Source organism: Corylus avellana, chromosome 3, assembly GCF_965113065.1.
Source record: "Corylus avellana chromosome 3, dhCorAvel1.hap1.2, whole genome shotgun sequence".
In the NCBI taxonomy this organism is placed as follows: Eukaryota; Viridiplantae; Streptophyta; class Magnoliopsida; order Fagales; family Betulaceae; genus Corylus; species Corylus avellana.
Genome location: NC_142492.1, coordinates 28,915,356 through 29,054,006, shown reverse-complemented (window position 1 = coordinate 29,054,006; position 138,651 = coordinate 28,915,356). Strand labels below are relative to the sequence as shown.

At 34.5% G+C, this 138,651-nt stretch overlaps 9 protein-coding genes, 3 non-coding genes and 1 pseudogene across 13 annotated transcripts; 6 read left to right on the top strand and 7 right to left on the bottom strand.

Annotated features, from left to right (window-relative positions):
• Positions 1–28,612: 28,612 nt before the first annotated feature.
• LOC148587066 (pEARLI1-like lipid transfer protein 1) lies at positions 28,613–29,389 on the top strand. The gene has a single exon (XM_088514218.1). It carries the CDS (start codon positions 28,699–28,701, stop codon positions 29,143–29,145), a length of 447 nt encoding a protein of 148 aa, XP_088370344.1. The 5' UTR covers positions 28,613–28,698; the 3' UTR covers positions 29,146–29,389.
• Positions 29,390–35,521: 6,132 nt separating this feature from the next.
• LOC132175595 (Bifunctional inhibitor/lipid-transfer protein/seed storage 2S albumin superfamily protein) lies at positions 35,522–36,699 on the bottom strand. Its single transcript, XM_059587576.2, has one exon. It carries the CDS (start codon positions 36,510–36,512, stop codon positions 35,922–35,924), a length of 591 nt encoding a protein of 196 aa, XP_059443559.2. The 5' UTR covers positions 36,513–36,699; the 3' UTR covers positions 35,522–35,921.
• A 5,194-nt stretch (positions 36,700–41,893) lies between these two features.
• Positions 41,894–42,611, bottom strand: LOC132175807 (14 kDa proline-rich protein DC2.15 pseudogene; annotated as a pseudogene).
• A 7,345-nt stretch (positions 42,612–49,956) lies between these two features.
• Positions 49,957–52,248, bottom strand: LOC132175812 (NADH dehydrogenase ubiquinone 1 beta subcomplex subunit). Its single transcript, XM_059587869.2, has 4 exons — positions 52,018–52,248; positions 51,832–51,918; positions 51,656–51,751; positions 49,957–50,227 (listed from the first exon to the last, which is right to left on the bottom strand). Exons 1-4 carry the CDS (start codon positions 52,153–52,155, stop codon positions 50,171–50,173), a joined length of 378 nt encoding a protein of 125 aa, XP_059443852.1. The 5' UTR covers positions 52,156–52,248; the 3' UTR covers positions 49,957–50,170.
• Positions 52,249–56,028: 3,780 nt separating this feature from the next.
• LOC132175274 (L-lactate dehydrogenase A) lies at positions 56,029–58,096 on the bottom strand. Its single transcript, XM_059587159.2, has 2 exons — positions 57,412–58,096; positions 56,029–56,664 (listed from the first exon to the last, which is right to left on the bottom strand). Exons 1-2 carry the CDS (start codon positions 58,018–58,020, stop codon positions 56,221–56,223), a joined length of 1,053 nt encoding a protein of 350 aa, XP_059443142.1. The 5' UTR covers positions 58,021–58,096; the 3' UTR covers positions 56,029–56,220.
• A 5,165-nt stretch (positions 58,097–63,261) lies between these two features.
• LOC132174035 (L-lactate dehydrogenase A-like) lies at positions 63,262–65,042 on the bottom strand. The gene is made up of 2 exons (XM_088514872.1): positions 64,370–65,042; positions 63,262–63,847 (listed from the first exon to the last, which is right to left on the bottom strand). Exons 1-2 carry the CDS (start codon positions 64,976–64,978, stop codon positions 63,404–63,406), a joined length of 1,053 nt encoding a protein of 350 aa, XP_088370998.1. The 5' UTR covers positions 64,979–65,042; the 3' UTR covers positions 63,262–63,403.
• Positions 65,043–77,656: 12,614 nt separating this feature from the next.
• Positions 77,657–80,144, top strand: LOC132175534 (large ribosomal subunit protein eL32z). The gene is made up of 4 exons (XM_088514587.1): positions 77,657–77,766; positions 77,872–77,961; positions 79,501–79,682; positions 79,781–80,144. The coding sequence occupies exons 2-4, from the start codon at positions 77,872–77,874 to the stop codon at positions 79,908–79,910; spliced, it is 402 nt and encodes a 133-aa protein (XP_088370713.1). The 5' UTR covers positions 77,657–77,766; the 3' UTR covers positions 79,911–80,144.
• Positions 78,563–78,642, top strand: LOC132176809 (small nucleolar RNA U31b). Its single transcript, XR_009439669.1, has one exon. It is a non-coding gene; the product is annotated as a small nucleolar RNA U31b (small nucleolar RNA).
• Positions 78,894–78,969, top strand: LOC148587065 (small nucleolar RNA Z195/SNORD33/SNORD32 family). Its single transcript, XR_015911814.1, has one exon. It is a non-coding gene; the product is annotated as a small nucleolar RNA Z195/SNORD33/SNORD32 family (small nucleolar RNA).
• LOC148587064 (small nucleolar RNA Z196/R39/R59 family) lies at positions 79,084–79,169 on the top strand. Its single transcript, XR_015911815.1, has one exon. It is a non-coding gene; the product is annotated as a small nucleolar RNA Z196/R39/R59 family (small nucleolar RNA).
• A 17,402-nt stretch (positions 80,145–97,546) lies between the features above and the next one.
• On the top strand, positions 97,547–109,080 carry LOC132175697 (YbaK/aminoacyl-tRNA synthetase-associated domain-containing protein). The gene is made up of 5 exons (XM_059587719.2): positions 97,547–97,896; positions 101,306–101,383; positions 101,479–101,563; positions 107,774–107,862; positions 108,903–109,080. Exons 1-5 carry the CDS (start codon positions 97,609–97,611, stop codon positions 109,044–109,046), a joined length of 684 nt encoding a protein of 227 aa, XP_059443702.1. The 5' UTR covers positions 97,547–97,608; the 3' UTR covers positions 109,047–109,080.
• Positions 109,081–113,220: 4,140 nt separating this feature from the next.
• RGF6 (root meristem growth factor) lies at positions 113,221–115,904 on the bottom strand. Its single transcript, XM_088514475.1, has 4 exons — positions 115,773–115,904; positions 114,898–115,108; positions 114,618–114,676; positions 113,221–113,370 (listed from the first exon to the last, which is right to left on the bottom strand). The coding sequence occupies exons 1-4, from the start codon at positions 115,902–115,904 to the stop codon at positions 113,221–113,223; spliced, it is 552 nt and encodes a 183-aa protein (XP_088370601.1).
• A 10,106-nt stretch (positions 115,905–126,010) lies between these two features.
• LOC132174739 (autophagy-related protein 8f) lies at positions 126,011–129,723 on the bottom strand. 2 transcript variants are annotated; one of them, XM_059586395.2, is made up of 6 exons: positions 129,639–129,723; positions 128,803–128,850; positions 128,668–128,723; positions 127,654–127,706; positions 126,418–126,536; positions 126,011–126,327 (listed from the first exon to the last, which is right to left on the bottom strand). In XM_059586395.2, exons 2-6 carry the CDS (start codon positions 128,837–128,839, stop codon positions 126,224–126,226), a joined length of 369 nt encoding a protein of 122 aa, XP_059442378.1. In that variant the 5' UTR covers positions 128,840–128,850; positions 129,639–129,723; the 3' UTR covers positions 126,011–126,223. The 2 variants fall into 2 exon arrangements, with proteins under 2 accessions (XP_059442378.1, XP_088370812.1); XM_088514686.1 differs by having other exon boundaries at positions 128,803–128,847; positions 129,638–129,714.
• Positions 129,724–138,651: the final 8,928 nt, after the last annotated feature.

Sequence of the window (138,651 nt, the reverse complement as noted above, 5' to 3'; positions counted from 1 at the left end):
AAACACTTTTTAATTTAAAAACTATATTTTTCAAATGAAATAATCCCAAGCAAGCTCTAAAACTGTACGTTTCCAACCATGACCATTCGTTATTTCTCTCATAAAACATTTCATTTTCTAGACATAATTACTACTATTAATTGCATTTAGTTGGCTAAGAATGCACCACGGGGGCAAGACATTCATTTTATAGTTAGGCTTTAAAGTTTGTGTATTTATAGCCCCACATGAATTAAGATATTCTCTAGGACAATATGCATATTTGAAGGGAATTTTTGTTATTTCACTTTTTAATGTTAATGGTTACACTTTAAAGGCGTATTAATATCGACATCATGTACACGATTAGAGACATGTCAAAAAAAAAAAATACACTAACTTTGAATTCCGATTACCAAATTATTTATCAGCGGAGCTAGCTGCTATACGCCAGAGGAAACAATTTAAGATTCTATGCGAACCTCATGCTTAATTAAAGGGTAGTTGGGTACGTAAGAATTAATGTAGCCGGGGGTCGGTCGGTATTCATGTGTGGGCATAGGAAACTCTCTAAGGTTTCATGCAAACCACATGCTTAAAGGGTGTTGATGGAATGTCCTATTCTGACGTCTGTCGGCCACAGAAATATGAATACCCCAGGATGCTGTCGTTGTGGTCACTAACGTACCACAATAAGCATGGATACTTGTCTCTTTTAAAGCTGTGTCAAGGGAAAACATATTATTTATATATATATATAACATACTCGAGGGAAAGGCCCTTTTCTTTTTGGCTGGTTCCTGGGTGAGGAGGGCTTCGAACCCTTTGGCACCGTCACCGTGCATGGTTCGTAGCCATGTGTTCTGTTAATGTTAGAGAGTTACCAACTGATAACTCTCTCCATGTTATCAAGAATTCAAACAATCATTCAAGTAAAGATAAGGATAGAATTAGTTGAGATAAACCATTTGTAATTTGAATTTGTATTTGTAATCTCTATGTTATCTTTTGTAATAGTTCTATTTATATATACAAAGCCTTAACTACAATTAATGGTAAGGTAGTACAACCCAAACACTAGAGTTACCAAATTATCACATGGTATCAGAGCTTTCCTAGACTAACGTCGTTTTTAAGTTTTTTTTTTTTTTTTTTTTTTTTCTGTTTCTATGGCTGCCTCATCCTCTTCCGCAAATCCCATCACCTACACAGTTCCCTCTTCTTTTCCTCACAAACTCATTGATACCAACTATCTAGTCTGGAAACTTGCAATCTTGCCCATCATCAAAAGCCAAGATCTTCAAGGCCATATTGATGGTTCCATTAAAAGTCCTCCTCCAACCCTCAAGTCCAAAACAGATGACGTTGACATTGTGTCCACAAATCCAGATTGGCTTAAATGGCACATGCGTGATCAGTTGGTGCTTAGCATTTTGATCTCATCTCTCACCGTCGACGTTGTAGTTCATGTCGTTAAATGTGTCACTGCACGGGACTTATGGCTTACGTTGGAAACTATGTTTGTTTCCAAAGCCCGTGCTCGCTCAATGCAACTTGGCCTTCAACTTACCACTCTCAAGAAGGGAAGCATGTCAATTTCGGAATATTTTCATAAATTCACCAAGTTGGTTGATACCTTGGCTGCCATTGATAAGCCATTGGATAAAGATGATATTCAGTCCTTTCTCCTTGGAGGACTCAACAGTGAATATGACTCATTTGTCACCTCAGTTACAACCCGAGTGGATCCAATCTCCATTGATGACCTTTATAGTCATCTCCTTGCTCATGAAGCTCGTCTTGAGCATAATCATGCCTCTAATGATCTCTCTGTTTCAGGTGTTCACTTTGCATCTAGAGGCTCTTCTATCCGTGGGGGACGTGGTGGACGTCACTCCTACTCTAGCCGTGGTTCTTACTCCACCGGCAATGGCAACCAGATCACCAACAATGGTGGCTCTTTCTCGCACAGCCCCAACTATCGTGGTCGTGGACGTGGCCGTGGCGCCTCTTCTTTCAATCGAGCCCCTCGCCCAATCTGTCAGATTTGCAACCGTATTGGGCACCTTGCAACCACCTGTTATCAACTTTTTGAGCACTCTCGCCCACAAGAGTCTTCCCCTACGATGCAAGCCTATCATGCGGCTTCTCAGACTCAATCTGATTCCACTTGGTATCCGGATTCTGGAGCCACACATCACCTAACGTCTGAGCTTGCCAATCTCAACGTCCATGCCAACAACTACACAGGCACAGATGAAATTAAAATTGGTAATGGGTCTGGGCTTTCCGTTAAGCACATTGGCACCTCACAACTTCATACTCCTTCCCTTGCCTTTAAATTGTTTAATGTCCTTCATGTGCCTAATATATGCAAAAATCTGATTTCTGTTCAGAAATTTACACAAGACACTAACACATTTTTTGAATTCCATCCCTCTTACTTTCTTTTGAAGGACCGTGCTACGGGGAAGCTTCTACATCGAGGCCCAAGTAATCATGGTTTATATTCTTTTTTTTCTGCTTCCAATAATTCTCCCGCTCCCTCTGCACTTATGGGTGAACGTGCGTCCGTGTCTGCATGGCATTCTCGGCTTGGTCATCCTGCCTTGAAGGTCGTTTGTCAAGTCCTTAGTTCATTTCAGCTCCCTATCACCACAAATAAAAGTTATTCTCCATGCTCAGCGTGCTTAGGATCCACGAGTACCCAATTGCCTTTTACAACTTCTACAACACATGTAACAGCTCCTCTTCATTTGATATTTTCTGATGTTTGGGGACCTGCTCCGGTGTATTCTAGAAATGGTTTTAGGTATTATGTATCTTTTCTTGATGCCTTTAGTCGCTATACATGGGTTTATCCCATCTCTTGTAAAAGTGATGTATTTCCAATTTTTAAAAAATTTCAGATCTACGTTGAGCGTTATTTTGAGTCCAAAATTAAAATTGTGCAATCTGATTGGGGTGGGGAGTATCGCTTTCTAAATAAATATTTAACTGAACAAGGCATCAATCACCGTCTTTCATGCCCCCATACTCATCAACAAAACGGTGCTATTGAACGTAAGCATCGCCATATTGTCGAAACAGGACTTGCACTTCTTTCTCATGCTCATCTTCCCAATTTATTTTGGGATGATGCTTTTATCACTGCTGTTTATTTAATCAATCGCTTGCCTACAAAAGTACTTAAAAGCAAAACTTCATTTGAAGTCCTTTTTCAGTCTCTCCCTGACTATTCCTCTTTACGTGTATTTGGGTGTGCTTGTTGACCAAATCTTCGTCCATACAATTCAAATAAACTCATGCCACGTTCTAAGGAATGTATATTTCTTGGTTATAGTCCTTCTCATAAAGGATACAAATGCCTTCATGTCTCTTCCTCTCGCATATATATTTCAAGAGACGTTATTTTTAATGAACGTCACTTTCCTTATGCTGTAGTGTCTCAGTCTTCCTCTCACCGTACACATCCTACATTTGATACAATCACGTGTCCTCCTGTAATGATTGCCAAGTCTCTTTCTGAAGCTTCAACGTTAGCACCATCCACATCACAAGTAAGTACTCCTTTATCTTCTACTACTTTATCTTCTCCTACTTTATCTTCAACTACTTTGACTTTTCCTACTTGGCCTAACCCAACCCTCTCTCCTACTTTATCTCCAACACCCACACCTAATCCCACCTTTTCTCCTACTTTATCTCAAATACCTACAAACCATACATCTGCCAACCTAGAAGCCCCATCCTCTTTTGAATCCGTAGAAGACCAAGAAACCCAACCTGCAGCAACCCATGTGGACCCCCCAGTAACATCTCATCACCCCATGATAACTAGATCCAAAAATAATATATCCACCCCCAAAATTTCAAATGATGGTACAGTCAAATACCCAATATCCCACGCCCTTCTTGCCACTGTGCTTCCGGAAATTTCAGAACCCACATGCTACACCATGGCTGTCAAGGATGAAAACTGGAGAAAAGCTATGAATCTTGAGTTTGATGCTTTGCTCAAAAACCAGACATGGCGTTTGGTACCTTCTACTTCAGCTCAGAATGTTATAGGTTGTAAATGGGTCTTTCGATTAAAAAGGAAAGCAGATGGTTCTATTGAAAGATACAAAGCTCGGTTAGTTGCAAAGGGGTTTCACCAACAGCCCGGCATTGATTTTGGAGAGACTTATAGCCCGGTTATCAAGCCTACTACGGTACGCTTAGTTCTATCTATTGCTATATCTGCTAATTGGCCTGTACATCAGATTGATATCCATAATGCATTCCTCCATGGCCACTTATCTGAGGAGGTTTTCATGTCACAACCTCCTGGTTTTGCACATCCTCAACATCCAAATCATGTCTGCAAGCTCCAAAAGGCCTTATATGGATTAAAACAAGCCCCAAGAGCTTGGTTTTCAAGGCTAAGCACGAAACTTATCACTCTTGGTTTTCATGGCTCCTTATCAGATACGTCATTATTTATTCTCAAAACTGCTGCATTTACTATGTATATTTTGATATATGTTGATGACATTCTCATAACATGTTCAAGACCATCAGAGATACCCAAATTGATTAATGAGTTAAATGCCGAGTTTGCTGTGAAAGATCTCGGCCCTCTTAATTTTTTTCTCGGGATTCAAGTACTAAAATGCTCCACAGGTGTGTTTCTCTCTCAGCAACGTTACATGATTGATATTCTTAAACGTGCTAATATGCTTGATGCCAAGCCAGTAGGCACTCCTATGGCCTCCTCAACTCAGTTATCAGCATATGAGGGTGAATTATTTTCAGATCCAACATTATTTCGTAGCACTTTGGGTGCCTTGCAGTATTTATGTATTACAAGACCTGATATCTCATTCTCAGTAAATAAGTTATCTCAATTTATGCATCAGCCACGTCTCTCACATTGGCAGGGAGTCAAACGCTTAATTTGGTATCTCAAACAGACACTTCACTATGGGTTACATATTCATAAATCTTCAAACCTTCATCTTCAAGCATTTTCTGATGCTAACTGGGCAGGTGACAGGGATGATCGTCGCTCCACTAGTGGTTATTGTATTTTTTTGGGTAATAATTTAATTTCTTGGAGTTGTCGCAAACAACCTACTGTAGCTCGTTCTAGTACAGAAGCCGAATACAAAGCACTTGCAAATGCAGCAGCTGAAATTATCTGGATTAAATCAGTGCTCACTGAACTTGGATTGCAACCCTCCAAACCTCCCATTCTTTGGTGTGACAACATTGGGGCCACTTATTTGTCTTCTAATCCTGTTTATCATGCTAGGACAAAACACGTTGAAATTGATTTCTATTTTGTTCGTGACATGGTACGCCACAAGACACTTGACATTCGCTTTATTTCAAGTAAAGATCAAGTTGCAGATATATTCACCAAACCCCTCTCATCTTCACGGTTTGCCTTTCTACGTGACAAGCTCACCATCGATCCTCTACCGTTGAGCTTGCGGGGGCGTGTTAGAGAGTTATCAACTGATAACTCTCTCCATGTTATCAAGAATTCAAACAATCATTCAAGTGAAGATAATGATAGAATTAGTTGAGATAAACCATTTGTAATTTGAATTTGTATTTGTAATCTCTATGTTATCTTTTGTAACAGTTCTATTTATATATACAAAGCCTTAACCACAATTAATGGTAAGGCAGTACAACCCAAACACTAGAGTTACCAAATTATCACATGTTCTAATGCTCTGAACTTCACGAAACACTCGGACTTCACTAGATTTGTTCACGGGAGAATCCTAAAAGAAGAACCTTAATTCCCTCTCCCATGTTTTTTCTGGATAAATGATCAGTACTATAATATTGACTCAAACTCAATAGAATTGGCGGATCAAATCCATTTTCTTTTGTTAAGGTGGAGAATTGAACTAAAAATTCTCATTCTATATTATCAATTGAATCACTATTTCCGACCCATGAATTCTATTTTATCACCCATCTACATGCTTAAACTATATGTTTCGTTGTTTTTCTCCCCTTTTGCAACTCACATTAGAAGTTCGACGGGTAAAATTGAAAGCTTCTAAATTTTTGCGAAGTTTCTCGAAACCAATAGCGCGTGAAAGCTCAGGAAGCTTTGTGAAGCTTATATAATATATATCGTTTTTCCTAACTTCTAGGGGTAAAAGTTGTAGGTTTCATCTGTTATATAAGATGAAGATTTATTGATTCAGTTATTATTCTATGATCAGAGGAAAAAAACCAAAAAAACACAAATAAAGCAAATAAATATACCTACCATCTTTTTATTTATTTATTTATTTTTTTTTGTTTTAAAGTTTTTAACTTAATATTTGAGAAATGATTTGTGTCAATAATTTATCAATTTTTTTTTTTTTTTTTAACAAATTCAATAAATCAACCGTTAGATTTGTGGAGTCTACGATTAACTTATGTAGAATTCATATAAATTCACAAATCTAATGATTGAGTACCACAATAAAAATATTTACGCTTTTGGTAAAGCGCTACAGTAGAAATATCATCACTTAAATTTGATTAAGAAATTTAAAAAAATTCAGAAAAAAAAGAAGCTCTTAAAAACGATCTCTAAAAGTTGGACGGATAATTGATAAGACAATCGGAATTTTTGTTAACTTTAAAAGGATATTCTTGATGTTCTTTTTGGTGACTTTTAGATTTGGATAGTAATATTTTATACTTAATTGATAATTTGTCTTAAATTGTCCCTCCTATTAGTGGGAAAATATGAGACTCTCATATTGTTAATCCTAGCCTGCCAATCTTATCCCACGACCTACAATAATCCACGTGTCCCACTAAAATTTAAATAATAAAATATTATTTAACTTTTAAAAAGAAAATAAAAAATAATAGTAAAAAACTAAAATAAAATCATAAAAAAGCTGGGGGTGGCTGGCCACCCCTACCCCAGTTGAGCCTAGGGGTGGCCGGTGGCTTTGGCCACCCCAAGGGCCAAATTTTTTATTTTTTATTTTGATTTGGATTCAGGGGGTGGCCGAACCACCCCCAACAGCCATGACCCTTGCTCTTTATTTTAGTTTTTTATTATTTCTATTTTTTTTTAAGTTAAATTGTATTTTATTATTTAAATTTTAGTGGGACACGTGGCTTGTTGTATGCAGTTGGATGAGATTGGACAGTCAGGATTATCAATATGAGAGTCTCATATTTTACCATAATCGGAGGGGATCCAAATCCTAAATTTAGACACTTGATGTTATGTTATCATATCTTTATCTCTAGCTAATGGCTCGTTATCATTTATTCATTGTTGTAGAATTGGCTATCTTATTATGTAAGTAATCACGATCTTCCTGATCTCAGTGTCACTTGAGACATATTTACTTGGTAATATGTCTTGGGAGATACATCGATAGTTAATTACCGATTAATTAAGTTCCCAAATGTTACACTCTCTCCTTTGCATGAGTCCCACAAGGTGTCCCATAAGTTTTGAGCAGTGCTTTGACTAGGCGTGATATTTAGTTACTAACATTGTTGAATCATATCTTAAGTCATGTCTTGCCTTCGGGCGCAATATGGTTCCTGCAAACTAATGGTATTGAATTAAATGCTACCAACTACTTGTTTCTTCTGTTTTTATTTGGGTATTGGCCAAGTATATATTTAAGTTAGAAATTATAACATTTTTTCGAAAGACATGGAAAATTGTAGAGCAGAAAAATATGGTTAATATTATAAATAGTTTAACACTATCCGAAAAAGAAAAAGAAAATACTAATAACATTTTTTTGTTCCTCATTCTTGTATTTTTTTTATTTTTTTATTTTATTTTTTTAATTTCGTACGTCTTTCTCAAGAACTTTGGTTGATTACGCAACGCATTCATACTCATTTTATTAACAATGAATTCTTTCTTCCCAAAGAACGATCGAGTAATGGCATATCGATTATGAGTGGATGGCATCAAATAGGATCTCAAAAATTGAAATTTAAAAAAAAAAAAAAAAAAAAAAAAAATTGTAGGTAAAACTTTGAATTCAAAGTTATTATTCAACATTAACCAATCAACCAGACAATGAATAACAAGTGGCCGAATTATAGCTGTATTAAGAAGCTAGATAGACTGATTAATTAACACATTTATATATCTGCTTACAAAGGCCATGCGGACCAATGGACCATGTCAATTTATGCATAATAGAAGAGAGATGACTTACCATAAGAGTGGAAAAATTGTGGAATAAGAGAGATAGAAGACTTAGCCATGTGTAGGAGTGGTTGTTTTATAAGTTTTGATAGCTTATTTTCTTGACGTCATGGGATATCTCCACTGTATGAGCCTTGTTAGATGTTTTCTTATTATTGGGTACTATTCTAATTAGGTATAGTGTTTGGTTACTAATGTTGACAAATTAAATCTCATGCCATGTCTCGCCTTCTGGCACAATACCGTTCTAACAAAGTAATGATGTCGAATTAAATGTCAATTCCTATTGTTGTAGAGAGATAAAATAATATGAGTGTACCAAAGTATTAAGTAAAGCGTTGTTTGATATTCTTGTGAGAATATAGAAAGTGAATGTAGCGACACAACATGGCAAGATGATGCTCATTCTCAAAATCATTGCGTATGTCATTGAGCTCTCTGGAGTCCAATTGAACCTGGCGTGCTTCTAGTGTTATTTGTAAGATGGAAATTATTAAGTCTATCTTAGGCCTAAACACCAATAAAGCTTGGGCGGCATAAACTAACAAAGAAAAAAAGCAAATCGTTATAATATTGAAAGAAGCGAAAATCGTTTAGAATTTCTGAATTTGGAAATTTGAGAGGGAAGACAGATCATGCTCTTCCAACGAAAGAGTGATACTTTTGATTTGGAACTTTCATAGATTAATTATGTGGGAACTAATTTCGACCACATCATACAGAAAAAAAAAAAAAAAAAAAAAAAAAAGGTTAGTCATATTTGTACTATCACTTTAAAGAGACTAATCAATTCAAAGCTCTTCTTTAAAATCCCTCATAATGCTCCGTTTTACACATAATAACTAAGCAATATAAAACTTAACATTTTATGACTATTTTTATAAATTATTTATTCTATGTAGACTACTCTTTATCCTCCTAACGTGGAATCGGAGTATTACGAAAACATTGGTCGACTACACGACACATTCTATGTACACATTTTAAAAACAATATATGATTCTTCAAAGAACAAGTATATATGGATTATGAGGGGAGGGGAACAGATAGGATCTCAAAACTTCAAAGTTGATATTCATGAGCTTCAAGAGCCAATCAACCAGACAAGGAATAACACGCTGCCGAATTATTGCTGTATTAAGAAGATAATAAATAAATACACTTATTGCGACATTTATCTGCTCACAAAGTGATCGGACATATGTCAATTTATACATAATAGAAGAGAGAGAACTTCTCTTCGAAAAATAAGAGAGAGAACTTACCATAAGAGAGTGGACTAAGAGAGGCGACACGACTAATTAGCCACGTACGTGTAAGATAACGATGATTTAGTATACCAAATTATTTCAAAAATAAATTAAGGTTGTTTTATTATTATTATTTTTCTCCAGAGAGACAAACTAAGGTACTTAATTTCAGTTTGGCATGATTAATTCGTAGATTCATATGGGTTGAATGGGGCTTGCATGGTCGGCACTCAGATTGACATAATCATATATTTAATGACATATATATAAAGACTATTCAAAGTACGTATATAGATACAGGATTTTTCTAGTCTTTTTCTGTTTTTAATGACAATAATTTGAGTCCAAGCCTGGAGCCAAAAGAACATATTGGACCTACAAATTGTCATTTGTGATGTGGCAATTCGACCAAGTTTCTAATCAGTTTTAATTTGGGTTCTATGTTAAAATGAAGGAAAGAAAATCAAGATTTGGGTTTTGTTCATTGATGCTACGTTAACGTACGTACATATTAGCTCATCAAGATGGTTGGGTCTACACATGGTTTACATTTCATTTCCATGAGATATTGTTCTTTTTCTGTTGAGGCTAACAAGCATGGATATATCTCAATAAATAAATACGTGGTCAAGCAAAACTAGGTGGGCATTTAATCGGTCTTTGACTATTTCAAGTCTACCTTGCCATTTGAACGGGGGTTACTGTTGAGGCCGAACTTCCCTCATAAATTTTCAGCATTTTCAAGGGGTCCATTGTTCCATGAAATAATTTTGAAAATTATTATCTTAAAATTAATGCTTGAGTGTATGCACTTTTATGTATAGTAACTATTATTCTAACACTACTAATAAAATCTGAGGGTGTTCGAGTTTAGTTTCATTTGTGTAAAACATAACTAAACTACAAAAGTTTTTTGGAAAATGACATTATAACTTACCTTACGAGCAATTTCGATTTTCTGTTTCTATTATTTTTCTAACATGTTCCACATCAACGAAGCAAAATAATGATGGGCATTCAATATATGCCTCATATAGAGATGTGATTGACATCAATCTATTAATCTGGTCTTGTTAGAAATACTAATGTTTCAGATATTATAAGAGATAATGATTCGAACTACTATAGATTAATTAAGCTACTGGTTTACTTATTTTATCACTAGGAAACTTTATATGGTTTTACTTATTGCTCTGGATGTCTTTATTTATTTATTTATTTGGATGAAAAAAAAAATCAAATTTTCAATTAGATGTCTTTATAATTGTTGCCAAAACACAGACTAGAGATCACTTGTATTTTGATTGCTGCTTCTCTAAGCAGCTTCAAATAAATATTTTGAAACCTTGTTGATAACCACAGTGGTGGATGTGCATCCTTGTACTCAATGTTGCTTTTGGTTACAAAAAAAATCATCATATCCAAAAATCTATCTTTTGTGTTGTCCTTCCCCTCCCAAAAAAAAAAAAAAAAAAAAGATAATAATAATAATAATAGAATGATCCGGTGGACGGACGGATGTTTATAGTTAAGCATCAATTTTTTTTATGTTGGTCACTTGGTCGTATTTTCTTATTTTAAATAAGAATTTATTGAAGAAGCAAGAAGCATAACAAGAACAAAAAAGGATTTATAGGCAACCTTAAAAAACAAGATGGCCTGAAAATCAGAAAAAGGCCTACACAAACAAGCGTCTTTAGAAAACAAAAAACTAAACAAATTACCGATAATAGTCGTGTGGACAATCGACATGAGACTTCTTGTGTGATTTGGTCTAAGTTGACTTTTTTTTTTTTTTTAATCGTTTTCATGACATCTTGAACCAAAAAAATTTCCACATGATACCTTTCTGTGGTCCAGCCCATAGCAAACCGAGGTCCATTTCTTTTCATATCCACAGTCTGAAGGCCCAGTCTGAAGCCCCAATGAAAATGAGTTTGTTCTTTGAGTAAACAGTTGGGTTTTGATCATATGACAAGCATTATTAAGTATAACTAATAGTTGTTTTGAACAAAAGAATTTATTTATTGTGTCTAAAAGAACGGTGTAAAAGCAAAAAAAAAAAAAAAATTCTAAAAGGACTATTATATGTAATCTAATAGTGCGTATACTACAAAAAAGTTGCTCTTTAGCAACGACTTTATTAGCGTTGACCCAAAAGTTGACGCTAATATATGTTTATTAGCGTCCACTTTGGAGTTAACGCTACTATGTCAACACTACCGCACGCAAGTTGAGGTGGGAAAACAGTTAGCATCGACAAACATCGACGCTACTAATAATGAATCTTTTTAACTGCAACATCAGAGTCGACACTGTAAGTGGACGCTATTAACCTATTATCAGCTCAACTAGTATTAGCCGACGTTGATAATAGGTATCAGTGTCAACTTACGATCGACACTATTGACCCTACAATAGAAAATTAAAAAATTAAAAAATAAAAAAATTGAAAAGTATCAGCATCGACCAAAAGTCGACATTGATGACCTATTATGAATTTATGAGCATTGACACCATAAGTGGACGCTAATAGAATGTCATTAACGTCCACTTTTAGTCGACGCTATTGACTATACAGTAGAAAAATTAAAATAAAAAAATTGAAAATTGAAAACTACTAGTGTCCACCAAAAAGTCGACGATTGACCCTGTATAACCAAATATATATATGTGGTTATATATATATATATATATATATATATATAAAAGCTTATTAATTGAATAATTGAAAAAAAAAATAAATAAAGTTTTATATTATTAGGGAAGTTTTTTTTTTTAATTTGGTTAAATGTCATTTCAGCCCCTGAGTTTTAACGACTTCATATTTTTTTATCTAGGTTTTATTTTATATGATAAATAGTACATCGCTTTTGGATAAATACAAAGATATATGATATCTTCATATGATAAATACAAAACCTATCAAGTTGTCATATATCTCATAAAAAAAATAAGAAAAATAAAAAATATTTTTCTTCATTATTTCTAGAATTACCAAAAGTAATAAGCTTGACTAAAGAGTAAAGAGTCATAAAATTTAACAATCTCCTAGGAATGTGAGATTGAGATCCAGACCACCAAAAGCATATGAATTGATAAACATGAATAAAAAAGCACAACTTTGACTTATCTAACATGTTGGAAAGAGGCAAAACTCGATTTGGTGTTTATGAATACTGATAAACACTGAATGTTGTATATTTAAGTTCTTTAACTTACATATGTTAATTCTTTAGCATTGTTATTTATTTGATTTTGTGTTGTTTTAATGTTTTTAGGTGTTTAATAAAGATACAAGAAATATCATTGATTTTGGATTTAAAATGCACCTTGAGAAGACCTAAAAATTGTGGTTAAGCTTAATCAATCATATTAGAGGACCTATATAATGTAGTTAAGTTTAATCAAATCAAGAAAATGATTAAATCAAAATTTTTCTAATTGGAGTTAAAATTAGATTGAATCCAAATTTGGATTCTGCATATGTCTCAATATGCAGACTATAACTTTCCGCTCAAGTATCGGATTGCGATAAAACTAGCAGCATTGGAAAGCTAACTCAAAATACTATAAATCATTGTGAAATAGGATTTTTTTCCTAATTCGAATGGCTACTACCAAAATCATCCCTCAATAAAAGAACGTAAATATGGACGAATCCTATTCCGATTTGTACTATGATTACTTCCTAATTTGACTAGGAGATTGAAGTACGATTTTTCGGGGATTCCTAACGTTTCTAGGATTTTTTTTACACCCTATAAGCATCTAAGCCTTGAAGAGAGGTGTGCTTGGTTTTAGAAAAATAATTCACAAAAAATATCTTTTTGAAGGCTTGAAGAGTTGAAGAGAAGATGACCCTGGCAGGAGGCCATTCTAGCACCACCATGAGCGGCTAAATTCTTAATAAGGTATTGATGTAGCCCGTTCTAAGTAATAATGGTTTAATTGTATTTTAACTTGGAATTTTCTATATGCACGATGGTTGTATAACTGTGAGAAGTGATTTTAATGCTTATATTCAATCATTATAAAATTCTTCTCTTGTTTTAGAAAGCTTTTTATATTGATTGAACTCAATCCTTCCTATTTTTTGTGATTAAATGAATGATTGTTATACAAAGGTTTTAATTAACATTTGATCAATAGGATTTGATAGGCTATGCCTAGGGAATGCAAATTTGTTTACACCTTAGTTTAGTGTAATTTAGGTAGGCAATTCAAATTTAACCTAAAATGAGTTATGCTTATCCATTGATTGTGTGGAACTTATTAAAATATTTGATAGTCCATATGTAACACTCTGGTTCCATATTGGGAATATGAGAAGAAGCCCACATAGAGTGGGTGGTTTATAAAGATAGTTATAAGTGTTAAGTCTTACATTGCCTAGTTATTAGGTGAAACTGGGCTTTTAATGAATTATAGGAAAGCTCCAAATTGACTAGTCATTTTTGGGTAATAGTGCAGATGTGACTAACATTTTTTCCTGGGTCGTTACATATGATATCACAGCCATAGCCCAACCTGAGATGGGGGGAGAGTGCACAATCCAATGAGGGTCGCCAACGAGGACGTTGGGTCTTAAGAGGGGGTGATTGTGACTAGGGCTAGCAATTTTGACATGACCCGACAACCCGACACGAACACGACACGAAATTAGCGGGTTTGGGTTTACATTAAACGGGTTTGGGTCATAAACGGGTCGACCCGTTTATGACCCGTTTATGAGTGCTTAACGGGTCGTGTCGCGGGTCGACCCGCGGGTGACCCGCCAGACCCGTTTGTCTTTTTTTTTTTTTTTTTCACTTAAAAGAATTAAAGAAAAAATGAAAAAGTAAAAACAGCACAGAGAGGCTAAGAGCCATAGATTAGATCGTGAAGCCTCCAGTCCAGATCTAGAATTATAAACAAAAACTCATTCGGCCATTCCTCAATTTCCTCCCTCTCGGCCTCACCGGACCTCACGCCACCGCCCACGCCACCGCCCACGCCACTTAACTTCTAACTATTAAGTGATTTGGTATGGCTAGCCTGCTAGGAGTTTAATTTTAAGAGATAATTGCTAAAAATATTATTATTTTATTTAAAAAAAAAAAAAAAAATCATTTTTAAGTTAAACGGGTAAACGGGTCGTGTCAGGTCGTGTCGACCCGGAACGACCCGTTATTTTAAACGGGTCTCACGGGTCGTGTCGTGCGACCCGTGAAAAACCCGGGTTCGAGTCGTGTCGGGGGGTCCGACCCGTTTAATAAACGGGTCGTGTCTGGGTCTTGGTTAAACGGGTCGCGAGTCCCCGCGGGTCGTAAACGGGTCGACCCGCGGACCCGTTTTGACAGCCTTAATTGTGACGCCCCACATGGCCTGGGTATGGAAAAAATGATGTGTTTATATGGAATATACTCTCTCTAAATGGTATGAGGCCTTTTAGGGGTAAACCCAATAATAAAACCGTGCGGGCTTGGCCCAAAGCGGACAATATCATACCTTTTGGAGCAATGGGTGTTACACCATACCTAGGAAAGATGGACCGTACCGCATATAGAGGTTAGGCATACGGTTCTTACCAATTGAAGATGGATTATACTTATTTCTTAATGATGGTATTTTCTTGATTACTCGATGGAAACGAGCTATATATCATGCATAATATGAATTGCCCTTATTAATTTATGATTGACCATTGTTATGCGGTTAATGGTGAAATCAACCCCATATTCTCTCTCTCTCATCACAATCCACTATTATCTTTCTTTTATGCATTTACTTTTACAAAACAAAAACAATCAAACAATCTCCTTTCAGTTGAGTTAATTTTGATCTTGACATGCTTGATAATGACACATGTGCAGTCCTTGAGGTTCGACACCTTCAATATAACCCTATTCTACAAGGATTTGTCTTATTGCAAGTGGTATATTATTATTGATATATTTTTGCTTAAAAAAAGACCACATCAAATACGTATCTCTGACAATTGAATTCATGTTTGTTGAGCATGGGTGTAGATCTGTGATGTATAACGTAGATGCACGCATAATCACTACCACCGCGGATTTTGATTTATATATGGAGAACAAATATTGTTCTCACAGATGACGCCAAACTATTAGAACAATTTTCTGTCTAATAGTTTCCGGTATGGTGTGAATTGCGTGTTCTTCAGGGCGTCCTACATCTACAATACGCCTTTGCTTATCCAAGATCTATGCCAGGGAAACTCCAATGTCTAAGTCAGTTTCTGGATAAAAAATTATGCTTCAATGCACAATAATTCAATCTACTCAATGTGGACTAATTGAGCTGTATTTCGTATTCTCTAGCATGATAAGCAGAGAGTCTGAGAGTATATTTTTGTACCGTGTGTAGGGGTCTATTTATAGGCTGAAGAGCTGAGGTAGACTTGGAATAGCTCTTCTTATTTGAGTTGAATTGGGAGTTCTGAGAGCTAGAATTGGACATGGTCTCTTACTTTAATTTAGGAGGTTTGATACAGACACAACACAGACCCAACTCATGGCCAACTTCTCTCCTACGTGTAAAAAAAATTTGAATTTTAAACCAAACAAATTGTTTTTTTTTTTTTTTTTCTAAATTTTCAGAATCCTAAAATCCTCTCTATCAATTTTTTTGTTTTTAAATGACACGTAGAAATGAAGTTGGCCATAAGTTGAATTTATGTTGTGACCTTAACATTTTCCTTAATTTAGACCTTGAATAGGATTTCTTTACCCAGATTCTCTCAATAGAACCCCACTTGGATTATATCTCCTACTATTTAATTAATAGCTTTGTATGCTTATCATTGGCCCTGAGGCCCAAAATCTGATGGGCTTACAATGCAAAATTATTCCCAACAATACTAATTATGTTAAAATGTCACAAACTAGGTAGTCCCAGTGGGTTGTACTTTGGTGTTAATTAGAGTAATATTTGCGATAGTTGGGAATTGGCAAAATTTAAAATTAAAAAAAAACGGAAATTTTTATTTAAAAAAATTATAAAACAAATTTTTTTTTTTTTAAAAAAAAGATAATTATCAATTTTCATAAAAAAAAAAATAGAATTTTTAATTAAAAATGATTTTTTTTAAAAAAATTTAAATTTGGCCACTGATAAGCGCTGAATGTTGTACATTCAAGCCCCTTAACTTGGATATGTTAATTCCTTAGCATTGTTATTTGTTTGATTTTGTGTTGCTATTTTCTAGAAGTTTTAATATATTTTTTATTTTTATTTTAGTAAGAGTGGTTTGGTCATTAGGAGAAATATTGACAATGTTTTAGTAGTTTTGAAGGACATTGTTAATTGAGCAGTAATTTAAGGAGTACATGAACTTTCCCTAAAAAAAAAAATTGTATCACAGTATGAAAGATGGACCCAGGAGTGGAACTGCCTTAGGCCTTGGGGGGCTTGGCCCCCTAGGCATAAGGTGGTCCCAAAATATATATATATATATATATATATATATATATATATATATATATATAATTTGATTTTTGCCCCAAATATATATATATTTTTAAAAATTTTGTCCCCCAAATTAAAAGTTGTAGTTCCGCCTTGAAGATGGCTAAAGCTTTAGGAAAACCATAGAATTGTCAGATTGTTTTCTCTCCGTGAACCTTCCCATGTGCATATATAGGTATCAGATACTCCGTACCTGTAAATCCAAATCTTGATTCTAAGTGGTCTGAAAATCCAAATCCCATTTGGATGTGAAAAATTTAATCCTTTTCCCGACCGTCACACTACTGTTGATTCACATGCATATATGTTCAATAAAACATAAATGGTCGTTAGTCTCTCTCTCTCTCTACCCGATTTTCAACATGAACTCGTGAGTAAGACCACATTAGCTTTTGATTCAGTTACTTATAATTAAAGTAATGCTTATTCATGCCGGAAAGTTTTGTCGGCTTCATTGTGTGTTTTCCTGTAACCTAATTATGTCATGAGCTGCAACATGTAAAAAAATCTTTATTGGTTTGGAAGAATCTTTTCATGAATCAAAATCGAAGCAGTTGCTAATGATACTTCAATGGAAATCAAAAAAAAAAAAACATTATCTGCATGCATGTAATTAATTGGTTAGCAATGGCAGTAGCCTGCAAGCATATGCAATGGCTATAATTAACTAGGACCCAAGTTAATGGATGCATGGTATAAGAAAAATTCCTAACATTTTATATCTAATTACTTTCTAAATTAATTGTTCTATGAAATTCATTTTAAGATTGAGTTTTGTTAAAATCAAAGAGTTTGACTCCAATTTCCTTTTGTTATTTTATTATTATAGATATTTTTCATATTTGACCAACTAACTCAAATGATCGCAATTATAGATTTTACTATATTTGCTTGGTTGTCATTAATCTTAGCATGTTTTAAGCTGGAGAATACTAGGTATTCTACTACTATTCTCCTAGTCCTAGTGTTCCCTTTTCACTTATTAAGTCTTGTACATAAACAAAAATTAGCACAATATTGAATTTTTTTTTCATTATCTAATAGCATAGTAGTGAATTTCTTCCACTTATGGCCAATTCTATTTCATTTTAATAAATAATGTTGCTAACAATTTATTAATAAATCTATTTTTATAATTTACATTTATGGGAATTGTGAGTATTAATATATTTTATTTTATTTGTCTTTAATCTTAATTAAATTTTTTATTTTTTTTATATTATTAAATTACCACTTATCCCAAAAGCCTAAATCAATAGAAAATAAAAGTTTAAGTTGATACGAAAAAGTGAATTTAATAATTTATTTAATATTCTATCATTTATTTTCAATAAAACTTTTAGAGTTAAATTGTAGAAATAGAATTCGATCTCAAGACGAATTTTTTTCATTACGTTAAATTATCTTCTTAAAATTAATGAGTTATTTTCATTGATCACAACAAAGAAAACAAACCACCCTTCTAGCAATACAGCAAGAACAGCAATAGAAACAATAGAAAATTAATCCCCACAATTACAAAGCCATCAACCTAATTAACAACCCCCCATTTAATTGCAGCACTCAAGCATATATAATTTGCACAAACTCGCCATCAAATCGTATTCTATATTTGACCATTCGACACTAAAACCACAACCAAAGAACATGTACACAACATGCATTCTCAATACAGCCACGACATAAAGCACAAGACACATCCCCACCATAACGTACCCCAGCTCAGCAATTTCTATCCTATAGAGAGGCAAGAGCCAAAGAATAAACCTAGCTAACCAATCTCCACCACTCAACCTTGGGTTTTTGCCTCTCATAACTAAGAGAATTTGGTTTCAACCCCATCATTTTACAGCCTCTCTAACTTTCACCTTGATACAAATATATTTTTAACATTTTGTATTTTAGACCTTTTTATATTTTCGCAGTTTTCCGTTTTCGTCCTTTGTCTCAAACCTTCATCTAGGATGGGTGTGGGCTGCTAGGGGTGTAAATGAGCTGAGCCTGGGCGAGTTTTCCTTGTTCGGGCTCAGCTCATTTAAGTTTCACTCGAACCCAAGGACGAGCCAAAAAATCGAGTTAGAGCTCGAGCTCATAATAAGTCGAACCGAGCCGAGAACTGACTCTTATATTTAATTTTTTTTTAATTATATAAATTTAAACTTCAAGTATTCTTAAAAGGCTTAAGAAGCCAGCTTAAAATCCATTAATACTTCAATTGTAGTTAACACATTATTGAATCCAATGTAATTACTTAATTTGGTATTATATAATCATTTGATCTCATTAAATTATATCATATGATATAGTGATTAATGATTATATCAAATATTTATTACTATTTACTATATATGTTTTATATTTCTTATATGTGTTTATAATATATATATATACACATACACGTACACAAATGACACATATAAATAACAAAATAAAAATAAGTTATATAGTATATTAGTATATTTGTTATTATTGAGTAATATTGACTATATATTGTTATTTGTTACTTAATAAAAAATATACGAGTCTAGCCTAATAAGCGAATCGAGCCTTATATGAGCTTGCTCATAAGTTCGCTCGCAAGCCTAACCGAGCCGAGCCGAACTTGCTTCGTTTAATATTCGAGCCAAGATTTGTGTCCATGAAGCGCCTCATTTAATAATCTAGTCGAGCACGAGCAGTTTATACGAGTCTATCCCGAGCTCACTCATGAACAGCTTCTCTCGTGAACACCCGTAGGTGTGGCACAACCCTTTAGAATCCAATTTGTTTGTTACTGCACGTATATATACAAGTACTGAAATTACACGGAGAATGCGCAACTTGCAATATATTGCTCTAACTATTCCTTGCAAACCCCCATCCACGTGGACATCAGGGTAGAACTTCCCATGCCTCTTAAAATTGCTAGCTTCTTGTTAAGAATATATATTAGATATTATTCTAGAATTATTTTCTTTGTTATGTATTCTAGGTTTTGCTAGACTAACATTTTCTTAGTCTATTAAGTTTACTTGCCTATTACCTATAGCCTCTCTATAAATAGAGGTCTCAGTAATACTTCATATAAATACAATGTAGTCGATCCATTATATGTTTCCGTTTTTTCTCTCCTCTCTTCTCCAATATATCTCCAATATATTTAACATAAAACAATTTGGCTGGATAACATGCTCCTTTTCAATTGGAGTAAAAAAAAAAAAAAAAACCATTATCATGCAATTTCCTGACGTCTCTCTCTCTGGATAAAGGCTTTTGCTATCACCTCGTTTCAATGTCATTATGGCTACATATTAATATAAGAAAATATTAGGTTTACTAACAAATTTTACAAAAAAAAAAAAAAAAAAAATTACAAACTGATATGCTACAATATGATTGGATTTCTCAAAATTTGAAATTATTTCGTTTCTAATCATGTTATGTAACATTAGTTTATAAAAGATTTTTTGTAAAATTTGTTTGTAAACCTAGCATTCTTCATTAATATATGCAGATTAGTCCAGTGGCACATGAGCACGGAGGATATATAGTTATATATGTATTAGAAATAATTATTCGTGGGGAAATATTATCTTCCTTTCTTTTATACCTTTCTAATTTGGCTTAATAGGACCAGCCTTAACCATTTCCGAAAAGTAGAAATCACATATATAATTGCAAGTTTGCAACCACAGAATAAAATTCAGACCAAGACCACTATTACAATCAGAGTTGTAATCTTAAGGTCAGTCTTTAGCTTATTAAACACTTGCTAGAAAACGATTTACAAAAACTAAAACGAAAAAAATAAAAAAATAAAAAATAAATCCCAGCACTTTTGTTGCAACACATATATATCTTTTGAAGAGGCGCCTAGCTAGCAAGCTAGGCACACAGCAAGTATTGATGTTAAGGTTGATGCCAAGAATGTTGCTTTAATGGCAGTGCAAAGACACACAGCAGCTTCGACAAGCCCTTGGAGCAGTGAGCAGCATGGGCATCTCTGGAGGGGTCCCTACGACTGTGCCAACCGCTCCATTTAGCAACTTCGCACAAACCCCCAGCTTTAAGGCATCTCTCTGGCAACTCTGCTTGGCAGGAATTGGAATCAGCTTGGGCTTGGGACAAGTGCAGAACCACTTAAAGCATCTCTAGCAGCTTAGCTAAAAGACTAATATTAGTTATATTTAGTTATTATTATTTTTTTTTTAGCTCCAACAGAGTAGCTTGCCATTAACTAGAATAGCTACATTGCTACCGTGAATAGCAATTTAGAGCTATTCACTATAGCACATTAGATGAATAAAATATTGTTTATTTTTCTTTTGTTTATTGTTTCTTTATTTCACTCTTTTCACCCAACATCTTTTATTTCTTCTGAGCACCTCTTCACATCTACTACGTCTCTCTCAAACACAAAATTTCTTCACACAAAATTTATCTCTATCGCTCACAAAATTTATTCACACAGTTGGGTGAAAAAATTGAATGCAGAAAAAAATTATTTCATGGAAACACAGATGGAAACAAATCAATTGTAGTTGGATGAAAAAATTTAATGCAAAATAAATTTATTGCATGGAAAAACACGAATAAAAACAAATCAATTGCAGTTGGATGAAAAGAATTATTTATATTATTAATTTTAAGAATTAGTACCTGTATGTGAGATGAATGTTCCCCATATGTGTTTATTTTTGTTTTTATGAATGATTTCTATATATGTGTTTGTTTCACCCTTTAATTAAGTGTTGGGAATAATATAATAAAAAAATAATGAGAAATAAAATTTTTAAAGTAAATAATTATACTTTTTCACTAGGTAAAATACCTAATACTGCTGAAGATGCTCAAAAGAGGGAAAATAAGAGAAGGTTGATTGCTATGAATAGAGAAGCTGACTATAAGTGCTAATAATGGTGCAGAGAATAGCATGCAGCTTGGTATTTATAGAGAGTGTAATATAGAAGGTCTGGTTTTGCATGAGATGGTTTAGCCATAGGGGTGTCAACTCGGTCCGGTTTTTCGGTTTTTGGCAAAAACCGGAAACCGGAACCGGAACCGGGACCCCAGTTCCCGGTTCTCGATTTTGAGAAACCGGAACCGGAACCGGGACCCCGGTTAACCGGGGTCCCGGATACTGGCCGATTCCGGTTTTACCAGGTCCAATAACCGATTTTTTAAAAAAATTGGTTTTTGGGCTTATTTTAGGTATTGAGCCTAAAATAAACCCCTTTTTTTCATTTTTTTTTTTTCATAAGTTAGCCCATTTTTTAAAAAATCTATTAATCTCTTTGTCTAAATTAAAAGGGCTTGTTGTGATTGTTCCAAATAATTAAAAAATAAACCTAAAAAAGTCTAAAAATCCTAAAAAAAAATCAATTTTTTTGCCTATTTGAGCCTTAGAAATAAAAATGTAATTTTTTAAAATACCCTAAACCTAAACCTAAGTGTAAAAATATATATATATATATATATATATATATATATATATATATATATATATATAATGAAAACTCGGTTCCGGTATTCCCGGTAAAAATCGGGTACCAAAAACCGGTACTGGAACCAGAATACCCGGTTTTTGGATTTTTCAAACCGGAACCCCGGTTTTCGGTTCCGGTTCTCGTTTCTCGGTAATTTTTGACACCCCTATTTAGCCAGCTAATTAAGTCTAGAGAAAAGATAGAGAGTTGGCATGTGAAGCAACGTTGGCCTAGAATTTAGCTGGCAAAAGCAAGAGATTCTACGACACAATAGGATGTTATATTTTATATATTTGAATTCGGTACTTTTGATTCTTTAGGTCACCAAATTGACTAATTGTTAGGCACCCCGTGAACATCATCCATCTTGCATAATGATATGTGATTCCATTTCTTAAGGAAAGAGAAATAATGATTAGAATCGGCCTCGGGAGTTGTTTGGTCATCCAATGGTGGAGCTAGGGATTTGAGAGCATCACCAATGAGCTCTCTATTATGTGTTTTTGGCCAAAATTTAGAGAAGACTCTAAAAAGCTCTCATTTATCAAGCTCTCCATTCTTTCTCCAATTTAGTTTTTGTTAGAATCTCTCTCTATATTTGATGCTATTTTTTCTTTAGTCATTCATTATTTTATTCCTTTTATTGTTTTCTCTCTCCATATGTGAACTTGGAAGTCATTTTTTTTTTCTCTTTAGTGGTTAGTTTCAACCAAGGGAAAATTACAGTTTATCCCCCCAAAGTTGACAGCATTTGTAGTGAAAAGAAAAAAAAAAAAAAAAAAAAAGAAGTGACCCATGAGCACCACATGGACTTCAAAGAGCATTTGTAGTTTTATTTATTTATTCTTGTTAATTGGGTTTCATTTAGATTAGTTTAGAATTTTTCCTTGAGGACAAGGAAATTGTTAGGGGAAGGAAATGATATGATCATAACTATTTGATATTGTTTGGTGTTGTGTTAGAGTCCAATAAGGAGCATATCTACGTAGGTTTTATAGTCCAATAAATAGTTAGATTCCTTCCTTATTAGAGACGTCGAATTAGGCCTATTATGTAATCAATAGTATATTGTTTCTCTATTTAAAGGGGAATTATCAATAATAAAGTATGAGTTGATATTGTTTTGAAATACAGTTTACTGTGTTTTTGAGGTCAAGGCTCCCTCGAAATAGTCATTGGAGATCACAGCTCTCTTGAAGTAACCGATTTATCATTTCTTATGTTTTCTTATTAGTTGGTTCGCACCATTAAATTTTGTTTTTGGATCTAAATCAATTTTTCATCATGGTCTTCCAAGAAGCAATCTCTGAAGTTGAGTATCATGCCTTAGCTTCTCTTGGGGCTGGAGTTCTATGGCTACTCCACATTCTACATAACCTCCCTTACTTGTGTGTTACAACACATATATGGCAACTAATCCTGTCTTCTACAGCCACACCAAATATATAGATTGCTAAACTACCACTTGTCCTAAAAGCTTAAGCGGATAAGAAGAAGTAAATTTAATCACTTAATCATTAATTTAACACTTCCTCTCACGTGTGGACTCAAACTCCTTTTTAATAGATGAGGCCCAACACGTATAATATTTAATTTAAGGGTTAAATACTAAATATCCCCTGAGTTTCGTTTCTTTATTTTTTTTTCCCCCCTAGGGTTTGATTTTTATCACAGGAGGTTCATGTGGTTTTGATAATAGACCATATTAGTCCTTCTGTCAATTGACCGTTAGTTGACTTAATGGAAGTTCACGTAGACCAATCAAATATTGACACGTGATACCTACTTAATTTTTTTTAAAATTAAAAAAAAAAAAAAATAAAAGAGGAAAAAAAATAGGGGGTGGCTTTGGGGGTGGCCGAAACCACCCCCAGTACTGGCCAAAACCACCCCCAATGGTGCCGAAACCACCCCCAACCACCATTGGGGGTGGTTTTGGCCAACCCCTAAGCTCCATGGGGGTGGCCGAGCCACCCCCAGTACCCACTGGGGGTGGCTTGACCACCCCCATTCGGCTAGATGGCGGTGGCCCCCAATTTTTTTTCCTTTTTTTTTTTTTAAATAAAAAATTTTAATTAGGTGTCATGTGTCAACATTTAATTGGTCCACATGAACTCCCGTTAAGTCAACTAACGGTCAACTAACGAAATGACTAATATGGTCTATTATCAAAACCACAGAGACCTTCTTTGATAAAAATCAAACCCTAGAGAAAAAATAAAAATAAAGAAACGAAATTATAGGGAGGTATTTTGTATTTAACCCTAGCCTTAATTTAGATGAGGGCGAATTGACGGAGTCAAGTTCAATCTCAGGACTTCTGACTCTGATACCATGTTAAATTACCACTTATTCCAAAAGTTTAAGCTTTTAAAATAATTGGTGATTTAACATAGATATCACTATTCATTTCATAAGTGAGAAGATTGCCTCCAAGCGATGCTCAGTTGGGTAATTGTCGCACCAAGACCCTTTTCCACCCTCAATTATTGTCAAGCTGTGTGTGGAACCAACATGTACGTGCTTCCTTCTCCGTATCAAATTCTATTGAAATTCTACGGAATGGTTCACCCTATCGATCCAGCCAATTTCCTTCTCTGTAGTAAACTTCCATAAAAGATTAATTCCTTCACGCCAGGAAACCTCCCATAAATAGTGGATAATAATTTCCACAACAAATTGATTGCTTTGATTGTTATCAACATGTTCGCAGCACTGATGCTTAATTGGCTGATTGTTAGACCAAGAACCTTTCCAACCCATGATTCTTGTCTTCACATATCAATCTGTGTGAAACCAACCTCCACTTTGGGCTTGTAGGGATGTGTTAGACGAAAATGAAGATGACCCCACCAAATTCAAAATCTATGGAATATTGGTTCACCTCATCCAACCAGTTTCATTCTCTGAATCTCTGCAACAAACTTCCCAAAATTGTTCATCATACTTTCCACAACGGATTGATTGCTTCCATAATAAGTTGATTGTTATCCCTTTATTGTTAAGGCAAGCCATTAATTCTTAAATGTTGTAGCTCATAAATGACTTGAATTCTGTAAATGGTTTTTGGATTAAATATATTTAATCCTTCTAAATTATCAACCATTTTCAAAAAAGCCTCACAAACTGAAAGGTATGACATTTAGATACATCGACTACCATTTTGTTGCAATTAAGCCACTTTTTTGTCATTCTTCTAAAAATACCCATATTTTCTTTAAGAAAAGTAAATGAATTTATAAATAAATAAATACTAAAATACATAGGGTAAGGTTCAATTAGCATTGAAAGAATTTGCATGAAATTTTGATTTTTTATTTTAGTTTTTTTTTTTTAATTAAAATTTTATTCTTATTATTATCATTATTGGAAGAAAATAGGAGTATTTTTGAAAGAATAATAGAAAAGTGACTTAGAGCATGGTTGGAATTGCATTTTATAAATATAGCTTTTAAGTCAAAAAGTGTTTTTTTTTTTGACAAAAGCTTCATTTTTAAGTTTTTGCCAAAAATGCGTTTTGACAATTTTTTAAAGTAGAAAGGTCAAAGAAGTACTAATTGAATTTTTGACCAAATATGACAGCTTTTGTTTGACACAACTTATAAGGTATTAAAAATACTTTTAAAGCTCTTTAACACAATCTCAAACAGGTTCTTAATTATAACAAAATGGTAATTAAATGTATCCAAGTATCACACATGTTAGTTCGTAAAACTACTTTGAAAATGACTAATAATTCACGTGACTTTTAAGTATATTTAACTGATAATATTTGTACCTTATATAATACACATGCATCATACTCCCACCAAAGGTAGGGAGAATAATACAAAGCTCACAATTTTTAAATTGAAAAATAAAAAATAGTACAAAGTATAATATTAAACTAAAATTAAAACATTTTTCATTTTTCCTCTTACCTCAACATATAAAATTGTACAAGTTTTTGAACATGCCTTTGAACAACAGCGGGCTACGCGCGTTTTCCAAGGCACAGAAAGTTGAAACCGAGGGTCCCTAGATTTACAAAAACCATGGAGGGGAGGCAACCCAACCTTCCAACCGGCCCACAGATTGATACAATGATGTCTACAACTTCTCGATCGTGAAGAGACGTACAAATTTATCATCAATCAACTTTAGGGTTCTTACTGCAATTTTCCCGGGAACCTGCAACATTGTATTATATTCTTGGCCGTAGAGGCGTAGAGCAGAATTAAAAAGGGCTCCACTACATGGTGTGAACAGAAGAAAAAAATAACTTAGATAATCCAGACATGGTTTGACAGGGATTTTCGGACAGATGCAGAAGTTCATGTAAAGCTCCAGTGGAGCCCATCACTGTTGTAGGCTGCCCGTGATACTTCCTTTCTGCAGCAAATTTGCGCCTGAAACTGACAAGATTAGACTATTAGAAACAGCAGCTAGCTATAAGAAGAAACTTTACTTTAATTTGTTAATTATTTGATACTTAACAACAAAGAAATGACTATCATCTTTGTAATTGTAGTGTGAAATCAAGTAAATATATCTCCCACTCCTACACTCTTAAATTTATATTTCTTGAAACTAAATCTTAAACCCTAGAACTAATAGTAATTTTCAGTGTCACGTAAAAGAGTGTACAACACTTGAGAGTATAAAAATTGGAGTATGTGTATCATTTTTCATATATACGTGTTCAACCAATTATCTTTTTTTCTTAAAAAAAGAAAAAGAAAACATCATTAATCGAGTGTACGTCTTTCACCATAGTATATCGTTTGGTCTTCGCTCAGGATTTCTCATGTTAGAATATTTCACTCGAGGTGGTTACATATACTGGGCTAAAGATCGAACCTGAAGTGGCGGAAATCGAAGGGATGACAATATTAGGTTGATATCGAAACATTATTTGTTTGATTGGTTAATTCTTATCGTACTTATATTTACTCACTACCCTATAAATAAGAATATTTATATTGTAAACAATCAAATTAATAAGAACACAATATATAGTAGCTCTAAGGGTCGTTCAAAATGATAGACGTAAGTGTTTAATACCGAATCACCCTTAAATTTCTTACGTTCTTTTCTTTTTCTTGCTTCCATTATAATTCTCATATTTTATATCCTTACAAACTTCAGCATCTCAATTATAGTCCCAATTAGGAACTGAGCTTTTGTATGGGATATGATGGTATAATAAATTTTCTCGAGCCTTAACTAAATTTATTGGGCTAAAATTTATATATATATATTAAAAAAAAAAATTCTTTTCAAACAGGTAAAGGTAAAAAAAGAAGAAAAAGAATACAAAGGTGGGTCCTTCCCACCTATAGTTATTCGTTATATACAGTAAAGATTGACAACTAAATTGAAATAGAAAAGAAGAGAGAGAGATCTTTTAAAAAGTCTGTGAAGTGACATCCATGAAGAAATGGACACTGATTTACCCCAATCCGTGGCAGATGGTAAGATTTAGCCTGATTTGAAAGGAACCGTTGGAAGAAAATGGCTTTCTCCCCCCAAGGGAGTGAAAAATTATCTAGCGTCTCTTGTGACTAATACCATAAGTTTTTTTTTTTTTTAATTATTATTATTATTATAATCATGAATCCTTCATCAAGCTGATATGCAAATATGATGATGGCTCATGTGGACAAATTTTACAAGTTACCAAAACATGTGATTACATTGGACTCACCTTAATTTCTCTTGTATGATCTAATGGAGTTGGTCAGGTTATGGCTCAATTAGTCTCGATTGAAAAACTACAGTTGTTGCCGTCTATATATGCTCTTCATGAGCAATTTTCAGCTAACAGGTACTACTATTGTCACGCTCAGATAGAGCAATTATAGTTGGTCATTTATTCCTATCCCTTTTAATTAAAACAAAAAATAAAAACAAAAAAACAAAACAAAACAAAACAAAACAAATTTCTTTTGCCTAAGTAGTTCAAATTTAGTTATCATGATTATGTGGATGAACTAAATGATCAGACGGATCAAACAAGTTCAAACTTGGTAAACTTGGTAGATAGATCCATAGGTATTGATGCTAGGGCAAGGCTGCAGGAACATGTCAACTTGTTAATTAAGCCCCACCTCACAAGCATCCAAATGTTTGCCAAAATTTGATTGCTTTGCCAGCTAAAATACCAAGACGACACATGGGAGTGTGGGTTTATTTTTTGATATTCTAATTATTTCTGATCACACCAAACTAAAGACCTCACCCTCCTTGAACCCTATAAAAACCCCCTTCACTCAAATCCTCTATATATCCTTACAAATACTTCATTAAGTTTCTATTGTTCTCAAAACTATAGTACTAGTTTACTAGGGTTTGGGAGATGGCTTCCAAAAGTTCTGCCTCACTTGCTCTCTTCTTCTCTCTCAATCTTCTCTTCTTTTCACTTGTCACTGCATGCGGCAATCGCAGATGCCCAAATCCAAATCCAAATCCAAATCCCAACCCGAACCCAAATCCCAACCCGAACCCGAACAACCCGAACCCAAACAACCCGAGCCCCTCGGGAGGGAGATGCCCTAGGGATGCCCTCAAACTAGGTGTATGTGCGAATGTACTCAGCGGTTTGCTCAACCTTACCGTTGGAACCCCTCCGGTGACTCCTTGCTGCAGCCTCCTCCAAGGGCTTGTGGACCTCGAGGCTGCTGTCTGCCTTTGCACTGTCATCAGAGCTAATATTTTGGGCATCAACCTTAACATCCCTCTTTCCCTCAGCTTGCTTCTCAATGTTTGTTCAAGGAACGTGCCATCTGGGTTCCAGTGTCCTTAATTTGAAGTACAAAGTTGGTTTACTTTCCTACCATATATATATATAATATATATGGCTTTCGATCGATTGCTTGTTTCGCAATTTTAATTTACTATTGTAAGTGTGTGGTGTAAGTGGGAATTGCTCCTTTCCCTTGTTATAGTGATTTTCAGATTTGAAGGATGATTTAAAAATAAGTTTCCTTATCAGGTTCGATTATATATGTACTTTTTATTGGAAATGGAAAATCAATTTCTTTTTCTTTCGTCTTTTTTTTTTTGTTCTTTTTAATTGAAATATATTTTCATTCCTCATCCTTTGAAGTTAAACCTTGTTAAGAAATGTTACGGCTGAAAATAATCAAAGAAATTCCAATCTCCTCTCCTTACCAAGAAAAACCATGTCTCTAAGCCAAAAGCATAAAGAGAAATGTTTGGTTTACATATTTTGCTAATTTCTTGACCATCTCTGTATAAGAGATGAACAAATTCATCATTGAATATGTGAGATTCAATGTGGATCCTATCGATTCAACAGTGAATTTACAAAAAAGATGAACAAGAAAATGATGTGGTCTCCAAGATAATCAATTTAATTCATTTCCTTTTGTAATCAATATTCTGAATTGTGTGTATGTATGTGTGTCATATCTTTCATACGTTGAATAGCATGGTATTTTCCAACATATAATACCATTTTGTTCTATCAAACCGTGAGAGTAATACATGCACTGATATTGATTGCCAGCTTATTCTTTGTTGAGAAATACAATGGGTACCGAACTGATGTGGAGGTCATTTATTAGTACTCATAACATTTTTCTTAATTAATTGTTTTGATCATTTCTAATGAATGATGTTTAGATCAGTTTGATACCCATTTAGCTCGTGGTAAAAAATTTGCATGGTACGCATAGCATTTCTCTTCTCATTTCTATGATTTTGTAGAGAATTCCCGAATGCTCATTATTGCATTTTAACTAGGGCATGCAGGACAGCAAAATAAGTTAACTTAAATAGATTAACAACACATTCATAACATAATCAAGCCTATCAACAATCTAATTCATGATCTAATTATCACATTTGATTTTGATGTAGATCGTTACATGACCTTGTATGAGTTACATGCATGATGTGGAAATTAATACTATAGATGCACTCCAGATCTTTATTTTCTTTTAAGCTTTTTGGATGAATCAATCCAGATCATTCTAATGGATGACACTAATCCATGAGCATATGGCCCAGAAAGTGGATGGTAGGATCATCAAAACACGCCAAAGGTTGTTCTAAGATGTCGTTTATTTTTTGGAGTACTATAGAATTAAAGAGATACATGGTCCACCATGTATTGGTCATGATGAAACTTTAATAAAGTTTATGGCAATTGGCAACCACCGGAACTGTTCTCCCCGTGACTCAAAATTTGGTGAGGAAAATGCAACCCTTTCACATTAAAAATAAAAAAATAAAAAATAAAAAGGAGAGAAAAAAATATATATATATATATTTCATTTCACTTCACGTACGTGTGGCAAAGAAGGATTCCATGCCCCATTATTTTATCTTTGACAAACACAATATTCTCAAATACAAAGTCTTGCATGTGATTTGGAGGAAAGCAATGACACATATCTGAAAGGCTGGTGTGTGGGGAAGCCACCAAGAGAGATGTTGGCAATGCTGGCTCACCAATTTGTGTAGGATCTTAATTAGCACCACGTTTAACATCAAAGGTCTTCCAATCCTCAAAATTATCAGAGTAGAAATGGGTGCAAAAGAAAATTTACTATGTCATGCATTGATCAGCTTGATTGATTCACCATGATTTATGATATTCTTTTTGGGCAAGTGAGTAATTATATTTTAGAAAATTTGATTGCTTGCATATATAGGAGCATTCCTCCAACAATATACAAAGCACAAATAAAAAAACTATTAAGATGGCAGAGAGATTAGAAGAACCTTTAAGCTAACCTGGAAACAAAAACCTAAGGGATCGAGACTGCTCTGACTCAATGACACCATCTGATCTTAGGACTTCTAGCATCTCTAACTGCAGATGCTACAAAACCTTCATATTAGCTAAATTTAGCTAATATGATGTGTTTTTCATCTCCAATAGATAAAACATTTTTTGTTATAATGATTCTCAACCTGTAGAGAATTACTTGTTAAAGTAATGATTAAGTAATTAAATTTACTTCTTCCTATAAGCTTAAGCTTTTTGGATAACTAGTAATTAATTTAACATTACTATAGCAAAATGTTTCAACTTTTTAGTCTTTTCTCCTTTGCTCATCTTTTTCTATCTTTGTTTTCTCAATCAAACTTGGAAAACACCTCTCAGTCACATTATTCATTTGCTGTCATCAACAACCGCAAGGTCATCACCTAGTTGGGTAATTCACTGTTGGCTCCAATTTCTCTCCTCCCTCACCTCCTCCGCTAGATTCTCAACCGTATCAACAGCGTCGCTTTTTCCTCTCTCTCTCTCACCTTTTCTCTTAATGTTTTAACATTTAGTAAGTATATCACCTCCACTGCTAGATTCTCAACTGAGTCTTCGTTCGTTTTTTCTTGCAAAAATGGTGTGTGTTAGAGCATTCTTACCAACTTCACCAAATTTTACTCACCAAAAGTACAATTTTCTCTATTTTAACCACCCACTTTTTAAAAGCATCCTCAACAACGTCAATATTTTAACTATCAATTTTCACTATTCCATTTAAATATTCTTTTTCATATACTTCTTTATTTGTTTTTTAACTTTTTCAATGAATAGGGAATGAAAGAGAAAATTTATATTATTTCTTATTCATTTTGTGAGTTAATAGTATTCACTATCTTTAGTGAGTATTATTCACTCACCATTTATTTTGGATTAAAATTGTGAGACTGAAAATTGAGGACTTTACCCACTTTCACCAAACTGTCTCACCAAAATAACCAAAAAATAGTTTTAGTAAGGCTGCGAAGAATGCTCTTATAGATCTTGTTGATTTAAGGTGTTGTTTCTTATTGAAATAGTTTGTAACCGTGTTTGAGCAATGGTGGTCGAACAGTGGTTCTCTTAGAATTTGCATTGAAAAAGTTGTAGGTAAAATAGAAAATGATGCTTTTAGAAGCCTTTGTATATATATATATGTACTATTTATTTTCTTCTTTTTTAATTGAACGTATCATATACAGATCACAATTCACAACCCCTTGGATGTGGCAAAAGTCAGGATCTACAAATTAACCTCCGTTTCTAATTTCAGATTTCTAGTTTCCGCAAATATTATTGATTTCTAGATGAGTTAGATGGTCCCCAACAACTTAGCTAGCTACCCCTACTTTGCCCTCCCGTGAACCCCCACCTTTGTCAACAAGCTCATATTATGAAAAATACAACATGATACATAAATATCACGACTTTTTAAGGCACTATGCATGCCAGCAACATTAAGTCGGTAATCATAATCCAGGGAATAATGACAACTTCACAAGCTACTCATGTTTTCTCATAAACAGCATATATATATATGAATTTATGAGATTGATGATGTTTGATCTTTCCTTGACTCTTCATGTGATCATGTGGGATAATCCCATATTTGATGTATATGTTAGGAAACAATATAGACTTGATTAGTTTGAAAGAAGATCGAGACGAGGCAAATCATCTTCTTAGCAGAAAGTGAAGTGAAGTCTTCTATTGTTCTTTTTTTGAGGGAGTAAAAATGAATAAATAAGAGTAGTTATAATGTGAAACAGTGAAAGTTACATTCTTCTACAAATGAGCCGATAGTTCAGTCAATGAGGTGTACCTATTTATATTCCCTTAGACCCATGGACCTATTTTCTGGCCCGGCCAAACCCACGATAGATCCAAGGTCCAAGTCCACAGCAGGTTAAATAACTCTTTCCAAAACCAAAAACAAATTAATCAAAGATTTGAAGAAAAAAAAAAAAAGAAAAGAGATTTAAAATCACTCATAGAGTGTTTCTTATTAAAAACTAATGAAAATTAAAGGAAAATGGCTAGCTAAGCAGTATCTAATGAGTTTAAATAGAAAAAGAAGTCCAAATTAACCTCGTGCAATTGTTTTTGAAGACAAAACAATTGTTAACTATGTAGATTAAAAACTATGTCAATCTACGTATAATTCTGATCCGAATATTGCCACATACCAATAGAAGTGATGCACCATAAGAGAATTGGCAATTGTAAGTTGTTGCAGTACTGGTGTACGTGGGGTGACTTCATTGAAAACAATGGAAGCAAGCCAACAATGTTGTAGGTGCATTACAATTAATGAGGGTTTGGGTGACAATGGCTACATACGCAATTTTGGTAGTCGTGATCGATTGTAAAGAGGCATTTAATTTGAATATCCCATGGAGTGGAGGCCCAACCAACAGCCATCCACCAAGGCAAGTAAAACCATAGAGTGAAGCACAAGCAAAAACTGTAAAAGGTCACTCAAGCTTATCCCGTCTATCCAGGGAAGTAATCACAATATACAACCTTGATATAGGAAGGAGCCTCAATCGTGAGAAGAAACCTCGAAAGGAAAGAACCCATCTAAGGCAGGAAGTGCCGGGAAAATCTTCCCACCAATCGTGGCAAAAGACCAGGCCCGCAATTATCACCCATGAAACCCTATATGAAGAGGAGGACAACAATAAAAATCGGGCACCAAGCACAGCTTGAGGTAACTAATCTTTATCTCACTTTCTCTATTGTCTACCTTACCTTTCTCACTTATCATTCTAAGCGAGGAGGTGGAGTCGCCGTTATCTTCCCTCTCGTGGGGTGCCCCACCGCTGATCACTTGCTTGTTTTGTAGAGCTCTAGGTTGCGAGCCGCCATGCTGACAACTACATTAACATCCCACGTTCTATTTCCAACATATTCTTTATGTTATTTCTAATTTAACTAGGCTATAACAAAGAAAACAACATCTTTTTGAGGTTATACTCGAGGTATTAATGCACTTGTTAAATTTGGTTCCTTTCTAATTTTTGTTCCAAAGACACCTATAACCTATTGAATTGTGGTTGGAGCGAAAGCCGAGTATGAGATACCTCCACATTTGGGTGTTCCAGCACATGTGCTAAAGGGAAGTCTAATAAGTTGGAACCAAAGATATAAGTATATTTATTTCTTGGATATTCGAAGAGAACTAGGGATAGATTATTCTAAAGTCCTGAGAACAAGAAAATGATTGTTAGCACAAACACTAAGTTCTTAAAGGATATATAAATTATACGAACAATTTCGAGTCAAAGAATAAGGTGGTTCTTGAATAAATGTCAAATAGTAAAATGGGAAAATTTTTAGAGATGTCTAGAGATGAAGGGGTTATATCATATACTCCAAATGTTACTATTGATGGGATACATAGTATGATATCATATACACCAATTGTTACTATTGATGGGATACTAGTATCATCATACCGTGTTGTAATGGGAGGATTATCAGGGCACCTTAAAGATTCATGTTCTTGACAGAAGCTTGTGAAGCTATCCCAAAAGAACTTGAATTGGATCGATCCCATGACTTACAAGGAAGCGATTAATGATGTGGATGCAGACCGCTAGGTGAAAGTTATGAAACCATAGTTAAAATCGATGTATTTGAACAATTTCTGGGAAATTGGAGAGGTGTCTAACGTACGGTATTAAATCCATGCATAGAGTACAAATAGGTCTACATGAGAAAGAGAGGAGTAGACGAGAAAATTCAAAGACTTTAAGGTAAGGCTGATTGCAAAAGGTTTTACTTGAATAATATTTCAATCCAAATTAAACCGACTTATAGTAAATTATAAACTTCCTGCCTAGCACTAAATTAATTCAGATATAGCTAACATTCTTTTTCTCACAATAATGAGGTGTAAGGTGAGGGATTTTAGATTAACTTATAAAGAAAGCTTAGAACACATCCATTTAATCATTTTTGTAGTCATATAATCTTTGTATAAACAAACTATGATGAAAGTGGGATAGAGTAAACGGTCTTGAAAGTTAATTAGTAACAAAAAATGAACTTATTGTTATAGCATATGATATGAATAGAAATTATTACCATAAATAAGGATTAGATTACCCTAAATTTAATGATTTAGTGACGATGATGAGATTGAATTACCTTAAATGAAGAAATTTGATTAGAATTAGATTGGATTTGAATAAAATCAAATTACTAGTAAGCTTTATAAGTAGAACCTCTTTACACAATCATATTAAGCATACCCTAATAGTAAATGTAGGTATCTAACACCAAACCACTAGCAAAATTTATGTCTCTAATTTCTCTTTATTCCATTTTACATTTAATTTTCAATTGCACTATGATTTCCTCCACTTATACATATATCCCCTCAATGCATGCCACCAGCTCGAATTTAAACTCTTTTTAAGAATAAGATTTTATTAAAATCGAAATGGGGCCAAAAACACATGCATAAAGTACACAAAGAAGCTACGCCCAAAACAAAAAATAACATAGTGAGAATGGAGACTGATAATCCAGATTGACCATTTTTGAGACTTGGAATGCACTGCAGTAACATTAGACGCAACAGGATCATCTTCTTCCAAGCAGCACCATCTATACCTTTACTTTCTACCTCACCTCAAAACCATAATACTTCAATTATTGAATGAGACATTCAAAACCGGACACACAAAAGTGCCAAGCTCTAAATCAAGGCACATTCTACTCAGAAACATTCTTAGAAAACAAACAACATTAGTTATCCTCATTTTACAGCACCAATTTGAAACTGAAATATGCTAAAATTAGAGAGAAGGACACACGAAACCAGGAGGAGGAGTAATCCCACAAGTTATTAGCACTTGAAGAGCCAGAGGAATGAAGATGTTGAGGTTGAGAAGCTTAAGCCTTATAGTAGTGCAAAGGCAAACAGCCGCCTCAAGCTCTAGCAGACCTTTAAGAACCGGACAGCAAACATTCTCAACCGGGTTGCCTAATCCAACATGCACCAAACCTCCAAGCACATCTACACAAAGCCCTAGCTTAAGTGCATTGATGGGACAAGTTGGTTCGGTGGAAGGGGGAGGATTGAGACCAGGAACAGTACCACCTCCACCTCCACCTCCACCTCCACCGCCACCGCCACCGCCACCTCCACCGCCGCCTCCACCACCACCACCTCCACCGCCGCCGCCGCCATAAGGCGGTGGATTTGTCACCGGAGGGGGGGTAACTTTTGGGGGTCCTCCTCCATAATGGGGTGGGTGTTTAGGATGGCTTGGACGGTGGGAAGGTGGGTGTGGCTGTGTGCATGAACCACAAGCATGTATTGGGGGCAACACGTTCAACATGAAAACCATGAAGATGAACAACATGGCTGCAACCTTTGGATCCATGGCTTTGAGAAAATAGTCACGGGTTTCACTTTAACCACCCCCATCACAAAACTTACCAGGATTATATAGCTGAATTATATGAGCAACCCGTGACTATTTTCTCTGACAAGGAAGTAAAAATGAGGTGAATATTCCAAAAGTCCAATCAGTGAACTTAAATTGGAAATTTTGGAACTTTGTTTGGGTGGTTTGCGAAATTCAATGCCAAATCCGTGAATGTGTTCGATTTCGGTGCCGATTCAGATTCACAGATTTCCATGGCTCCCATGCCACTGTATGTTTTCCACGGTAATGAGGTGTCCTTGAGAATGAGTTTTGCATGGATGGTAGTGAGGTTACAGCAAGGCATGAGGTAAGTATGTCAGTTGGCGTGGCAGAGAAAAGTTGAAGTCTATCTGAAGCTAAGCAAGCAGATAAAGCATGTATTGGGTTTGTGGTACAGACGTGCATTATTTTTGACAGCGTACGTGAGCACGTGAACTTCCTGTCTTCTTTTTGTTCCTCATTTCTTCTTTTCTTTTCTTTTTTATTTAAATAATTAGACGTCTAGAATTAGGATGATTTATTTCCAAAGGTTAAGTTAATAGTAAATAATATATTTAATTATTTAATTAAGAATTTAACCATTTTTATGTGCAAACTCAAATTCACATGTAATAAGTGAGGCACATTGAAATATTTGACTGAAAATGAGCGTAATTTGTCGGATTAGATATTGAACTCATAAGATTTGCTCCAATATTATTGCCACATTAAAAGCTTAAACTCATAAGAAAAAAAGTAAATTTAATCATTTAATTTTTTTTTTGGCGTAGACTTAAATTTCTATTCAACAAGTGAAGCCCATCACAATATTATATATTTTATTAAAAATTGTTGGTAAATTGTGCCGTCCAGATTTTGAAATGACTAGTGATTTAATAAGTGTTGTTATTAGGCTCTGTTTATTTCGACGTAAAATGGTTTCCAAAAAATGATTTTCGCATTTTACGATTTTTACTTCGACGTAAAATAGTGGTCAACGAAAATATTTTTCTTTTGACCAAAAATTCTTCTTTAATTTTTGGAAAATGGTTTACGGTTTTGAAAACCGTAAACCATTTTCCGACTGTGAGCATCTCATTCTTAAATTGATAGACCTTGCCAAGACCCGCCCAGAATCTCACCGGAACTTGCCTGGGACTTGACCGGGACTCGCCCAAGACCCGCTCAGGACCGCGCCAAGACCTATCCGAGACCTGACCGAACTTGAACCGGACCCACCCGGACTTGCCCAAGACCCGATCGGGACCTACCCGGGACTTGACCGGGACCTGTCCAGGACTTGACTAGGACTTGACAGAGACTTGACCGGGACCCGCTCGGGACTTGACCGACACCTGCCCGAGATCTGCCTAAGACCCGCCCGAGACTTGCTCAGGACCCAGCCGGGACTTGCCCGGGACTTCACCAGGACCCGCCCGGAACATGCCTGAGACCTGCCCAGGATCTGACTAGGACTTAACCGGGACCCACCTAGGACTTGCCCAGGACTTGACTGCACCTGCCCAGGGCCCACAAGGGACTTGACCGAGACCCGCCTGGGACTTGCCCGGGACCCTGCCATGACCCGCCTAAGACTTGACCGAGACATGCTCGGGACCCGCCTAGGACCTACTCGGGTAGGTCCCGGCGGGGTCTCAGGCAAGTCTCAGGCGAGTCCTGGCGGCGTTCCGGGCAAGTCCTGAGCGGGTTTGGGTGAGGTTCCGGTCAAGTCCTAGGCGAGTCCCGGTCAAGTCCTAGGCAAGGTCCCGGGTAGGTCTCGGCGAGGTCCCGGGCAAGTTTCAGGAGGGTCGCGGTCAAGTCCCATGCAAGTCCCGGACAAGTCCTGGTTAAGTGCCGGCTGGGTCCTGAACAAGTCTCGGCTTGGTCCTTATTGGAAAAATATATATATGAAAAAATATTAAAAAAAATTATTTTCCGTGCGCGCGGTAAACGCCATAAATATTTTCGAAAGAAAACATTTTCAGGGAAAATGGCTTCCCTGAAAATATTGCTAGAGATACTACAAAATTTATAACATAGTATTCTTTACAAACTAGTGTAACACTTATACTGTTTTTGACACGTCTGCAAATTAACAATTAAAATGTTTAGATTATTGATGTGGCAATGTCATGTAAGATGTTATATCACTTTGTAGAAGAATTATACTGCAAGAGTTTTTTTTTTTTTTTTTTTTGAGTAAGAGGTTATATATATATATATATATAAGAAAGAAAGAAAAATGTACACAACCATGAGGAAATTTCCCGTATACAGATACAAAATCAAAGTTGAAGTGGACACTACTACATGAGTCCTATTACCATCTATGGAATCAAAAAGATCTAGATAGAATTAATTGGCCTAGAGATCTCATTTTGGCCAATTACTAAGAGTTCTCTTTTCTGTTGCTTGTAAATAAAACTCATGAAATTAAAGCCTTCCAAATCCTCCTAAAAAATATTATAAATTTCACGACCACATAGGATTTATTAAGGAGAAATGCTACAAATTAAATACATTTTTATTTCACAATTATCCGACAATACGTACTGATAAGGTAATTTTAACCAACCCTTAGATTTTATTTTATTTTTTTAACAATGACTAGTCTAATGGTTAGTTAAAAGAGTTGAGATTTTCGGCTGCCTCATAAGCGTCAGACATGACCTTTTCTTTCTCTTCTTTTTTTTTTTTTTTTTTTTTTAATTGAATAAGAGAGATATTAAAGGAAAATTCAAATTTGAGGTATTAGCACTAAATTTAGGATGATAAAATCCCTTTTAAGTGATACCGTCCCTAAAGGGTTAACCTTCCACCCATAGGTTTTAGTTTTAAATCAAAAAATAAATTTTGAGGTATTAGAAATTAAATATTAACTTATAAAAATTTAACAACAAAAACAAAACAAAAACAAAATCTAGCAAGACTAGGAAGAGAGATTTTTTTACATTTTTTTTTTTTTTTTTTTTAATAAAGCCACATCAGACTTTGGCATTGTGAGATAGTTGAAAATACCACATCGGCATTGTGAGATAGTTGTGGAATTAAAACATAGTTTCTAACATTTCAACTTTAACAAAATCTCTAAAACTAACCCATGGGTCAACATCTAGTTATTCCAAACAATAGGTTAATCATGCAAGAACAACAAGGAATAACATGCTTAATAGTCTAATTAACAACAATTATAATGAGTTTAAGGCAATGGGTTACCTCTCATTGAAGATAAGGGTTCAAGAAATCACCTTCTCTCCCTAAAACTCACTCTTTGTCTCTTGGGGAAACTTCACTTACCCCCTCTATACTTTCGCGCTTTTTGCAGACACCCCCCCATTGTTCAAAACCTCTCACTTTGGTGTATCAAACTTTCGTTTCCTTTCAAATACCCTCCTACCGTTAGCTTTTGACCTTTCTACCCCTAAATTTTTTTTAAAAAAAATTATTTTTTAATAAAAAATAAGGGCACGATTGTAATTTTCCACCCTTTCCGTTAGGATTTTCTGTTAAATCCTAACGGAAAGGGCAAAGTGAAAAGAAACGAAAGTTGGATACATTAAAGTGAAAGGTTTTGAACAATGGAGGGGTGTCTGCAAAAAGCGCGAAAGTATAGAGGGGGTAAGTAAAGTTCCCCCTTGTCTCTTACTATATGGTTTTTCTGAGGCAATGGATGACAAAATGGGCAATAATGGACCTGAGGATGCTTAAATAGGCTCCTCATGCACGTTCAAAAATGGCTGATGTGTCAAAATGTAGATGCTTATAATAGACCGTCATCAAACGTTCATTCTCGTTGGGTCAATCATTCAGTTTTAAGTTAGGGTCGAATATTAATAGTTGGATTAATTGATTGATGACAACTGTCTGTCGATCGTTCATGCGTGAAACTCATTTTTAATATTTATTACTATTTATTAGTTTTAATACGAAAATACTGTTGAACACACTTTATGTTGCTTTGGTTTGTACCTTTAAAATTGAGGACTTAAAATCATTGTAAAATATTGAAGGCTCTCAGGGTTTGTAAACTTTTATATATATATATATATATATATATATATATATATATATATATATATATATATAATTGCCATATGTTTAAGCGGGTTGTTACACAAATTGATTGGCAAGAGCTGTAATTTGGGCACCAACTTGTTTGCCAAATCGCTCATCAAAGTGCTCTTCCATGCACTGCAAAAGAACCGCCAGCTTGCTTCTTCGCACTCTTGCACGTACAACGGCAAGACTTGCATATATTTTTCCTCAATTCCGTCCTCTTCGCGCCATGGCAAGAAAGTTGTTGGGCGCGGATACCAACTGATGCAGCAGCGTAGTGGGTTTGCAACAAAAAAAATAAACACAACAATCACAACTTTTCTCAAAATCAAGAGTCAATCAAGGAATTTGAGGTAAAGATGATTGAAAATCACTCCTCAATTGTTTCTTATAAATCTCTAATCAAAATACATCATAAACTAAAGTTCTAGACGGCCATATATAACATAAAAAAAAGTCAGTTTACAAAAAATTTTCGCAGCCAATTCAAACTGACCTAACCATTTGCTATTTTAAACTGTAAGAATTTCAGCTCGTTCCAAGTTCAATTTGAGCTGAGACTCAAGACGCGCGCTATTGCAACTCCTTGAATCACCTTGTTCCAAGTTCAACTTGAATTAAAACTTGGAACGTGCCTTTTTGTCCAGCTCTATAGACTCCTTTTTATAGTTCGTTTTGACCCAATAAACATTGGAATTGAGAAAACTTCATGAAACATGGGTTTGTAAGCCTTAAAATCAAATTTCCAATACCACCAAGCTTGCTTCCAAGTACAGTCAGAATCATGAGATATTATCTTCTTCTATTTTAACTGGTCTGATGAAAAATTGCCCGGACATAGCATATTTATAGTCTAAGCATCGAACCGAGTTTGAAGAAAATCTGGTTGGAAGGTGAGCCATATATATATGTAATGGATGGCCAGATATAATGAATGAGAAGGTGAGCCAGAATCGATCTGGTTGGAATTAAGCAGCTCGTCATGAAATTACATACAAAAGAGAGAAAAATACAATTGCTATTATGTTTCATCTCGATGAGAATGAACATATGCACAAACTGATATTTCTTTTTACTTGTCTTTCTTTTGTCTTTGTTGGCTTTCTTTTTACTTGTCTGACATGCGAGTAGTGACGCTCCCTCAGTAACCATCAATCAAATCTAGCTTTCCAAGGTATCAAATCTTAGAGCAGATGTAATCTCCACACCCATAAGTACAAATGATTGAAAAAGCATAAAATACTAATTTTTATTTAGAAGTAATCATAAGTTATGCTAAGAGCAATTAGGTAACATAATTAATGAACACAAATTATTCTTCAAAAGAAAACATGATGAACACAAATTCACTTCTTTCTGAAACAATCTCAGTTTATTTTTACAGCTTAAGATCCCTATACTGACAAGAACTGAAGAAGGTGATAAACATAACACCAAAGAATTATTGATAAACGTTTATAGAATTCGCCAACAAACAAGCCAAAGTCTGAGCACACCATGAAAGGCAAGGGAAAACGAAATAGGAAATTTATGCGCACTGAAAGGTGGAGGGGAGCTTCTTTCCGCAGTAGTTGAGGAGCAAGCTCAATGAAACGGGGACGTTTAGGTTGGTGCCCAAGACATTAGCTTTAATGGCGGTGCAAAGGCAAACAGCAGCCTCGAGATCCACAAGGCCTTGAATGAGGCTGCAGCAAGGTGTCTTTGGAGGGGTTCCAACAACGAGGTGCACCAAGTCATTCAACAAGTTGGCGCACACACCCAACTTAAGGGTGTCGTTGGGGCAAGTTGGCGGCGGCCGGTGATGGTGTTTGTGACCCTTTGGGGGTGGTGGGCAAGGGACATAAGTAGAGCTAACAATAGCAAAGAAGAAGAGGTTGAGGGAGAGGAGGAGAAGAGCCTTGGAAGCCATGATCTCTCACAAGACACCAAATTAATTCTTTGATGGGTTGTGAATGTGAGTGGTGGTGGAAATGGTGAAGGGAGACTAGGGTTTTATAGGGGAAGAAGTTGGTTTTTGTGGAAAATTACAATGACACCCATGTGAGCACACTGGAATGTTATACCAGGGACGAGCACAACCTGGCATTGCAACATGAAGGGGCCTTTGGAACATGGAGTTTTCTGCATTTGTTGGTTGTCAGTTTTCTCCCTATTAATAGTATTATTATAAGATAAAGTTTGTTCTATTGATCTATGGCATTTTATATACTTTCTACTCTTCTAGTGAATATGAGAGACTATAACTGAAAAAAAAAATTAAAAAATTTAAAAAAAAAAAAAAAAAAAAAAAAAAAAAGGGGTTAAATTAGGTTTTTTACATATGATTCAATAGTGCCCTTGTTTTGGGAAACAAAAACCCTAGAGAATGTTAGGGATGTCCAAATCACCAGGCACGTATGCCCCTGCTGCTACCATTGCAACTTAGTCGTCATTGAATTGGATTGTGAGATCGATCGATGAGTATATATGTAGAAAATGGGAATATTGTAGGAATACATGCAGCACTACTGTGTGAATCACATGTCATAGTTTAGATCTCAACCTCAATTGCTAATTAAGATTGATTGCAAACTTACAGCTCTTACTGCCCTATTATGCTACAAATGACCTGCTGATGGTACGTGACTAGAAAAGATATGGAGAAAAAAACTAAAAAAAAAAAAAAGAGGGAGAGAGAACAGAAAAGGAGGAAGAGGTATAACACTTGGATTTAACTTTCAAGTTGTGCCAGGTTGGAGCCAAATTACACTTGGATTAATTTACAGCATCCCAGTTATTGGTGTAATGCTAGCCTACGTACTTTTCTTTTCCAATAATTATGGTACGAATCTTTGTGACAAAGCATATAACAATTCTTCAGTTTTCTGTCTTTATTTTTAGATTAAACAGAAAACCCATGTGAGAACATGCATGATAGGTTGAAATTGGGAGGGGCCGGCTACTATAACAAACAAGAGGGAAAAAAAAATAATAAATAAATAAACGAGATCGAGCAAAAACGGTTCTCACTTCTTTTCGATCGTAATTAACTAATGCACCTGTAACGTTTCTTATAACATCCACAGTGATATATCTAAATTTGTATTTAAAATAGTTAACTAAAATCTACATTTTCTATACTTTAACCAATTCTCAAAACCTCCATCCAACAGCTCATCTAAATTTCTTCTTTATTTTATTAAAATAATTAATCTTTTTTAATTTCTCTTCCTATCACTTCCAACCCTTCCTCATTCCATTTCCCTTCCTTCTTGTTTGGAGATAAATCAGTTATGGAATGTTTTACTAAGAATATATATATATATATATATATATATATATATATGAACACAATTATAGCCCAAAAGCCTAAGTTAATAGGCTTGAGTTCACTTAGGGTATATTAACTACTTTTTTTCTATATATTTTTTCAATGTGAGACTCAACACTCACAAGTACATTCACAACACTTCTATCTTGTAAAGCTTTCCTTATCCAACAAATTAGGAATCTCCATCTCAAGATAGAACCCCTATCACAGAGAAATCACAAGAATAGAACCTGTTGATATATATAGTGATTGTACGTCAAGCACTAGGAGAAGTCTGTCCCTCACGTCCATTTACAGGAGGCTCCACTAATTAGCCCAATCACAAAAAGAATATCAAACAAGAACCATTTTAATTTCTAGTCTAAAACTGGAATTAGAAGAACCCAAATATACACTAAAATGTATTTCTTTTTAAGGAAGATGAACATTGTCGCTCACCTATATTCGCAAGGCTGCACTAATTAACTCAAGGACAAAACACCAAACATAAAGATATAAAATCATGTTCAAAGCAATTTTTCCATTTTTTGTAATATTATTATTACTTTATTATATATACTTAAGATATTTTAGTAATTTTGGTATAATTCCAATGAAAGTAAATGTATTGTCACCAAACTAAAGAATATGATTAGCTATTACAGTCAACCTTCTCTCATTCCCAGTAATAGATATTCATTTTTCTAATGAAATAGTTATCTTGCGTACCAAACGAGACGTAAGTGATTAAATTTACCTACTACTATAAGTTTATACTTTTGAGATAATTGGTAATTTAATATTGTCAATTTCATACTTGAAAGTAAAAAAGAAAAAAAAAAAAAAAAAAGTCTTCAATTCGTCAAATCATTAAGTAGGTAAGATAATGGATATTGATCCATTGTGAGCCTATCATGGGATTTCTAGTCTAATAGCAAATTGAGATCAAAGTTAATCGATAACACAAGATCACAAGTTGATAGTTACTCCAAAATTTGTTCTACAAATGATGTATCACAATCCCATAAGATGAAGGGTACACCTCGCTGGCTACCTATAGCATTCCCGGGATTCTACCGATCTAGGAATCTAAGACAAAGGAGTGTGATCCATGATTCTACCGATCTAGGAATCTAAGACAAAGGAGTGTGATCTCAAGAAGTACTGGTGTAGCACCCCAGATTTTTAAAGTCTTATTTTAGAGATATTAAATTTATGCTATGATTATATTAATATTCATATTAGGCAATGATATTAATTCTTGGGAAATTTATGAGAGTGGTAATTAGAGAATGGTAATTGGTGAAATAATAGGATAGTAAATGGTAGGTATAAGGATGGTAGAATAAGAAGGTAGAATAGTATAGGTAGAATAGTATAGGGTTGGTAGAATAGTATAGGGTTGGTGAAATAGTATAGGGTTGGTAAAATAGTATAGGGTTGGTGAAATAGTAAAATGAGGGTATAATTGTAAATTGAAGGTAGAATAGTATAGGGTTGGTGAAATAGTATAGGGTTGGTGAAATAGTATAGGGTTGGTGAAATAGTAAAATGAGGGTATAATTGTAAATTGAAGGTAGAATAGTATTTGATTTTCTCCTATAAATAGAGCTCTTCTCCTTCACAATTTTCACCACTCATCTCCTCTCCCATCTCTTGCATATATTCTTCCTTCTTCCGCTTTTTATTCGGTCTTTCTTCTTTCTAAGAGTGTTTACTCATAACAGAGAGAGAAAGGGCGAGACCAAGCGCTACAAGAAAGAAAGAACACAAGAGAAACCGAGTGTGAGATGGGAAATTTAAGACAGAGAGCTGAAGAGGAAGAAAGAGAGTTTAGGCGAGAGAGAGAGAGAGAGAGAGAGAGAGAGAGAAAGTCAGTGAAGGGATTGTTATGGGTATGGACCAACTGCAGCAGAACGGGTTTCAAGTAATTACCTTTGATGATCCATTCATGTAATCCACTGTAAGTATTCTTACTTACTGAGTATGATATTGATATCCAATAATACGGATTTTTGTGGTTTTATAACTTGTCTAGCATTTTGCTATATATGATTCAACAATGATTTATATTGTCGGAAATCAATTGACTCACTACTTCACAGTTTTTTGTAGTGCTTGCAGGAATGGAAAATCAAGGTAATTATGCAGTTGTGATTAGAGATTCATATTGAGATGTACAGAGATTCCAAGTTGGTTAAGTTTTGTCTAGAGTTTAGACTGTCGGATAGATTTGTATAAATGCCTTGTACGACATAGCTTTGGGTATTTTTGTATAAAGAAAAGTATTTTAACAGTATTTTTTTGTATTGATAAATTACAGTTTTTCCGCTATATGAGATTGTTACAACTGGTGGTTCTATTCATTTCCTAAGTCCGTAGTCAAACGACTGCTTGTGCAGGGCGAGGGCCCCGTGGTGCCTCCAAGCATTGATGAAGTTTGTGTCAACAACGAGATGTTCAAAGCTGGCCTCTAGTTGCTCTTCCCTATCCCTATCGAGGAAATCTTGTCGTTTGTCAATCTCACTCCCCAGCAATTACTTATGAATAGTTAGCAAATAATGGTGGCTTGTTGCATCGTGTGGCCGATGAACTTTGGTCTTGCCTTGACGTCAAATGAGTTCTGATGGGATCATGATCATCACAGCTTTAAAACGCGTTGTTGTCATGAATAGTGTAAGTATACATATAAGCACATCCCAATCTCCATACCTAGACGATGTAGGATGCCACATGAAGCCACGCCCGGCAGTTCCACCTGTACTGTAGTGACACAAATAATTAGCTAGGCTAAGATAGCTTGGTTAGAGGGTTAATTGGACTTTTGGGTCACCAAGAATAGCTAGAGGGCCATTTTGAGAATTTTGGACTTTCTAACCGAACGCTCGTGTGGGGACCACACGAACGTACGCTTGCAATAGTACACAAGTGCTTGTGTAGGGACCAGCCCGAACATACGTTGACCATTGGATATTGTCCGAGCGTACGACTGCAATCTTATAATCGCGGTGTAAACAGTACACGAATGTTCGGCACAATAGTACCAAACGCTCGTTGCACTGCAGGCCTGCTCTTGCAGAGCTCATAGTTTTTCCCACCCTATAAATATCCCCCTCCCATGCCCATACCAACCCATTCTGCCCTCTAAGTCCTAAAGAAATCCTACATGAGTGTTGTTGTAAGCTTTTGAGAGATTTCCTTGGTGTTCTTGTAGAGAATGAAGGAATCTCTTAAGGACTCTTGTTGTAGAAAGATAATCATCTTATTTCTAGTGTTTTCTTAGATGTTATGCTAGCGTTACATTGTTATAGTAGCGTAGTTGTTATAAACTAAGAAGGTTTAAGTTTTAGTCTCGTTTTGAGTATTTTCTTCTCATTAGATGGATAATTGTTGCATATTGATTTATTTTATTTTTTTTTGGGGCTAAGATGTGTTAGATACCCTTTTGTAACCTTGAAACCAGTTGATGGACCAAATGAGGTTCTACTTGAACCTCTTTGGCCGAACACTCGGCCTCAAGCCCGAACGTTCGCCTAGAAGCATTTTAGGGGGAACGCAATTTAGCCCAATTAGTCCAGAACTTTGTTTTCGACATTTCAGGGTCTAGGTTCATTGTAGCTTGGACTTAGGACTAATGATAGGCTTTTCATAGATTTGAAGAACTTGGAACCGCCAGAGGGATTGTTGGAAGAACTATACGACTTGGGTGAGTACAAACTCACATGATACTAGGCGTTACTTTTCTCGCATTGCACGACTATTTTGTATATCAAACATGCATTTTTACAACTCTCATGAAATATATTTTGTTATTTCATGAACTCTTCATTTTGTGAAAATGTGTTACTTAACAAGATAACAAACCTGATGAGATTGTAAGAACATGCATGTAAAATACGAACAAGACTAATTACATCGTATAATATAGTACACCGGTACGTGTGAGATAATGGTCATGAGCTTACTATACATGTTAATTCTATGGTCAAATGTGTGTGATCGAGGATGTGATATACAAACCTTGGATCCAATGTTACATCTATATGTATTAATTAGTATCAATAAACTCAAAAGTAATTAAGTTTGTATAGGAGACCTTCCATGTAACATACTCCAATTCTCCTATAAATAGGAGTCTTTGGTATTGTAAATTTAATCAAGTGAATAAGAGCAACAATCTAACCCTTAGGGCTTTTATCCTGTAAATGTAGATCATATACCGAACCACGTAAATTCCTGTGTTTATTTTCTTCGTTTGGCATTTTCCTTTAATTTATTTGCGATTATCTTTTCTGTCATGGTATCAAATCTACAGGCTAACGTCAGTGTTTCAATCTTGGATTGCAATACCATGATTAATTGTTATTCTTGTTTTCATGTCCCTTGCAAATTTTAAAGATACCATGATGAATTTGTGTATCATTTTCCTTAAAAGAGAAAATAATTTTCAAATGTTTTAAAAACGCTTCTTGTTTTACCTAATTTTTTTAAGGGTTAAATACTAAAAAAACCCCTAGGATTTTGACACTTTATTTTTTTCCCTCTTAGGTTTTGATTTATATCACAAGAGGTACATGTGGTTTTGATAAAGACCAAATTGGTCCTTCCATTCATTGACCGTTAGTTGACTTAACCGAAGTCCACAACACTGACATGTGAACCAATTAAAATTTGACACCTAGCATAAGTGGCCACCTAATTTATTTTTTTATTTTTTATAAAAAATAAAATAAAAATATATATATATTTTTTCAAAAAAAAATGAAAAAAAAGAACAAAAAAAATAGGGGGTGGCCCTTGGCCATTTGGGAGTGGCCAAAACCACCCCCAATGGTAGTTTGGGGGTGGTTTTGGCCACCCCCTTGGCTCCATGGGGGTGGCTTGGTACCCACTAGGGGTGGTTTCGGTCACCCCCTTGGGCACCAAGGGGGTGGCTCGGCCACCCCCATCCGGCCAGATGAGGTTTTTTTTTTTTTCTTTTTTTCTTTTTTCTTTGAAAATTTTTTTTTTTTAATTTTTTTTTTTTAAATAAAAAAATTTAATTAGGTGGCCACGTCATTACTGATGACGTGGCCACTTATGCCAAGTGTCGAATTTTAATTGGTCCACATGTCAGTGATGTGGACTTCCGGTAAGTCAATTAACGGTCAATAGATGGAATGATCAATTTGGTCTTTATCAAAACCACAGGTATCTCCTGTAATATAAATCAAAACCTATGGGAAAAAAATAAAGTGTCCAAACCCTAGGAGGGTTTTAGTATTTAACCATTTTTTTAATATCATAGTTTATTATGCTTGCATGCACTCATTTAGAGCCTAAGATAAGGTTTGTTACGTAATGGTTTGAGGATAGGAGCCTCACATGCATTTCAGCCTCTGATCGAACGTTCTATGCATTCCGGTTGAACGTTCATCCCCGAGCTCAAACGTTCGCTCCATTGACAGAATGTTCAACTAGTGTTCAGATTGAGTAGAATCAAGGTTTTGTGATCTTTTAGTTTTTCATTAACTTTTGCTTTTTTCTTCTTTTTCTTTTTCCTCAATTTTTTGTTAATTTTGTTGCTTTATTCATTTTTTGAAATTTTGTTTAATCTTATTATTAAGGGTATTTTTGTCATTTTGGGTTGTGAGATGAAGACATTGTAACCCCAATGATTGATTCACTTGATTGGTGGGACATTGCAAAAATTGAACATTGAAGAGGATATTGCAAAAAGAATAATAGTTAAAAGGAATAAATGTAATTTCTCCTAAAAAAGAATTATCATGCACATTGCACCATGCCTGTTTTAGGCTTTAGGAACCAGATCACAACAGATCCACTTGATTTATTCCACACCATATACACTTCAGAATGAAAATGGGTTTTCCATTTTATCCAGCTGCTCCTCGAAGCATATTCAACTTCAATCATTTTTCATTTATATTGAATTGAATTTGTAATAGTACTCTATAATTCACATTTAGTTACTTATTTTTACACCCAAAATGCAGGTTTCCTTGGTGACAACAAATAGCCTATCCCAATACTGCAACACAGCACACATTTGCATTAAGCAATAAACACATAACAAAACATGAATTTATGCATCTTGTCATCGGAATCATCATAAAAAGGGATTAAAAGAAAACCAAGTTTTGCTATTTGTTTGAAGATGTTTGTTTTGCTGACACATAAACATGGTGCATTATTTTCACATTTCACACAATGAAAGCATGCCAATAAACAAAAGGAGACACATAATTGGAACAACAATAACTGTTCAATTAGTTGCCCATAGCTCTAACTATGGTTCGCCACCAAGCTCCACTCGTAGATTGTCGTATGGAAGCACTTTTGGTGCCTGCTCAACAGAAAAAGGGAAATGCCACCATTAAGCATCAGAAAGCATTAAATTATCTACAAAAGCATCAGAAATGATAAAAGATATACAAATGTCAAAACCCAGAGGAATATACAGACAAGTTATTACACGTGAAAGATACAGACCAAACACTCAAGAAGAAGAGGACCCTATACTTCCCGACATAATAGCTCCTCAGGAAGTATGTTTAATCAGTTCACTTTCCAAAAGAACTAGTTTTAGCATCATATTTTGATGCAGACAGTTAAAAGCAAGCTTAAATACCAAAATCGTTTCAAATTACGGACTAAATTTGATATAGACATTAATCAATACCCTTCATAGGCTACTTAAGTGTGTAGAATTTCCAGCTATGGGCTATAGTTATGGTCCGCAATTCTAACAACGGGTTTCATACAATATGTTTTATTTTGTTACTTAAATTTGAACTTAATAGTCAAAGTCCATATAGTCCAAGTCTTATTAGAGTTACGTTTAGTTTTTTTTATAAATACTGATGTAACACTTCCAATTACAACAAGTCTGAGAATTTTTGGTAAAAAATGCTCTTGAGAATTATGCATTACAACCCTATCTAAAGTGTGATGCTGAAGAAATCCTATGTGCAATACTTAAGAAAACTAGGTGTGATGCCTAGATCTACCTTCTTTTCGCTCTTATTTTCCTATTCAGATTTCACCGATTTCTGTTGAGATCTATTTTCCAATGTTTACAAATTCAAATCAAATTGGAAGCTATTTTCTAATAAATAACCAACAAGCAACTCAAGTCAATGAAGTCATAGATCCCACAACTAAGGACCAGCCACATGAACCATTCCAAATGTTCAGATCATTGCAATGTTAGAAAAATCCCATATTCTGTTGCATCTAAAGCCACTTTTCGATATTTCTTATCTAACTGATTGACCCCCTTCTGGACGTTTTCCAAACAAATTCCATTAAGAATGTCAAGGAAATACCTCCTAAATCATCTCAGCATAACAGAATAGATCATCCGAATGCAAACACAGATCAAACACCTGATAAGGACGCAGCAAGATAGAATATCTACTGATCAGGTTGTTGTATTTTCAAATCTATACAGTCAATGTCAAACACTACGTACATGATTATCTCTTGTAACTATAAATACAAAGCCTATACCTATCTTACGGTAAATCAGTACAAATTACTCAATCATATTGCAAACACTTATAAATAATATTACCACCCCCCTTATGCCATCAAAAATTGGCAAGAAACTCATCCCAGAATAACAACAAGGCAATAAATTCACTTCATCAACAATAGATAAACCACAGCGCATAACTACGTTTGATGTAATACAAACGGCCATAGAAAATCAACGTATTACTTGGAAAATCCAAAGCACGAAACTAAAGATCAAGTTGGAGCTTTGACTTACAAATGGTGTCTTAGAGGCTTTATCGTTCCACACAGCCAACAATCCCAGAGAAGCGAAAAAGCCCAAACCCCCGCACAGCCAAGCCAATGCTTCATACTGTCTCCAAATTCACAAAAATCTTCAAATTCCTACTTAAGATAATCAGAAATGGAGCTCATGAATAGATGAATTGTTACCTTTCCAACTGTATCCGCAATGCGATCTATACAGGGCTCGGGAAATGCGGTCCCGTTGTCCCAAACCAGCTCGTCGTTGACATGAAGCTGAAAGAGCAAGAACAGGTACAACGTTGTTAGGGCCTCCTAAGACCAAAAACATAGGGATTTGGAAAAAAAAAAAAAAAAAAGGGTTGATGTGCTCACAGGTTTGTCGGGGACGATGTGTTTGCCGACTGGGAGGCCCATGCCGGACCGAAGGCGAAGAGAGGAGGCGACGGAGCGACCAACGACGCCGTTTCCGCCCATGATTGTAGACGCTACCTTGCTCAATCTCCCTGCCATGTTTGTTTCCCCGATTTCCTTGTTTCGCTAGAACCCAAGACTCAATTTTCTTTCTCCTTTTGTGAGTGCTTGTTCGGTTCTTCCCAAAAGGGAATGGGGATCAACGACGCCGTTTCAAGTGTTGTGCGGTGCCCCTTGTATTATTGGGCCGCTAGGTTTTTGTTTTTGGGTGGATTAAAAGTAATGTCTGCAGGACGGATGGGTGAGTTTGGACCTTACCGTCCCAGCCCAACGAAGGAACAATGGATTCCTTTTTGCATCACTGCTTCGGTTTCCAAAAAATAAAAATAAGGGCCTGTTTGGCTCTGTTCAGTGAAAAATAAAATTGTTTAAAATGAGAAAAGAAGTTTGTGTTTTGAATTCTCTGGCTTCGATATTTCAGCCGATAGCATTCCTTACAATATATCCATTCAAAAATTTGTTCATTGCAATTATTATTGTCATTCAAAAGGATAGTTTCCTTGTAGAGTTGCATGCTTTTGCCAACTTTAATAATTCACTACAAAAAAAAAAAGGTCATTAGTTGCCGCTAATTTTTTTAAAAGTTTTTGATCCTGTTATTAGCGGTGATCCTGAGAATTGCCGCTATTTACTCATCATTAGTGTCAGTCATTAGCGGCGACATGTAAAAGTCTTCGTGCTACTGACCTCTCATCAGCAGCAACTTTTGAGTCGCCGCTATTTGTTTGGTCACTAATGACCATATTGCTTGTAGTATTCCTTCTCTGCATGTTTACATGTTGAAAAATGCTTCATTTCCTCCTCTCATCCTTCTCTTACATATTGCACTTCTTTTACATGTGTGGCACTTCTCTTGCATGTTGCACCCTCTTTTTTGACAAAATCTTTCCTTGATGAGTTTTCGTCATGATTTGGCGCCTTGGTTGTCTTCCTTATACGTTGTGATTTGGCTATTATTGTGATTAACAGATATGAGCGTATTATTTGGAAAAATATCATCAAATGTCTTAATAGGCTCCCTCAAGCTAAGTGCAACTTTCATGACGCTGAGATTGTTAGGTAATGTAAGAAACCAATTGGACATCAAGGGCTTCGTACAAGTGTCATATTTTCAGTCTTTTGTAGATATGAACCGCACCTATAATTTTTTTTATGCAACTTTTTGGCGCACAAAGTGAAAATTAATTTCAATGTGCTCCGTGCGTGCCTCAAATATTGGATAGGCGGTTAGGTATGTGGCTCCAAAATTATCACACTACAAAGTATAGTGTTCCGTGTAATTACTAGGTTGTGATTAGTTTACTTAAAGATTTAGCAATGGTTCTCAGTTCGTTAGGAGCCGTTTTGGAGAGGTTTTATGAGTTTTTCAACACTGACCGAACGTTTGCCAGTACCCCCTAAATGGTATTTTTCGCAAAAAGAATATTCTTGCTTATTTTTATGATCCTCAATACAGAAAAAAGAATTCAGGAATTATTAAATATAGGACTATAGGGGTGCATTCAATCCTCAACAAAGAGGAAGCCAGGGCAATAACGATGAAGGAATTTGAGCACTGATGTAGCTAACAGCCACCTTCATAGTCGATTTATTAGGGTCGTCACCTTCTTCTACTCAACTAGTGGAAGTATCCACCGTTTTCTTTTGTCTGTTAAGCCTCACAGCTATAGGACTTCCTAAATAAAACTGCAATCGTAGTTTATCAACCACTCACATGACCACCGAGATCTTCGACTTAGCTCCCAAAGGTAATCCACCCGGCCCTTCCCCAACTTAGAAAAGGGGAGCGGAAGATAACGAAAGGGAGACAAAGTCCTAACTAAATCATAACAAAAGAACCTCCATCTACATCATAAGACAAGCTACCCATTCCATCTATCATATCAGTCAAGTCGATCCAATTCGTTCTTATCTATAGATAACGCAAGAGAGAACTTATGACTTCGCAGATGGAAAGGGATTCGAACCCCAGGTATTCCTATCAATACTTTGGTTTTCAAGACCGACTCTTTCAACCACTCAGACATCCATCCCTTTTGCGCTTCGCCCGCCCTATCTATCTGCGCACTGGCAGGTAGGGGCTAGATCACTGAACGTTTGGGACCAAAACCAAGAAACTGCTAAGTAAACAGTACACCGAACGTTCACGAGGGGACCACATTGAACGTTCGTTGACCAAATTTTGACCCGTTGGGTAATTACTAAATGTACGCTTGCAACTCTGAAATACTGTACACACAGTACAACGAACGTTCGGCCATAAACCACCGAACATTTGCTGCACTGCAGACTGTTACAGCAGGCCACCAGCGCCCTCAGCTTTTCTAAACCTATAAATACCTCCTCCCACACCCTCCTAAACCTCATTCTGCCTTCTGAGCCGTAGAAAAACTCTACTTGAAAGTTTGGTGAATTTGAGAATGAGAAGAGCTTTTCTTGTAGGTTTTGCTCAAGAAAGGTAACATTCTTGTCCTAATTCGTGTTTTACTTAGTTGTTATTCTGTTTAGATAGTATTCCATAATCTTGGTTATAGTTTTGAGGTTATATTGTCCATCTAGGTTTTAATCTTGATTTTCGCATGATTTGGTTTTTCATTATTGTTTAGCGTATTGTATTTTGCATGGTGTGGCTAACCCAATTTTTTTTTTCCTTTTTTTTTTTGAAAAAAATATAATTTTTTAATCTTTTTAATTTATATGACACATGTCGATTTTTTATTGGTGCTGAAGTGGCGTTCCTTTAAATTTTGATCGAAATTTTAACCGAGGTACCATCTCCGTCTTTATGAAAACCACAAGTACCTCCTGTGATAAAAATAAAAACTTAGGTAGGAAAAAAAAAATTTAAACCCTAGGGGGACTAAAGTATTTAACCCTTTTATTTATTTAAAACATGGGTTAAAGAATATTATAAGAGATTGGGATTGGGATAAAACTCATTTATCACCTACAATTTATGAAAGAGTTAAAAATTCCTTAAGCCAATGATTTCTGGAAAAACAAGCCCAAAACCGAAACCGTAAAACCTTCCCCAATGAGCCCAAGCCTTTAGGGCCTTTTTGCAAGCAAAGCCCAAGTCCACCTTCTCTGAACGAGCGCTCGCCTAGGGGACCACACCGAGCGCTCGTCTGAACCTCAAGCCACCCTTATGAAAAACCGTACTCTGAACACTTTTGGCTTTTTGCGAACAGTACACGAGCACTCGCATGAATAATACACACGAGCGCTTGCTGACCATTTTTAGACCCTTGGTTAATACCTGGAACGCACGCTTGAAAAGCATTTTTGGCTCATTGTGAACGGTACACAAGGGCTCGCCTAGGGGACGACAACGAGCACTCATTCCTTTCATGTTATTATGTTGTCAAGTTCTTGTTTTATAATAAGCCTAAGCATTCCCTTAAAGTCATGAATACTCATTTTAATGTTTTAAACCTTTTGCTTTCTTGTTATTATGTTGTCAAGTTCTTGTTTTATAATAAGCCTAAGCATACTTAAAGTCATGAATACTCATTTTAATGTTTTAAACCTTTTGGTGTTATGGTAAGCCTTTGTATGCTTTCCTTGTTAAAGAGACTTACTTCAAAAAGTGTTTTCGAAAAATGCCATTAAGAACACTTGTGTTATGTTTTTGTGCTTATAATGGACCATTTACCGTATGCAAAAAGTGTTTTCAAAAGCTTCAAACTCCTCTTGAATTCTGCATTTAATTAATGTCCGAAGAAGACCTTCCTTTTGTAGTGTCACAATGAAATTTGTTAGTTCAAACGATTCTTCGATGGATTGTTGTTCAATAAAATTTCTGTTTCAAGTCTCTGGTAAAAGTTTGCCTGTATTACTCTAATTGTTGTTCAATAAGATTTCAATTACTTCAAAAAAGGATGTATTACAGCACCAAAACATACATTTCGATAGCCATAATAATCTTATACATTAAACAAAAGCAAAAAGTAAAAGGAAACATACAGGTAAACTAGCCCATACAAAATAAAAGCGTCCCAGGTGCTAGTTGCAGTTCCTTATTGCAGAAAAGTCTTACCACACGTATTCTCATTCTCAGATTGTCAAGTGCATATAGTATGAAGCACTAGTTAAATCCTAAGCTCATATTTCCAACTGGTTCTGCACCTCCAGGATGGTCTGAGCCGATTTCCTCAACCGTTGCGCCTCCTCTTCCGTCAGATGCACATTGGTGACACCCAAGACCCCACCCCGACCGAGCTGGGCCGGCAAGCTCAAGAACACGTCACCACCATCAATGCCATGGAACCCCCTTGCAAGGACCGAGACCGGGTGGATCTTCCGCTGGTCTCGAAGCAGGTCTCGAGCCAGGCTAGCCACAGAGTACCCAATGGCCCACGATGTGTAGCCCTTGAGGCTTATCACTTCATAAGCACTATCGATGACTGCTTTGTGAATGTTCTCTAAGGTTTCCTTTTCGTACGCGATTTGTTGCTTCTCCAGGAAGCTCAGTATTGGCACGCCGCCTACACTGATGCTCGACCACAGCGCCACCGAGCTGTCACCGTGCTCCCCCACTATGTAAGCCTACAGTCATAATTACAAGCAAAACAGGTTAACTAAAAGTCTAAAAGCAAATGCCACACTCAAAATTAGCATTTTGTTTTTTATTTTTTTTTTAGTGTTAATTCAAAGATGGTTTTTACTTCATTCAATAAGATTTAAACAAATACAGAAGTTTGTATTACCGAAGCAAATAAATTTAACATATTAAAAATTAAAATTAATTAATTCGGTATCATACAACCTTCTTCATTTATTTGAGAGAATCTCAATCCCTAAATAGCATTTCCCAAATACAAAACACTGCAAAGCAAAAAATTACACTTAAAATTTTTTTTTGCCAACCAACTCGTTAGTCAACAATTAACAAACCTTTTTTATACTTTTCGTCCTTGATTTTTAATTTTCAAACAGGGTAGGCTTGAAAATAGAAATACTAATTGAAAATAGCCTTTCATGTTTCAGTTTTCCACACCAAATTTTTTGAAAAGAAAAAAAAAAAAAACTAATCAGAATGATTGCATATATGACGAAGAATACCCAAACAAAAGACAACAAAAATCCTGAAATTCTGTAGCTCCACACTCTGTCAAGTACAGTAAAATTATAATTGATTGTGTTACCTAAAAAAATGTGCAGTTGAGAGCTTGCAGTTAAGTAAACTTAATGCACCTGATCAGTCGTACCACACGTTATTCAATGTAATTTGAATTCAAAATTTCAAAATAATATCTTGAATAAAAAAGGTGGAAGGGAATATCTGCCACTGACCTGGACATCCTGAGCGTTTGCATCGAGATGATCGGCAATGAGGAACCGAAACCTGGACGAGTCGAGATTGGTACCCGACCCGATAACCCGATTGGAGGGGAACCCGGATAGCTTCCATGCCACGTAAGTAAGCACATCCACGGGGTTGGAAACGATCATCAGAATGGAATCTGGGGAGTAGCGCGCAAGAGGGGGTATAATCCCCTTGAAAAGAGCCACGTTCCTCTGCAGCAGGTTCAGCCTAGACTCGTCCGGAATCTGGCGGGCCCCGGCGGTGACGATGCAGAGATCGGATCCGACGGTGACGGCGTAGTCGACGGAGGCGTGGATTTTGGTGCGGGGGAGGAAGGCAGCGGCGTGCTGGAGGTCGAGCATCTCGCCGCGGAGCTTGTCGGGCTTGGCGTCGATGAGGACGAGCTCGTCGGCGAGGTCTTGGGTGAGGATGGTTTGGGCAATGGCCATGCCCACATTGCCGGCCCCGATGACGGAGATCTTGGTGTGGCGCTTGGTCGGCGACGGAGGGGCGGCGCTGTGGATGGGCTTGAAGAAGGCCTCGGTTAGATCGAGGCCTCCTGGGCCAAGCGACGACGTTGAAAAAGTCTTGTGCATTGTGAAAGCTGAGTTATGGGAGATTTTTGTGTTTGGGTTTTTTGAATGATGCAGAGAGCGTTGGAGTTTGTGAGGTATTTATAGCTGGAGTCTTGGAGAGGAAGAAAAGCTGTGGGCCAGTGGAAGCTGGAGATTGTGCAGCAGAGCAGTTGAATGGGGAGAACGTTATGGCGTATCAACGGTCAACGTTCTGGAACACCAACTGTCCTATATTTCCTCTACACGTGCTTCTGACTCCACGTTATGGAGTTTCAACGGTCAACGTTCTGGAACAACTGCTTTTTTTATTTCCCTTTCATTAAGTGCTGAATGTTAACTCACCAAATCTTAACATAATCTCCAACTTTACCTTTCTTTTCTCTCCATTTTTTTTTTTCTTTTAATAAGTAAAATACTAAAAATAAGGATTTTTAGGAAAAATATAATCTTTATAAAAAAAATTAAAGAAATAAAATTTAAATGATATAGATAAAAAATAAGGGATAAATGTAAAATTAATCCGGCCTAAATTGCAAATCATTCCATGTTATATTAAAAAAAAAATTATAGGTCACTGTAGTTGGCCTAAATTACAAATTACTCCAAGTGGTATAAAAAATAAATAGTTTACTCTATGAAATCAATTTCTGTTAAAGAATTTAGCAAAATCTGTCATTTTGCCAACTAAGATTACACATCAGCCATCACTCCACGTCATACTGCTACAATTAATTAACATAATCTCTTAGTTCTTCAAAATTTTATTCTATGCATAACCCTCCCTCATCTTCCTCAGCCACTTTATAAAATGCAACCGTCAAATTCTCGCAAAATAATCCCAAACCATAGCAAGGAATATGAAAATGAGGGAGGGTTACGCAAAGAGTAAAATTTTGGTGTTAAAAGAGATTATGTTAATTTACTATACTAGTACAACATATCAAAGTAATATATTATGTTAAGTTACTTTTTTTTTTTTTTGAACAAATACTCGATTAATCTTATTGCTAATGATCGGAAAGTGGGGTTAAGGCCCCTACAAACAATCAAGAGAAAGAGCTAAATGCTCCTTCATTACAATGTCATGAATACAATTTGGAGTAAGGTTCCTCCAAATTCTATCACCAACACCTTTTATGGCTGCTTTCGCCAAACTATGAGTAGCCTCATTTGCTTCCCTAGGAACATAAACACAGGACCACCATGGGAATGTTAAATTACTTAACGAAAATTGATTGTAGGAAATAAATTGTTATTTTGACCTACTCTAAAGACCTATAAATTATTTTTGATACCACAAGAAGTGATTTGTAATTTAGCTCAACTACAGGGATCTATATATTATTTGTTATACTACAATAAGTGATTTGTAATTTAGACAAATCACATTGACCAATTTTGCATTTATCCCAAAAAAATAAATAATTGGATGTATGATGTCTTTTAAAACTCATTAACTAGACTAAATAAAGTAGGTTTTGATTAGCCATCCTGCAGCGGGTGACCGGCCACCCATGACAACTCTAGGTTTTCCTTTCTTTTTTTTGTCTTCTTCTTCTTTTTCTTTTTTTTATTAAATTTGAGTTTTTTTTAATAATAAAAAAAAAGATGGGATTTTTGGTAATTTTGGTTCAACTTCAATTAGAATACATATATTATTACCAAACTAAGGAATATGAATAATTATTCCATTCAACTTTTGTCTAGTCCTAGTAATTTCTATTCATTTTCCTAATGAAATACTCAATCTGTGAACCAAACGAGGCCTATATATTTATATAAAAAAATAAATTAAAAAAATTATTTTTTTAAAACACTTAAATTCACCTTTTTATTTTAACTATTTTATTTAAATATTATTTCTCAATTTTTTTTTTCTTGGACCCCCAAGGTGCTCCAAGGGTGGTGCAACCACCCCTGGTAGATTTGAGGGTGGCTTGGCCATCGCCGATGGCAACGGGGGAGGCCGCGGCCACCCTCTTAAACTTTTTTTATTATTATTAAAAAACGAATTTAAGGGTTAAAATAAACTTTTGAAAAGAAAAAAAATTGGTTTTTTTAGAAAAAAAATTGTCCATTTTTTCATGAAATAGTTTATTCTCCTCTTTTTTAGAGGAATAGTTATTTATGTGTATAAGGAATAAGTAATTCCTACGAGAATAATTATTCTTAGGAATAGACCTTTACCAACCAGAATAATAGTTTCCATTTCGGGTCTATTTCAGAAACCAAACGGGCCCTTAAAAAAGAAAGAATTGTTGGACCACATTTATAAATGGAGCAGTGGAAACCACTCCTCCCGGGTTTCATTTCAAACATAAAAGTTAGATAGAAAGCGAGAGAGAATATAAGTTAACCGGAGATGAGGAGGTTGAGGAAAATGTTAGGGAGGGTGTGTTTGGCAAAGGACTTGAAAAAAAAAAAAAAAAAAAAAAAAAAACTATTTCTCTTAAAATCAACCCCAATATTCTTACTTTTTACATCAATCAGTTTTGAGGGCTGCTAGGCATCCCAACACTTTTTCCTAAATTCCCTTTCCCAAATGATCTGAACCCCACATTCATTTAAGAAAAAAAATATATATATATAAATTTCTTTATTTATTGAATAGACCAGATCATTTGGAAAAATGAATTTGGGAAAAAATGTTGGGATGTCTAGTATTATCCATCAGTTTTTATTACTATTCAAATAAAAAAATCACTACAAACAAATTTTTGTTCACTTTTCATACAAATCATTCTTACTTTTTTTCTCTCACATCAATCAAATCTGCTACAGTTCCAGTCCACTTCATTTTTCAAGTCCTTTGGCAATCACACCCTCGACAACCACTTGGGGTTGAGTTGCGACGCTCTCAAGCAATTCCTTGAATCTTCGATCGACGTCCCATTTCTCTATGTACTTAATTTCTTCGATTCTTTCAATTAAGAGCAACAGTTTTTCTTAATTTAAAAAACTAATATATTTGTTTTCTTATCTAAATACACTCAACAATAACTTTCCTTATCATTTTCCTATATCGTTAAATATTAATATTCTTTCAAATCAATGTTAGAATATATATATTTCTTTTAATAAAATAAAGATAAAGAAAGTTAAAATGTTTTCCTAAATTAGTAATGTTATACCGACTACACTTTTTTATATCTATTTTTCATCTCTCTTAGGTGGCTTTTAAAACTACCATTAAATTTGAAAATAATTTTTATTGAATTTTAATTCAAATGTGGTTTTAAAAGCCGCCTAAACAAAATAAAAAAATAGATATGAAAAAGTGTAAGTGTGTATAGTATTATTATTCTTCCTAAATATTAGCTAGCACCGAAGGTTTTTCTTAGTTTAGGGAAGACCCAAAGAAAAATGATTTTGGGAATTATCCCGTTTTGAAAAGAAAAAAAAAAAAAAAAAAAGAATCTAATGCTAATGCCCTAAGACCTTTCAACTGTATATATGAAAAAATTTATATAAAATTTATTTACTTGATTAAATAGTTCAACGATTCAAAATTTATTTAAACACGTTAATCTCTTATAGACTCTTCTAATTACTATCCAATTTGTAAAGAATATGAATTGAATAAGAAATTAATGATGAACATCCCATGATATACCCTACTAGCCTCCCTTAATAATTTTTTCACAAACAAATTCCATGTGCCCTCCTTGGCGGTTGGGCTACATCCTACATATGGTTACAAATTTCTTTGTGGGACCCAGAACATATCTTCATAATGCTAGATTTCTATGTCGATGCATTTTTTTTTAGTTGCCCTACTTGAGTTTATTTTTTTAAGGGTTAATTATTTTTCTAGTATCTAAATTTTCATGTTTTTATTTTTATTTTTTTAACCTAAGTTTCAATTTCCATTATAGATGATACATAACTTATGGGTAAATATCAATTTAGTACCTTTGTTGCCATTCAGTTAGCCAAACTAATGAATTGTCATGTGGGTGGTTTCAGCTAACCTCTACGGCCTGTCTGTTGTGGTTGAACCACTCTTAAGTCCCTTCAGGTGGTCGGCTACTTCCAATGGCCAAAAAGGGGTGGCCGAAACTACCCCCAAATGCCTTGGGAGTGGTCAAGTCACCCCCCAGAGGCCATGGGGGTGGTTCAACCACCCCAGACCGGCTGTAGGAGTGGCCAAAACCACTCTCATTGTATTCCGTTAGTTTGGCTAACAGAATGGTGACAGAGGTACTAAACTAGTATTCACCCATAAGTTAGGTATCATCTGTGATATAAATTGAAACCTAGGTAAAAAAAAATCAAAACATGAAAACCGAAGTATTAAAATGTCATTAACCCTTTCACTTAGTATGCTAAATTAGGATCAGGATTCCTATAATTTCTTTAAAATTGTAGATTCTCAAATTACATAATTTAGATTGTTTTTAGGTATCGAAACGCTTGAAAAATGCTACCTATTAAAAATATAGCATGTTATCGAGGTAACAAAAAAAAAATTCCTTCCAAAAAGGCTCATTTTCACTTGGTAGAGACAATTTTTGAGTCAAAACTTTCTTACAACGTAGAGAAAAAGAACCTGATGAAAATATACTCAATTCTCAACTGATATGTATCACATTTTTACAATGTGACATTTTTCAAGTGTTTCAATGCTTAAAAACAATCAAAATTGTGTAATTTGAAAATCTACTATTTCTTTTAAATTGTATGATCCTAATCCGCTAAATTAGTAGGCCAATTATTTTCGAGTTTCAATTATAAGGTCAAGAGCTTTGTGCTTAGTCAGATATGGATATGGTTGATACATGTTAAATTATTATTTATTTTAAAAGTTTAAATTAATAAGAAATAATAAACTTAATTATTTAATCACTACTTTAACATTTTTTTCTCACGTATGCACTCAAATTCTCCTTTAATAAGTAAGGCAAAACACACGGTAGAATATTTAACTGAAATGCTTACACTAATAAGAAATTATGAATTTAATCATTTATTTAATATTATAACAATTTGCATATGGACCCATTTACCATATGAAAAAGTGTTTTCAAAAGCTTCAAACTCCTCTTGAATTCTGCATTTAATTAATGTCCGAAAAAGACCTTCCTTTTGTAGTGTCACAATGAAATTTGTTAGTTCAAAGGATTCTTCGATGGATTGTTGTTCAATAAAATTTCTGTTTCAAGTCTCTGGTAAAAGTCTGCCCGTATTACTCTAATTGTTGTTCAATAAGATTTCAATTACTTCAAAAAAGGATGTATTACAGCACCAAAACATACATTTGGATAGCCATAATAATCTTATATATTAAACAAAAGCAAAAAGTAAAAGGAAACATACAGGTCAACTAGCCCATACAAAATAAAAGCGTCCCAAGTGCTCATATTGTCAAGTGCATATAGTATGAAGCACTAGCTAAATCCTAAGCTCATATTTCCAACTGGTTCTGCACCTCCAGGATGGTCTGAGCCGATTTCCTCAGCCGTTGCGCCTCCTCTTCCGTCAGATGCACATTGGTGACACCCAAGACCCCACCACGACCGAGCTGGGCCGGCAAGCTCAAGAACACGTCACCACCATCAATGCCATGGAACCCGCTTGCAAGGACCGAGACCGGGTGGATCTTCCGCTGGTCTCGAAGCAGGTCTCGAGCCAGGCTAGCTACAGAGTACCCAATGGCCCACGATGTGTAGCCCTTGAGGCTTATCACTTCATAAGCACTATCGATGACTGCTTTGTGAATGTTCTCTAAGGTTTCCTTTTCGTACGCGATTTGTTGCTTCTCCAGGAAGCTCAGTATTGGCACGCCGCCTACACTGATGCTTGACCACAGCGCCACCGAGCTGTCACCATGCTCCCCCACTATGTAAGCCTACAGTCATAATTACAAGCAAAACCGGTTAACTAAGAGCAAAAAGTAACCCTCAAAATTTTTTTGCCAACCAACTCGTTAGTCAAGGTCTATAAGCTAGTTGCTGCTGGTTTTAATCTTTATTCTATTATGATAAACTATTGAGAGAAGAGCCTACAATTCATCATTCAATGCATGGCTAATTTACAAGTGAACGTTGGCCCAATCAAAGATGAAGTATAACAATTAACAAACCTTTTTTATACTTTTCGTCCTTGATTTTTAATTTTCAAACAGGTTAGGCTTGAAAATAGAAATACTAATTGAAAATAGCCTTTCATGTTTCAGTTTTCCACACCTAATTTTTTGAAAAGAAAAAAAAAAAAAAACTAATCAGAATGATTGCATATATGACGAAGAATACCCAAAAAAAAGACAACAAAAATCCAGAAATTCTGTAGCTCCACAAACTCTAATCCGATGCTGCCCCGCTAAACTCTCCTCTACTCTCAAAAAAGGTGGAAGGGAATATCTGCCACTGACCTGGACATCCTGAGCGTTTGAGTCGAGATGATCCGCAATGAGGAACCGAAACCTGGACGAGTCGAGATTGGTACCCGACCCGATAACCCGATTGGAGGGGAACCCGGATAGCTTCCATGCCACGTAAGTAAGCACATCCACGGGGTTGGAAACGATCATCAGAATGGAATCTGGGGAGTAGCGCGCAAGAGGGGGTATGATCCCCTTGTAAAGAGCCACGTTCCTCTGCAGTAGGTTCAGCCTAGACTCGTCCAGAATCTGGCGGGCCCCGGCGGTGACGATGCAGAGATCGGATCCGACGGTGACGGCGTAGTCTACGGAGGCGTGGATTTTGGTGCGGGGGAGGAAGGCAGCAGCGTGCTGGAGGTCGAGCATCTCGCCGCGGAGCTTGTCGGGCCTGGCGTCGATGAGGACGAGCTCGTCGGCGAGGTCTTGGGTGAGGATGGTTTGGGCAATGGCCATGCCCACATTGCCGGCCCCGATGACGGAGATCTTGGTGTGGCGCTTGGTCGGCGACGGAGGGGCGGCGCTTTGGATGGGCTTGAAGAAGGTCTCGGTTAGGTCGAGGCCTCCTGGGCCAAGCGACGACGTTGAAAAAGTCTTGTGCATTGTGAAAGCTGAGTTATGGGAGATTCTTGTGTGTTGGTTTTTTGAATGATGCAGAGAGCGTTGGAGTTTGTGAGGTATTTATAGCTGGAGTCTTGGAGAGGAAGAAAAGCTGTGGGCCAGTGGAGGCTGGAGATTGTGGAGCAGAGCAGTTGAGTGGGGAGAACGTTATGGCGTTTCAACAGCCAACGTTCTGGAACAACAACTGCCCTATATTTCCTCTACGTGCTTCTGAGTCCTGACTACACGTTATGGAGTTTCAACGGTCAACGTTCTGGAACAACTGCTTTTTTTATTTCCCCTTTCATGAAGTGCTGAATGTTAACTTACCAAATCTAAACATAATCTCCAACTTTAGCTTTCTTTTCTCGATTGTTTTTTCTTTTAACAAGTAAAATACTAAAAAAATCTTATATATCGAATTTATGCATCTTAAATATAAAATATATTCTTATTGCATTTGGTGAGTTAACATGCAAAATACATCTTAAATACTACATGCAAAATACATGTAGTATGCATTGTTCACACATTCATTTCATTAGTATACTATTTCTCTTTTTACATTTTTCTTCTCTGAAAATTTTTTCCTACTTTTTCTCTTTTCACATCTCTTTTTCCAAAATTTTATCTTATTATTTCTCTCTCCTCATTTCTCTTTTCTTAAAATTGAAAAATATAATTTTTAAGAAAAATACTACCCTTATAAAAAAAAAAATTAAAGAAATAATATTTAAATGATATATAAAAAAAGGGATAAATGTTAAATTAATTCGGCCTAAATTACAAATTATTCCATGTGGTATTAAAAAAAAAAAAAAAAAATTATAGGTCCTTGTAGTTGGCCTCGACTACAAATTACTCCAAGTAGTATAAAAAAATAATTTATAGGTCCTTAAGGTATGCTAAAATAATAGTTTACTCAATGAAATCAATTTATGTTAAATAATTTAACAAAATCTGTCATTTTGCCAATTAAGATTACACATTAACCATCACTCCACGTCATATTGCAATAGTAAATTAACATAACTCTTATTTCCCCAAAATTTTATTATGTGCATAACTCTCCTTCATCTTCATCTTCGTCAGCTACTTCATAAAATGCGACCGTCAAATTCTCTCAAAATGATCTCAAATCGTAGCGAGGAATATGAAAATGATGGGTTACGCACATAGCAAAATTTTGGAGATAAAAGAGATTAGGTTAATTTACTATACCAATATGACGTGTCAAAGTAACGGATTTTGTTAAGTTACTTAACGAAAAATTGATTGTAAGAAATAAATTATTATTTTGACTTACACTGATGACCTATAAATTATTTTTTATACCACAGGTAGTAATTTGTAATTTAGGTTAACTACAGGGACCTATATATTATTTGTTATACTACAAGAAGTGATTTGTAATTTAGGTCAACTACATTGACTAATTTTGCATTTATCCCAAAAAATAAATAATTGGATGTATGGTATCTTTTATAACTCATTAACTAAACTAAACAAAGTGAGTTTTGATTAGCCATCCTGCAGCGGGTGACCGGCCACCCCTTGCAATTCTTGGTTTTCCTTTTTTTTTTTCTTTTTTTTTTTTAAAAAAAAGGATGGGGTTTTGGATAATTTTGGTTCAACTCCAATTAGAATACATATATTATCACCAAACTAAAGAATATGAATAATTATTTCATTCAACTTTCGTCTATTCCTAGTAATAGCTATTCATTTTCCTAATAGAATACTCAATCCGCGAACCAAACGAGTCATATATATATATATATATTATTTCTCAAGTTTTTTTTTCTTGGACCCCCGAGGTGCCCCAAGGGTGGTGCGACCACCTCCGATAGATTTGGGGGTTGCTTGGCCAACGCCGATGGCAACCGGGGAGGCCGTGGCCACCCTCCTAATTTTTTTTTTTTTAATAAAAAAAATTTAAGGATTAAAAGAAACTTTTGAAAAAAATTGGTTTTTTAGAAGAAAAAAAAAATTGTCTATTATTTCATGAATAGTTATTATTCTCTTTTTTAGAGGAATAGTTATTTATGTGTATAAGGAATTAGTGATTCCTACGGGAATAACTATTCTTATAAATAAATGTTTATCAAACAGAATAATAATTTCTATTTCGGGGGTCTATTCTGTAAACCAAATGGGTCCATAAAGAAGAAAGAATTGTTGGACCACATTTATAAACGGAGCAATGGAAACCAACCCTCTCGAGTTTCAATTCAAACATAAAAGTTTGAAAGCTTGAGAGTGGAAACCAACCCTCTCGAGTTTCAATTCAAACATAAAAGTTAGAAAGCTTGAGAGAATAAAAGTTCACCGGAGATGAGGAGGTTGAGGAAATCGTTAGGGATGGTGTGTTTGGCAAAGGACTTGAAAAAAAAAAAAAAAAAAAAAAAAAACTACTATTTTTCTCAAAATTAACCCAAACTTTCTTACTTTTTACATCACATTAATCACTTTTTTATTTCTATTCAAATAAAAAATTCACTATAAACAAATTTTTGTTCACTTTTTCATACAAAACATTCTTCTTTTTTTTTTTTTTTTTTTTTTTTTTCACATCAATCAAATTTATTCCAGTTCCAGTTCACTCCATTTTTCAAGTCCTTTGGCAAACACACCCTCTACAACCACTTGGGTTTAGTTGCAACGCTCTCAAGCAATTCCTTGAATCTTCGATCGACGTCCCATTTCTCTATGTACTTAATTTCTTCGATTCTTTCAATTAAGAGCAACACTTTTTCTTAAATATATATGTATTTTTTTTTAATTTAAAAAACTAATATATTTGTTTTCTTATCTCAATACACTTAACAATAACTTTCCTTATCATTTTCTTATATCGTTAAATATTAATATTCTTTCAAATCAATGTTAAAAAAGAGAGAGAAAAAATATATATTTCTTTTAATAAAACAAAGATAAAGAAAGTTAAAACGTTTTCCTAAATGAGTAATGTTATACCGACTACACTTTTTTATATCTATTTTTCAACTTCTTTAGGTGGCTTTTAAAACTACAATTAAATTTGAAAATAATTTTTATTAAATTTTAATTCAAATGTGGTTTTAAAAGCCGCCCAAACAAAATTCCTAAATATTAGCTAGCACCCAAGCTTTTTCTTAGTTTAGGGATGACCAAAAAAAAAAAAAAAAAAGATTTTGGGAATTATCCCGTTTTGAAAAGAAAAAAAAAAAAAAAAAGTTAAAAGAATCTAATGCTAATGCCCTAAGACCTTTCAACTGTATATATGAAAAAACTTATATAAAATTTATTTACTTGATTAAATAGTTCAACGATTCAAAATTTATTTAAACACTTTAATCTCTTATAAACTCTTCTAATTACTATCCAATTTGTAAAGAATTTGAATAAGAAATTAATTCATAGTATACCCTACTAGCCTCCCTTAATAATTTTTTCCCAAACAAACTCCATGTGCCCTCCTTGGCGGTTGGGCTTCATATGGTCACAAATTTCTTTGCGGGACCCAGAACATATCTTCATAATGCTAGATTTCCATGTCGGTCATGCACGTTTTTTTAGTTGCCCTACTTGAGTTTATTTTTTTAAGGGTTAATTATTTTTCTAGTATCTAAATTTTCATGTTTTTATTTTTTTTTTCACTTAAGTTTCAAACATTTTATTTTATTTTTTTTACATGTCCACATAAGAGGGGGGAGAGGGAATTTGAACTAGTGACCTTCGCTTCATAAGGCATGGTCTCCAGCCAATTGAGCTATCCCTTGGGGACATTATAGATAGTACATGACTTATAGGTAAATATCAATTTAGTACATTTGTTACCATTCAGTCAGTCAAACTAACGGACTGCCATGTGGGTGGTGTCAGCTAACCTCTGCGGCCCATCTGTGGTGGTTGAACCACTCTGAAGTCCCTTCAGATGGTTCGGCTACCGCCAATGGCCAAAAAGAGGTGGCTGAAACCACCCCCAAATGCCTTGGGGGTGGTCAAGTCACCCCCCCAGAGGTCATGAACCACCCCAGACCTGCCGTAGGAGTGGCCAAAACCACTCCCATTGTATTCTGTTAGTCTGGTTGACAGAATTGTGACGGAGGTACTAATCTGGTATTTATCCATAAGTTAGGTACCATTTGTGATATAAATTGAAAACTAGGTGAAAAAAAAATCAAAACGTGAAAACCTAAGTACTAAAATGTAATTAACCATTTCCTTTAGTATGCTAAATTAGGATCAGAATCCCTACAATTTCTTTAAAATTGTAGATTCTCAAATTACATAATTTAGATTGTTTTTAAGTATCGAAACGCTTGAAAAATACTACATATTAAAAATGTGGCATGTTATCGAGGTAACAAAAAAAAAAAAAATCATTCCAAAAAGGCTCATTTTCACTTTAGTAGAGACAATTTTTGAGTCAAAGCTTTCTTACAACGTAGAAAAAAAGAATCTAATGAAAATATACTCAATTCTCAACTGAAATGTATCACATTTTTACTGTGTGGCATTTTTCAAGTGTTTCGATGCTTAAAAACAATCAAAATTGTATAATTTAAAAATATACTATTTCTTTAAAATTGTAGATGATCCTAATCCGCTAAATTAGTAGGCCAATTATTTTTGAGTTTCAATTCTAAGGTCAAGAGCTTTGTGCTTAGTTAGGTATGGTTGATACATGTTAAATTATTATTTATTTCAAAAGTTTAAATTAATAAGAAATAATAAACTTAATTATTTAATCACTACTTTAACATTTTTTTCTCACGTGTGAGTTCAAACTCTCCTTTAATAAGTAAGGCCCAACACGCATTGGAATATTTAACTGAAATGCTTACGCTGATGAGAAATTGTGAATTTAATTATTTATTTAATATTATAACAATTTGTCAATTTCCCTCACGTGTGGGCTCAACAAGTAAAGCCCAACACGTGAAATATTTAGATGAAATTAAAAGTAAATTGTAAAGTTAGAATTCGAACTCATGACTGTTAGATCTGAAATCTTGTTAAAATTGCCGCTAATTTCAAAATAATAAAAAGACAAATTTAATTATTTAATCAATATTTTAACAATATCATCTCAAGCGCAATTAAAATGAAAACACGAGATTGGTCTAACACCCCCCCCCCCCCCCAAAAAAAAAAACACTTAAAAAAAGAATTGTTTGGGAAGACAATTCCCAATTATTCTCAACTTTTTTCCCTTTTTTAGTTGATTTGACATTACTAACACTTAACTCAACTCAAAATTTTTTAACTTTACTCAAAATTTTATATTCTTCAAATAACCTAAGCATAATCTCAACTATTTTTTCTTCTCGATATTCACAATTTTGAATTCAGTATAATAGAATAGAAAAAAAAATCACAAACCCAAACCAGCATCTCTACAAACACAAACAAAAAAAAAAAAGTTGTAACTTCTCAGGTGAAGTTATAAGCTGATCAGGTGATTTTAGCTACAAATTCTATACTAAACTTTCTACTTTCCGATTGTCACTCTCAACATCACTTTCTCTAACTTCTTCAAAGATATTAATCATGAATCCTTCTTTAAATAAAGTATTGCATATGTTTTTAAGTGTTACATTGTGCCCATCACGTGCAAATTAAATCAACTCTAGCCGGTTTTTGGTCCCATGCACACACGAGGAAGAAATTAATGTGATATAAAGTAAAAAAAAAAATGTTAATATGAAAAAATAAGATTAACTTTTTTTTTTAAAAAAATGTCAGTTTTAAAATGAACCTTGGGACAAATACGACCGTTTGACGTATGCCTCAAGTCCAACAAACTAGGTTAGCTACACGTTATGCCTGTAGTTGATGTCTTTTTAAATGATTATTCAAAAGAAAATAGATTCCTAGACAGACTAAAATGGTGAAAAGAAAATTGAACTACCAATCACAAGCTATAAAGATGAGGTTTGTCGAGCAAAATATAAATCACATTTATAATTCCAAGTTAAAAAGGAAAAATAAAAAAGAAAAAGAAAAAAAAAGTAGATCTTAAAAGCAGCATATGCATGTTCTACATCACCCTTGGCCTGTAAAAGCTGACCAGTAATGAGTGAAATGCTGCTTATCACCAAAGTAGGGGAATATGTGTACTTTTTTTTCAAGAATATATGATATGGTTTCATAATAGGTATATATTCTTTATAAGATAATTACTTTTTAGGATTAATTGTAATCAAGTTTGAAGTGCCGAACTTATCTTTATTTTCATATGTCCTAATTCTTCTATACACGAGTATTTTGTATTGTAAAAACATCATCAAGATTTAGAGGACAATGTAGCTCGGGGCTCTTCCTTAATGTTGGACCTAAGCGTCTAACTCTGAATCATTTGTAAATCTTTGTTTCATTGTTCTCTTTATTTCACTTTTCTATTTAATTTCCATTTTCTTATGACCTTCTTCAGACCGGATGACTTATGGTGCATTTGAGATTGTAATTTTAAAATGTGCGATTTTAAAATGTGATTTTTAAAAACACAGTTAAGTGTTTGGCAAAATCGTGATTTAATCTTAAAAAAAACACCTATTTACCTACGATTTGAAAAAACAGATTTTCTGCGTTTTCAAATCGTAATTTTTTATAAACACAATCCCAAACAATTCATTTTTGCACTTTTTTGTCTATGAAATCGTAATCTCAAACGCATCCTTAGTTGACTAGTTGTTATATTCAGAATTTCATATTTTGTTTTCTTATCCTAGATATGTACTGGACATGATTGTTAGGTTTTACTCAAAAGGATGAGCTTCATGTCTCTGTTGAAAGTTGGAATCAAGTATTCAAAAGCCACATCAAGAGATCCAACCCTATTTTTGGAAGAGCTTTTTAGTGTAAATGCCTATTAGATAAGCAAATTTTGATATTTGGAAAAGAAAATAAGTGAAAGAGTTATGATTTTATGATTCTGCCCTAGCTCATCTTAACTAGTCTTGGTCAAAATATATTGTGTTATTATGTGTCAAATGTGATGATGATGGTGGCATACTTTGACCGAGAAAGTTAAATGCTAGATTTATTATTACAGCATACTTTTACCACTTGTTTATAATGGGCGACCACAGTTTACATTAATTATTTTATGAGAAGATATGAAGCTCATGGGTTGAAATTTTTGATGCTCCTAACTTTGTATGCGAAGCTCATGGGTTGAAATTTTTGATGCTCCTAACTTTGTTTGCTTTTTTCCTAAAGTTGTTTGACTATATCTTCATTTATAACTTCTTTTGACCTTATTCCCACCTTCATTTTTTACGGCAACTTTTTTGAGAAAATTATCGTTACTTATTTTTTTTATTTTCTCTTAGCGAAAAGTAGGTGAGTGAGACCAATTATGACTATTTTACCATAGTGACACCTACTTGTTGAAAGTCACACACGAGCGACTTAAATAGTGTGAATCGCAAGCACTTTCTCAAATTCGAGTAAGCTATAGTCTAGCCTAACCACATCAGGGCATCAATAAGAATCAATGTGGTTTATACTAACTACAGCAGGGCATCAATGAGAATCGATGTAGTTTATACTAACTACAGCAGAGCATCAATGAGAATCGATGTGGTTTATATTTAGCAGGCATGAAAATTTTCATTGTAAGATTCGAATTCATGCTTTAATGTGTACCTAATTAACCACTTTAAAAATTTTCTTAGGCCATTAAACCATAATCCTATATATTTACAACATATTATAGCCCACTTGCTCCAGAAATTCCAGTGTGATACCTTACTAGAAAGTTCAATAAAAGTTCTTTAGATATTTATCTGTTCCACATTTTAGGATATAATTCAAGGTGGAATATAAATGAGATGTGCTAACCTCTTTCCTGCTATAGCTGGAGTAAAGCCAATAATGATTGTTTGCTGCAAATCCTTATTCATGTTTCGGTATTTTCTTAAAAATATGTTGTGGATGTTGGAAAGAAATATTTCTGTATTTTCTTGAAAATTTGCTAACAGAAATTCATTTTTATTTTTTGAGCTTTATCAACATTTTTATATGTTGTGGATGTTGGAAAGAAAAAAACACTCTTAAAAGAATCTTCCTTCACGTTATGGGATTAGAATTTAGGGCACTTTTCGTGAGAAACAATGGAAGATTAGTAAAGGTTAAAAGTCTCTATTAATTTCAATGTTTTCAACTTTTTGTGTCAATTATTCTTATGAAAGGAAAGTTGACTAAAATAAAAGGAAAGAGTCCATTAATATATTAGACTTTCTATCACTTAAATTTTGTGGAATAAGTGCTTTATGACCTTCATTAAGGATATCCTACCCTATAGATAGGGGACATAATTGAAAAAAAAAAAAAAAAAAAACATAAAATTTAAGAGTAATTGTAAAATGTCTTACATAGTTTTGCCCATGACTACAAATTTAGGGGCGAAAAGGGGAACGGTTATTAGTCACCTGTTAACCGCACTAACGGCTAATTGCTTTTGAAAGTGGTCCTCTAACTACAAATTTAGGGGTGAAAAGACGAATGGTTATTAATCGCTTGGTAACCGCACTAATAGCTAATCACTTTTAAAGGTGGTCCCATGACTACAAATTTAGGAGTGAAAAGGCGAATAATTATTAATCGCCTGTTAATCGCTTTTGAAGGCGGTCTTTGACTACAAGTTTATGGGTGAAAAGACAGACGGTTATTAATCGCATGTTAATCGCTTTTGAAGGCGGTCCCTTACTACAAATTTAGGTGTGAAAAGGCGGACAATTATTAATCGTCTGCTAACCGCACTAGGGTCTAATCGCTTTTGAAGGCGGTTAGAAAAAATCGCTAACCGCCTAATGCATAATGATGTTGTTTTGTGTTTAAATATATATAGAAAAATTATAAACGATGTCGTATGTTGTATGATATTATCGTATTACTATAGAAACGATATCATTTTGGGGTTTTTTTTTTTAACTGTTTTTAAATTTTTTTAATTTTAAAAAGCAGTTAGCGGTTATTAAGGTTATTAACCGCTACCTGCCGATTAATCACTTAGGCAGTTACCGAATTTTACTAACCGCATTTCACTTATAACTACAATGATTTTATCTGATGAATAATTAGTCTGATGCTTTTTGTCAAAATAATGTGGAAAGGATATATAGAGATCTGGTTGAGCGAGCTGATGGGTATGATAACTACTATGAGTTTTAGCGAATTTTACCAACCGCATGGTTTTTTTTGTTTTTTGTTTTGGTTAAATACTAAAAACCCCATAGGGTTTGGATTCTTTATTTTCCCCTCTTAGGTTTTGATTTGTATCACATGAGGTACCTATAGTTTTGATAAAGACTAAATTGGTCATTCCATTCATTGACCGTTAGTTAACTTAACGAAAGTCCACGTCACTGACACATAGACTAATTAAAATTCGACACCTGGCATAAAGGGCCACGTCATCAGTGATGACGTGGCCATCTAATTAAATTCTTTATTTTTAAAAAAAAAATCTATATTTTTTCAAAAAATAAAATAAAATAAAAAAAATTGGGCCACCCCTTGGCCATTTGGGGGATGGCCGTTGGCCATGGAGGTGGCCGAGCCACCCCAATACCCACTGGGGGTGCCTGAGCCACCCCCTTGGTACCCAACGGGGTGGCCGAAACCACCCTCAAATGGACAAGGGGGTGGCTTCCAATTTTTTTTTTTTTTTTGAAATTTTTTTTTTTTTTTGAAATTTTTTTTTTTTAAAAAAAAAAATCTAATTAGGTGGCCACGTCATCACTAATGACGTGGCCACTTATGCCAGGCGTCGAATTTTAATTGATCAACGTGTCAGTGACGTGGACTTCCGTTAAGTAAACTAACAGTCAATGAATGGAATGACTAATTTGGTCTTTATCAAAACCAAAGATACCTCATGTGATACAAATCAAAACTTATGAGGAAAAAAATAAAGCGTCTAAACCCTAGGGGGTTTTTAGTATTTAACCATATATATATATTTTTTTTTGGTCTTTTGCCAAATGCTTAGAACTTAGAAGAATGTGAAATAATTGAAAGGTGAAATTAAGAAGACGATTTAGAGCATTATGAGGAAGACCAAATTGCTTACATTTTTTATGAAGGGTAAAAATTTCTTGTTAAAGTATTATTTAATTAAATTTATCTCTTCTTATCAGCTTAAGCTTTTGAGACAAGTAGTGATTAAACATGATATCAGAGCCAGATGTCATGAGTTCGAACCCTGATTCCGTTAATTTACTCATATTTAAATTAAATATTTCACATATTGGGCCTTACCTCTTAAAAGGGAGTTTGAACTCACAAGTGATGAAGAGTATTAAAGTGACGAGGTGTGTTAGGTAATGGATCAGCCACCAAATACCAAATGGGCCTCCAAGACTATCTTCATCATACAAGCACACCAGTGAAGTACATGGCTAACATTAAGCCAGCCCACCAAAGGTAAAACGGGAAAACAAGATTACAGTAAGGGAAGCCATGTTCACTAGAGAACGTGGTCAACTGAGCCACGTGTGGACATGCCCGAGAATAAATCAGGAGCCACGTTCTGTACAAACGTGGCCGAGCCATCAACCAACTCCACAATCCCATGATCAAGAGTTAGCCCACGATCCCATGATTCACTTTTCTAGCATTACACACAGTGGATTCTTGGGAACATAGGGCCGAGAATAGGGGTACACTAACTGCTGCTTGATTCCTATAAAAGGGAAACTCTAACTAAGTATTTGGTTAATAACACTCAAGTTGTTTTTCTCTCTTAGTCTCAAATGATCAACGGACAAAGTTTTCCTCTAACCCAAGTTGGAGGAATTTACTTCAACCTAGTCTATAAAAGTAACACGTGTCCCTTGAACTTGTGAAATGCACATGTTTTTTTAATAGTATGAACAAAGTTGGAATAAATTTTAATAAAAACTCATGTACATCTCACATGTTATTAAAAAAAGGGACACGTGTCACTTTTATAGATTAAATTGAAGGAAATTCCTCTAACCCAGTTTGGAAGAAAATTTTGTCCTTGATTTTAACTGACTTAGGCATTAGAGCTATCCCCTGCTGGCACACTCCTGCAAGCTCTTATCCTACGTGTTTCATTTCTGAGTCACTATCTCGGAAAACTGTCATCAACAAGGTGATTTAACATTCCCTACGGAAATTTTAAATGGATATTTATTGAATTGTGTGCATGGATATCTCTTAGAGGATTATTAGCTGTCTCACCAAATTTTACTCACGAAAATAACTAAAAGTAATTTTTTTTTTTTCTTTTCTATTTTAACTACTCATTTTTTTAAAGCACTCACACCCGTCTCACTATTTTAACAATCAACTTTCACTATTCTAATTAAATATTATTTTTTCAAAGATTTGTTTATTCTTTCTTTAACTATTAAAGAATGAGGGAGAAACATAAAAGAGAAAGGGGGAGAGAAAAACTATTTTTTTATTCAATTGGTGAGTGAATAGTACTGTTCACTCATCATTTATTTTGGGTTAAAATAGTAAGGCTAAAAATGGAAGATTTTAGCCACTTTCACCAAATTGTCTAACCAAAATAATAAAAAAAAAAAAAAGTTTTGGTGAGGCTGAAAATAGTACTCTAATAGAGTAAATCAGTTTGCTTTGTAAATTTTTTTTTAACAGTTCAGTAATTCTGCATAATTTTGCAAACAAAAAACTTTTAATTTTTCATCCAAGTGTAATTAAGTAAAGTCTATGTGCTTATTTCTTGAGATTTTTAATTTTCTGGTGTGGCCTAAGACTTATCATTTTTTTTCTTTTTTCTATTCGCCTAAGAGTTATTATCATTTGAATATCTAGAAAAAATGGCACTCTTCCTGTTATGGTCATCATCTGTTCGGGTGTCTTAATCGAACAAATGGGTGGAACTATTATCAACGCCCATAGAATAAGAACTGGTATTATGTGAATTTACCCATTCCTTATGGTAGGAACAAGGTTGAGAAATTGATGTTTCCCTTTGTTGACTATATGTGTATATGGAAATGGCGTTTGAAATTTGAATCAGTAAATTTTTCAAATGTGCATTTTTTAGTGCTTTTATATACTGATATGTTGGTTGGCAGATCCATAGGACCATAGGTATTTTTAAGAATTTTAATGAGATGACTTGGTAAACACTAGGGAATTCCTTCTCAACAAATATCATTAAACTAATGTTCTGTTTGTTTCGATGTAAAATGTTTTTGGTCCCCAAGAGATAGCTCAATCGGCTGGGACTACACTTAATGAAACAAAAGTCACTAGTTCGAATTTCCCTCCTCCTCTTGTGTGAACATGTCCAAAAAAAAAAAAAAAAAGATTTTGAAATTTTTTATTTTTTATTTTTTGGTGTTTGATATGACCAAAAATTGTGGTCAAATCGAAAATGTTTTCGGTTGACAAGATAAAATGATTTTAGTCGCCGTAGAAGATCGCCAACTCTGATTTTTTGTATGAGCCAAACATTTTTCCTAAAAAAATAATCTCGATGAAAAAAATATTTTACATTAAAACAAATCGATTTAAGCAATGGGAAGAGTATCCTTGGGGAGACTTGCTTAAGTGATGTTCATGTTTGGGTAGGCGTTGATGGCTGTCTGGGATTTGGGCTTTGAGGGTAGAAGGGGACGGGTTCAGGTGGCTGGGATGTGATGGGCCTTATGGGCTGGGCTGAGTGATGTCTTTGATGCAGTTGATTTCAGTGTGTGGAAAAGTTGCTGGTTCACTACTAATAACCCTAATCAACACAATCGCCGTTTCATCTTCTCGCCGAAAGTGCTACTCTCTTCCATCACCAGATTCACACAGAGGTCATGACTCCTCTCTTTCTCTCTGAGATTTGATTTTGTTTCGATTTCTCTACTTCTGAGCTAACAAAATTTGCTCTCTTTTTTTTTGTGTGAAAATCTTTTCAGATGGCGGTGCCGTTGTTGACGAAGAAGATCGTGAAGAAGCGGGTCAAGAAGTTCAAACGCCCCCAGAGCGACCGCAAGATCTCCGTCAAGGTATACCCGGATCATATTTTTAATTTTCTTGTCTCTCTATTTGTATTATATGTGGTTTATATTACCATAAAACTATTGGGTCATTTCTAAAATTTATGATTTGTGGGTTTTCAATATAAATAAGTCTATAAGTTTATCCAATATCTTTCCTTCAAATCACCCCAAAGATCAACTGCTAGTGCTGAACACAGACCTGAATCACAGCAGTTGTAATGCACCTGATTTTCATAATATTCTACCAACTAGAGTTTTGTATCTTCCTACATTAATATTAGCTCTCTTCTGAGTGTGTTCAAGCTCTGAAATGTTCTAAATTAAACAAATAATAACAAGTTCCTTTCTTACGAGCACATATGTGAATATAGCTTATTCATAGTAACTAGCTATTCAAGCTTGCATTAACTCAAACACAAAAGCCAACCGGAAAGAGATGTGGGTTAGCTGACATTTGTCTACATTGCCACCATAAATGTATAAATTTCTATGTACGGATCACAATAAATTTATATTGTATTTATATGTCTATGGATATGGGTATTTCGTTTCTTTTGCTCTTATTTCGTGTGTTTCTCAGTTTGTGTTTTAACTGTGTTTTTCTGGTGAAAATGATGATGGTTTTTGTCGCCCCAGTCATACTTGCATCTCATGTTGCAAGATGGTGATTGACAGGTTATCTGATTCCAGACTTTCATTAACCTTTTCATTCAATTTTTTTTTCTCTCTTGTTTTTACTATGTCTCTGGTATGACTGAGAGTTAAATTGTTATTCCTTTGGTTTTTCTTTCTATTAATGCCACACCATCTAGACTGTTCGCTTTTTCTTGTGCCCATGTGTGCGAAATGGTGATCAACCTTTTTTATCTGATTTCATTTAGTTTTCCCCCTTACTTTTTTTTTTTCCATTAAGAGTAAAGATCTTAATGATATATGCAACGAGACATGATGATCTCTAACCATCATTACTGCAGTTTTGTGATGAATCAAACATGCACTACCATCTGATCTCTGCTGCAAAATTGCATGCTTGTATTTCTCGAATTAAGTATTTGGTAGTTTTTTATTATGTACTTTTATGTTAATTATCTTCTATAGATTTCAATTCCTGCTTTGGGGATCTTTTTTTGTAATCAACGATGCAACCTGTTTATCATTTCTGAGTTTTCTATGATTATCATCTAAAATATCACCATCTTTCAGCTGAGGTTGCAGTTGTAAATTCCCAATTTTAGATTTTTTTTGTTTTATTGTGTTTCTTGGTTTATGTTCTAGTGTTTGTTTTTGTCTTGTAAGAAGATAGTCATTTTTGCCCGTGGTATCTAATGTCCAGACTTGTTCTTGTAGCTGGCCGTTTCGTTTTAAGGGCATAGATAAAACCTCTTACAGGCCTTGCGACACAGTGAGCTTAATATCTCAATGGCTCACTGTTACTAAATCCCTGTTTACATTTTTCCTTAAATATTAGATGAAACTACACTGCATTAATAATTTGGTTTGAAACTTCTTTGTATTGTTGATTTTGATTGAATGCAACTATGGCAGACAAACTGGCGTAGGCCAAAGGGTATCGATTCTCGTGTAAGAAGAAAGTTCAAGGGATGCACATTGATGCCCAACATTGGTTATGGTTCAGACAAGAAGACCCGCCATTATCTTCCTAATGGTTTCAAGAAATTTGTCGTGCACAACGCCAAGGAGCTTGAGCTGCTGATGATGCACAACAGGTGAAGTGGAGGCAGCCCTTACTATAACTTGTTCATTGTCCATGTGGCTGTATATATATGCTTATGTTCCTATTTTTTGTGTTTTCTTGCCTTTTCAGGACATACTGTGCTGAGATTGCACACAATGTGTCCACAAGGAAGAGGAAAGAGATTGTGGAGAGAGCCGCCCAACTTGATGTTGTTGTGACCAACAAGCTTGCCAGGTTGCGTAGCCAGGAAGATGAATGAGATTGAAATTCATAATGTCTGTTGGATTATGTTTTGTAGTGAGCTTTTATTAGCATGTGCACATTTATGGCGTTTATTATATTTTTCCTAAGAATTGTATCCACTTCATAGACCTCAGCTGTGGGGTGATGCTTTTAGTTTAAATCATATTAAGCTCTCTAACAGTTGTTTTTGCCTAGTCCATTGACAAGAATTTTTGGTGATCCGTTCTATTTTGATGCTTTGTTTTGTGTTTTTCTGAATTTTAGAGTGAGATATAATAAATTATAGTGGAAGTGCTGGATAAACTCCTATATTGTTTTCTGAAGTTTATAGTTTTACTAGTACAATATTCACATTTTTTCTCTTCCCTTTCCAATTTTGTAGGGCCTTCAATGTTATATAAGCCTTCATTTCATCATTTTTATTTTTGTCAAGTGTAAAATATTTTTCACCCTGTAGTTCATCTTTTCAAACCTCTGCCGGTTTCGACTCTGAGGGATGGTTTGGGTCACCAGTTGTTATAGAGTGAAATGTTTTTCCTAAAGCTATAAACGTGTTTGTTTATAACACTTTCTATTGATTCTCTTTCTTTGTTTTGAGGAGAACTGAGAGTTTTTGAGAAAATGAATGTGCAACATAGGAGCCTTTAAAGACAGTATTGTGCATGAGATCTTTTCGGCTAGTTCTAAAGAGCAAGAACATAGATACATTCATTTTTACTGCTTTCAGAGTTTGGGATTAGAGGTGATAATTCAAGTTCTTGGGTTGGGCATGAGTGTAAGATCATATAAATTAATTTTAAGGGTTAAATACCAAATACCACCCTTGGGTTTGGTAATTTTATTTTTATCTCTCTGGGGTTTCATTTTTATTACAGGACTCTCCTGGGGTTTTGATAAAAGACCAAGTTAGTCTATCCGCTAGTTGACTGTTAGGACTGACACGTGGACCAATCAGATATTGATATGTGGCACATATTTCATTTATTTAATTTTTTTTAAATTAAAAAAATATGTTTTTTTAAAAAAATATATACATTTTTTTTTATTTAAAAAAAAATTAAAAATTAAATATGTGTCACGTGTCAATATCTGATTGGTCCACGTGTCAGTCCTAACGGTCAACTAACGGATGGACTAATTTGGTCCTTTATCAAAACCCTAAGGGGGTCCAGTGATAAAAATGAAATCCCAAGGAGGTAAAAATAAAGTTACCAAACCCCAATGGGGTATTTGGTATTTAACCCTAATTTTAATATGATTCATTTAATTAGACGTGTTAAATATTTCAATCATAATTGACTAATTTTATGTTAAGTTTACGAATTTTGTCCTAAAATGTTGAGTTGAAGTAATGTTAAGACTTATAGACTATGTGGGTAAATTTTAATTCGATTTATTTAATTAAAAGGTAAAGTGCATATATCCATTTAAACTATCACTCAATTGACAATGTCTCTCCTAAATTTTCAATTGTGACAATGTCTTCCCTAACTACTAAAACATTGTCAACGTGCACTAAGGTTAGCAAAAAGATAAAAATATTCCTATATATTTTTCAACAAGACAAAAATATCCCTATAAATTCTAAAAAATAATAAAAATTAAAAAACAATTTAAAAAAAAAATTAAAAATTGAGAGTGTCAATTGAAAGTTTGAGGGGGTCACTGTCAAGTGGGGTTTGAGGGAGGTATGTGAACTTTCTCCTTAATTAAATGAGTTGAAATTTTCAATTATAATTCACTAATTTATTTAATGCAATCAAATAAATCCTCTCAACTCATGTTCAATGTTTAATTATCTCTTCGATGTTTTGAAAGCGTTCATATTCATTTTCTACACAACAACCAAATAAGTTTTTTACCTTTTTTTGCTTTCAAAACTAGAAAAATTACTTATGCCTGAAAACCCCAAACTGAATCAACGTCAAATTCAACTTTTACAAAATCAAGGGGGGAGATTATCGCAATTGAAAGTTTGAGGGGACATTATCAAGTGGGGTTTGAGGGAGGTATGTGGATTTTCTCCTTGATTAAATGAGTTGAAATTTTCAATTATAATTCACTAATTTATTTAATGCAATTAAATAAATCATCTAACCTCATGTTCAATGTTTAATTATCTCTTAGATGTTTTGAAAGCACTTATATTCCTTTTCCACACAACAACCAAATAAGTTTTTACCTTTTTTTTGCTTTCAAAAGTAGAAAAATTACTTATGCCTGAAAAATAGAAACCCTAAACTGAATCAATGTCAAATTCAACCTCTACAAAATCAAAAAAAATAAATAATAAATAATTTACTTCAAACAATGGTAAAGTTGTACTTATAGTTATAAAATCACATTTAGAAAGTTGTATGGTTAGGCGTTCTCTGATTTCCTTTTTTTTTTTTTTTAATAAAAAAAAAATTCTATATGGTTTTTAATTATTTATTTTGTTCTATATATGATTTTTTAAGGGTTTTTAAGTAATGTATTAACACATATAACTTTTGATTTTATATACAATGATTTTTTCTATATATGATTTTTATTTTTATTTTTTTTATTCTATATATATGGGTATCCAGCTGGTTATAACTGGCCACCAACCGATAACCGATAACCGGCTCTACCGTGGCGGTTATCAATTTTTGCATTTTCAAGCACTCGGTTATAATTAGTAACCGGGTGTATATATATTAATATATTTATTTTTTAAAAACGTAAAACGACGTCATTTTTCTCTAGGAATATCTATTAAAATTATTGTTTTTTGAATGACCACAACAAAGCCCAACTTGTTGGGCCAAAAAAGTCATAATTATTTTTAAAAAATGGTACAAAAATGTTTAAATTAAACACAAAAAGTAAGCCCAATACTTAAAATTGGCCCAAAATGCCTAATTTTTTAATTTGAGCAATTAGCTACCTTGGTTTTGTGGTTTCTTTTAACGATTTTTGCAAATAACTGCTAACTAAAAACGGGATTTTCACCTCTCTCTCTCTATATATATATATATATGGTTTTTAAGTAACATACTATCATATATAACTCCTGATTCTATATATGAGTTTTTATGTAAAACGTATTAATATATAAATAGACCGGTTCAACGAGTTCTCTCTCTCTAGCCCCCTCCCCTCTCTGCTAGGGTTTCATCTCTAGCAGCCGCCGGAGGGGGAGAACCTTTGTTGTTCTCCCCCTCCGGCCCTCCTCCCCTCCCATCGCTTTCTTTTGCTTAACAAACTAGCCTATTTACCTGATGCCCCTATCTCTTTGGGCGATTTTTTTTCTTTCCCTTCTTCTCCGCCTCTTTCCACTCCTTTGGTCTCTAGTTGTTTTTGTTTCTTTCTGTATTTGCTTTTGTTGTTTTTTCTGCTTGTTTAGGTACACTTTGTGGGTGATGCTCTTGGGGTTTCACTCAAACTTCCCCCTTCATTTGAGTGCGCCGTCGATCTCCTCCATGTGCTCCGCCGCCCATCATCCTCTGTTGGGCCTTTTCTTGTGCCCCCACCGTGATAAGCTTCCAACACCCCTTCCGCTTTTGGTTTCCGAAGAGTGCACAATCGGCTCTTCTTTTCGGCTGCTGTCATTCTCTTGGTGCACTTTTTATGTTGTTTATTTCCCTGTAATTTTGTCCCGCTTTCCTTGTTTTTGTTCTTTCTGTCTTGTGTTTGGTTCCCTGTAATGGTTTTTGTTTTTGCTTGTAATAATGCTTGTTCTTCTCTCTCGATTTGCCCTCTTGATGCCATTTGGGTTTGTTGCTTTGGTCCAGACCTTTGGGTTGTGGATGTCAACATTATCCTGGCTTTCGGGTTGAGGAGATGAGCTTTGGCTTGAGATTCTCTACCCTCAATGCTGAGGAATAAGAGCTAGCTATGCATTGGTTTAAATTTGTTTGGCGCAGATTTGCTGTTTAATTTGAAAATTAGTCATTGGTTAGCGGATTTTGTTTGAATCTGAAATGTAATATGTCATTTTTTACACTTGTAACCTCGTAGTTTCGGCTATGGTTGCTTCAGAGCTTTTGCTCTGTGTTATTTGAGCTTTAAGCTCGTTTATCAATGAATGAAACTAAATTGATTCATTTCAAAAATAAAAAATAAAAATAAAAAAATAGACCAATTCAATTTTAGTTAAAGGCGAGTTCACTTACTAAAAATATGAATTTAGGTCACTTGTTGTAATTTTAAGGCACTTTAAAAGAATTGGATATATATATATATATATATATATATATATATATATATATATATCCCTTGCGTAAAAGACTTCAGTGAAAGAAATATTCTTATTAAAGCTAGACCTATCCAAATGAGTTAAGACTTAATGAAACTTTGTAAAACCGAGATTAAAGAATTGCTTAACAAAGGAATAATTAGGAAAAGCAAGTCCCCCTTGGTCTTGTTTAGCCTTTTATGTACAGAAAAATGCAGAGTTAGAAAGAGGAGCTCCAAGATTAGTAATAAATTACAAACTTCTTGATAAAGTCTTACGGTGGATAAGATATCCTATTCCAAACAAAAAAGACCTGATAAATAGAATAGGCCAAGCCAATGTTTTTTCAAAATTTGATATGAAGAGTGGATTTTGGCAGATCCAAATCCATGAACAAGATAGATACAAAACAACATTTGTTACACCATTTAGACACTATGAATGGAATGTCATGCCCTAATTGCTCCAAATAAGCAAACATATAAATGACTCTGAAAAACTTAAATTTAATTGATAGTATAAACTGAATTAAAAAATAACAAAGACTAGATGCCTTTATATAAGCTAGAGACCTCCTAAATTAACAAGGAAAAGGAAAAGCATACCTAATTGGAAAAGGAAAACAAATCCTAATAGGAAAACAATTCTAATAGGAAAGAAAAACTCAATCCTTATTGAAAAATGAAAACTAAAGCATAAGTAATAAATCTACTTTATTATTATTATTCTCCTGCGTCAGAAGCGCGCTGTAATTTTTTTAATGGTTTATATTTAACCTTATTTTCTCTCTCCTCCTTACAATCAAAAGCTTAAAATTAGATCTTGACCACTAAAAAACTACTACACTTATGCTCTAGGTTTTTTAGAGAGACATTATTCTCTGAACTATCTCTGAACTATTTATTTTTACAAATTTAATTAATTCACCATTTTATTTATGAATTTATATGGGTCATACACAAATTCAATAGTAAATTTATTCATTCGTTATACGGAGATAGTTAAAAGACCATTGAAAAAATAATTTTTGTCATTTCTCTTTTTTACCACACCTAATAAGCCAAATCCGTAGCAGTAATTATATTATTTTGAAGCATTTGTTGAGAGTCAAAGGGGCATACATGAGCTAATTTAAAATATCTACATATATATATGATTTAGCATTTTAGCTATCTACTTTATTATTTTATTTAAAATATTTTTTTAATCTCATTTTACTATTTATAAAGAAGAGAAAGAACAACATTATTTTTTTATTAATAAATGATGTAATCTTGAGCTACAGTAGCTATTTTAACTAGGCAGATATTATTTTAGCTATTTTAACGATGCCAGTGCTCAAAGCATCTCGAGCAAACTCTTTGTATGGGTTATAATCGCTTTGACAAATGTTTCAAAATAAAATAACTTTTTGCCCTTTTCTTCTCCCTTCTCCGTTCTCTTTCTCTCCCTTCTCTCTTCTCTTTCTCTCCCTTTCTCTCTTGAAAAATTATATTTAAATAAAATAAAAGATATAATAGAGAATTTTGCACTTTTTTTATTAATTATTTTATAATACTAAAGATCAGCTCTTAGATGAATTTTGGCACTTTCATATAATTAACCTGCCTTCTAGATAGAGTACGTGGACGGTGGTGGGCCCTACTTACAAGGAAAGCAATGAAGGCCTTTTCCCTTTTTCGATATTTACTTGTCTTATTTAATTTTTCGTGTTTTCATTTTATTTTATATTAATTAAAGAGAAAAAGGGTTTGCATGGAATTAACAGAAAATGCCTAACAGGCACCAGAGAATGCCTTAATATTCTTGATCAGAGCATATCCAATTATTTGATCAATATTATAATCCTGCTCGCAGAGAATGCCTAAACGTACGTACGCCGACCAGCCTCGCACTTGTCACTGACCATTAATATAGAGAATTATATATTAATTTCCATTAAAGGTCATATACCCAGAAATGTCTTTGCTGTTCACTGCAATTCAATTAAATTAAAATGAGTGTTGACTTTAGGCCAACTAATGTGAAATTAATGAACGACCAGATTATTTTTTTCTCATCCTGAACCATTTTGATTTCTGTTTGCCGGAGTAGTAAAACTTATGGATTCTGCAGCTGGTTGCAGTGTTTGACTAACAGTGGCGGACGCAGGATCTTTCCTACGTGGGGGCATTTTTTTAATGAATAAAATAATTAAAATAATTAAATATAAAAAATAATTTTTTGATCTTTTTTTGTGCATTGCTGTATTTTTTTTAATAAATACAAAATAAAGTTGAACAAAAATATAACGAACTAAATAAGTGAATAATTCAACAAAATTTTTAATTATATTTTAAAACATATAAATAGAACTTACAATTTATTTTGTCACTGCTAGCGCTAATTCAATTGTCCTATTTGTAGATATGCTCTTTGAATTTGGTCTCTATTACTAGGATAATAATCACACTTTTTTTTTTTTTCTCTGAAGCAAGGATCTCGAACATATTTGCTAAATTTACTTTAACACGAGGTCATTTAAAATTTAATTGGAGGTCAATAGAAACATTGTTTTTGTTCATAATCTCCGACAATTACAATTATATATTTATACAATTAAAATATGAAACAAAAACTATATAAATTCATAAATAATTAAATATAAAAATAATTAGCAAAAATAGGCTTAATAGCAATATAATTATATAAATATTAAGACAATTCATTTAAAAGAACAATTATTTTTACAAGACTGGCAAGCGTGCGTGTTTTATTTTTACAAAGTCTTTTATTTTTGTTTTTAATTTATACAGCCGTTGTTCCCCGCTTTGGGCTTGGCTTCTTATTTTTTATTTTTTAACTTAGCTGCTGTTCCCCATTAATTGGCCATTAGTACATTCTTTAATTTTTTTTTTTATTGTTTTGTTTATATTTGTTGCAGGATTCCAGCAGGCTGGTCTCCCATTTAGGCATATTTTCATTTTTTTTTTTTTTTTGGTCTTGCTTGTCCAGCCTGTCCCCACTCCCCAGTCAATATTCCCAAAAAACAAAACGGACCGTTTAGAGTACTATTCATTGTCTTCTTCCTTCCATTCTTCTGAAACACTAAGTTTCTAAATTTTTTCAAATTTCATTTTACTAAGGGGCATAATATATGGCTGAATGATGCAGCGTAGGATTGTGGTGAACAAGAAAAATAGCAAGTAGAAGGGATAAATATTCCTAAGATTGTGAGACTATCACAAGAATCAAAGAAATCTTCTTAAACAATAGATTTTATCTATAGTTTAAGGAAAAACACAAAGAAACTCAACTCTGAGTAATTCTTATTAAACAAACTCAATAATAATCATAAACTGAATTATTAAAGGCTATAAGCATATATTTATAGCCCAAGACTCCTAGTCCTGAGATAATAATGAAATAAAGTTAATTTAGAAGTCTACGAAAAACAACTAAACCAAATAAAAGACTAACAAATAAACCTAATAAAAGACTAAAAGATAAGATAAGCTTTGAATTCCAATCTACATCATCCTCCCGAGATTGGAGAGAATTTGCCCTCGAATTTGGACTATCTTTTCCACGGTCCTTTGGGTTCCATGTTAACTTGTTCAATTCTCCGTTCCTCAAGATCACAACAAGGCCACACCTTATAAGAAACGTGATGGCTCTAATCATCAGCAGACTGCGACAATGATGTTGAAGGCCCCGCACCTCCCTTTGCCGTGTAGACTTACCATGCTTTTCTCGTTCCTTGTCTTTCCCATATAGCATGAAAATCTTCAAATAAAAACTGAAAGATAAGATAGAATAAACAACTAACAAAAAAACCTAATAAAAGACTAAAAGATAAGATAAGATAAGCCTTGAATTTCAATCTACATCACTGAAGCATGAGGGAGAGGGCATAATCATGGCTAAAGGGCATACTTATGCAGGGCATAATCACGGCTAAGGGGCATAAAAAAAAAATTTACCAAAGGGCAAGGAGAATTTTTAGGGGTCGATTGGGAATATATGCCCCCAGTCGACCCCCCTGGATCCGCCCCTAAATTGACTTGAGCTGCTATATATTCTGCAGCTGAGTTTCCTGTTTTTACTGGAGGTTGAGTTGTAGTTAGATTAAGGTTGTTTAATTAGTGAAATGATTCTTATTCCTAATTAATCGCATATAAAATATTATAGAGATTTGTATACCTTTACGAAACCAGTGACCACTTCAAAGAAATATTCTTCCTTTTCTTTCCTTTTGGAATTTATTCAACTCTTCTTTAATAATTTATAAAAAATGAAATGTAGAATCTATTCTTGTGCATCTGAAATGAAATGTTATGACCTTGACTCTTCATATATACAACCACACGCATTAACATCTCTTTTCCAAATATAATAGTAGATTTACCTTATACGGAGGCGGATGAAAGATGAGATGAAAAATAATTTTATAATTTCTCTTTTATTTTTAATAACAAGCTGAGAAACTTTTTCAAGTAGGACCACTACATTTACTCACAGGGTAGAACCAAAAATGTAAATTTAGAGGGTAAGATGTACTCTCTAAAAAAAATAGAAGGTCCACCTTTGCATTTTCACCCCTATCGAGTAAATTTTAAATCCGTACAAAGCGGCTTCTTCACAAAGATCAAGTAAGATGCCACCAAAATTACTAAAACCTTCGTGATCACTTTGAGCCAACGCTTGGAGTGAAAAGACTAACATGTTAAAGAGACAACTCAAAGGTCAAAGACACATAGGCTGTCTTACCGGTGACAATTCAAATTAAGGCCAAAGAGACAATTACATTGTAGATTCCTTTGTCTTTATTTGGCAGAAACATATCTCTGTTCACGTGAGGGCATGCATGTAATTGTTTTAGAAATTCTTCGGGTTATCTCCCTATAAATTCGGAGGACGTCTACAACAAGGACAGACGACAAGTAAATATGCTTCACGTAGTGATCATCAAAGTAGGAGTGCTTTCCTTGTTGAGCATGATCATGCATGCTTATGTCTTAGGCGCAGTTTCTCTATCTGAGCTCAATTCCGCCGCCTACAGCCACAGCCCCAACGTGGTTCCTTTGCTGGAGCCACGGAAGATGGCTCATGTACCTCCCTCTGCACCCAATCCGGGCACATACATCCCCCCTTCAACAACTATTGAAAGCGCATTTGTAAGTCACAACGCTGCTTCTTCTTTAAGGTCACGGAAGATGGCTCTTGCACCTCCATCAGCATCCATGTCGGCCACATACACCCCCCCTTCAACAACCAATGAAATAGCCGACGTTGGACACAACACTGCCCCTTCGCTAAAGTCACAAAAGAGGGTTCTTGTACCACCACCGGCACCCGATCCGACGTTCCCCGGCCACTTCATCAACCAATGAAAGCGCCTTTGTGCGTCACAAGACAGCTCCTTCGCAGGAGTCACAAAAGATGGTTCTTGCACCCCCTTTAGCACCCCATCCAAGCACTTATATCTCGTAATAAGATCATCTTTGATCATATATAAAACGAAGTTATTTCATTATCAAAATTTAATGTTATTATATCTAACTCTATAGATATGTTGACATGACATTCAAAAAATTTAAATAATGTGACATAATTTATATCGTTGAATGCAACAACTTTAAATTTGAACTGTAAAATAACTCTAAATAACCACCTAAATTCTCTGTTAAAGCGCGGGACGTTAAGTCCTGGTTTAATGTTACATAGTATTATTTGTGTTAAGTGCTAATAGGATTAGCTAGGGTTTTAGTCTCCAATTTCCACTTCCAACGTTTTTGTCGCCTACTTCTAGGGTTTCTCTTTGCTTTGGTCCGACCCAAAACTCTTCAATGGTTTATGGCTTCCACATAAACCAAAATGGTGTCCCCCTTTGACGCATGCACACAGCAAAAAGGACCGAAAAGAACAGAAGATTACAATGGAGTCTTCTCCACAGAAAATCACCAAATCGTTCAACAAAGACAAACCAATATTGTTTTGCTAAAAGAAGTTGCGAAGAAGAAACCATAATAATTGTTTTGCATAATTTTATCTTTCAAATTGGATTTGGTGCTTGTAAGTTGTAACAATGTGTTTTCTTCAATAAAAATCTCATTCATCTACTAAAAAGAAGAAGAAGAATCTTGTGTGGCCTCTCCTTTATCATTACATGTGATGTTATATATATATATATATATTGCCCTGGGATTTCTACTCATCTTAGGTTCTTGCTTATTTTTCGATCAAGTACTGATTCACAACCTGTCAAACAACAATCGATTACTGACTAATACCTTTATAAACAACAATCACTTCGATTTCCCAAAAAACCTAATCACGTCGATATTCTAAAAAGCTTTGTGCCAAAAGTTGCCTTTTGATTTTCTGGGAAAAAAAAATGTTTATACAAAAGTAAAGAATAAGTTTTTTGGAAATAAATTTCTTTTTATTGCCAGGTAACATGACACATCTTTAATAGGTGGCATTTTTCAAGCCGTTCGATATTGTAAGGAACGGCCTAAATTCCATAATTTTAGAATTTTTAAAATTCTAGTGGATCTTGATCCAAAGCACAAAGAGTACCCCAAACCTCAAAATCTTACAAGCACATATCTATCACCTGTTGGTTTGGGATATATAAAATTTGCAAAGAGAAGGTAGAAGAAGATGAAGGTCAACAATGAAAATGGAGGTGGATGAGTCATTTCTTACTTTACCTCTTTCTCTTTCTCTTTCACTTTTTTTTTTTTTTTTTTTTTTTTTTTGTATGTGTTTAGGAGAGAGAAAGAGAGAGATAAATGAATAAATCTGGATTCATTAATATTAGCATTTAAGAAAATATCATTTTTTTTTTTAATTTTGGAAAATAAGAGTTGGATGTCTAAAAATTAAATGATTTTTCTTAATTTATTTTCTTTCAATATTTTTGAGATCAGTTGAATTGTTATTATTTTGTTATACATTGCTCAATAAAGACCTCGCATCAACAATACAACAAGAAACTTTCTTAAGAAAAATCTATTTCTCGCTTGATAATCATTTATACTTTTTTGAGGTGATAAAATACCAGACTAGCTAGGTAGGATTAAAGTTACATCTTGATTACTAGATCACGGGGCAAGATGAAAGATACGTTAAACAATTAATTAAAAGATACAATTGATGAAATAAATAAATAAAATTCAACGGTATCATATTTTATATTTTTTTATTTCTACCTTCTTTATATATTTTTTCTTACTATGTTCTCATATTTTATTTGTTTGAAACATGCACCACCCGATGTTGAACCTCTTTAAAATGCACCTTTGTTCCGCCCTTTTGACTACAGAGAGAGAGAGAAAGAACGCACTAAGAAATTTTTTCTTTTTTTCAAAAATTGGTTGTATTGAAATTAATTTAGGTTTTGAGTATTTTTTTTCTTTACTAAAATTTGTCTTAGTGGTTTGCCGGTGCACCTTTGTTCCGCCTTTTTGACTACTGCGAGAGACGGGGAGAGACAGAGAGAAAGAACTTCCCCAAAAATTGGGTGTATTGAAATTAATTTAGGTTTTGAGTATTTTTTTCTTTACTAAAATTTCTCTTAGTAGTTTGCCATTGGTTTGCCGGTGGAGGTAAGCTTGTTAAGCCAAACTATATATGTTAAATGTGTTCGGGTTACTTTTATTATGTTACTTTCTTCTTTTTTAGAATTTTAAAATTTATTTTGTTACGTCTGTCTTGATCTATCACTCATTTTTTTAGTATTGATGAAAAAAGATTCACACACACTGCACCCTTTAGCATATGAGAATCACATGTTATTTTTTTTTTTTTAATAGTATTATATTCTCACATGCTTTAGAGTAAAAGGATATTAACTATAGTGTAAGCATATTTCTTAGCAATGGATATATATATGTAGCTAGAGTAGGTCCTGATCTAACTCTACAATTAATCTCTCACTTATTGAGAGATTGTGAACCCTACACTTGATTATGAAAAGTATTAACATATTAATTGAATGATTAAATTATCATTTTTCTGTCATCCTAAGCTTTTGGAATAAAAAAAAATATATTTGCTAAACTTATTTAGTAGCTAGAAATAAGTGCCACGTGCATTTGTATAATTAAGTTGCATTTCTTGATCGACCCGTTCAAATTTTCATCATCGTCTCATGGTGCAAGACCCCTTAAAACATTGCTCCCTACTCATATGATCGACTTTGACTTTATAGACTGGGTTAGAATTGCATACATATATCTGTGAGGAAATTTCTTGTATGGATTTATTATTTGTTGCGAAAGGATATTGTTAATTAGTTCTAGTTAGATAGAAAATAAATTGGTCCTAAGAGTATGAGTGGTAGACAATTGTTTATGTTATTATTATGAGAATGATGGATTTTTATAATAATTAAATTAACTTAGTTACAGCATTTGGCAACAATTACATGCCATTTTTTTTTAGGGATGATAGGGACTCAACTTTTTTGCCTAACAAAAGTTCAACTTTTGCCTTTTTTTTTTTTTTTTAAAAAAGTAAATAAAAAAAATGAAAAAAATGTTTGAAGCAACCCTATCTATTTTCTGTCTTTTTTTTATTTGGTATTTTTTTCATAATAATGTCATTTTTTTAAAGAAAATGTCATTATTATGAAGAAAAATACCATTTTTCATTTTTTTAAAAAATACTAAATAAAAGAAAGACCAGAAATAGATAGAGTTGCTTCAGACATTTTTTCCATTTTTTATTTTGTTTTTATTTTTTATTTTTTTTAAAAAAAGGTAAAAGTTGGACTTTTATTGGGCAAAAAAGTCAGGCCTTTAGCATTTGCCTTTTTATTTATTTATTTTTTTTAATTTTTTAATTTTTAATTTGAAAAGCAAAGATTTTGCAAGCTGACAATAATAAACTGGATTATTTTGCAAAGTTTGCAGGAATTAATATTTCATAGTACATTTTTATTTTTATTTTTAAATATCCTTCCTGATTGATGCAGATCGCAGGTCCCCTAGAAGTGTGATCGAGCGCACATGTACCTGCGATCGAGCGCACTTCCAAACACTTGCGTACCAGGCCCCTGGTTGTGCGATCGATCGCCCTTGTACCTGCAATCGATTGTACACGGAGCTGCTTATGTTATATTTTGCGTTTTAAATTAGGTTAAGCCGTCTTTATTTCCTTGTTTTAGTAGGATTAGGGTTTTGGGAGTCAATATTTCGTTATTTTATTAAGTTTAGGGTTTTGAGGATATTTATGAAGTGGATTTCAAAACATCATGAATGAAATCTTTGACCCTATAACACATTTCTCAATTGTTTATATAAATGATGTCCTCATATTTTCTAAGTCAATTGATGAATACTAGAAACATCTTCATTCGTTTCTTAGTATCATCAAAGTTAGTGGTTTAGTTGTTTCAGCTACAAAAATCAACTTGTGTCAAACAAAAATTAGATTTTTAGGATTCAACATCAGTCAAGGAATGGTTAAACCCATTGATCGGGCCATTCAATTTGCAGACAAATTTCCTGATGTCATCCTTGATAAAAACCAGCTTCAAAGGTTCCTAGAATCTTTAAATTATGTTGCTTATTTTTACCAAAATCTTAGAAAACCTTGTAAATCATTGTATGATCGTCTCAAAAGTAACCCTCCACCTTGGATTGATGTTCATACTTCAATTGTCCAAGAAGTAAAAAAATATGTCAAGACTTTGCCTTGTCTTGGCATTCCTGAAGTAAAAGCTTTCAAAACTGTAAAAACGGATGCCTCCAACACTTGATATGGGGGTATTCTCAAACAAAAAATCTATCTAGATTCTCCTGAACAAATTGTTTGTTTCCATTTAGGAATTTGGAATTTAGCACAAAGTAATTATAGTACTATTAAAAAAGAGATTTTATCTATAGTATTATGCATCTCAAAGTTTCAAAGTGATTTGTTAAACCAAAAATTCTTAATTCGAGTTGATTGCAAAAGTGCAAAACATGTTTTAGAAAAGAATGTTCAAAACATAGCAAGCAAACAGATTTTTGTCAGATGGCAATCAATTTTAAGTATTTTTTATTTTGAAATTGAATACATCAAGAGAGATCAAAATTCTATACCTGATTTCCTCACTCGTGAATTTTTGCAGGGAAAAGATGGCTGAAAAGCTACAATCAAGTAAAAACAAAAGTAAAACACCTTCCATCAAGTCACAACCAAGTCATCATATAGTCCTGAGCCCAGAAAATGTAAACCCCTATGACTAGGGGTGTCAAGGCGGTTACGGTTAGCGGTTATTGCTAACCGTAACCGTCTTAGCGGTTAGTAGATTTCACTAATCGCAACCGCTAACCGCCTAGCGGTTAACAGTTAGCAGTTAGTGAAATAGATAACCGTCCGCTAACCGCTTTTTTAAAATTGGGTTTTTTTGGGACTTTTTTGGTGTTTTTGAGCTTTCTTTAGGGCTTTTTGGGCGTTTTTGGGCTTTTTTTTACCGTCTTTTTTTTTTTTTTTTTTTTTGTATTTTTAGTGTAATAATGCTTTAATTAAATTGTAGTTGTAAGTAATATATTGTTTAATTCAATTGAATCAATTGTGATTATCATTGTACATGAATCATATGATTAACTTGTTGACTTATGAGTTATGCCATATTATATATGTATTATTTATTATTATATAATCATATGATTTAATGATCAATTCATCATGTGATATAATCATATCAATTATAGCGATAATATATAAATTACTAAAATTATAATGATAATACATTAATACTTAAATTATGTCTATAAGTAACACATTGGTTATTGTTTAATCCAATGTCAATTACTTAATTTGATATTATACGAATCATATCATCATTGTACTTAATAATATGATTCACTTGAAGTCTTGAATAAAATATTTGAATTGTCATTCAATCATATGATTAAGTATTGATATTGTACATTTATATTATTCATATGCATATATAGACTTATATAGACTTATAACATATATAGACTTATAAGTTTATAACATACATTGAAAATAAGTCTCTAAATAATTAATTGTTGTATTAGTATGAATTGGTATACTTATGAGTTATGTCATATTATATATGTATAATTTGTTATTATATAATCAAATGATTTAATGATCAATTGATCATGTAATATAATCATATAAATTATAGTGATAATATATTAATACTCAAATTGTGATTTAATAATTTTTAAAAAAAATTGTGATTTAATGATCAAGTGATTATATGATATAATCATATAAATTATAGTGATAATATATTAATACTAAAATTGTGATTTAATTATTTTTTAAAAAAATTGTGATATAATGATCAAGTGATTATGTTATATGTATAAATATTTTTATAATTATAATTATAAAAATATATTATATAAAAAGCGGTTACGGTTAATAAACCCAATAACCGCTAACAGCTAACCATTAGGTTGTTAAAGCGGTTAGGCGGTTAGCGGTTAATACGGTTAAGCGGTTAGCGGTTTTTAACCGCCCGTATTGACACCTTTACCTATGACACATGTTCACCCATTAATATGTTAAACAAGTTTCAGGTTCTTGGTTCTCCAGACCCTTACCAGTTGGTAGAATGTCCTACAACAACCATTATCCCTATCCAACAGAACTCTTCAAAATTCATACAGCAGCAAAAATTATTTACCAACCAACCAATTACCCATATCAATAGATCTAGGTTTGTTCAAAAAACTTGATACCAGGAGGGGACTCGCAGAACGAGTTAACATAAGCGGAAGAATTAAAGACATAGTGATGAATTTAAACAGAGACTGCTTGTGAGATTCTAGGCTGAATATGAACATAATATCTAGATGGATACACAAAGATATAAACATAAATATGAATATGAAATGTTGAAAATACTTCAATTGGAACCATAAATTCAAGAATATACATAATAAAAATAAGATATATGAAAATAAATACTTATGAAAATATGATTCTGTAAAATTAGCTTGAAAAAGCTTTCATTGAATAAAACATTCTATAAGACATGGATGAAACTCTGACATGCGTCTTGTGAGATTTTACTGATGATCAGAGAGAGAGAAGAGAGAAGAGTATTTTCAAGTTCGGAAGAATCGAATTGGTTTTACATGAGCTGAGGGTGCTATAAATAGAAAGATAAAAGTTAAATACTGTAGATGAACAATGGTTTGTCGGGATAAACAGTGATGAATAGTGATGTGAACAGTGCCTATCGCCATGAATAGTATGAACAATGTTGGCCGACGTGAACAATGATAAATAGTAATGAACAGTGATGAACAGTGCTGAACAATGTTGAACAATAATGGCTGACAAATAGTAATGACTGCCAAAACAGTGATGAACAGTGCTTGTTGTATTTTGGAATGGTGATGAACAGTGCTTCGCTGTATTTAGGCTTTTCAGACTTCAATCTTCACCAAGATCATAAAGGTCTTGGGCTTCTTGGTAAATAGGATGTACTTGGTTTGTTCAAGAGGAGGACGAAGTTGGGCTTTGTTCTTGGTCCTCAATCCCTTTAGCTTTAAGGAGAAGGCTTTTGCAAAAATCTTTAAGGTCTTCTTTACATTGGACTTGAGCCATAGCTGCTTGCAATTTCTATCTGTAAATGTGATCTGTTTGCCAGAAATTGGCTTTGAGTTGTGAAAGAAGGGAATTCTTACTATATTTGAGGAAAGTATTTTCCGAATGTTAAATTTGTCCTACCAGCGGACATATCTGTTTCTTTTGCGAATTCCTTGGTCAATGGCATAATCTCATTTGAAGAGCCAGTGGATTTTATATTTCTTTGCCATATGGAGTAAGGAAATAAATTGACTTTCTGCTTCATTAACTCTGTAGGTTGTAGATAACTGCTTTAATGCATCTGTAAGCTCTGGGGGTAAAATCTCAAGAGTAAGCCCATGACTTTGCCACCATCTGTTGAACCATATAGGGAGTTGACTGCTGAAGTTATTATCAAAACAAAGATACTAAGAGTGACTGTTATTATTATTTTGATAAATGAGTACTTTTGACCACGCTTCAATGTAGTCAAAGTAGCTGTATTGAACTTGATGGCCTTGTAGGACCTTGAGATTAGATGGGTGGTTACCCCATTCTTTTGCTGAAATGATCTTTGTGATGTACATTTTATCAAAGATTATTCTTTTCTATTATGGATCAAACTTGTCTGGGACTGAGTTTTTGATAATTAATGCTGTTTAGAGTAAAATATCTATGTAGAAATTAATAAATTTAGATGGGTCAAATAAAATGAAGGAGGAAAATAATTCTTTATAAGATCCAAAGGATTCTTGATATGATGCTGGTCATGTTCTACAAAGAACAGGTTTTTTGTATAGGTTTTTTTGGACAAACCTAGATCTTGATCACTATGTTTTTAATTTTATGTTAACTCATTATGCGAGGTATATATATATATATATATATATATATATATATATATATATATAGAGAGAGAGAGAGAGAGTTATAAACCATAGTAGCTACACACCGCGCTGAGAGAGAGGCGGAGAGGCGCGCAATGGAGAAAGCGCTAGCAGAGGTCGAGCGAGTTCAAACCCAGATCCTCCGACGTATATCAAAACTAGAGCTCTCTTGCTCGCCCCAGGACCTATCTACTGCCCTCCCTGTCCCTGTTCACGCATTCGGCGACACCGAAGCTCGCCTCTCTGCCATCCTCCGAACGAACGGCGTAAACGACTTCTCCTTCAAGAAGGTCCCCTCCGATTACTACGACTGGCCCCTCGACTCCCGACGAGACTCCCTCGGCGCCGCCTCGGTCGAACATCTCTGCAAAAGCATCGTCCTGGTATCTGTCTTGCTCCTATCTCATATTTTTCTTCGGTTTTCTATTTGCGATTGAACTGCATTTCCTCAGCTTTAGCCCTAGATTTATTTAATTTTATCTCGAAAATAGTAGATGAAGAAGGACTGGTTTTGATCAATTTGGACGCTTAGAAACGGAATTGTTGCTTGTTAGATGAAATTGAAGTCAATACATTGTGATAATACTAAATTAGTTTTTCAGAAATTGGCAATGGCCTGAAAAGTTGTACGTTTGACTGAAAATTTAGTGCTAGACATAGCTTTATGTTGCAGTTGGGGTATAGATTCTGCTATTTTAGTGTAATTGGTTTTGTGTATGACTTTATTGGCCTGGTAGATATATAGAGAGGATGGGAGGGGTTGATACTTTTATAGTGTCATTGTTCTTTACTTTCTACTAAAGAGAGTTTTGTAGTTGTTTGATTGTTGATATAAAATTCGCCCATTCATCCAAAATAAATTTAGTGCTAAACATGTAAAAGATGTTTTATAGTTGAATTTAGCCAGTTGAGTGTAAGAATCGTTTCCCACTTCTGAGAAATAACACATATTAATATGGCTTCTATTTGTATAAAATAAACATGATCACATTCTATAACTTCCCACATAGTGGGAGTGGGATGTGACGATGGGCTTATGCTTTGGGGGATTGAAGGGTTTGGTTTTCTAGTTTTGACTTATAGGAAGAGTCCAGGTAATGTTTGTTTGTGTTCAAGCTGGTGGGTGTGCGTGCACACATTGTTGTTGTTTTCGTCTGCGTGGGTGCATGCGTTTGTGCGTGTGCAGCATTAAGATATTAGTGAATAATTATGAAAGTTGGGGTATGATCAAAATGTCTAAAGAAAAAGCTCCTAGAAGCATATATAGAGTATAATCAACTGGAAGTGGAATCTGGGAGTGCCTCTGATTTCTTCAAGGCTATCAAGGGCTGAGTGTGATAGTCTTTTGGGGAAAATCTCGGGAAGGATTAATTCTTGAATGTGTAAACACCAATCCTTTGCAGGTAGGTTACAATTACTCTTCAGTTTTGTATAACATTCAAGTTTTTTGGTCAAATATTTTTGGCTCAAGTGGTAAAAGCTTTGGTTGTGGTGACATTTCCATCAAGTCTAAGGTTCGAGCTAGCTCGTCAGTGAAGCTGGAGTATTACCTGATTCGTGTGGAGGGGACACTTTGCATGAATCTGAGGTTTAGTCGATAGGGGTGGGTACACCAAGTAGCCCTACCTTGGAGGAGTTTCTCCTCATAAAAGAAAAAGTAATTAAAGCTATTGAAAAGAGATTCAATAGGTTTTTGTGGAATGGGAGTGAGCTTGGTATAGCTAAAGCCAGGGTTTTCTTGAGATTGTCTGAGTAGGCCGAAATGTGAGGGTGGTTTGGGGATAAAAAAGCTGGTGGAGTGGTATCAGACTTCTATTTTGAGACATATTTGGGCCCTCTTCTCTAGATTAGGGTCTCTTTGGGTGGCCTAGGCTAAGGCTATGTTGATTAAGAGAAGATTTTGTGGCTTCTCAAAGCTCCCCAAGATGCGAATTGGAGTTGGAGAAAGATACTTAAGCTACGGGTTTTGGCTAAGAATTTTCTCAAATTCCAAGTTGGTGATGGTATTATTATATCTCTTTGGAAGGACAATTGTCATCCAGATGGTATTCTTTTTGACAAATATGGATACTGGTCATTTATGATTCTAGAAGTAGTATAGATGCCAAGTTGTCTAGTGTTATAAGGGGAAGAGATTGGCATTGGCTTCCAGCTAGGTCGGAAGATTTGGTGTCCATTCAGAGTAGGTTGCTTCTGGTTAATCTCAGGTTAAGAGGCACTCCTCTGTTGCTGCCTTCAAAGACTTCTAAGTATTCATGTAAGGATACTAGGAAGCCTTAAGGTTAAAAAAAAAGCCAAGGTGGAATGGTATAAGCTGGTTTGGTTTTCCTTTTTTATTCCTCAGCTTGTTTTTTTTCTTGTGGTTGGCTATTCTTGATGGGCTTGGTATGGGTGACAGGCTGATGAAATGGGGAGTGGCTGGTGATATGAGGTGTTATTTTTGTTGAAATATCATCGAGTGTAGAGACCACCTATTCAAAGTGGTTTTAGCAAGAGGGATTTGGAAGAATGTGATGCTAAAAATGTAATTTTCATTCTTTCCCTGTGGGCTGTGAAGATGTTTTGAGAGAAGGGCTTGCTGTTTGGAGGGGCAAAAGTCTCTTAGGTGTCATTTGCAAAATTGCCTAGGCTTCTACAGTTTACAATTTATGGAGGCATAGAAATAGTTTGAAGTTTGGCAATAGTCTTTGGTCTGAAGAGCAGATTAAGATTCAGATTAAATGGGAAATAGGCACTTGGATTATGGGGAATGCAAAAGGAAAATTTAGAGCCTCTACAATCAATGAACTTTTTGCTAATTGGGGAATTCCTTCCAATATTCCAGTGTGAATGGGAGGTCTGTTGCTGCTGGCAGGTTCTGGTGAGATTGTTCTCTCGGTTTGTTCTGATGGAAGCTACTGCTGGATGTTGATGCTTCTGGCTGGTTCTAGATGTTTTGGTTTGTATCTCTTTGTCTTTGTATTGCTGTTGGGATCTTGTTGCGGAGAGTTTATTTGTCTGCTCTGATTGTAGCAGGTTTTGTTTGTTTAGTTGTGATGTTTAGGCTGGGTGGGGGTTGTATTCCTTGGCTTTCCTCAGAAGATTGAGATTAGTTTTGTGGAGTATTTGTTTGTTGTTGTTTTGTTTGTGTTTCAGTGGGTTTCCTGTTGGTAAGATGTTGTATTCTTTTGTGTGGAATGAAAAATCTTATTCATCCAAAAAAAAAAAAGAAAAACTGAAAGTGGAATTGGCACTCTGTTAAGTTTCTTAACAACTTGAAAGAGTATGAGTATTATTGCATGGTTTGGTTGAGAAGCACGAGATTTGACAGTTTGAAGTAATATCGTTGCCCCTTAGGAAAAAATCCTGCTACAAGGGCTCTAGGATAGGGATGTTTCCAATAAATTTCTCTGTATTTTTTTTCTCCATTATCGCTTGAAGAACATTGCAATAATTTTTTTGTTGCTTAAGTAAGCATAAACTTCTTAGGAAAATTTGCCACATTGATTATTTATTAAAATTGAATCTAAGACTTGCAACAATTGGACTTTGCGACCATTGGCATTCTTGCTTCTTCGAAATGCAGTGTTGTCCATACAGAGCATTGTTAGATACCTCTAAATGCAATTCATGTTATTCATTGTTAAAATATATGAGATATGTGTATCTCTGTAGATTACATGATGACAAAAGTGATCTATATTTCTAAAGTTTTGCATTCAACTCACAGCTTTCCTTGTGCATCACGTCACGAGTTCATGTTATGATGAATTATTTGTTTTCTTGGGTTTAAAGTTCATCAATTTCCTTCAGGTTAACACTCAAGCCCAGTCGAATGTTATTGATTGTAGTGATCGAAACAATTCAAAGTATTATGTTGTTGTTGTTCAGGTACTTTGCTTCTCTCTCTCTCTCTCTAATTGGTAACAATCTGCCTTCCAACCTACCTAAACTATCTAGTATTTTGGACATTTTATTTGTTGCAGTATACTGCTCGATTCAATGCTGAAACTGTTAAAAACTTTCTGTATTCGCTCAACGATGGCAAGATAGCTAAAAAGAAATTCAACTGTAAGTTGTCATTTACTTGATGATAAAAAAAAAAAAAAAAACTCCGTAGAAGTTCCAGAGTTACTAAATATATGTGCTTTGCAAATCCTTTTTCATTGTTCAGAAATGCAGTGAAACAGCCATAGTGTATGTTGTTACCAACAAATGTCACTATTAGTGTACTTAAAAAAACCTACAAAAAAATGAGAATACCTTGGACACCATATCCAACAGATATCATGACAATATGTTCTTGACTTAAAAAGTTTTTAGCTTTCCAAGTACTTCTCTTTCTATTTATAATTACTCTTCTCATAACTGTTGCATTACTTTGGTAGAATTTAACCAATTTTATTTTAAAAAAGCTCCGTTCTCTCTCCTCTAGTGGTGGCGCATGTAGGCGCTTCCCGTTAGGGTTCTGCTCTGGCATTTATTTTTTCGTCCTCGTCTGGTTTTGGGTCTTGAGTGTGGTTGGCCGCGATCTTATCGAAGTTTCTGGTTCAAGATTCCGTAATGTCTTCTTTTGGGGGTTGATGCGAGAGGCTCGTTATGGAGTGCTGGTTCTTCTTGGAAGCCAAAGCCGCCTTCTTTTCGGTGAAGGATGGCATGTTGGAGCTCTGGTTGGAGGAGAGGAGAAAAGCCTTCAATGGGGTTGTCTGTTTGGGTTCCCAGTGTGCCACTTGGCTGGTGGCCACGGTGACGGAGGTGTTGAAGACGGCAGGGACTGAGGATTTTGTCAAGTCATTTTGGGCGGATGAGAAGGCGTTGTTTGTCAGAGGAGTTTGCAATAAGGCCGACCAGTATTTGGAGGTGGCAATATGCTATGGGTGGTCGGGAAGTATTTGGTTTTCGAGGGGTCGTGAAAGGCGGGGTTTGAAGGCGTGTGGTGGGTGAGTTGAGAAGGATGGTGGGTCTTTTACAAACCATGCCTGGGTCTCTGCTCTATGCTGAGGCTTGAAGGGTAAGGATGTGAATGGTATGCCTTTTGGGGGTTCTTTTTGGGTTAGATCCACATTGGGCAAGTAGATCCCTTCCTTCGCGGAAGTGGTGCGAGAGGCGTCTATTCATCCTGTCAAGGCTTCTGGGTTGAAGGTTTCGAAGGCAGAGTTGAGAGGCTTGGATTTGCTCCCGGTGGCACGGTGTCAAGAAGCTAAGGATTTGAGAATGGCGGTCAACTGCTTTGATTTGGAGAAGAAGACGCTTGGTCTGCTGGATTTGAAGATGCAGGTTGGCTCGTTGAAGGGTGAGTCCCGTGATCAAGGTGGCGGCGCTCCAAGGAAGAAGACATCGGGTAGACTTTGCTCATGGAAGAGGTTACTCGGGCGCTTTAGGTTAGAAGTGATTCGGGCCTGTGCAGTTGGGGTCCAAGTTTTTGGGTTGGGTCAGAAGCCCAAAGTTTCTCAAGGTTTTAGGATGAGGGTTGGCTGTGGTCGGGTTGGGCTCAAGCCCTTTTCCAAGAAGGCCAAAGCCATTGGTGTTTCTACTAGGTTTGAGCCATCTTCTGTCGGGTCTAGGCTCTCTATTGCGGATTCGATGTATGGGCTTTCTTCGGGTCTTGATGGAGTATATGGCCCCTTTTTGGATTGTGGTTCGGGTTTGGACCAGATTCTTTCTTAGGTCAGTGCAGAGATGGTCGCGGTGGCGGCTGTCCCGTCGGCAGTGGATTTCCAGGTATTTGATTCTATGGTTTTAGGTACTAGGCTTACAACTTAAGACACGAATCTTAGACCATTTTCGGATTTAGGGCTGGTTACGGGAGTGGAGAGTGAGCGCCGAAACTCTCTGGTCTGCCCGGATTTGTCTTCCGTGGTGGTGAAGGTAGCTCTTGTAACACCCCCTTCCCGTAGGAAGATGATGTTACACATTTCTCATGAGGGTTATAAACATTCCGTAAACTAAAATATTAATAATCCATTAGTCTCACAATACTATTACAACTCATCTAATAGAACTTAAAATTTAAACTTCAAGTCTTATGATGGATTATTAATATTTTAGTGTACGGAATGTTTATAACCTCATGAGAAATGTGTAATATCATCTTCCTATTGGAAGGGGGTTGTTACAATTATGGTATTAGAGCCATTACTCAGCCTGAGATGGAGGGAGCGTGCACAAGCTCATGAGGGTCGCTAGCAGGCATTCGATGGGACGCCAAGAATGGGCTAATCCCATGAGGGTCAGCAGGGATGCTGGGTCCTAAGAGGAGGTGATTGTGACGTCCCACATCACCTAAGTATGAAGATGAGGATGTACTTATATGTATACTCACACCCTTAATGACAACAACGCATTTTAAAGCCGTGATGGTTATGAACCCATCAGAATTCTATAGTTAAGTGTGCTTCTGCAAGAGTAGTACTAGGATTAGTGATCTCCTATGAAATCTGGTCTAGGGGAACCAAAAGTGGATAACATTGTGTTTCAACGGGGTGCGGTGTTACAACTCTTGTCTCGGATGTGGCTTTTTCGGCAGAACTCGTGTAACACCCCAATCCATTGACATACAATATTGTCCATTTTTTGCTCCCCCAAACCAGACTTCCCAGGAGATTACTTATCCTGGTATTACTTTCATAGAAGCACGCTTAACTGCGGAATTTTGATGGGTTCATGACCATCACGGCTTTAAAACGTGTTGTTATCATGAAGGGCACATCTCCAACTCCATTCTTGATACCAACTGTAACGCTCCAGCCCATTAGAGCTAGGTTTATTAACAAATTCTCTCAGATGCGCAAAGTATCATAAGGTTACCAGAGCAATTAACTAAATGTGGTAATAAATGCATGATAAAAATTTATTGAACGCGGAAACGTTTGGTCTAAGCAAAGAAAACTAACAACATAGTTTAAAAATCCAAATAGCGAAGACTCCGTGCTAGTGCACTTATTATAAAAGAAAAACATATTTCATGACATGATTCTATGGTCCTCCTAACTCTTCATTCCGGCATTCTATTCCTTCATGCTTATACCCTAAAAATAAAATATAATAAGGGTGAGCGAAAAAATGCTCAGTAAGCTTCAACCATAGAATAGTTGAGTTAAAAATTGTTTTCTACAACACTGATTTTTTTTTCTTCTATAAAATCTCCCAAGACAAAAATATTTTTCTTTCAATAGAACAACAATTAATACTCATCTAATGGACAAAAATCATTACTTAATAAAGTTGTTCTCACAATAGGGCACATGTACACTGTTACCCCTGTGTACTAGGGTTGCACAACTTTTATGATCGTGCAGCACCTGTGGCCGCAAACGTGCCTTCTGGGCTAGCCGATTAACTAAAGGTGCATTCAGCTTGGCAAAACTAATGGATCCCACCTTCTCAACGTCCTTCAGTGGGTTGCACTTTCGTCTCTAGCGCCGGTAACGTGTTGCGTTTCTTTGAATTCTTGGGCCAAAAGTTACTTTCCTCCACTTTTCCCCATATTATGAAACTCTTTTCTTTTCCTTTACTTCTTTCCCCTTAACTCAACCTTGGGCAAGGTGTTGGAGGGTTTAACTTCTGGTTACTTTTCAAAATTAATTTGGAATTACCTTTCATAATAAACCTCAATAAAAACGATATACCCTTAAATTTCGAGTGACAATAAACTACTTTTCTAATTTGAAAACTTATACAAATATTTAAAGTGACATATAAATCTTTGTATGCTTATAAATACATAATATAAGCATTTAATTAATCATAGCATAAACATTTAAATAAAACAAGTAAGAAGTTTTACATAATTTTTTTTTTGATAAGTAGAAGTTTTACATAAAAATTATGCAAATGAATAATACTTTGAAAGAGTTAAGGACTTCCCCTTACCTCGTTAAAGCTATTAGGAAGATAGACTGGCACTGTCACACACTTGAATTAATAAAACTTAACTATGTTAGCCTTATGTTAATTAAAGGCTAATCCTAGTGCCTCTAGACTTCCACTTCTACCTATGCAATGATCTTAAATGCAACCATTGCATCATAAAAATTATTCATTTGCATAATTTTTTATGTAAAACTTTTTACTTGTTTTAATTAAATGCTTATGTTATGTATTTATAAGCTTACAAAGATTTATATGTCACGTTAAATATGTGTATAAGAAGTTTTCAAATTAGAAAAGCTGTTTATTGTCACTCGAAATTTTAAGGGTATATCGTTTTTATTGAGATTTATTATGGAAGGTAATTCCGAATTAATTTTGGAAAGTATAGAGAAGTTAAACCCTCCGACACCTTGCCCAAGGTTCATTTAAGGGAAAAGAAGTAAAGGAAAAGAAAAGAGTTTTATAATATGGGGCAAGAGTGTGGAGGAGAGTAATTTTGGCCCAAGAATTCAGAGAAACGCAATAAAGTATTGGCGTTAGATATGGAAGCACGACCCACTGAAGGATGTTGAGAAAGTGGGATCCATCAGTTTTGCCAAGCTGAGTGCACCTTTAGTTAATTGGCTAGCCTAGAAGACATGTCTGCGGCCACAGGTGTTGCCACAGTCATAAAGGCCGCGCAACCTTAATACACAGGGGTAACAGTGTATATGGGCCCTATTATGAGAACAACTTTATTAAGTAATAATTTTTGTTCATTAGATGAGTATTAATTGTCATTTTATTGAAAGAAAAATATTTTTGTCTTGGAGATTTTATAGAAGAAAATCAGTGTTTTAAAAAACGATTTTTAACTCAACTATTTTATGGTTTGAGGTTCTACTTACTGAGCATTTTTTGCTCATCCTTATTATATTTTTATTTTCAGGGTATAAGCTTGAAGGAATAGAAGGCCGGAATGAGGAGTTAGGAGGACCATAGACTCATGTTATGAAATATGTTTTTTTATTTTTTTTATTATTTTATTATTATTATTTTTAATAAGTGCATTAGCACGGAGTCTTCGCTATTTGGATTTTTAAATTATGTTGTTAGTTTTCTTTGTTTAGACCAAACGCTTCCGCATTCAATAAATTTTTATCATACATTTATTACCACATTTAGTTAATTGCTCTGGTAACCTTATGATACTTTGCACATCTGAGAGAATTTGTAAATAAACTTAGCTCTAATGGGCAAGGGCGTTACAACTCGTGGTGCAGTCTTCGGTTCTCGAAGCTATTGTGGTCTCTGTTGGAGAGGAAGAAAAAACTGATAAGGGTTTTCTTTGGCGGGGGTTCCTTGGACCGAGTCCTGCAAGGCACGCTTCTCATCCCTCGCCCAAGGTGTCGGTTGTGACTTCATCATCTCTGGTTGTCAAGGAAGTTGGAGTGGGTGAAGATTTGGGTGGTTGCTCCTTAGGCACTCCGGTCGATGTCAGGTTGACTGGCTTAATCCAATCACAGAAGTCGCTGGTAGGTTTTGGTTCGTCTGGGGAGTTTGTTGTGTAGGATCAGGGAGATGAGGTTTGGGATGGGGAGTATGGAGATTCCCCTTACCCTTCGGATGCTTTTTCCCTCGACCCCCTCGATCGGGTGTTGGATTGTGATGAAGATGAGGATCCAACCTGGGCGCTGCTCGATGCCATTAAAGAGGATTTTCTTTGGGAAGTAAAGGTTGGGGGCAGCCTAAGACTAAAGGCAAGAGGGAGCTGTTAAATTTAGAAAGCTCCATTAACTATGGTGATGCAAAAGCGTCCGCGCGGCGAGGGAAAGGCAAGGCTCACGTGCAGTAGTGTTGAGTGTCCTCGTGGGTTTCGGGTGTGCGCTTTAGGTCCTTGTGGGCTAGTTTGGTAGTCCCTGTGCTTTCAGTGTTGTTGGGTTTTTGTGGGTGCTTTGTGTCCTTTTTGTGTACTTCCTGTATGCTTGGGGGCGCCTATGCTTTTTATAAAGCTTATTTGATTACTTATCAAAAAAAAAAAAAAAACCTGTTGCATTTCTTTCACGTATATTTTTTTTTTCTTGAATCTGGAATGAAGCACAAATTGCTGAATCTGGTAGAAAATCTTGTAGAAACTTATAGAGTAACCTTATATTGACTATTTCAACATATATTCTGTGCTTTTTGTTGTTGTTGTTGTTAGTGTATGTCTGTTTGTTCTTTTGTCGTATTCTCCTTTTATTAGAATTGTTGCTTTGTCATTTCTGCATTGAAGAAATGTTTTAACTTTTGCATCAATGTTGGATTTTATTTTATTTTGTTTTTCATTGGCAGATTTTAGTAAAAGCTGAGGTGTTCAAAGTAATGATTTATTACCTTTTAATCTTTTCTATCTAAAAACATAGAAATTATTTTTTTATGATTATGCAGTGAGGCTTGCTCCTGAGGAGACGTCAGTAAATTTAACTGGATATGAGCACAATGCAGTGACATGTATTGGCATGAAAACAGACATTCCGGTAAAACACTCTCTCTGTACCATTATTTCGAGAAGTGTTCTCATATCCCATAGATATTCCAGCTAGATATGACAGTTGGGAGTCCTTGTTCATGTCATTGGATTTGATCGATTTGCTACTTATATTTTACCATTTACTGGATTCTTCATATTCTGCATCACTCTTACTGGATTCTTCATATTCTGCATCACTCTTACTGGATTCTTCATATTCTGCATCACTAAGCCAGTAATTGACAATATGTTCAAAATTCTAACATAACTAACAGAACGGGAATAAGGATGGAACTTGTGTGTAGACTTATTGGTCACTGGCTCTTCCAACATGCTTAATGTTTTGAAGCGTATACAAGGTCTTCTTTTATTTACACATGCACTTGACACCTGTTTTTCAGACAGCACTTTTAGAGTGCCCTTTCCTGCTTGATGTAGCAGTAACACATTGGCCCTTTATGTTTAATTGCCGGGGCTTGCCTACAGCCATGCAGCTGGTGTTTTCAATCAGGATTCCAATATATTTTGGTTGGAATATTGAGTGTTCTCCATGTTCAATATGTATGTCATCTTAAAGGACCTCTTTTTATGTTTTAAATCCTTCCAAACATGCCAGCTGTTGGGTAGGTCCACTGTTCCATATATCATTTCTGTTTCTATCCCAGTAGGTGAAGGCTAGGATCCTTCATGCAAATTTTGGAATACATATGGTGGTGGTCCATTGTATTGGGTGACTATCAATGATTTTCTGCCAGTCTCTGCTCCATCTACTTTTGGGTTGTTTAAAAGGATTCAGCTTGCTAGTTACTCTGGCAGCAATAGACCTCACTTACATGTTTGCAAATAATTTTTGTTGGCAATGAAATGAATACCTCTTGTGTTACACAGGCACAATAACATATCACAAATTAGAAAGGAAAGAATAGAAACGAAATTACATTGTTCAATTTTTGTGACCACAATAGAATATATCGCTCGATCAGAAAGCATGATATCATGCATTTTTTGTAGGGGGTAGTGTTTAAAATTCTACTGAATTCATTTCAGGTGATTTTGGATGAAGCAATTGTAAAACTTCATCCTGATTTCTTCTGGTTGGGTGGTGGGGAGGTTGATCTGAAGCTGGGGATCCGGACCTCTGAATTTATCAACTTTGTTAAACCTCTCATCGTGAGATGTAGTGGTGCTTGATTACCTGACATGAATCATTATCAAATCAATTAAAGCTAAAATCACCCCCTTGTGGAGTCTGAAAGGAGGCCATTCTTCAATTCCTGGTAAGAATCCATTGGTTTTTACATGTTAGTAATTTATGGAGCCAGAGAAAATTTTCCTTATTGGAAAGAAGAGTTGATTTTCTGGGATGCTAAATTTGAGTGGAAAATTTGTATTTTTTTTTTTCCCTGAATTTTTGGAATATGATGAAAGCTGTACCTAGAAATGATTATATAAATTTGTTTAGAATTCACTTTGCATTGAAAAGTTAGGTGACATTTGATTTCTAGACTGCTACACTGTGCATCAACTTCAACCATTAATTTGGTAGGTGAACAAAATTTTCATTGCTATATAATAAGATAAAAGAATATGATAAATTAAAGCGTCTGGTATTTGCAATACAAATTAAATGTACCGAAGAGCAACTATAATAGGCAGTCATATCAGAGTAGAGGGGTTTTTTTCAGTGTTTTTCATCTTTATCTCCGTTCAGTAGGGGAGCTAGGAATTTGGTTATGGAGATGGAAGGTTAAATTAAAAGAGCTGAAACAAAATTAATTGTAAAAAATGGTAAATAATATAGGTAACAAAATAAATGAATAATTTAAAACATATTTGAAAATTTTCAAGAAATTGTGTCATAATTCCTTAAACAAGTTATTATAATATCTAGTTTTTCCTAGTTTTCATCATACTTCTTTTCCAATTATTAAAACTACTCATACTCCCATCAAACTATCATCTCATTGTAGATGTTCCCCTTAAACTACAAAAAAAAAAAAAAAAAAAAAAAAAAAAAAAAACCAATATCCCCGAGGCTGGAAAAAGATAAAAATGACCCTACAAATTGTTAATGAGATAAAAATATCTTTATAAATTCAAAAAAAAATTAAAAATTAAAAATTAAAAAACGAAATAAATTAAAAAAATTAAGGGCGTGGATATTGAAAAAAATGCCCCCCCTTGGTTTTTCAGAAAAATAATAATAATAATAATAATAATTTTATAAAGGGTATTTTTATCACTAGGGAGAATATTGCTATTTTTTGGTAGTTTAGGGGTGACATTAATAATAAAATAACTGTTTGAGGGGATATGTGTACTCTTTCCTAAAATTTGGGTGTAGAGAAAATTGTACAAGAAAATGTTGTGGTATTGTAGTGAGTTATTTTTTATTTTATTTTATTTTTTTTATTTTTATTTTTTAAGGAAAAGAAATAAGAGATCAAATAGAAAAGAAAGCTAGATACCTTTTTAGGTGGCATCATCCAAATGGCTATACAACTTTGATTTTTTTTTTTTTTTTTTGAACTTTCTAAACAAATATTCCAAGATTAAATATTTTATGTGTGTTTTTTGGAAGGAGGCCGTTATATATATAATTTTTAACGTGTGTTTTGGAGATGGGGAAAAAAAAAAAAAATAGTTGATCCAAGTGGGAAGGGCATTATTATGAACTGGGAGAGGGAGGGACCACTTTGATTTACATAAATTAATAATTTTTATGTGTGTTGGAAAGGAGATAACTAAATATAGAAAAAATTATTAATGCATTATTTTGAATTCGAAAGACAAGATCTTTTTATTTATATAAAATAATATCTGTTTTTTTTTAAGGATTTTAGTGTAGGCAATTTCCCTCCCTCTGCATCGGTCCTGCCAGTGTCTCCATTTGCCATTAAATCAAATCAATCATACCCATAATCTTTTAGAATTAGGATTAATTATTCCATGACTAATATAAGAGTTGGGACTAGCATTATTGGACAATTATGGAATAAAAATGTAGTTCAAGCATTATTCTTTTTTATTTCACAATAATAACACATTGACTTAAAAGCCCTTTAAATGGTTTTTTATACATCCTTTTTCTCGCCCAACACTTGGGTCTGTGTTTTATGTTTTGGCCTAGAGACTCACACCTCTTAACCTTCAAAGTTTTGTTTCGTTTTTATTTCCCTTTTCTAAAGAGTAGAGAGCTTTGAAATTACTTTCAGAATCTCTTTGTAAACTAATTAGTTACTACAATTTGCACCCTTTTTTTTATTTATGTTTTTTTTTTTTTTTTGAATAAAAAGAAAAATATAAAATTTCCCTCTATTAAGATTTGAGAGCATCTTCAGGAAATTAGGTAAACTCTTCATATTAGCTATTTTTCATCTCCAACGGGTTACCACTTTTATTCTCCACCGTGGATGGAATGCAACATGTGGAAAGGAAGGAATCAATTCCTTTCCCTCCCAAACTACGAAGGAGGCATATATATATATATATATATATATATATATAAAAGACTTTTTAATAGGGTTAAGTACTTGGCCATGAAAAGTTCTAGCTGTGATGTGGTGTTCGGCTGAGTGCCCCAAAAGAAGGGTGGATTGAGGGTGGGAGTCGGGGACTAAGAAGTTGGGGTTAGTTAGTTAACATGTATTCAGGATCCATTTGTTTAGACTTAAAATGATTTTTGCTGGGAAATATTGTTAATGAAATTATTTTTCAGGAAAATGATATTTGCTGAAAAGATTTTTTGGCGTTTATCTCGTACAAAAAAATCAGCGATAGTTGGTGGGCAGTGAAAAAATGAATTGCGAGAGAATGTATGCAAGAATGAGAAGTTAAAACTTGAAAAATGGTTTACAAAAAAAATAAACAAAATAAAAACATTTTGTGCAAGAGGTTTTCTTGTTCAACTGAGAATGTTTGACAAAGATTTTTGATCAAACCAAATACTACCAAAAAAAATAAAAATAAAAACCTTTTCCAAAAGATGTTTTAGGTAAAAACAAACAAAGCCTTACTATAAACATTTTGACATCCCCTACTTGATGCTCTTGTACTACAATCACCAACTCCTTTTCTTTTCTTTTTTTTTTTCTTTTTTTTTTTAATTTTTTTTATGTCGGGGAACCTCTCTAAGGCAGGACCCTTCGGACCCACCCTTACAGAATAAACTTTGGTCCCGTACACTACCCTCGGAAGTTTTTCTACACAGAACTGGTTAAATCACTGGCTTTTCACCAGTGAGTGTGGCCCCAAGAAATTGTTTGCACCCATGAGGTGTTGAACCTTGAACCTTGAAGGGAGCAAACCTTAAGACCAAAGCCTCCACCACTTGGGCCAACCCCTTGGGTACAATCACCAACTCCTATATGGACGAATATCTGGAAAGACTATTACATGAATAGGAGTCTACAGAACAATGAGAATCATCTCCTCTTTCTCTTATTTTTTAGTACATCGACTTATCCCTTAAATAAGGAGCCTATGTTGGTGTTAGTCCTAAAGAAATAAAGAGTCTATCTCTAAGGCATCCCAGAGATAGTCTTTGTTATCATATTCTGTTTTAGTCTATCTCACATGCACGTAATTGTTATTGAGTAAAAACATGTAATTTCTTATGAATGAACATTGTATGAATAAAATGACATAGCAAAGTTTTATCCCACAAAGTACCATTCATCCATATGTTTTGTAAAGGCTTATATGATCCTCTAATAATATTCTATTATTTTAATTTTTATTTTTTTTTCAGAAAAATATGCAACCTCCTATTGAGACTCGAGAGGAGGTTGACCCACTCACTATATACATATGGGATGAAGGCTTCATTGCATAACAACTTCTTCTTTCTTCTTCATTTCTCTCATCTCATAGAATTCCCCCATCTTTTTATTCAAGTGAAAAACAAGAGTCAAACTAACATTTAATGGAGTAACGTACGGCCTCCTTCATTTAAGAAGAATACCAACTACCTTATTTACAACGATGGAAACTAATCATCCATGTCCTATGTTTCCTCTTTATTCAAATCATAATTTATCTGCATTCACATTTAACATTAAAGCATAAACCAAAACAAATTTTATAATTAAGGAACCATAATCCATCAATTAATTAGCCATATTCTTCTTAGTTTGCTCATATATATATATATATATTCCCATTTAAGTCCTTTTTTTTTTTTTTTTTTTTGTGGCTCGAATTTTTATTGAAAACCAGGAAATTTTAGGAAAGTAATAACTAGTACTTCATGTATATATTACCCTCAAACACTGTTGGAAACAAAATTCTAAAAAGCTTTTTTTTTTTTTTTTTCTTTAAACAAAGTAATTAGAAGATGTGGGAAATATATATTAGAAAGATGAATCTAGTGCTTTTCATTATGAATGGGTGGTTTCCGATGGGGTTGAGCATAATCCATAACAACAATGTCTTCCGCATCGTCGGTTTCCTTCACATGATCATCAACTGTTTCTTCAGCATTGTGTTGCGCAGATCCCAGCAGTGACCGCACTCCCTACACAACAATCATGCATGTATACCTTGTTAGACCATTGCATGTCATCACAGCTAGCATGCATGCATTTTCATGCAAACATAATATATATATATATATATATATATATATATATATATATATATATATATATGCGACACCATTTTCTAGCTCGTACGTCTTACTCCTTTTGCTACATATTCTGCATATTTTTATGGCTCCTATGATGCATGCATGGACGGATCAATGCGTGGCATACCATTTGCCATCCAACATCTCGAGCAATGATATTTCTTTTAGCTAAAAAAAAAAAAAAAAAAAAAAAAAAAAAAACTCAAATGTTTACAAATTGGTTTGTAGGAAATTATAAATATGCTTTTAAAAGTGACGTGCGTCTTTAATTAGCATGTGAGAAATACATATTTTTTTAATAGCATATACTTTTCACATTCTTTTTTAAAAACTAAAAGAACACATCTTTTTTAGAGATTGGTTTGTAGGAGATTCCAACATCTGTCCATAAAATAAAATAAAATAAAAAATCCTTTTATAGTTTACCTACTATTTTTTTTAGAGAAATGCTACTACATATCTCAAATTTTCTTCCCAAAAGTTGGTTTCCAAAATGTCACAATCTCATGAAATTTATTATTTTGAAAAATGTGTCACCAACTCATGGGATAGTGACACATCATTTAGGAACCAACTTTTGGGAAGAAAATTTGGGATGTGTAGCACTTCTTACTTTTTTTAAGGACAGAGTTTTCCTCCAAACTGGGTTGGAGAAAATTCCTCTAACCTATTCTATAAAAATGACACGTGTCATCTATATGTGAGAAACACATGTTTTTTAAATAAAATTTATTCCAACTTTGTCTTTACAATTAAAAAAAGCATATGCTTCTCACATGTAGAGGCTACGTGTCATTTTTATAGAATAGGTTTGAGGAATTTCTTCCAACCCAGTTTGGAGGAAAATTCTGTCTTTTTTTTAATACAAAATTTTCTATTTCATTCTCTATTTTCTTTAAATATTATTTTTCAGTATTTTTTTTTAATTGTTTTCTTAAACCACCAAGAGAGAGAAGAGAGAGAAATATTGACTAAAAAAAGAATACATAAGCTAGAATGCTTGCCTACAAAATAACTAATCAAAAAGCAAAATATATGTTTTAAATAATGAGAAAACGAGCTGCTAGACGTGATTTTTGTCTGATATTAGCTAAATATACACAATATAAAAGTTATATATATATATATATATATACCTTTATATTCATCGGAGCCTGCACTTCTTTCTGGATAAATGACACCATATTCTCATTTCCTGCAAATCCGACCACTGTATATGTCAATATTAATCCATCAACAACAACAATAATAATAATAATTATTATTATTATTATTATTTGCAAAAATTTATTTTTATTTATTTGGTATGATTGAATTTTATAAATGATTCTATAAAAGTTATAAATTGACAAATATTTTTAAAATGATAGCACAGATATCAAAAACTCGACACAGAAGACTCAATTTGAAGAGAACCTGAAGGAGCCCCATTTGCCTGCAGTTCTTGTTTCTTGAAAAGAAGCTTTGAGTTTGAATCCTTCTTCTGCTTGTTAGCACCACCTCGATTGTGATGGTCGTTTCTTTTGCCATTTATGACTTTTTTGTGTTGTGATATGCACCCCTCTAAGGTGGAAGGCCTCAAGCTTGATGTGATTGTTGTCTCCAAAACTTTTGTTTCTTCTACCTCCTACGTACAATGAACCATAAAATTGATACTATTAATGATTTATGAAAGAGAAAAAATGTAAAAATATTATACTATTGTTTGACCAAAAAAAAATTTACCCTTGAAGGGTTTGGGTATATAATAACTAATTCTTTTTCACTAAATAAGACCATAATCATGCAATTGTGTTGGCTGAATGAACTAAAAATATACAAATAAATAAATTTCAGGAGACAGTATTTGTATTTGTATGTGAAAAATTTACTTCTCGTTCTTGATCTTTCATCACTTTTGCAATCATACTATTAAACTTTAAAACATATTAATTTAGGATTACCATCTTTTAGAAGTTTGCTATGCCAACTACCCTTATGTCAAAATTCAACGTTAAATCATAACGTGGTTGATGAGTGAAATCTCCCAAATACCTTTAATTAAGATGTTTATAAAATTACAAAATACTTTGAATTTGAACGTGATTTCACTTCCTCCGTTCGTTGAATTTAGACGGAATGATCGATATTGTAAACTTTTGAAAGATGGTAATTCTAAATTAACATTTTAAAAAAAGTTTAAGAATATGATCGTAAAAGTGATGAAAAATCATATGCCGTAAGTGAAAATTTTCCTATAATTATAAGAACAAGAAATATAGTAGAAACTAGATGCATGTTCAAAGACCAACCTTGCTAAAATGGTAGACTTGTTTTGGGTTCTCCTTTTTGGTAAGTTGGAGATGGCGAGCATCACATACATGCAAAGAAAGACATGATGATAGGAGAATGAGAAGAAGAAGAAGAAGATCAAGAGAAGACATGGTTTGAATGAGAATGAGAATGAGAAGAAGAAGAATGATGATGAAAATAGGTTGAATGAGGTGAGAGTAGAGTGTTAGGTTTGCAAGTATTTGTAATGGTGGAGGGAAGGGAGAGCATTAAATGCAAGTTTTGTATGGGATGGGAGACGTTGTTTAAGAGAACATGCAGGTGTTTGGGTGATGAACCTTTGAAATGCATTTGAAGATATTGGGGGCCTCTCTTGTCCCCCTCCTCTCACTTTTTTATTAATTGGGGGCCCCAAGAAAGAGAAAGGTACTATAGAGTTACGTAATTATGGTTTTTTTTCTTTCTTTTTTCTTTTTTTCTATATATATATATATATATATATATATATATATATTGGAGATGAATATTGAGAAATTTTAGAATTGCTATTCTTATGGAAATAAAAGATGGAATACCATATAGTAAATCTCATGTAAAGTGGGCTTTCTTTAATTAAGTTGCCCGAAAACCATATTGAGCCGGTCAAGCTCAATGATACTAAGGTCGGCCAAGCCGGGGCCAAACATGTCTGGAATGACTAGCTAGGTACAGTAAAACATGCACTAGTAGGAGATTATTTCGACAATATCCCAACTCTTACCACCTAAATTACTGGAACTCTGTTAATGACAGAAGTATGACGTAAAGAAGTGGAGGCTACATAATCATAATCTTTTGAGCTCGATCCAAACATACTCTTCAAACAACTATACACGGGAAACACTATATTAAAGCGAGGGAAAGCGCTAAGAGGTATGTTCATTTTATTCTGACAAAATTAAATACTCTCGTTTTTTCTAACTTATTTTTCTCTCGTAATCATTTTTTAACTTAGACATCGGAGTGACTCTCCACCGGATTACATGCGGATTACTTTGATCCTTCATTGGTAGCATAGATCCGGAGGTCGGAGTACGACCAACTGACATCTTCAAAACATTTTCTGAATCAAGAGAATGAGAGATCATGACCACTTGGTGAAATATTGCATGTGCATGTATGCACAAGAAACAAGAAAATAAGGAGAATATAGCTAAAGATAAAACATTGGTGAGAAATGCGGTGTTAAAAGTAAAAGAGGAGATCGCAGCAGCAGGAGAGAACTAGGACCTACCCCCATGTGTTTCTGTAAACGACCTGCATTCTCTGTCTCTGTGCTACAAGTTGTTGCTTCTGCATGGCTTCCAACTATCTATATGTATCCTTGTTCCTTTTTGCCTTCCCTCCATAATTAATTACCTTTTCTACGTGAGAAATTATCCACAACACCAGAAAATAATTGTTCTTAAGGCAGAGTATAATCATAATTGCAAGGATAATTATTCATGTAATTATTGCACAACCTAGTATCATATATTCATGATAGCGAAAAAAAAATCATTAATTAAGTCCCATTTTTAAAAATTAATGTCTAAATTAAATTACTTTTTGATTCCTATCATATCAAAATTGTCAAATCTAGATTACTTAATTTTTAAAAAAAAATTAATGACTAAAATGATACATTATGAATGGATATTAATTATGAAGAAATCTTTGTGAAAATATATTAGGTTGAGAAAATGGTTTTCATTGAAAGGAAATTTAATGGATGATGTGGGATCTATGGAGGCGTGGGGGGTGGGGACGGGGGAATGAGGGGACAAAGGAGCATGCCTAAACCGTCTCCTGCACCTCTTCTTTGGAACATCAAAGGGCCGACTCTCCCCACCACCGTCGGTATAGACTATAGAGCATGCATGCTACGTGGCATGTAGTCCATGTGCCTTTCACATATATCGTACATTTGCCATGTCAGTAGTGGGTCCCAATACGATTGGTTACTATTTTTTCTACCTCTAATTATATACTACCGTTTTACGAGTGAGTGAATGAGTCTCTTATTTCATCTTGGGGTCTTTTTGCATGTGTTCCCTTTTCCCTTCGTGGCATCTTTAGCCTTTAGGCCTATTTATTTATTTTTTTTTTTTGTGTCTTTGACTCTTACGAATAATTGACAAATATTTTTTAATATTTTTATATAATTTGAAGAAGTACAAGAAATAGAAAGGCAACAAAGAAGAACTACGAAGAAAAAGAGTGAGAATATAAAGTTTTATGGGAATGGAATTGAGAGAGGACCTTTGGCCAGGCAATTGTGAGTAGGCCCTTGTAAGGCCTACCTGCCTAGACATGTGTTACTCCTGTGTAGATACAATTTTTTCTTGGGTCTCCGCATTGACGGTGGTGCCATCTTTTCTCATGTAGGTTACCTCGAAAACGATGGCTTGGGTAGGTGTTACCCATGTGTTTAACTATATATATAAGCTCTTTAGCAACTTTGGCATAGCTTTTCGACCCAGAGGTGTGTGGGAATGTGTGCTTTTTTTGTTTCTTTCTGCCCTTGCCTACACAATTTACAGTATTAATATGTGAGTATATAATTTGTTCTTTTAGGACATACAAATATGGTAAGTGACTGAGAGCGGACATATACAATACGGTCCGATGTCAGCCATGGGTCAATGCTGCATTCAAAGTCCTCTACGTCGAATTGTTCGATGTTTGATGTCGACTATATAACACCTTCACGATTATCACTGTCCTTAAGATTAAGAGATGTCTTGAAATGATGCTTGAAATCTTCTCCTTTTACCATATATAGTCCATGAAGGCTATTCGTCGGATCTCATCAATCGGCAGATCAGGTGGATGTAGAATTTATTCTACGAACAAGGAAAAAAAATTAATGAGGTCATGTACTGGTCGAAACAATTAAAAAAACAACACACACAAAGTAATAACTTGCAATGAATACGCACCATTAGTAAGGTCCAAACATCTTCCATCTTTTGCGGTGGTATCCTCTTCCAATTTGGTGGGCTAATACCTACAAATTGTTCGCTTCGAACTTACTTCCTCCAAGCCTTTGGAACTTTAGACCGCTTGTGCCCATGGGCTGCCCCACCGTATTAAACTCAATGACAACCCTTTCCCCCTAGGGATTCCCCAGATATCATTCGAACCCCTTACATCCCTCACATAAAAATTACCATCTTCATCTGTATTAAAGTTTAACACATGAAATGACTTTAGAGGTGTTAAATGTACTGTAAGCTTTATTTGAACTAAACGACAAAAATATAATATTTTATTACGTATATAATTAAGCCATACGTACCTATCATACGGAGCTCATGACCGTCTAACACCCGCCCCTCCGACTCCTTTATGTATATGGTGTCAATCACAAGATCCCGCCCCTCCGGCTCTTGTGTGGTATCGATCCCATGTTCCTGCCCCTCTAGATCTAGTAGGATGTCACCATGCTCCTCAATACTATGCATTCATGTGTGTTGCGCAACATACCCCCTCATAAATAATATAGAAGGTGTGGACTGAGTGGGTTCATTCGGATCATAATTGCGGCCTGGTATGGATGGTGAGATCGTAAATGATAGCAAATTATCCCACTCGCTCCAATTAACCTGCAGAGTATGAATAGAGTGAAATAGTCAATCATTGTGAAGGGATGCCTGTTCGTGTCGTTTTGTTAAAATGACACAAACGATGTCGTCACCATCCTTATCGGTTTTTTGTAGTGTATGCTGATTGGACATATTTGGTGGAAACATTTAGTGGAGATTTGTTGGTGGTATGGAGGTTGTTGGATTCTTGGCGTTCGGGTCAAGCTATGACTGATTATTTCAAGGTGTACAAGCTTGTGCTAGACAATGAAAGTGGAAGAATGGTGAAATGGGTGGAGGTGAAAAACATAGGAGATGATGCCTTGTTCTTGGGAGACAACTATTCTATATTTGTTTCAACTTTTGTCTCTCCAGGCTGCCGCCCCAACCTCATAAATTACACTGGTGACTACATTGATACTTAGCCATACTACCCCAATGGGCCGATTGACATGGGTATTTTCAATTTGGACGACAGAAGTAGGGGTGGGCACAGATCGGATCAGGTCAGATTTTGGGGTTTTCGGATACTTGACCAGCACATGATGGGTATTTAAAATAAAACCCGATACCCGGTTGTATTGATGAGTATTCGCCAGTTCTCAAGTTTTGTAGTGACCAAAATAATTAACTAGGCTTAAATGGCTTGGTTAAGGGTTTAATTGAACTTTGGGTAACCAGGGACAGCTAGATGGTCATTTTTGGAATTTCAAACTCTTTGGCCGCAAGCTCGTGTGGGGAACACGCGAGCGCTTGCCTAACAATAGTACACGACGCTCGTGTGGGGACCAGGTTGAGCGCTTGTTGACTTTATGTTGACCGATAGATATTGCTTGAGCGTACAAATGCAGCTCAAAAACCCATGGGTAAACAGTACACAAATGCTCGGCACTGCAGGCCTACTCTTACAGCACCCTCAGCTTTTTTCCCCTGTATATACCTACCCCCTTTTGACCCTTAAGCCTTATTTTAGCACATGTTGCCCTCTAGAACTTCTATTTGAGTGTCATTGTGAGCCTCGAGTGTTTCATTGGTGTTCTTGGAGAATAAGGAGGAGCTTCTTGAAGTTTTTGTTGTATTAAGGTAACCATATCTCTCTGTAAGTGTTTTTCTTTGGAAGTTATGATAGCCTTATAGTAGTTTAGTGCTAGAAACTTAGTAGTAGAAGTCTTGATCATATTATAAGGTTTTTCTTCCCATTAGACTTAATCTTGTATGGTGATGATGTTTTGGATAGGAAGTGTTAGAAACTCTTTTTGTGGCCTTATGACCAATTGAGGAGGCTTGGGAGAGCATTGGACTAAATGAGGTTCTATCTGAACCTCTATGGCCGAACGCTTGGCCTAAGGCACGAGCGTTCGCCCAAGGATGCCTCAGGGGAACGTCATCTCGGCTTAATGATCTACAATTCCTATTTTCAAGTTCTAGGTTCGTTTTAGTTGGACTTAGGACTAATAGTATGTTTTTCACAGATATGGAGAACTCGGACCATTTGGAGGAGCTTTTAGAGGACTTGTACGACCTGGGTGAGTGCTAACTCACATAATGTTCGTCATTTCTTTTCTCGCATTGTATGACTATTTTCTGTACCAAACATAAATATTTATAACTCTCATTAAATACATTTTGTTGCATCATGAACTCTATCATGTGTGAAAATGTGTTACTTAACAAGATAATGGCAATGAGACTTGTAAAAGCATGCATGTAAAATACAGACAAGATTAATTGCATCGTATGACATGATACACCGGTACGTGCGGGATAACAGCTATGGACTTACTATACATGTTAACTCTATTATCAAATGTGTGTGTGATATATGGGCATTGGATGCAATCGTTATTTCGTAACTGGCATAGCCTTAACAGGTGGGTCACTACAGGACGTACATCATTAGTAACGTGGGCCACCTATGGTTGGACTCGGTCAGTCTACTAGTGTTATGGATGATAGCGTACAATGGTCGGGGCATCGGCATTGTATTAGAAGCTCCTTGGGATAGCGCCAACCCTGCTAAGAAGGGGTAATATCTCGGGTAGATCATACAGTTGAACTATCACTGATTCTCATAATTATAGCATGTACTATATCTATTATGCATTCATTGATAGCTACCATACCTAAAATGTTGCATAACTTATCAAACAAAGTTCATACTAAATGTCATGAGTATTATGTGCATTATTACTCACTAAGTCTTTAGACTTATCCCTTTTATTTTTCCCCCTCCATTACGTATAATTGCGCAGTTTAGCTAGCATAAAAGAAGATGCCTTTGGACAGAATAATAGTGGTTGCCCAGGACTTGATCCAGGTCATTTTTTAGGATATGGACTTAGTATGGTTGAAGTCCATGTGGGACGATGGAGGAACCTCACGGGCAAAGATAATGGAGATAGTAATCATGCTAGCACTACTTAAAAATTAGGCGATGATTTTGTTATCTTGTGTTCAGACAATTATCCTTTGGTTTGTAACCTATATTTTGTTGACGAGTCTGTTGACTAGCACATTTGAGGATCTATTTATGTTATGAGGTTTATCTTTACTCTAGTTATCTTGATCGTGGTATTTAGTTATTACTTCCTTATTCCTGTAGTTAAAGTCTTTTGCTGTATTTTCTCGTTTATGAGAGGTTAAGATCTCTGAGTCTTGTCTCGCGAGGGATAAGGTTGGGAGATGAACCATGTAATCAATTACCAGTTAATTGATTTCTACAGGGCGTTACAGGTTTTGTGGGGCGGGTATTCTTCCTCTTCACAATTATCCTCACTTTCCCTAGAAAATTCCAACCCCCTCTTCATGGCCGCTCGCCTCTCCCTCCGCCTAAGATCTCAACTCCCCCGCTCCACCAGCACCACTACCACACTTCTCCTCTCTCCCATCAAATCCCAACTGTCCATCCCCAACGAGCTTCCTCTATCCATCCTCCGATTCCTCTATCCATCAAATCCCCAATGTTTCTTCAGAAAGAAAGAAATCTGGATGTGGTTAGGCGGATCTGTGGACGGTGGCTGACGTTGCTTCGAGTATGAGAGAGAATGAAAAAAATGAAACCAAAGAAAGAGAGAGTGAGGCAGACGGCTAAAGACTTTAATTTGACTCAAGTGCAATTTTTTTTAGTTACTCAAGTACAATTAACTTTAAAAAAATTTGCTCATTTCCATTTCCCTGAATGGCATAGAAATGAGAAGGAAACAAAAAATTCTAAAAAGACAAAAATCACCTCACCCTACTCTTAACTCATAAGTCTCATGACTCACTTTAACCATAAAAAATAAAAAATAAAATTATGACTTACGCTAAATGGCTGAAGCTTTTTTTTTTTTTTTTCAGATTTTAATGAAACGATGCGTTTAAAATGGCGCTTTAATGAAACATCACGTTTGGACTTTCAATCCTTTTCTTTGTGAATTTAAACGCCCCATTTCAATCGTCTTCTTCATGAGTCTGTCTTAACCTACTTTTTAAAATTTATCTCTACAACTAAAAGTCTGAAATTTGAAACTACGAAACATTCTCTTCGCTTGCCCTCGTTGATGTCTCTAATGATTAGTTGAGGGTGGGCAACTAGGATATGCGAAAAAATTCTACTAGGGGTGAGGGTCATTTTTGAGAGTTGAGTGGGGGCAAATGCCCCCTTTTGCCCCCTCTCAAGCCCCCTCCCTCCGCCCCTGTTTATCTGCATTTTTTAGGAGAAAAAAATGCAGCAAAATACAATTGGATTAGTAAAATCGGGTGTTGCTCTTCGCAGAAGAAGTAAGATGGTGATCAGCTGCGACAATGGCACCGTGAGCCTGCTCCTTGATAGTTGTCTTAACTTCAAAATCACTAAATTTTCTTTGAAAAAGCAAAAGCAAAGCTACATGGCACATAAAATGATACCGAACTATGATAACAAATCAAGGTCCAGTGGGTTAATGTCTTAGCACTTGACTTTACTGCACTAGCATTTTTTTCCTGTGTAGAGGGGAGAAATTACAAAGGAAAAGTTTTTGCTACTCTTAATTTTTTTTTTTTTTTTTCTATTCAGAATAGGGAAAAAGGAAAGGGGCTACTCTTAATGGAAGAAAAAAAATTAGAGTCGTAAAGAATGCTTCTAAACACAAAGTAAGAAACAACTCATTTAGTAGAAAATGAGAGTCATAAAAAATGCTTTCAAACACCAAATAAGAAACGGCCTATTTAGCAACTAAGCGGCAGGAAACTGGCACACCAACTTTCAAATTCAAAGTCCGGCAAAGGAGGAAACTCTCTAGTAATTGTTAGGTCTCCATCAAGAATTCAGTTGGAAGTTCACAGATCCTTCATGAACTAAGAGAAGGGCCCTAGGCTTTGTGATGCGCAACATGTGCCGCTCAAATCCTTCCTATCAGGGCTGTTTTTTCTCCGGAGGGGCCCAAACACCTTTTATTACTCAGATTTTTTAACCTTTATAATTACATGTGTTATTCCATGATGAAGAAAGGGAAATATATAATTCCACTACGAAGAAAGGAAAAAGATAAGGGAAAGAGAAATGTTAAAAATTACACCCATATCTTTCCTCTTGCTTAATGTGATAGTGTTCAAGATATATATATTTTTTTAATGAGAGTTAATCTAAGGGCAGTAAAATAGGAGTAGGATGAAAATATAATTTTTGACTTATAATACTACAATTAACTTTATTTCGCTGGGCTGATATTGGCCCTTGACTTTTATTTTTTATTTTTAATAAGAGTTAATGAACACGACCGCATCAAGCCCGATAAAATATGAGTAAAATTGAGATATAATATTTAAAAAATATCTTCAATTAAGTCTTAGTGTAAATTAGGGTCGTTTGACAAACCGCATTGACATTGGCAAAGGCACATACTGTTCATGATGGACAGCTATCCTTCAAACTGCAAAAGTCATTACGTGAAATCAGCCAGAATTTGAAAAGCAGCACCTAATTCTCGGGAGAGCCAGCGCGAAGAGTTTCCAAAAATGCCCCTGCCTGCGTTGGGTTCGTTTATCTCTACTGGCTAGTTTATTTGTACATTTGCCTTCTTTTTTCTTTTTTTTCCCTGAGCTCTCTTCCCCCATTTTCTTCTTTGTCATCCTCTTCAACGTCACTGACGCAGCGACGGAGAGAAGACCTTCAACAACGGCTCCACTCACTAGAGCTTGAACTAAGGTAATTTTCTCATATTACTTATATTTTCATTATTTCTTTACCATTTCCATTTAGGGTGTTATTCTTCACGAAACCATGCTGGCTACAACCTTGTGTTTATACTGTGTAGATTTTTGCTTTTTCTGTGAATTTGTTTATTTACATTTGCAAATTTTTATGCGAGTGACTATTTGGTGACTGAGATTTGTAGTGGCATGATTTTTTTTTTTTTTTTTTTTCATGCCAAAAAAAGAAGGCAAATGCGCAAATAAACCAGCCAGTTGACATAAACGAACCCAATGCAGGCCGGGGCATTTTTGGAAACTCCTCGGGCTGGCTCTCCCGAGAATTAGGCGCTGCTTTTCAAATTCTGGCTGATTTCACGCGATGGCTTTCTGCAGTTTGAAAGATAGCTATCCATTGTGAACAGTATTTGCCTTTGCCAATGCTAACGCCGTTTGTCAAATAGACCCTAGGTGTTTTGCACTCTCCAATAAAAAACATACATCTTAACTTGAAACACTCAAAAATAGTATAACTATTCGTATCAAATAATTTTCATTCTCTTTACTTGCTTTTGAAACTCAGGTGTTGAACGTTGAGTTAAAATTAATTGAAAAGTTCATGAGATTGATTTGAATTAGGAAAAAATATAAAAAAGTCTTTCAAACTATCAGTCGTTTTCGATTTAGCTCATAATGTTTCAAAAGTGATAAAGTAGCTCCCAAATTACCAAATTATTGCATTTTGGCCACTCCATTAATCAAAACTGTCAGTTTGAACGGAAACTGAAAAACGACGTCGTTTTGTTGGGCGGTTACTTTATCACTTTCTGAACATTAGGAGGCTAAAATGAAAACAGCTGATAGTTTGAGGTTTTTTTTTTATATTTTTCTCCAAATTTTTTTTTTTTCATAAAAGGGCATTGTAGTAACTTACCCATAACAAAACGATGTCGTTTTGCAGTTTCCGTCCAAACTGACAGTTTTGACTAATAGAGTGGCCAAAATGCAATAGTTTGATAGTTTGAGAGGCTACTTTATCACTTTTGAAACATTAGGGGACTAAATCAAAAACGGTTGGTAGTTTGAGGGAATTTTTTATATTTTTCCCTTTGAATTAAGAATACAATATTTTCATCTCCATTAATTAATTGAAAAGGTCATAAAATTGATTTGAATTAAGAATACTCCATTGTATTTGGTATTTTAATATCAAAATTTTGAAATAAAATGAGCGTGTAATGCACACCATGTGTTTGAGTGGACTTTGCGTGCTTCCAAACTCGACACATGGAGGAAACGTACGAAGCCCACAAATTAACTTGACGGTCAGAATGTGCAGCGAGTATTCTGTATTCTTGGTCCCTTCTATTCTTTTATATTTGATTTAAGAAACAAAGACGCACACAAACAGAGACAAGACAACCCTTTTAAGAAGAGAAACCAGGATTATTGTTTTTTCTTTTCATGGTTAAAACCAGAAATTACTTCAAGGAGACAAAAGATTGATTGTTAAAAGCGAACAGCAGGAAATTCAACATTCAGCTGGTTCTTAAAAGAGTTTCAACCTGTACACATATATATACCTTTGCACGGAAACCACAGGCTAGGTTTTCGTATATAGGCACAATAACCAAATTATCCTGAAACTGGTGATGGGAACAAGCAAATGAAATACGGTGAAAATGCAAAAGAAAGAAGGCGGTAAAAATCAAAGGCTACAGTGGAATCTGATGGCCGAATGTGTTTTCACCACTGTAAGTAACATAGAGAAATCCATCTTCATCCTTCTTCTCCTCGTATATGGCAGACATGATAGCACCTGTAAGAACCAAACCCCAAACAAAACAGCATTCAGTAAATAAATCATTATCATGTCCGCAATGATGATGGAATCTGGCTAGGGTTTTACCTGTGGGTGGAAGGACATTGTCCACGAATATAAAGATTGCCTTTTCAGCACTCAATTTAATCCTTTTGCGGATGACATACACAAATTGTCCCACTGTCAGGTCAGCCGGAACAAGGTACCTGTGGTTTTTCCATTCAGTTTATGGTGTGAGAAGTGAAAAAACAACCAACTACAATAACAAAAATATTGACCAAAATCCCCTTCTTTTTTTTACACTCTTTGTAAGCGCCGAGCTGCTACCAAAGTTCTTTGAAAGCGCCGAGCCGCTACCAAAGTCCTTGGTATAATATACCAACTGACGTAATACGTTTTAAGTAACTTTTCCTTTATTTTTTATGTGTTTGACGTGGAAAGCCACTTAAAAAGCGCTACACCAACCGGTATAAAATAGGTGTAAAGAGTAACATTAGCATAAAGCCATCTAACATGATTAGAGAAACAAAACAACACCCGCACTTGGCCTTCACAAGAATTAATAAGTGAAGAAAAAAATAAGCAACTAATTGGCCGCTACATTTGTACATCACTTTGAAACTGAATCTTTTTATTGTTTGATAAGCAACAAAAAGTTGTCCAAATAAGAATTACTAATTCTTGCAAGGGCGCACAGTGTGATGCTTAAACTCAACAAGACCAATGCAAGCTCTGGTTACCTAAAACACCGACAAGTGATAGAAAGTGGGCGGGTATACCAAAAGCAATCATAACTGTATCACCACCATTTCTTCTCCATTAAAATTGTTCTTGGATTTATTAAGAAGCATGGTGATGAATTATCCTTGCAAGTGATCACAACAGTCCACCATACCAATAAAAATAAAAAATGTTTTATTTAATATCAAAATATCTTTCTTTTAACTAGGTTCTTTAACCATTATATGCAAGACACAAATGACTATTATATGTTCAATGAAAACTTCATTTTTTGTTGTCATGAATAAGTTGTATGAAGCATGTCTACATGTGTGCATGAGTGCAAAACCAAATCAGTCTCCTCGTGAAATAAAATGAGCTATCTACACGAGAGAGGCATCAGTACCCAGAGTCATTAGGAAGGGGCAATGCGTAACTTATTCTCCCCCATTGATGCTCAATTAGAATACTTTCAGACTAAATTTCTCTTTGAAACACTGACGAACATAACTTTTCTATGGCAATTAAACTAAATCATGAATGTGAGGAGAGAGAGTAGGGAAAGTAATAACAGATTCTACATCATCTAATAGCAGGACTTACTTTTTCTTATCGATGCTTGGGATATCACTCCTCTCTGCCTTCTCCACAATAACCTTCAAATTATACAAGCAAGTTCCGAGTGAAGTCAGCTTAGAAAACCAAATCAGTACAATGCTGATGCAGTCATTTAAATCATTGGATAGTAAGTACAGCAGAATTCATTTTCATAACAATAATAATAAAAATTAAAATTAAAATTAATGAAAAAAGAAAAGAAAAGAAAAGTCATCTCCTTAGTTCCGCAAGTACTCAGAGAAACTTGTTACTTCAACAATGAGAGTCACACGACCAAATTATCAGTACTATGGGATTCAATTTTTTGCGGACCTTGAGACACTAGTAGTTCAACATCTCACAATTTCTCCTTTAAAATTTCTCTACCAAATAAAATGAGCTATCTTCAAAATTTCTCTATCAATATATTGCAATAGAACATTAAAAGGCCTTCATCTAGAAAGTGTAGATACAGCACTTGGTTATGGAATGCACAAGCACTGGAAAAACAGAGGATGTGTGGCAAAATGATCGACACACACAAATATAACTTGTACAAAGATATAAGACAAAAAGAGACGTAATTAAGTTATATACGGTCTACACAGGAATCAGCACTGCCATTCCCAAACCAAACAGCAGCAACAGCATTCATAACATCTAGCTAAAGCTTTGATTATGTATTCCCCTTGCAGGAGCTCTTTGATATATGCACAGTTCAAGGCAGTGTAAATCACCAAGCCCTAAATCATTAGTAACCCTAATAGCCCAAAGTACAATGGTACACACAATCTTCAAATGTAAACCTCAGTGCTTCTCAGTTTATATTGCACCCATTCATGGACTAGAAGCCGATAATACTTCAAATATAGAAACATTCATATGAAACCAGTTCAGCCAAAACTTGATTTCCTAAATGGCAACCGAGATAAAAAGAATATTGTGATTCTGCCGCAGTGAAATCACATCACAAACCAAAATCGCCAACATCAGACTTAACAATTAAAGGTTATTGCTCACCGGAATCCTATCAGGGTATTTCTCCCTAATCCTAGCAGCCTCCGCGCGTCTCTTCTCTGAAATCAAAAGTAATCACATATTCATAAATTCAATATATTGCCCAACCTTCCGTACACAACAGTACATACTACATACCAAGATCATGCTCTTGCTTGAAGTAACTCCTTGCCATTTTTTTTTTTCCTGAAATTACCATTAAAAAAAAAAAAAAAAAAAAAAAAAAAAAAAAAAAAACTGTGTTAATTATTAACTATTCATTCACTCATTAGACAAAAAAGTACTCCTCTGACAATTAAGAATTTAAGGGCCATAATTATATAAAACAACATTGCTCAAAAACAAAAGCCTACACGACATAGGATAAAGAACACCACCCACAACCCAGAGTTACACAGCACCTACTTTACATTTTAAGTTTCTAGCAGTCATATTCATCAATAATATCAAGATTCAACAATAAGCATAAATTTAAATTAAAAAAATAAAATAAAATAAAAACCAAAATTTCAAATTGAACTAGCGTTTTTTCAATATCGTTTACCCACAAAAGCACCGCATAAACTTGATCATACAGTTAACAGCAAGAACATTTATAGACTAAAAAATCAACAACCCAATTTTGTTTTTTTTTTTTTTTTTTGATTTTGCGTAAAACCTAAACAATAGTGCACAAACTCGCTGAAAATCAAACATCCCCAGGAAAGGAAAAACTTCAATTAACTAAAGATTTTTTTTTATAAAAAAAAAAAAAAAAAAAAAAAAAAAAAAAAAAAAGCGATGCAAGATTTTATCAGAAAGAAAAAGAAATTACAGGAGCTTTGTGTTTATCACAAGACGACTCGATCAATTGAATATCAAACAGATTATGAAAAAGATGAAATAAGTAAATTAATTGAAAGAGTATTATTAAACTTAGGAAATATCATACTTTTTTCAAAAAAAAAAAAAAAATAGAGGAAAAAGAAACAAACCTTGTGGAAACGAACCGAAAAGGAGAGAGCTTTTCTGAGAACTCAATGAAGCTCGTTGGTTGAAGATAGAGAAAAATAAGACGGCTTTGCTTGGCTTTTCAACTATTTATAATAGATAAATCATTATAATTATATATAATTGACCTTTAAAAATTGAAAAACTATTTGTGGGGAAATTTAGAATGTAGTCGCTCATAGGTATCTGCAGACGTGGGGAGCAAGCGCTTGAGCTGGGGTCAAATTGCAGTGAACCCTACTTTAAAAAATATGCTTAGTTGTTATGAATAGATTCATCAACGGCTCAGGTTCATCTGATCATTGTAAGAGGAAGTGGGACAATTTGTTATCAACGGCCCAGGTTCATCTGATCATTGTAAGAGGAAATGGGACCATTTGTGATAGAGTAGCAGACTATTATACAACTAAAATAATGTAAACGTGAAAATTAATCTTTAATTTTGAAAAATTTTAATTTTTATCTTCGATCATCTCTATTCATATTTTAAAAAAAAAATTCACTATTGAAACGATAGAACCTGAGTAATTTTAGAAGTTCTTCTTGTGTCACGATTAATGTTTCAAGTCTCTTTTGTGTCCCTCTTAAGTCCCTTCAAGAATGATGTGACTATTAAAATCATCATTGGACTTGTAGTTGATCATTATTGAATTTTGATTAAATTGTGATTTTAATAGTCACATCATTCTTGGAGGGACTTAGAGTTTATTTGGGATTATGTTTGAGAAATAGAGCTTTAAGTCAAAAAGGGTTTTGGACAAAAGTTACATTTTTAAGCTTTTATCAAAAGTGTGTTTTGATCATTTTTAATTTTTTTGATCCCTTAAAAGTACTTTTAATTTTTTTACCAAACGAATAATTTTTTCTTCAAACGGACTTTTTAAGTGTTAAACGCACTTTTAGGCCCCTCAAACACAATACCAAACAGGTCTTTAAGAGGGACACAATAAGGACTTCTAGAATTACTCCTTGTGTCACTCTTGTGTCTTTCAAAAAATTATGTGACTCTTAAAATCAACATTTAATCAAAATTCAATAATGATCAATCAGACGCCTTATTGTTATTTTAAGAGTTACATCATTATTGAATGGACACAAAAAAGACTTGTAGAATTACTCGTAAAACTTACTGATCTAATGGTGAATTTGAAAAATAAATTGATAAGAAATTGAGGAATAGCATGCCTCTTTAATTTTTCATTAATTTTTTTTTTTTTGCAAATTCAATAAATCTACCGTTAGATTTGTGGATTTATGTAGGTCTCACAAAAATTTAATAGTGGATTAACCTATTCACCATACAGAGATAGATGAAATATAGTTAAGAGAATGAATTTTATCATTTTTCCTTTAAATACTCAACTCTCATATCATTCCTATACAATTGAGTGGATGTGACAATACCCATTATCTCTTAATTTTTTTTTTTTTTTAATAAAAATTGATCCAATAGTACATGTGTATTGCCAAATCAGCCCAGTTAAAGTTGAGTGATTTACGTTATAATAGATTAATAGCATACTAAATAACATTATTATTATTATTATTATTATTATTATTAAATAAATAGCATTAGTTTTTTTTAATTTTTTTTTTTTTTAGCATTAGTTTTAGAATACAAAGAATATGCCAAGATACCCTTTTTTTTCAGTTGGGACTCTGCCAGGTCAGTTCTTAGGAATTGATTACGAGTTGCTTTTCTTTTTCTCTTTTTGTCTTCTTCTACTCTTTTTTTTATTTGGTTAGGCTCTATGCAAGAATTCTATGGTCTATATATATATATTGCTAACAATATATTTTTTACGGACTAACATATTTAATAAATTACAAAATAAGCTTTGCGTTTGAAAAATAAAATTTTTAATTAAAAAAAAAAAAAAAAAGCTTTTAGATAAAAATTTTATTTTTAAGCTTTTGATCAAAAATACGTTTTGGCTCAAACTTTTTTTTTTTTTTTCTTTTTCAAACGAGCTTTTAGGGTGTTAAATACACTTTTGAGGTTTACAAACGCAATTCCAAATAGGCCATAAATAAGTTGCTATTGAATTTACGAGTGAGTGATTTTTTTTTTTTTTTTTTAAATATGAGTTAATGAATTTAAAGTAATGGAAATAGTTGCTTTTAATTACTTATTTCTTAATCCCACAAAATCATTTATTAGGATAATGCTTATTCAAGATTTATTTGTTGAATTTGAAAAATATTACAGATTTTATTTCCCGAGTTCAAAGGAAAGGATTTTATTTCTCTAGGAAATCTGTAAAGCATCCGATTTACACTATCCAATCATCCTCTTTTACGGTATGATATCTTTTTAAAAAAGAAATGGATTAATTCAAAATAAATACAATCTTTATCTAACCCTGTCAGATCAATAAAGTTTTAAAAAAAAAAAAAAACAGAGAGAGAATGGAGAAGGTTTTCTTGGAAAATCGAGAGGTGGGGATTCATTGTCGACGCACCGTCAGGGATTGGGCTTGAGGCCAAAATATCGCTTCTGATGCAGGTGAAGAAACTCAACACGGCCCTCGCTGCTGGTGAAGTCACCGGCCTGCACTCTTTGCTGGCCCAAGTGGGTCCATTTTTGACCCACCAATTTACTCACAAAAATGTGTTGTTGTTTTTTCTTTTTCTTTTTCTTTTTCTTTTTCTTGGCAAAAAAAAAAAAATGGTTTTGTTGCAATTTAAAAAGTTTTTTATCCTTCACCCAATAAATTGTTTGGTATAAAAATGAAAAATCACTGCTAAAAACGTAATCTAATGAAAGCTTTACTTTACCTTTAGAGAGAGGTTGGCTTAGAACATGTTTGAGATTAATAATTACTCTCATAAGATTTGGTGAGAAAAAGATATAGATTCAAGTCTCTATATGGACATAATGCTAATTAAAAGGAATAAGATTCATGCCCATTAATCTCGATCAACTGGTTTCCTACTTCCTACTACTATATATTTGGTGAGGTTAAGGTCAGGCTATGACTTGTCTCATCTTGAGGGAGCACATGCAATTCTCACCATCTAGATCTAAGTTCTTCTTTGTTGAGATGAGTTTGTGGTGTCAAAGGAAAGAAAAGAAAATTTATTCATGATTATTTTTTGCTGTGATGATTATGATATTTTAATCATGTAGTAGCGTCACGTGAAAAATTAAAATATTTTTCACTTGCAACTTCTTAAAAAGTTGGGGCGTTACAATTTCAATTAGTTGCATTCTCGAATACTGGCTAGGCTGGATGTCCAAATTATAGGAAATCAACTTCTAGTTATTGTAATTTTCTTGGGCGAAATCTCTTAGCTTGGAACTCAAGGAAGCAGCCAGTAATCTCATGTTCTAGCACTGAGACTGAATATAAGGCTCTTGCAAACGCAATTATAGAATTAACATGAATCCAATCTCTACTTAAAGAACTTGGTGTGTTCCTTCTTACTGTTCCTATTCTTTTTTGTGACAGCATTGATGCCGCATATTTGTCATCTAAACCAATGTTTTATACTTGCACCAAAAACATCTAAATCAATTATCATTTTGCTAGGGATCCATCGTATGCGACATGACTAATGATATAAGAAGGACTAAAGTCCTAATAGAATCATCATAAATATGATATGGCATTTAAAATTACTATTGAATTTGAGATAATCATTATTAAATTCTGATCTGTTGGTTGTTTTAAATATCACATCACATTTGAAATGACTTTAAGAGAACTTTAATCCTCCTTATATCATTACTCATAACACATAAAGCTTTTACTATTATGTTTTTATCAGATCAATTGGCTGATATTCTCACTAAACCATTAGTATCTATAATGTTCTGTTTTCTTCATGATAATCTTAATGTTTGTTCCAATTCGTTAAGATTGAGGGGATGTATTGAATCTCAAGCCAATCGCAACCTAATAAACACGTTGATCAAGTCAAATATCCCACGAGATAACATTCTGCAGATATGTTTGTATTTTGAATATGTTACAACTCAGTAGATAGTTGATCAAGAGATTTTGTAATTTAAATTCTGTAGTTTATCTTGTAAAACTTCTATATATAAAATGCAATACAAGTTCAAGTCAGACAATTACAAACCAAACGCAATTTCCATTGTCTTCCTCAAGATCGGCTCCATAGATTTTGAAGCCTGAGACAAAAAAATCAAAGTAAGACATTTTTTATATTTAAATATCAATATATTTTTTTAAAAAATTTTCTGTTACTTCTTGATTTAAATTTCTTTCAAACAACATGAAGAATTTATCTTTGCAAGACATTTAGTTTTAATGAATAACTAGACAACAAATTTTGTTAGCTTCAACTGTAGAGGAATAATTTTGAGAAATATTAGGTTTGTCTGCTATTGTCGGAAGGTCCTGAAGGAAGGCGTTCTCTTTTGTCAAAGAGAAAATTTGGAGCGGTATACCTAATTGGAAGACCTTATTAGGGAGATTAATGCCATGATGCAGTGATATTGGTGGAGTCACTGTGAGCAAGATTCGAAAATCCATTGGATTAAATGGGAGAAGATGGGTGGCTCCAAAAGTCATGGAGGGATGGGTTTTCATGGCCTGTAATGTTTTAACAAAGCCTTATTAGCGAAAGAATGTTGGCGTATTCTCCAGAATCCTAATTCTCTATCTGCAAAGATCCTCAAAGCTAAATACTTTCATCAAGGGTCGTTACTTAATGCTAAGTTCGGTCGGCATCGGTCTTATGTCTAGAGAAGTATTTGGTCTGCTTGGGAGCTTCTCGTAGAGGGATTACAATGGACGGTGGGGAATGGTAGTCAGATACATATTTGGGTGGACAAGTGGCTAGGTGTGTGTCGAGGAGCTCATTGAATGAACCTCCAATGAATGGCAAACTAATAGGCTACGAGAACTTTTTGATGAAGGTACGGTTGAGGCTATATGCCAAATTCCTATTAGCTCTATCACTAATAGTGACATGTTGATTTGGAATGCTACTACACATGGAGAGTTTACTGTGATGAGTGCATATCATCTTCAACATGAGTTACTTTTATCGAATAAAGGGGAATGCTCTCGCACGGGACAATAGAGCTTTATGTGGAAACAAATTTGGCGGATGAACACACCTAATGTAGTGAAGGTGTTTATGTGGAGAGTATGTCACAATTCTCTAGCCACCAAAGCAAATTTGTTTCGACGAAACATTACAGAGGATCCATTGTGCCCCACCTGTTGAGTTGCCCGGCTGCAAATGATATATGGAGTAGGTGTGGTAGTAAAATACAAAAAAGAAGCATTGAGAATGAGGAATTTGTCTATATATTGGAGGAGCTCCTGCATTTTTTGGGTAAGGAAGATCATGGCGGTTGTGGCTAGAATGTTATGGCTTCGTTGGAATGCCCTTGTTTATGGGAAAAATCTTAGTCCATCTTCCAGTGTAATTGGGTGTGCCATGGAGTCTTTGGAGGCTTTCCAATTAGCCAACTCTTGGAAAGATAGGCTGATTGAGACGGTGAATACAAAAAACGTTTGATAGGAAGCCCCAAAGAACAATTTTGTTCAAATAAATTGGAATGTGACGGTGGAAAATAGTAGAAGGAATATGTGTATTGGTGTAGTTGTTAGAGATGGTAAAGGAGAGGTGTTGGCAACTTTGGTAGCGCCAAAAGACTACATCGTTGAGCCCGATATTGCAGAGGCAGCAGCAATATTAAGGGCCATTAAGGTGAGTCGGGAATTGGGTTTCCATAGGGTGGTTTTGGAGGGTGACGCCCTCCAAGTGGTGCAGGCTCTTAATAATGATGGGAGAGCTTAATTGTTTGCAAAACTGGAAGGTATGCCATGTTATACGACATCTCAATAGTGCAGCTTATTGTCTGGCGAAAGAAGCATTATCCAGTAGTGTGGAACAAGTACTTATTGACAAAGTTTCGAATTGTATTTTAAATATTATCTCTATAGAGCATTGTGCTTAAGTTGTTTGATTTTTATATCGCTTGATTCCATTAAAAAAAAAAAAAGGAAAAATATAAAAAAGCTCTCAAAACTACCAGCTGTTTGCAATATAGTCCCATAATGTTCAAAATGAACTAAAGTAGCCCCAAAACTACCAAAATGTATGAAAAATGCTACTTTTTTTTTTTTTTTTTTATTCCTATAATACTCCAATTCTTTTAACAAATAAAATAATTGTAAAAAAAAAAAACCAAAAAATTAGTGAAAAATACAAAACAAAAAAAAACCAATGGGTGAATAAATACAAAAAAAAAAAATGAATAAATAAATAATTAGTCACTGTAGTTGGCCTAAATTACAAATTGCTTCATGTCGTATTAAAGTAAAATCAATGGGCGAATAAAAACAAGTTTTTAACAGAATTTGACTCTATGGACTAATTTTATTTATTTATTTTTTTTGGAATATCTCAATAACCGTACTTTTAATTTTACTTTAATACACTTTTGATTTTACTTTAATATGACATAAATAGTCATTGTAGTTGGCTTAAATTAATCACTATAGTTGGCCTAAATTATTTATTTATTCCATTTTTTTTTTGTATTTATTCGCCCATTGGTTTTTTTGTATTTTTAAAAAATTGTTTGGTTTTTTTTTACAATTATTTTATTATTATTTTTTTTTTGTTAAAAGAATATGTGTATTATAGGAATATAAAAAATAAGTGATATTTTTGATACATTTTGTAGTTTAAGGAGCTACTTTAACACCTTTTGAACATTAAGAGAATATATTGCAAACCATCTGTAGTTTGAGATTTATTTATTTATTATTTTTTTTTAATTTTCCTTTATTTATATGTGTTTCAATATAGTGAAAATATCTCAATTCTCTTGGTTCCTGGCACGAGATGAACTGTTCTCTTCCTATTTACATTTTTTATTTTCACATTTTTTCAGGTTAAATCATCTATTTAATTGTTTGAAAATTTAGAAGGAATTGAGGATCAGCAGGCGCTAAATTTGAGACGTTTGCTGAGATGTCATTGTAGATAAATTTTGTTAGATATTTTGGCTGGCCTTATTCATTATTTGTTCTGGCCCATATGTCTATAGGGAAGTGCTACATATTCTAAATGCTTTTTTTAAAGTTGGTTTTTAAATAATGTCTCATAATTTCATGCGATTTATTATTTTAAAAAAATGTGTTACAAACTTATGGGATGTTGACATGTCATTTGGAAACCAACTTTTAAAACAAAAATTTAAAATGTTTAGCATTTTTCGTGTTTATAACCTAATTCTTTCGGGAGATTTGTATTACAGTGTAAATGTTTTTGAAAGGTAATTTAGTTTTTTTTTAATGGTTTTCGTTAAGGTTTAACGGCAAAAATTAATGGAGTGGGTCAATGACAACATATTAAAAGTTTAGGAAATGAAATTGAGAGTTTTTAAAATTTGAAGAGTCTTTTCAAAATGCGTAATAATTCAGAGTCCTACGTTAAGTTATTTATTTATTTTGTTTTTTTACCTAGTCAAATGTGGAGATATTTTGGTGTCGACTTTGCAAAATATATATATATTTTATATGCTTTGGTATTGGTGGAATAAAATTTCTGCACAAATATTGATGGAAATGTTATTATTATGGATGTTATGCTGTCTCATTAAGGTCTCACAACGTGGGACATCACATAACAACCTACTTTTTCCATATAGCTTTTTTTTTTTTTTTTGAGTTTTTCCATATAGCTTTTACTTGGGCATGATTTCTTCTTGAAAAATGTGTGGTTTTATTCTGTTGATTATTTATTGTACGTATCCGTATAACTAAATTTATTGTTAAATTTGTGAATTTCATAGATTTAAAGTGAATTTCACAAATTTAATGAATTTTTTAAAAATAAATAATATGTAAGAAAAGAGAAAAATACACTTTGATTTTCTGAACTATCATTATTTTTATATTTACACTTTAAACTTTAAAAAGTGACCTTTTCATTTTTCCCAAAATATCCTTAAACTTATTTAAAAATAAATATTTAAAAAATTAAACAAAATAAGTAAGTAAAAATAAAAAGCCAAAAAGGGGTGGCCCTTTTCATATTAGCCCCTTAATTTTTTTTTTTTTTTTTACCAAATTCTTATTTTTATATTTTTTTTTAATTTTTATTTATTAATAATTTCAATCTAATTTTGAAGAGAAGAATACAAAAGTGTCTAATTTGACACGTGATAATAAACACGCATCGGTGTCACTTTTTAAAATTCAAGTACATAATTAGTAATAATTTAAAGAATTATAATATATTTCTCTCACAAGAAAATGACACCAAACACGCGTCTTCCTTTTAGAGTTGTTTGTACACAACATTATTCGAATAGCAATTAAACAAGTGAACAAAAAGGAGCTAAAAATCATTCACATCATATCTATTAGTTCAACTTGATTGGTTCTTCTTTGTTTTTATTTTTATTTTTCATAGGACTTGATATCATAAGTGAACAAACTCATCATGGGGGATGGCTCATAATACATATTCCTTGGCAGTCTTTTTTGCACCTTTGCTCTCTTAGGGTGTGTTTGGCTTGGGGTATACTGATACTCATACGAGCTCTTCTTTTTAAAGAAACAAAACTACAAACAAAAAGTGTGGGACAATCGCAGAGATCACAGCGGGAGAGATATTAAGCTTGTGGGCATTTATGGAATTGTGAGAACACTTCCCATTTCAGCTTTTTGCTTTTATTACAGCTTGTATAATGGGGTCCATAGCCTGAACCAGGAGAAAAATTATTTATTTATTTTTTAAAATTAAATTTTTGGAGTAACTCTACTGAAGATTCGTGAACTTCCATTTAATTTGATGAATCTTTAAACTTAAAAATCTCTTAATTTAATTCCCTGAACTTTCAATTGCAATTAATTTGGGCTACTCTGTCAAATTTTAAACATCACATGACGTTTATACTCCCGACATTTTTATAAAATTCTAACTTTACCTTTAATTCCAAAACTTTTTTTATTAAAAAAAAAAAGAAAATAAAAGATATTTTAGTCTTTTTTCGATATT

Bases quoted from the DNA above. Each gene is read 5' to 3' on its own strand.
- LOC132175274 (XM_059587159.2), bottom strand. From the start codon at position 58,020: ATGCACAAGACTTTTTCAACGTCGTCGCTTGGCCCAGGAGGCCTCGAT. The intron at 56,665-57,411 runs GTCAGTGGCAGA...TTATGACTGTAG, and splicing joins CAAACGCTCAGGATGTCCAG to GCTTACATAGTGGGGGAGCA.
- LOC132175812 (XM_059587869.2), bottom strand. From the start codon at position 52,155: ATGGCAGGGAGATTGAGCAAGGTAGCGTCTACAATCATGGGCGGAAAC. The intron at 51,919-52,017 runs GTGAGCACATCA...TTGCTCTTTCAG, and splicing joins ACATCGTCCCCGACAAACCT to CTTCATGTCAACGACGAGCT. The intron at 51,752-51,831 runs GTAACAATTCAT...ATTTGGAGACAG, and splicing joins TTGCGGATACAGTTGGAAAG to TATGAAGCATTGGCTTGGCT.
- LOC132174035 (XM_088514872.1), bottom strand. From the start codon at position 64,978: ATGCACAAGACTTTTTCAACGTCGTCGCTTGGCCCAGGAGGCCTCGAC. The intron at 63,848-64,369 runs GTCAGTGGCAGA...TTATGACTGTAG, and splicing joins CAAACGCTCAGGATGTCCAG to GCTTACATAGTGGGGGAGCA.
- LOC148587066 (XM_088514218.1), top strand. From the start codon at position 28,699: ATGGCTTCCAAAAGTTCTGCCTCACTTGCTCTCTTCTTCTCTCTCAAT.
- RGF6 (XM_088514475.1), bottom strand. From the start codon at position 115,904: ATGTCTTCTCTTGATCTTCTTCTTCTTCTTCTCATTCTCCTATCATCA. The intron at 115,109-115,772 runs GTTGGTCTTTGA...CATTGTACGTAG, and splicing joins AAGTCTACCATTTTAGCAAG to GAGGTAGAAGAAACAAAAGT. The intron at 113,371-114,617 runs GTATATATATAT...ATTGTTGTGTAG, and splicing joins AGGCTCCGATGAATATAAAG to GGAGTGCGGTCACTGCTGGG.
- LOC132175534 (XM_088514587.1), top strand. From the start codon at position 77,872: ATGGCGGTGCCGTTGTTGACGAAGAAGATCGTGAAGAAGCGGGTCAAG. The intron at 77,962-79,500 runs GTATACCCGGAT...CAACTATGGCAG, and splicing joins ACCGCAAGATCTCCGTCAAG to ACAAACTGGCGTAGGCCAAA. The intron at 79,683-79,780 runs GTGAAGTGGAGG...TTGCCTTTTCAG, and splicing joins CTGCTGATGATGCACAACAG to GACATACTGTGCTGAGATTG.
- LOC132175595 (XM_059587576.2), bottom strand. From the start codon at position 36,512: ATGGATCCAAAGGTTGCAGCCATGTTGTTCATCTTCATGGTTTTCATG.
- LOC132174739 (XM_059586395.2), bottom strand. From the start codon at position 128,839: ATGGCAAGGAGTTACTTCAAGCAAGAGCATGATCTTG. The intron at 127,707-128,667 runs GTGAGCAATAAC...TATAATTTGAAG, and splicing joins AATACCCTGATAGGATTCCG to GTTATTGTGGAGAAGGCAGA. The intron at 126,328-126,417 runs GTAAAACCCTAG...TGGTTCTTACAG, and splicing joins CAATGTCCTTCCACCCACAG to GTGCTATCATGTCTGCCATA.
- LOC132175697 (XM_059587719.2), top strand. From the start codon at position 97,609: ATGGAGAAAGCGCTAGCAGAGGTCGAGCGAGTTCAAACCCAGATCCTC. The intron at 101,384-101,478 runs GTACTTTGCTTC...TATTTGTTGCAG, and splicing joins ATTATGTTGTTGTTGTTCAG to TATACTGCTCGATTCAATGC. The intron at 101,564-107,773 runs GTAAGTTGTCAT...ATGATTATGCAG, and splicing joins AGCTAAAAAGAAATTCAACT to TGAGGCTTGCTCCTGAGGAG.